Raw genomic sequence first — 114,866 nt, 5'->3', positions numbered from 1 at the left:
AATTTTTAATTAATAAACAAAAAATAACACAAATATTTGTCTAAGAGTGGAAGCTTAGTAGAAACTAGAAGTAAGATTCTTAGTGTAGTAATCCATTGACAAGAAAAAAAAACAGGAATAATATAGGAAGAGAGAGAATAGAAAAATAAATAATTCGTAACATGTTTTCGAAATAGTGTAAAATAAATCTGTATAGCAAGATAAAAAAAAAACAGTATAAATTTAATCAATAAATTAATCCTTAATTAATTTTAATTTTGATTAGCTCCAAACAGCTTTTTAGAATAAGCTGTATTTTCTCCTGGAAATAATTCACATATTTTAAGCTATTGCCAGAAATCAATTAAAATATATCGATATCCTTCAAATGCTCATAGTTTCTGTCCCAATAACCGCCATTGTAGAGCCAGTCTTCCTGCTTCGTGTACGGATTTGTGCCTTGACTGAACCACCTGAAAATTATACATATTATATTGGTAGCTCTCACACATATTTATAATTTTTGAATTATAAAGTTTAACTATAACTTAAAGGAATTTCTTCTAAGAATTTCTTATTCTTAGTGAATTATAAAATTCAAATCATAATTTTCGGAACGTTTAGAAAATATAATGTTAAAAACTAATCTGGTCCGGTCTGTCTTGGATCCACATAGCTGATAGCAATTTAAGAAAAATAAAACAGCCGCCGCTCTTCTCCGCAGCCGCCGCATCTATATCGCCCTGTTCTAGGAGCAGTAGCCACCATGTCCAACTCATTGTCATCCCAAAATACATCATACCTTCCTAGCTACATCACTTACCTCGGTTGCCATCCATCTGGCGACTTCTTAAGCATCTTCCTAGCCGCTCGCTGCTTCTCCTCTAGCCGTGTCTTCTCTACGGCCGCTGCATCTATATCTCCCTGCTCGAGCAGGCGGATGTCGGGCCGCAGCCGGCTGTCCGTGGGACAGAGCTGGCCCTTCATGTCGCGTTCTAGCTCGTTGAGGGACATCGCGAATTCCGTGAATTGGTAGTACTGGAAGATTAGGTTCGGGTTAGGTTGAAGAAGTTGTATATAAGTTGTACTATATAGATACAACGTAAAGGTAGACAACGACTGTTGAAGTCCATTTCTGATAAAAGTGTAGGTGCTGTGCTGACGCAGGATTTTCGGCCGCGTCGCACAGTCACATAGCGTCGCCCCTCAGTTGTCCCATAGCTCGCGCCACCGACCCACGTTTTGTAGTTAGTGAATATAAATAATAAGTTTTTGTGTAATTTAGAAGAAATATAAAATTTAATTGGCCGCTATCTTTAATTTCATCTCCCTACACACAGCTACACTAAATTGGTGACCCCGACGTGATCTCGACCGGCGTGATATATCGACGTGAGTGTGTAGTAGGGAGAATAAATATTCAAAATTAATATATAAATACATATATATATACGGACAACTCAAGAAGAAACTACAGGGCGGTGGCAGCGGTAAAATTTAAATAACTTAATAAAATTTAATAACACATAAAAGTACATATAAAAATTAAATATCACCATGGAACCGGTTAAAGAAGAATTTGCAAGTTTATCGTCAATCTCCATTACGTCCCGCATCCCAGATTTTTGGAAGAAATCGCCGAAAATATGGTTTATTCAAACGGAGGCAGTTTTAACGCCACAGAAAATGTCAGATGAAGCGAAATACCAAATAGTAATTTCTAAATTAACGCCAGAAGTCATCGAGCAAGTCACGGACATTTTAATTAGCCCGCCGGAGACAGGAAAATATGAAAAATTAAAAAGAAGATTATTACAAATTTTTGAAGAATCGGAAGATCGACAAATAAAAAATTAATTGGCGAAATGGAATTGGGTGATCAAAAACCGTCACAATTAATGAGGAAAATGCAAGATTTGGCGCGTGGACGAGTAACAACAGAAACACTTCTAGTTTTATGGCAAAATTTATTACCGCCGGCAATAAGAGCTGTTTTAGCCGTATCCGAGAGTAAAAGTGAAGATATTTTGGCATCAATAGCAGATAAAGTTATGGAGAGCATGACACCCTTAAACTCGGTATCAGCAGTTCAACAGTCCAGTTTAAGCAACAGTCCAGAAAATATTTTGATTGGTGAGATAGAAAAAATAAATAATCGACTGAGAAGATTGGAAACAAGAAATAATACATCAAATTTTAGAACGAGGTCACGATCCAGGTCAAGAGGTAGATTTCAACGTAATCAAAGGCATAATCCCAATTGGCTTTGTAAATACCATTACAAATTTAAAAACAAAGCGACGAAATGTGTGAAGCCGTGCAACTGGAAACCTAGTCAGCGTGAGAAACCAGCGGAAAACTAGCATCGGTGCAGCCAGCGACGGGTGCCTGCGACCGAGTCTACAGAAATAACCGTCTCAGTGTTTTGGACAGAAATTCAGGACTAAACTTTTTAGTTGATAGTGGTGCAAATGTGTCCGTCATCCCGCGTAGTGTGGTGTATGGTAAGGTTTATGCAGAAGGTAATAAATATAAATTATTTGCTGCTAATGGAACGGAAATTAAAACATATGGTATTCATTTTTTGTCTCTAGATTTGGGTCTGAGACGACCGTTCCGTGGGATTTTTATATTAGCGGATGTTAAGCAACCAATTATTGGTGCGGATTTCTTAGCTAATCATAAATTATTAATTGATTTAAACGGACGTAGATTGATTGATCAAGTAACTAATTTGAGTACTAAGGGAAATATCTCAAATTCTACTGTGCCCACTTTAAAAACAATTATGGAATGTCCATATTCCGATTTATTGAATAAATTCCCTGATTTAACTAAACCTATTTCTTACAAAGAGACGCCAAAACACGATGTTTGTCACTATATCGAGACGACAGGACCGCCGGTGCATGCGAGAGCGAGGCAGCTTCCTCCTGACAGGTACGTAAAGGCTAAAAATGAATTTATTGTTATGCAAGAGTTAGGGATTTGTAGACCGAGTAGTAGTCCTTGGGCAAGTCCACTACATATTGTTCCCAAAAAGGATGGTAATATTAGGCCTTGCGGTGATTATAGACGTTTAAATGCAATTACGAAACCAGATCGTTATCCAGTACCACGTTTACATGATTTTACATATATTTTGGGTAATAAGAAAATTTTCTCTAAATTAGATATTAATAGAGCCTATAATTCTGTCCCTGTTGCAGAAAATGACATAAAAAAGACAGCAGTTATTACACCTTTTGGTTTATTTGAATTTATGCGTATGCCATTTGGTTTGCGAAATGCTGCGCAAACTTTCCAACGTTTCATGCAAGAAACAGTTTTAAAAGGTTTAGATTTCTTATTTATTTATATCGATGACGTCATTATCAGTTCAGAATCAGAAAGTCAGCATAGAGAACATTTAGAGCAAGTTTTTGATCGTTTTAATCAATTCGGTATAACTATCAATTTTTCAAAATGTAGTTTTGGTCAGCAAAAATTAGAGTTTTTAGGTTATGAAGTTTCGACCGAGGGTATTAAGCCGCTCGAAGACAAGGTTAAAGCAATTTTAGATTTTCCTAAGCCTAGTACTATAGAAGAACTTAGAAGATTTTTGGGCATGTTAAATTTTTATAGATCTCATATTCCTCACTCGGCTGAACATCAGTCAGAGTTAAATAAATATCTTGGTAGTGCGAAACGGAAAGACAAAAGTAAAATTAATTGGAATAAATTAGCAGAGCAAAATTTTGAACAATGTAAGATCGATTTGAAAAATGCAGTTTTGTTGACATATCCTTCCTTAGATTCTCCATTGTCTCTTATGACTGACGCTTCAGATACGTGTATAGGTGCAGTTTTACAACAAAAAATTAACAATATTTGGCAACCTTTAGGATATTTTTCACGTAAACTTACGGAAGCTCAGCGTAAATACAGTACCTATGATAGAGAATTATTAGCGATATATTTATCAATTATTCATTTTCGCAACATGGTTGAAGGGCGCGAATTAATAGTTTATACAGATCATAAGCCACTTTGTTTTGCATTTAGTAAAATAGGTACAAATAGGGAAACTGCTCGAAGAACTAGGCAAATTATGTTTATTAGTGAGTTTTGTACAGATATTCGTCATGTAACAGGTAGGGAAAATATAGTCGCTGACACGTTATCGAGAATTGAAACAATAACATGTCCCACCGTGTTAGATTTCGCAGAACTCGCCCGAGCGCAGGAAACGGATGAACAACTTGCAGAAATGCGACACCGGTCAAACGTAAACAGTCAATTTACACTTAAGCGTGTTGCAATGTTCGATTGTAATAAACAAATTTATTGTGAAACATCCACAGATAGAATTCGACCATATTTACCTAAACAATTTCGACGTTTAGCTTTTGATGCTGTGCATAATTTAAGTCACCCGGGTATTAGAGCCACAAAAAAATTAGTAACAGATAGATATTTTTGGCCAGAAATGAATAAGGATATAGGAATTTGGTCTAAAACATGTATTAAGTGCCAAAGAGCTAAAGTCTCAAAACATACTGTATCCGATTTAGGAAGTTTTCAAGGCTCGAGCCGTTTTGAGCATATACATATTGATCTTGTAGGGCCATTGCCAATTTCATCAGAAGGGTTTAGATATTGTCTAACAATCATAGATAGGTACACCAAGTGGCCCGAGGCTTTTCCTTTAAAAGAAATTACTGCGGAGACTGTGGCAAAGGTGTTGTATGAGGGTTGGATTTGTAGGTTCGGTTGTCCCCTTAGGCTTACAAGTGACCAAGGTCGACAATTCGAAAGTAATTTATTTAAGCAGCTTATGTTATTAATGGGAATACAAAAGTTGCGGACCACCCCATATCATCCACAGAGCAACGGTGTAGTAGAGCGTTGGCATAGATCTTTAAAAGCAGCGCTTATGGCTCGTTTAAATTGTAATTCATGGGTTGATGAACTAGCAACAGTATTGTTAGGGTTACGCACAACTGTTAAATTAGACACAGGCGTAACTGCAGCTCAAATGATTTATGGCAGTAATATAAGGCTGCCTGGTGATTTTTATGACACAAGTAATATAAAACCGTGTGACGAACATAGTTATGTTGATAAATTGAGGTCGATTATACACAGTATGAAACCGGTACCTAGAATTAATAAATTACCGTGTAAAATGTTCATTCATAAAGATTTAATTGATTGCGAATATGTATTTTTAAGAAATGACACCGTACGGAAACCATTACAACCGCCGTATGATGGGCCATATCGTGTCATTAGTAGAAAGGATAAAACTTTTAAAATTCAATTAATGGACAGACAACTTAACGTTTCAGTAGATAGGTTAAAACCTGCATACGTTTTACCTGATGATAATAATATTGTGACTAAGTTCACAGGTAAGTCTGTTAATATGAGTGATAGTAAAATTAATGATTTGCTACATACAAAAAAGGTAATTAAAAAGGTAACGTTTGAGACAGACAAATCCAGCTGTAAAAATTATGTTACACGATCAGGGCGAATACGAAAAACGCCAAGTAAATTTATGTTTTAATCATGTACAATGTACATAGCCATTGTTATTGCAATCATGCAAAGTTGCAAATTGTATGTTGTTGTTTTAGGTCACGTAATTCTTTGAATTTAAAGAATGGTTATATTTAAATATTTTATTCAACATTTTTATTTTCAAACTATATACAACTAAATATATACATTTTATACAATTATTTTTCTATTTACAATATTTTACAATTTTACTATGGGATTAAATCAAACCAAGGAAAGTGTTGTCATTAACGAAAGTATTTCCAATGTTTCAAAGCTGGAAAATAAAATTAATATATTTGGAATCATAATAATTTTCATTGCAGTTATATTAATTAAATAAACTTGTGTATTAACAGAATATGTGTAAGTTATATTTCTTTGTGTGTTATTAAAATTTTAATGTCATGACGTTTCATATATTGCATTGTTATTGTATTTGTCGTCATAGTGTAAGAGACGGGAACAATTTTAATTATATTTTCGTATTAATTGTGAATGATTTTATTTGCATGTTAATGTACTAGGTACATGATACCTTAATATTATACATTGCGTATTTTTTTTTTATTAATAATGTTACTTTACATTATAATGTTTGTGTGTATGTAATGTTATGTTGTTCGATCGTAGGACTTTATTAGATTGTATTGTTGGCAAATGGCCGCAATGATGCCAAGAGAGGACATCATAACGTTATATCAAACACCATGGCTGCAGACTAGTAATTTTTATATGTTAAGTATCTTTTTTAAAAATAAATGTTCGTGTGTTTATAAAAATGTTTCACCGACTCCTGAACTAATCTTGTATTAAGTTTCACATTGTTATTTTTTGTCTGTCAGCAGAATTGTTAGGGTTCGTTGTGCGAGTTAGTAATCTAAATAAAGATAATTTAATTTGATTTTGTTTAAAAATGTTCCACATTTTTTTTTGAAAAGGGGGGAATATTGTAGGTGCTGTGCTGACGCAGGATTTTCGGCCGCGTCGCACAGTCACATAGCGTCGCCCCTCAGTTGTCCCATAGCTCGCGCCACCGACCCACGTTTTGTAGTTAGTGAATATAAATAATAAGTTTTTGTGTAATTTAGAAGAAATATAAAATTTAATTGGCCGCTATCTTTAATTTCATCTCCCTACACACAGCTACACTAAAAAAGTATCGATAAAACAGATGCAAATGAAATTTTCAGAAGCCCTCAAGGTGAAAGTTAATGATAACTTTAACTAGATATATTATTCAAGGTACCTGTGCGCTTGTGCTGGGTCTTGGACGAGCTTCCCAGAGTGTCACGGAGCCGGGTATGTCAATGTTGAAGGAATCATCTGGTTTGGGTACCTCGTCAGATGTTTCTGCTTCTTCAGCCTAGATAACCGTAATATGAAATGAAATAAAAATAAACAAAAATGATAATGAAGAAGTTAGAACAGCTTAAAGATGTAAACTTGGGCAAAATCTTAAGTAGTCAGGTCAGACTTATAGGCTGAGAGCATTACAAATTTACAATCATTAAAAATTAAAATATAGATTCTTCCTTATACTATGAGTTTTGAATATACCCCAGTCTAATGATTTGCTTCGCGAAATTTGTTTCAGAAAAATAATACTCACATCCTGTATCGACATAGACCGTAGCGCGCCCACCTTAAAGCTGTTCAACTTAGCCAGCACCTTCTTGGGCGTGTGCGCCGGCGGCGTCTGCCCCGTCGCCTCGTCTCCACGCTCCTTCGCCCACTGTTCGTATGCGGAGGCCGTGCAGCATTTTATGTATTGCGTCCATTTGCCGTACAGGAAACGGAGGCGCTTTTTGCTGGAAATTTATGATAGAGAAGATTGAAAATCTACATCTACATTGAAATTCTACGAACCATTCCATAAACCATGGCAATTATGGAAATAATAATTAAGTTAGTACGAAAAGAGGCTCTATTTTTAAATTATCTCTATTTTTATTACCAAAGCGTGCCCGAAACAATTATAAAAGCTTTTGGCAAAGGAAAATTAGGTTATTCTTTAATCTATTGTTAATTAAACAATTATTAAACCTGCCAATGTTTCTATAATAATAACTCAGGTTAGTAGTTTAATCCTTAATTAATTGCCTTGAATTATAGTACTTTTCTAGATACTTTTCATTCAATAAAAAAATATACCTTCAAAATTATCACTTTATTTCACCACAAACTTTACCTCGGATCCGTAATGAACCCGTCAACCCGATGCAGATCCCTATTATTGAAACCAGCGGGTTTGAAGCAGAGGTTCGCTTTAAGTCCCGCGCCACCGTGGCAGGTGACCTCCATAGCGCCATACTGCTCGATCCATAGCTTGCCGACGATCACGTTGTGGACGCAGCAGTTCACGTTGCTCCATGTGTAGGCTTCTCCCCACCTATAGTTAGGAATATAGGAATTGTCTCTACTGCATACACAAATTGAAGTAGAACAGATCTTATATCCATACTAATATTATAAATGCGAAAGTAACTCTGTCTGTCTGTCTGTTACTCAATCACGCCTAAACTACTGAACCAATTTGCATGGAATTTGGACATAGGCTACTTTTTATTGCGAAATATGTACTACGAGCAAAGCCGGGGCGGACCGCTAGTAGGTATATATTTTTAAGTTAAGGTTGATGTTGTCAGATAGACATTTTATTTACCCTATAAAACATGAATTATTGAAAATTGAAGAGCTTTTTCCGAAATTTAGATTAAAATTAGATTTTACCGAATTACGCAATTAAACGTAAGTGACGCAAAACCTCGATCAATAGGTACTTTTAGTAGAAGTAAGGAATAAGTCCAAAATATCCAATAGCAAAACTTCTTCAACTCCACTGCATTTCCAATACCAATTTTCCTTCGATTTGGATCGATCCCAAACTAGGTTACAGTTAAATTACCTGGGCAGTTCAACCGTGACGTGTCCTTTAGGCTGTATCTCGACACTCTTGCCGCAGAACTTTAGTTTTGGGTGTACGGAACCGTGGAACACGAAGTGGGGACTGTCTGCGTGGAACGCGGAGACTGGTGGGTGGTGTGATACCTAAATATAGTAAGTAGTAAGTATACAAAATATAACTTTTCAATATAAATATAGGACAAACTGTTTAACCTCATGAGTTCTGACTCATGAGAAAATGCTCTGGCATTTATTTACAAATTGATGTGTAATAGGTATGAGAAACGGCAACTTTTCAATCTACAAATAGCATCCAATATAAAATAATGTTTTATATTTGAACAACATGAAAAACATGTACTGATTAAGGCTCATTAGAATAGACTCCAAATTATACATAGGGTAAATGAGACACGTGTGCTTATTATTCTTATAAAAATATAAAATAAAAGAAACAATTTCAATCAATAAAGTGACGAATATAATTCCTTCCTTTGTATATAATATATCTGTCGTGGTCATATCGTAGATTTGATCATTTCATGATATGAGTGGCCATTTCACGAAATGGTCGCATATCGTGAAATGGCCAATTTAGTTTGGCCACATCATGATGTGGTTTGGGCAGATCAATGATAAGAAATCGTTTCACGATATGGCCAATTAATCGTTGGTAGAGGCGCTGCAAGCTCTGTGTTTATGTGATAAGATGGCGGCCGCTGGCGAAAATTAAATTATTCGCAGTTAAAAACTTCATAATTCGTTTAATAACAATATTATGAAGAAAGTCATAGCAAAGCATTTACGACGAAGAGGTACGAGTACTATGGAAAATGTGGATATCTTATATGTGTTTTAGAAAAAATGCGACTTAAATAAAATAATTTAATAAACTACTACTATATTATTATAATTGTTTGTTTTTTAAAAAGCGATCCGCTTCTGGCACTCGCCGGCCGCTGCCGCGGCACGCTCCCTTTGCTCGCTCGGCTCGTGCGTTGTTTATCAAAGTGTAACCTAACCTAACCTAATTGTTTTCTATTGCAAAAACGATTCGCTTCTGGCATTCGCCGGCCGCTGCCGCGGCACTAACTTAAATGACATTAAACAAGTTTTAAAGAATATAGTTATTCTGAATTTTTTAAATATTTTATGGACTCTTTATATTTTATACGATCTGGCCAAATGTGGATGACCAAATCGTGAAACGTTGACGATTTAACGATCTGATCAACCTATGTTGGCCATTTCACGATATGCGACCATTTCGTGAAATGGCCACTCATATCATGAAATGATCAAATCTACGATATGACCACGACATATCTACCATGATTTAATTACTCGCCAAGTAAAGGTAAACACATTGAAAACAATCCTGCTAGTTTCATTCATATAATTAGACATTCAAGAATCACTTCATTGATGTTAAAAGCACGATACGTGTCCTTCTATAAACCTAAATATAAACCAATTATGAACCAACCTGTTCACACACGGCTCTGAACTCAGGCCGCTCCAGTTCGTACGTCTCCCCCAGGAGGGGGTTGAACGGCTTCCCCAAACGCTCCCAGTTCGACGCTAACGCACTTACTGCGAACGCTAGTGACATACAGAATTGTTAATTGCTGCTATGACTTGAAAATTAAATGAGGGAATCGGTCTGATGAGTGAGAATGTATGAAGACTGTGAGCTAATTGGAATATTTTAATTTTAATGTTGATTTAATTCTTTCATATTATATTTTACACTTGTTGTCGTTTGGTATAATGGAGATATAACAATAGCTTCAACGGAGAAATAATTAAGAAATATGAGATTTTATTTCTAAGAATAAAAGCCGTCTGTACCGCTGTCACAAGTGATCGAGCCGTTGCAAAACAACACCCAACAAATTAACATTCACATTAACAATATTAGGTACAATGTCTTGGTTAACTTGCATCTGAAATGATTCCAGGTGTAACCTTGTAAGTGCTCTATTCAGTAGATAATTTTTTTACCAGCAATATATTCCATCCTGGCCACCGGGTCCGATTGTTCTGACGCCATCCTCAACAGATGAGCGTACTCCAGATACTCCAGCATTCGCTGCAGAAACGACAGCGGCTCATTGAAAACCACCGGCATCGTGATCTTTGACAGTTCCTTGCCGACGCAGTTCTTCAAAACTGACCACAGGGAGAAGTCACCGCGGCTGAATTGGGCCACAGGAAGAGATGTCCTGGGAAATGATGGCCAGATTATGTATCAGGACATTACCATTTCTAGTAATTGAATTTAGTATATTTGCTTCTGGTATGTAACTAATTTAGGAAGCTTTAATTCAAAGAACTGTTTAACATAAGTTAAGAGAACTTTCTTCTTTCTTAAATTAGATGAAAGTCAATTATGATTGTAATTATCTCTTTATCACCTAATTATTTAAGAAACACAAGGGTAGGTACTCACATCTAAAAAGATCAACATTTGACATTTTTATGAAAATCTCTTGAATGTAGGTAGGTTATATTTGCCTGTGATATTTGCTAAGACCTTTTTTCCTTTAGAAAGTGAAAGGTTGTGTTAGTCCTTTCAATTTACCCAAAAAATTACATTCATTTTTCTTACAAATAAAATTCTATATTCTTCTGTAAATAAAGGCTAAAAAATTCCCTCTCGGACTCGTTACATATAAAAGACACCAAGAACGAACTCAGCATCCCGAATTCAATCACGTTGTGATGCAAAGACTTCAATTTAGTGTGACCTTTTGTAAGCAATTTGACTCGAAGCTGGAACAAAAAACCTTTCCGAAAGTTTTATCATTAGTCGTCTACACAAGTACTTGAATGTTAAATTACTTTCATTTTCAGGAGCTAAAGTTAGAGAACACGACGGAAACCTGGCCCGTCATTATTCCTTACGTAATTGTCGAAAATTCACCGTCTATTGTAAAATATGGACCAATTAAGGTAGAAAAAATAAAAGTGTAGTTTTATTTGAAAATCTGGATCGTAAAGAGCACTGTAATGTAATAAAAAAACGCTTTTTATGTGTTTTGACTGTTCTATTTTACGACCATTACAAACTTTTGGGATTTATACTCCGAATTCAGGACAAGATGAATAAGTAACTATGATCATACTACAGAAAAAACTAGGTACCTATTATAAATTAACAAATTTTACACAATAATATGTATATTAGAGTGGACAGTTAAAAAAATACCTACAAGGCTGCAAGGTAAAGTAGGAGGTAGGTACCTACGGAACGTGGTTTTGGAAGAACTTTCTCGCTCGTAAAAAACGAATACATATTGTTTGTATCCGACTGTCTATAGGATATTAAGTCGGAAATTTTGTAAAATATAAATAAATAAATCCTATTTATTTCCTAGCCCTGCCAACCCTACCTGTGATGCGAAAGTACAGCGTAGAGCCCTAGCCGGGGCGCTTCGTTCAAGGTCACTCCCGGCGATCAATACTGCCACCCGGCGTTCCCGCTCAGGGCTTCCATCATAACAAATACGAGAATTGTATAATTTCCGTAAACAGATGTACAAATAATTACTGATTGCATTTTGATGTGAATTTTATGGCGTTTATGATCAAGATCGTGGTCACATTAATCGAAATGGTGGAGTTACAAAATTATCCCTAAACTAGATGATTTCTTTAACTTTATGATTAAGAATATCCCACCCTGCCTAAATACGTAATAAAAATAATCGCCCTTTCATTATTCATAATGTACGCCTTCAATAACTTGCATATAAAATTTAAAATCGTAATAAATAATTTTGAAGCGACTCCGGATTTAAACTGTTGAGTATTAACATAATAAGTACGTATTTACATTGGTAAGATATAGAGTGAAAACATCTTCATTTTTTATAACAATAAGATTTTGTACTTCACAAAGGAGTTGAAAATTGATGCAATATAAAGCTCTACCACAAACCGCAAAGTAATTTTCTTTGTAACAGAAAGAGCAATGTTTGCTTCGTTCCACACACGTGAACACTTGTGACTCGACTCTTGAGGTCTTGTGAAAGAGAATATTAAATTGTTTAGAAAATGGAGATAGACGTTAAACGTCCTGGAATCAAATTACTTCATTGTGTCTCCTACACGTCTATTTTCTCTCTCCTATACGTACGGCTATTTTCTCTGAACTAAACTGCATTTTATAACACCTACAGTTATTATAATTATTATTAAGCCACAATATTTTCTATCCTTTCCGAAGATATTAACTTGTATTCTCACTTAAATATTGCAGTTATGGTACCAAAAGCCAATATGTATTGGTTTACCCAGTCATCACTAAAGATCGAAAATATACCTATTAATTAGCCATTCCCAATGCCCATGTTCACAGATCGAAAATGGTTTATTGCTCTAGCGGTAGCCTCTACCTACTTAAAACTTAATGGACCGCTAGAAACTTTACGCTATACTAATATCAATTTAGAGCTTAAAACAATAATACATTTTTTAATACCTATTTTCTATTTCATAAACTAAGTACTTTCTTATTCTGTAACTCATTCTGGTCTATCTAAAAGAATAATATCTAAGTACCTACTACGTTCTACTAAATATTACCATGGTATTGCAAAGGATTGCTTTCAATTCCAACTCTCTTAATTATTGTAATTGGTTTCGTTGTTGAATAAGGCATTTTTATTTCTTTTGTTCGACCTTATACTTGAAATAAGACCCTTCATTTGACGTTGAATACCGTACTTATGTTTTTTTTTTCAATTGTTTGCATTTGCTTTTAAGTCGATGCTGATTTCCTTAAATTCTGACTAAAAAAAACACTAACTAAAAATATGAAAGAAAGCCTACAAATTAGATGTTACCCGCAAGTGGTTATAATAGGTAATTGCTGAGCAAACTTAAAGGTTGAGCAAATTATATCACCACTCTATTACAATTCTCTATTGACAAAATAAACATAAACAGTTACTAATTTAGACGTTAACACACAAACACACATATTTTAGGTACAATAAAGTAAAACTTTTCACACAAAACATAATAATAGGTATATTGTATCCTCTATTTCACTCTAAACAAGAGATAATAATATGTATCTTTTATTGCACTCTAAAACAAGAGAATATTAGTACATCTCCGGTTAAAATTTTCAGCATGAAAGTTAAATATCTATTATGTTTTAATCTCGTGTCACAATGTTTGTCCTCAATGGACTCCTAAACCACTTAACCGATTATAACTAAATTCGCACACCATGTGCAGTTCGATCCAACTTGAGAGATAGGATAGTTTTTATGAATAAAAATGTAAACATGTAGGTACCAGGGGCGAAGCCGGGGCGAACCGCTAGTTGGTTTATACAAACAGAAATTCAATTGTGTCCGAAAACAAAGCACGTACGAGTGGCATATGCACATGCATAATTTCGACGCCTGCAGGCTACAGGCTGAATACTGTAAATCAATATCGATTTTAAATATCGATTTATAGCCATAGCAGTTGCTATTGTATTAAATGTCAACATTGGAGTCCTAATGACGTAGGATCCTAATGACATAGAAAAAGGGACCAGGGACTCACAAATAGTAAAACTGAATTCATAACTGAATGACTTTTGAACGCCCTCATCAAACGTCTCTGTTTTAGTTATATAGTAACTTTTCGGTAATATATGCTTTTAGTATAAACTAGTTGTTGTAGTCGCTTTTAGGAAGTTATAATTACAAATCAACATGGGTACAAACTACAAACAGGGAGGATAACTTTGTCAGAAACTCACTTTAATTAACGACAACGAAGGTTTCTGTCTGCGATAGAGTGCGTCGTCTCGTATGAATTTTGGAGTGTTCTGAACTTATCATGATGATACCTAAATAATATTTCTTTGTTCTCATAGGTATAATAAACAATGCAGGTTTCTCAAAAATATATCGCAAGCGAGGTTCGTTATAGGAAGGTTGAATTTTCACCAACGCATGTTTCCTGCATCTCTTCCAATCTATATTTCTCTTACCTTATTCATTGCCTTATATTTTTTATTTGCTTTTACCTTATATTACCATAAACTGTTTTATTTGCCTTCTTTTCTTCTATAAAGAAAAGAATTAGGATAATTCATAGACATAACAATCTCATCTAAAAGCATTTTCACAGTAAATTGTCTCCCTCAACAAGAGAAGAATTTCCTTAAAGCAATATTATGAGACGGGCTTACAAAGTTAACAACAGGGATGTAAACAATCTTGCGAGCAAATTGCGTAGGATAAACTTGTTATGTCACTTGCAAGGACTTGATTAACTGAGGGGATGAACATTGAACATGGTTAATTAAAATGTCGAAGATTCCCGACACTCCATTATTGGAATTTGATGCTTGTGTTGCTTATGGACAGCTGAATTGGTTATTGTCGTGTTTTGGTGGAGGTGGAGATTAATTTTAAGGGACAATATTGATTGTGAATTTATGACCTCTTGATTAAACTAACTACAATAAACTGATAGGCAAATGAGACTACTTATAAATGTTAGAAAAATGTAAATTAGTCCTTGTAATTATATACCTAACTTATTTAATATTAGCATTGTCTCTATACCTTAAGATTCGAAAAAGTGTGATATAAAATAAATGGACCTACTGTAAAAATGTACTACCTATAAAATACTTTGAATTGTAGCTAAAGTTTAACTAATAATTTTTCACCACGATTCAAACTAGGTGCCAAATTTTGGAGAATTTACTTTTATTTATTCAACGTTGGCACAGACACAGAATGAACACGTCATCACCAAAAATGCATTGATATTTAATTCTTTTTTATTTTTAAAACTTTGTGTTAATGTAGAGTTTTCCTCATTGATGTCTTTAGTTTAGTACCAACACACTATGGAATTTTCTTAACATTTATTTACCTAAGTACTATATAATTTTTTATGAATAGGTACACACAGATAAAAGCTCAATTTCCAAAAGCTTTTCCTTGTAATGTAACGTTCATGCGAATCCTCGTCGCTCTGTGCTGCGTAGTGAGTATGGTTTTAGACTGTTACATAGGTAGGTAACATGCGTTATTAAGCTATTGCATAGCTTCTATCGCGGGCCTTGAGCGCGGGGACCGAATCGAGAAATTCCGTAACGAAAAACCTCACGCTCCTCACTCCGACGGGCGGAGGTGTGGCTTGAAGGCATGCTATGCAATAGCTTTACCGCGGCTGTCCCCGAGTGCCACACGTCTTTTTTTTATTTATTGATTTATATGTTGGACCTTCAAGCTGCTTGCGCTACGTTTATGAATTACCTATGTTAATTATGAATTATCTAATTAAGTAGAAAAGCAGAATAGAAGAAGGCAAAGGAAAAGAACAGAAGAAACATCGCATCGCCGGTGTTTGTGCTTCTGTTTGGTTAAATGTTACACATTTTTTTTTATCTAGGAGCTTTTAGGAAGTGTCTCTTTGAGGTTTTAAAAATTAGACGCTAAAAGTCAAGCGGTGTATAAGTAATGCTCTTAGATAAAATTTAAAACGGCAAATATTCAACGTTCTACAAGTGAATGCTCTAAACTCTAGACCTAGAGTCTAGTGTGTCAACACCTTTCTCTAGAGTTAGGTATAATATAAGTAGACTCTTTATCTATCTACTTAGTCAAAGGACTCCACTATTGGAGATAATCCTTGCCCAGAGATTAAAGATTAAAGTTAACTTTTGAGCTGCGCTCGTCTGATATTTAAAATTTTCACCACACTCTGGAATGATGGCGATACATATCAAATAATTTGATTTGCCATTGGCAATTTCGTATACGTATTTATGTACCTAGTAATCGTAAATCCTAGTTAATCTAAATTAAAAACAAAAGAACCTAAATGCTAAAGAGTACTTTGTAGTCACGTAGTATTTTCAAAATGATAGCTAACTCTTTAGAGAAATGTACCTTGATGAATTAATTTTATTTCTGTGTAGTTTTTTGGATACATGGTCTGGAAGAGTTGAGAAAAGTTTATGCAGGTACCTACTTGGTAGGTACGAAGTTCTGCATGCTGCGTAGGTAATATACATATTATTATAGACTTTACTATATCCGTTAGGTACTATATCCGCTTATGAACCTACTATACAAATCCTAACTAGTAGGTATATTAAAATATCTTTAACTAGAGCTTATAATAACTTACCTATATTTGTACTGCCTGTGAGCATTATCTTCCATCTTACAACCACCAACACCAGCAATGTATTCAGTCCACACACAAACACTCCACTCAAGTTTTTTTAATCTGTGCCTTTGTTTTTCTTTTATTTTATATCCATTCTAGAATGTCAACTGTGGTGTAAATAATAAACAAGATAATAAATGAGCGAGTGGAGATTGATTTGCATATTTTGTCAAAAATAATTTAGTAGTAAGCACCCATACCTAGTAGTTAAAGGTACTAAAATTTGTAATGATCGACGAGCGCCAACGAGTTATTTGGCATTAAATTTTATAGAAAAATGCAATCAAAAACAGTAGGTTATTTCTATCTTAGTTTGTTATATGAAAATTTTCCTGTAAAATAGCATAATGTTATTAAAATGCTATAAAAATATTGTTTGTAAAGAATAATAATTGACAAATAAGGCTTGTCGGTGTTAAAGATGTTAACCTAGTAGGTATTGGGGTAGTATAGAGTACATACTTTAGATGACTTTAAGCTCTAAATACCGAAATTTCCAACATTATAAGCCAGTATTGTTCACAAATAAGATTGTTTTAGCCTTTTTAGCGATAGAGCCCTTGTCTAACATACCCCTAATTCTCAACATTTATCAAACGACATAATACCCTGCAAAAAATCTGCAGATAAACCATTACAAAGGAGCACTTTGATAAATGTGTTTGACATTACCAAAGTAGGTCAGGGACACAAGGGTACGGCCCGTTTAGGGTGGGTACATACTGTATAACTACCTGATTTATACGTGTATTTCATCTGAAAGGCGTAGGCGTAGGGTCCTTCAGAGCTAAAAGCATTCGAGGGAAAATGCGACAATTTTTTTCATATTCCATATTATGTAAGGGACCTATCTCGGAGTGATATATTTTGTAACAATATGTTGCTTTTTATCGTAGAGTATATTGGGTAGGTTGATTGTAAAGGTAGGTATGGAAACTATGTATACAAAGCTCTCTACATAATTTCCTATATAACAACAATAATAATTGTATTTTTCTAAATAATCAAAGTTAAAAAGGTTCATCAGATTAGATTAAGACCAATTTTACCTCCTTTGAAACTAAATCCAAAGTCATTAAAAGATTAAAAGCCTTGAGATAATCTAACTCTAAATAAATTAAAAAAGAAACATCGTCAGCGCCTTTTAAGGGATTAAGATTTCTTTTGCGTCTTGAGTCTTGACCCATTTCCAACATTGTAATAAGAAAAATCAAGTCGTATTACGACGTGCCATGTTTATTAACAGAAAATTCTTAAGAGACGAATTAGGTAATTATTTTAGATATACAGTGTCGTTTTTAGATCTAGATGGGATGGTACATGTAGATGAGCAAAAGTTGAAAATTTGTTCTGTAAAATGTATTCATGTTGTATTCATTAAAAGCAACGTCCAAGTTCCAACTTGAGCGTATTTTTCATCCAGCAAGATTAGATTTTTACGGCCGCGGCATTCATTAGTTTTTTTAGTTATTCATAATTCTAAAATAACATTTTGAAGTGCCTTTTTAGGTACTATTCTAGTATATATATATATATATTTTACAAGGTTATCGTAAATAACATGAAAAATACTTTATTGGGATAGTTAATTGTAGAGAAATAGTTAGGTACCTTCTCTATTTTTACAGGGTGTCCCACTATTGGTATACTAAGCGCGAAAGGACTTGTAGTTTTGCATACACTGATCACGTAAAAAATATCTACTTAAACAACAATTAATTGCGTCAAAATTTTTTTCCTAAATTTTTCCCGAAAATCCATGTTTTCTTCTCTAGCTTCGCGCAACCGGCATGTATCGCTATGTGCGAGACAAACTCACTGTATTTATTACACACTTGTAGATTATATTGTTTGTGTGAGACATAACAATTGGTTATTACATAAGCTGTTTTACCGTACTTTACAATTTATATCAATGAAGGACTTGGGATGTGGTAAGAGCTCTATCATCGGATTTCCCGTAGATATTTATTAATTCCGGGCAAGTCCGGGTACCCAAAGGATCAGCTTGACAAGTTCTTGAAAATTGGATAATGATAACATATTTAGCTCTATCCTTGTATTTGTTTTAAGCATTCATATGCTACGAAAGCAGGGCAGTAAAATTTCCAAGGCTTGTGTTAAAAAATCTTCCTTTAAAGATCAGGTTAAAAAGGTCTTAAAATCGAGAATATTGAGCTTAGCTATTCATTATTCGATGTAGATCCAGCAATTCTTCAGTATGTTGTGTTTTAGTTTGTGTTGAATTAAGTTGTGTAGAGCTAAGATAGCTAAAAGGATTGCACCAAGTACGGTAAGCGCATTTCCTCCCCTGTGTAAAACAAAATATGACTCATTTGCTGGAATAGTGCCAGACTTATACCTTTGGAATAACCTCGGAGAACCTTGTGAAGATTTTCCATTTTATTCGATACTGCAGTATCTTAATTTTATTTCATTGCGATTGCATAAATCAGTTATTATTAAAGGTATATCGATATGATTCCATGGCATTTAAGTTGGTTTAAGAAGGTCATTTTGAATAACAATTTTTTTTTTTGAGAATTCTGAATATCGTTCTGTATTCTAAGAATTTTAGTGGAAAACTTTGTTGTAATAGCTATTTTATTGCCTCGTTTTGAACGTTACTGCTACGTATTATGAAAGAAAAGAGAAAATATTATCCCGTAAGTAGAATGTATAGCACGCACCCTTAGTCACGTCTGTGAAAAATGAGCTAAGTTTAAGAATGCGGGAATGGTGGCATTTCACGTGACCCCGATGTCTCACAAATTTTGTGTACAATGGGAATGTTGCAGATATATCATTGTACATGTACATACATACATAATATTTGAGTTATAGGTACATTGCTGTCTCTTTCAATATCTTCGGTAAAAAAATATATAAAATAGAATGTCTATGCTTAAAGGTCTCTATCCCTATCCAGGTGTTAAGTCTATATTTAAATGGTTTTTATACTCATATGACCTGATAATTAAGTAGGCCATATACCTCTTTCTAAAACTACGAAGAAGATCTGTTCATATCTATATATTATATTAAGATTATATTGAACTACTTGATAAATCAAATGAAATGTATGAATCGTATCTCTGTTCATTGAGTTATTAAATCGCTTCATCCCTTACGTCCTAATTTACCGGCTACCCTTAACCTCGAACTTGAAATCGATACCTGCTTTCAGCAATATCGAATCACCACTCGCTGTCCTGAATTACGATTACCAACCGATCTAATTACATAATATTTAAACTCACGATATTTTTGAAATGAGAGTCCAAAACGTAACGCACGTGTGCACTGGCCGAGCGCTGCGGCGCAACTACCTATATATATAAAAGTACTCTGTGGGCGCAACTGGCTATTTCCCCGAGACTGGCGGGCGCCTCACGCCACCCACAGCTTAATGGCGCCCAACGTGGGCCGACATTAGATCGCGTATCGAATTCACTCTGTTTCCTATACATTAGCCGAATGATTCATATAGTTACTTAACCATTCCACCACCTCGTTTCCCCTATTTATCCTGCTTGATTACGTAAATAAAAGCTCTTTGGATCGTTATGGATATAGCGCTATTCCATTGAGTAGGATTGCTTAACTTCGAAGGTGCTATACTGCTTTGGATATCGTTGTAGAAGTATTGATTTCGGCTACAAAGGTGTTTATACCGGCTAATATTGTCTGGGGTCGGGAAGGTCAAATCGGTCACTTCTCTATCTCTTATTTATAAACCTGTTTTTTACACGAGAGAAAATTTAAAATGAAAAAAAAAGTAAATTAAATGATACATTTAATACAAAAAAAATGGTCAAAATATAACTTAAAAAAATAATTGGTAATAAAAATACTATAATAATATCACATCGTATTACAATCATCACATTCACATTTTTACAAAAGCTCGGAAATGTCAAAGAATACAAAGAGCCGATTACAAATGTCAGAAACTATATTAAAATCATACAAACATAATATTAAAATCAATCTTTCATTTTTTATAGAAATTATAAATGAAAAAATGATAAAGGAAAAATTGTAATAGTAAAGATGGACACAGCTCTTCAGTCAATACTTTGATATTTTCAAACGTAATTCAACAGATGCATCAATTACATATTGAAACACATTTAAGGATAGTTCTTATGCGAGAAAACAAACTATGGGTCAAGAAAGATTCCTTCATTCATAGCTTTGTCCCTTTCTATATCCTCTAGAAAGAGAAAGATATATTTTTAACCTGTTTTTAAAAACATATCGAAAAAGAGCAGCTACTATTGTTCACCTTGCTCTTATTAAATATATACGAGACAGAAAAGGACAATGATATGTGAAAGCGTCGTTTTTAATGATCCTTTTAAGTACTCAGAAGCCATACACAAAAACTAAAATAGAACGTCAAAACATGAAAATTAATGGTTCAAAGTCATGTAAGATCTTTCACACATTATCTATACGTTATAAATGGATTAATGATATCGATTTCCTCGATATTAATACGGCTTAATAGTGTTGTCTGAATATCGATATTTACAAAACAAATTCAGTAACATCTATCGAATGTACTGGTATTTTACTACACTAGTGATGTACCCTTATCGATAATCTTATTCAAGAATGTTTATCGTTAGATAGACAACACTTACACCTTAGAATGTGCAAAAGATCTTAACGCAGTTCAAGGAAACAATTATGTACCTGGTTTCTACAGACACGATTAGTTTTTTTCATGTATGTATGATATTTATGAAATTTAATATTTTTTTTATTTTTATTAAAATGCTTTCAAAATCGTATCTGGAATAACCAGAAAAAAAGAATTGACTGAGTTCTTATAAATTAAAATACGACTGCTAGATGACTATCTATCTCTTTTTTAATTAGCATTTATAAATACCGTATCTCTTTCAAACTTTTATGTCCAATTGTTTGATTCCGTCTATTCTTTAAACCTATGACACTATTTATGCCAATGTTTAAACAATGATTATGATGGCTCATAAAAAATAATTCTAATATTGAAATCAAAAACTTTCCGTGTACATGTTAATGAAAATCACTTCTTACATTTAAATTATAATTTTTTTCTTGCTTACATATGTTGTACTTTTAAGATCTCATGAAACTGCACACGGAAAGTAATGAACAATGATGTAACAGGGAACAAAACATCGAACAGTTCACATGAAAGAAAAATCAATAAACAAGCAAAAGATTTTCAAAAGATTTTTCCAATAAAATTTGAGATTCAAATCAGTTTTAATTCCCAATTGAAAAAAAATATAGTCTCATTTTATATTATTCTGCTTTCAATAACTAAGCTCTATCCAATTCAGCCACGCATATAATATGTGAGAGCGAATAAGCAATCCACAAACTGTCAATGCGCAAGTGAGACAGAATGCTATGCAGTCAAAAGTTCTAGAAAAGCGAATGTAAAATATTATTTTTATATTTCCTTTTTATTATTCAGTTTGAATTGTTTTCTCAGCTATGTCACAATTTTATAGCTATTATTTTGTTAATTTCCTAATGTGTATCATCTTGAAATAATAAATACATTAATATGTCATAGAACATACGCGGGCAATGTCACTTTGACAGGTCAAAATAAACATAAATATATAAGAAAAAGAAAAAAATTGTACTTTTGTGGAAAAATTACATATTTGAACTATAAGTTAGATTTTTATACCAATAATTTTTCATTTTTTTAAATGTCAAATGAAAATCTGTAGTGCTAAATAAATATTTCCAAATTATTCTAATCCTCATACTGAAATGAGTATAGTTATTGAGAACAACATTAAATTACTGCCAATTGTATAACTAAATAAGCAACAAATTATTCCAAAATTTGCGCAAATAGTTTGTCAAGTTCCAAAAACATGCCGAAAGTCGTTTAAAATTTAGAAAAAATTTGCACGACCATTTTGAGCTGCAACAGAAAAGAAAATCAAATGAAACCAACGAACGAAAAATCTAAAACAATTAATCATATAAAATTTTTTTATTTATGAATATTTTGTCATCATTTTAATGGATACAACACTGCAAATAAACGTCCATACTTATTAAAATCATAATTTGGAATGATTAATTATTATAGTTTAAAAAAAACCTCACACAGTCACATTATTCAGATCCAATTTTACAAAATGTGCGCTTAATGTAATTAAATCGAAGCACCATATAAGGCAATAATTTTCCAAAAAAAGCAACATAATAATATGTACAACTTATACGCAACACAACATAATAATTATCACAGATATTTTTCCAATTTTTACAATATTACACCGATTCTAATTAAGTAGAAAACAAATACCAAATTCAAAATAAACCATAATTAAAATTTACGACAAATGTTACCATCCCAGGTTTAGTAAATGAATGATTCTAACCCACACATATACACAACCAATAAAAATTATTTTGCTCGTCATTATACCTAATTCCTATTGGTCAAAATATATTGTTTAACTGGCATAATTATTGTGTTTATGTGTGAGTGTATGCAACACCAAGACAACATCGTATTAACATGAAACAACAGAAAAGTACTGGTAAAACTGTACTTTATCGATCATCGAGTTGAGAGGAACAAATTTTTTTAAGCTATTGCATAGCTTCTATCGCGGGCCTTGAGCGCGGGGACCGAATCGAGAAATTCCGTAACGAAAAAACCTCACGCTCCCCACTCCGACGGGCGGAGGTGTGGCTTGAAGGCATAGCATGCAATAGCTTTACCGCGGCAGTCCCCGAATGACATACGTCTTTTTTGTATAACAAAATATGCGTAACAAAAACAAAATGGAGTAACTTTCTATAGTAATTTTCCGATTTCCAAATATTCGGAACTCAAAAACTAAAAATTTCTGCCAACTGAATTTTTAAGATTTAGGTTCCATAGAGTAATAGCTAACCACAAAAAAATTTACGCCTTTCAACTGGACGTCCGATAAAGTACAGTTAAGCCAAAATACTATCATATTCCAAAATATTCGAATGGCAACCATTAAAAAATATAAATAAATACACGATGTTTACTATAATCAATTCGACTATATGGAAACAGTATCAAAGTATTATATAAACAAGAATATAAAATTTGCGCAAATCGCTTGTCAAATGCTATAAAATGTTCATCAAATGTCATTTGTGCTTGAAAATGTAAAATTAAAGCGACCATTTCGAACTGGAACAAAAGAAAATAAAAATAAATTAATAAATACATGAAGTATTAAACAATACAGGGGGTTAAATGAAAAAAAAAACAAGCATAAGATATGCATCAAAACAACTATTTTAGGTGGTTAAACTTGAAATTCACCGTCGCGGTCGTAAAGATAACATCACTACATAGTATATAATATAAAGTGAAAAAACTAAAACCCAACTACGACAATAACCGGCGCTGAAAAAGTATAAAACAAGATTTCAGAATACTGAACTGAACAAAGTTGCTAATGTAGTTTCAAGTAAAAGGACACAGTAGACTCTACCAAGATGCCTTCGTTGTAAATTGACAATAATGTCATACAATACTATTCTGAAGTATGCAATATTCCACTATGTAAAGATAAATTTTCATGTTTGGAAAGGCGTAGTCACACGTTGTTGAAGAGCTACGGTAGATAGGTATATTATGTATTGAAGTATGCAAAGAAGCTATTGACGAAAAGATGTGAATTATATGCAATCAGCCCATGAATACAGGTAAAGTCACGAGCAAATGCTAGTAATATAATATATATATTCAAAATGTACAAGGAAAGCGCTTTCAAATGATACTAAACACGGGATATTTATCTTAACTTTATTTTTTTACTTTGTATGTTTTGTCCGATAGAGGACGCCACATTAGATTTTGTGAAACCCCATATAGCCTATAACCAGCGGACAATTAAGACGCTTCTTATGATATGTCATTTGTCAAATTCTGATAAGTAGTTTAGACGTTACGAGGGAACAGATGAACATACATACATACATACATACATACATACATACATACATACATACATAGCCTGTCAAAATCATAACCCTCCTTTTGCTTTGCCGTAGTCGGGTAAAAACAAAGTCGCTTTTTCTGCCCCTATGTATGCTTAAATCTTTAAATCTATGCGACGGATTTTGATACGGTTTTTTTAATAGGTAGAGGGATTCAAGAGATAGGCTTTAGTATATAATTTATTAGATTTTAGTCAAAGCGGGCGACGCCGCGGGTGGAATGCTATTTTAATAATATTTATTTTTTATAATCCGATTCTTAAACCAATATAATACCCACATTATGATTTGGATTACGTTTTTTGCCCACTGATTTATTTACAATTGGTCTAATAATACAAACTTGAGTAACCCTTAGTTACTAAATGTTAGCATTCAGACGTAATAATTAAGCTATTTTTTGTTAACCATAAGCGATGTCTTTAGGCTGAAAGCTTGTCAAACTCAAATAGAACAGTAACCCAATAGGACATCTTATAAATCCACACATATTCGGAATGAGATACAAACCTGTAGCTGTATTCTTTCAGTGTAAGTCCTAAGTGGCAGTTTTCATATATACCACCTTCATCTTATTCTAGTACAGGTAAAATACACTTTTTAGTCGACTATGTATTCCAGAAGTCATTTCGGATCATTTCTTCTAGACTCATAAGCCAATAAAACTTTTACCAACGATACAAACTTCATAATGGTATCGTCCCCATGCCCCTTTAGAGCTGGCAGGATTGATGGCAGTTTGTAGTTAATACTATTCACTGCTGCTAATAGCAATACAAATCTCGGAGCAGCCATCTTCTTATGTAACTTAACAAACCTGTTCATCTAGCAGTGCTTTCATCGTTGACATGGGATAAGGGGATCTATACTAATATTATAAAGAGGAAAGGTTTGTATGTATATATGTATGGTTTTCACGCATAAATTACTGGACCGATTTTGATGAAATTTGGCACAGACAATCTTTAGACCCTGAGAAAGAACATAGGCTACCTTTTATTGCGAAATATGTACCACGGGCGAAGCAAAGGCGGACCGCTAGTGCTATATAATTCTGACTATTAGCAATACAAACCTTGGAGCAGTATTCTTCCTATACGACCTTGCGTTCCAGTATGTAGCAATACCTACTATGTCTTATTAGGTCTCTTAGCCAGAAAAGTTGCTCATGGACCATTTCCTTTGGACTGACGCGTCAATAACATTTTTTCATAGGATACCTTGGAGTAGTATTCTTCCTTTGCGCCTGTAGAACTAGCAAGATTGCAGCAGTTCATAGCTATGCCAACTTATTATACCTTACTTTACACCACATTCCAGAAATGTTGACGATGGACTATTTCTTTTGGACTTATAGGACATTTTTTCCTATGTTATTGCAATACAAACCTCGGAGTAGTATTCTTCCTATGCGACCTTGCGTTCCTATAAACATGTCCACCTTGCGATACCAAAGTGCCCCTTGAGCTCGCTGGGCTTATCGCAGTGTGCAGTGATTGTGGAGACCCCGATGTGAAGGACCCGGAGAGACGGTGGTCGTAGTCGGCTGGCTCGTTTGTTGGTGTTATGTCACCTGGTTAGAAATTTTTGTTTATTTATTATTTAGAAATATAGCTTTATTGTGGTACTAGCTGAGCTGCTCAATTTCACGAAAGGTACTACCAGCAAAATCAATATTCATGAAGCCTATGTTTTATTATATAGACAGGCATACGAGCAGTACGGTATTAAGATAGGCTGTAATTTAAACAGCTTTTGCTGCTATCCGTGACACATATTTCAACGATTTGATACAATGTCCTAACTTTTAGCTTAATTTACAATATGATACAGAGAAAATTTAAAAATTAGTGCCGAAATTTCCATGAAAAATATCAAGGTATTATATATACTTAGTAGGCTCCACACTATACGGTATTCTAAATTGATTTCATTCATAACTAAAAATTAAATCTATGTCTGCCTGGCTGCTCACCATTATCACTACCAATCGGAGTACGTCGTGTTAGATCCGGACTGCTCCCCCATGGACTTAACGCACCCAAAGGACTCGAAAGACCGGCTGTCACTAATGTATCGTCTTCTTCTGAAGATTCTGCGAGGATTTAAATAAATATTGAAATAAAGTGAGGTACAAAGTTTTCAAAGTGATTATACATATTATACAGGGTGTAATCGTTAAGTGTGCACAGGCGATTATTCCGTAACTATTGCAGATAAAAAAATAAAACTGATTTCGAAAGCCCTTTACCTAATGAGTAAAATGACAATAATAACTTTTTTAAAATAAAACGGGAAATATCCAAAAAAGTTACATTAAACACTCCCATACATTGAATTTTCCATACATTTTGTGTTCAAAGCAAATGTTCGAAGTGACGTCCTCGTTTTGGAATACAATTCTATTTTTCCACATTATATTTTTCCACATCGAGCTCTATTTACAGTTTCTAAATGAATTTTTATTAAATTTGCGAAGTAATTTAAGCACAAATTTAAAAAAAAGAACCAAAATTTTTCATATTACATGTTTAGGATAGACATATCTCATGCTAAATGTATGGGAGAGTGTTTTGTGTAAAAATTTTGGATATTTCCTGTTTTATTTTTAAAAAGTTATTATTGTCATTTTACTCATTAGGTAAAGGGCTTTCGATATCAATTTAAAGTTTTTTTATATCTGCAATAGTTACGGAATAATCGCCTGTGCACACTTAACGATTACACCCTGTATTTTGTATTATCTTGTATTGATATTGAATTATTTCTTTGTTGCAAGAATAAGTGAACTCTTAATAGACCAAAAGAACACATTATGTTCTCTCACGATAAGGCAAAAGAGGGAAGTGAGAAATTATTCAATTTTATTGCTTAACACCAAAAGTACAGAATACAGTCGTGAATCAATGTCAATGTCTAGAATATTTCAATGACTTGCTTTTTGTATGTATTTTGTAGATCTTTTCGGTGTAAACCATAGGTAGTTGATTTGATCGTTTCATATTTACGTACCGTCATACACGTCGAAGAAGTTTTCCTTTGACTCGTTGTGCGAACGAGGCGTCTTTTTCTTTCTTTTGCTCTGAAACAAGTAGCGCCTACTTACATTGCAACCAAATCGCTACACAATACAAAAATACCAGGAATTTGTTAATCTAAATATTTATTTTCTTTGCAAGATTACGTTGTCGTTGCCGTCAAAAGTGTCTTGTGTCAGCAAAACATTTTTCATTTAGTTAGCAAATTTGTCTTGTGTAAAAAAATAGATTTTTTTTTCTTATAGTGCTTAAAAATAACAACTATGAACATTTAAGTGCAAAAATACTAAAAAATTGGTTGTCTGTAAAGTCGGTTTTACTGACGATAGTTGAACGTGACAACGTCCGATTGTGCTTCTTTGTCGCTCGTTCCGCGCTCTCGCTCGCACTTCAAGCCTTACATGGAACGCCTCAGATGAGTCAGAGCGAGGTAACGCCGCATGAGTCATGTTTTTTCGTGCGTGCAGCCGGCTATCGAATTATAAGACGTTGTCACGTCAAAAAAATATAATATTTTTTTATATCTTTGTTCATTTCAAATAAACACTTACTTTAGTCAATTCTTCAGCTACCGACATCTCTAAAGCGTGATGCGTTCGAGCCAGCGCCGCTAATGCTTCCTCTAGCACTCTGTTACGTTCTACCTGTGTTTATAAAAATATAATGACCATCAATCCTGAATATTAGTGTATTTTGTTAAATTATGAGAAGTGTATTTTTTAACCGACTTCAAAAAAAAGGAGGAGGTTATCAACTCGGTCGGTATGTTTTGTCTATTATTATCTGTTAGTATAAGTAGTTTCACTAAGCACGATGTGCTCACTAAGTTAGGAATTACACAGCAAATGTTTGTTTAGTAAATAGTTTGTAAGGCTGTTTGTGTCAATTCTAATTTGTGAACCAAAAAAAAAGTCTGTGTGTGTGTGTGTTTGTTACCCTTTCACGCAAATTCTACTGAACCGATTACAATAAAATTTAGCACATATAGAGGGTAACTTGGATTAACACATAGGATAGGTTTTATCCCGGAAATCCCACGGGAACGGGAACTGCGCGGGTTTCCCTTTGAAAACGCGGGCGAAGCCGCGGGTTCAAACCTAGTACTGTGTGTATAGTGAGAAGGAGAGTGGTAGAGCGATGTATAGCCGTTCCCAATATTCAAACTACGGTTATAGATAGACAGCTATCTCCGATAGCTAGTAAGGTTCTATCTATCGTAAGATAGATACGATATTGGGAACGGCCATTACTGGCTGTTATTGGGACGCCAAAACAAAAGATAGATAGCATTTTCTATCTTTGGTACGTCAAACCGAAGATAGATACGATATTGGGAATGGCCAGTAGACACGAGATTGTCTAATCTAAAAATGAACGCCCCTCCACTGCGTTTACGCTCACATTCAAAGTACGTGTATAGACGCAATACACACAAATTGGTCTGCCTCATTGGTCGTTCAGTCGCCAGCTAGACTCAAACAAACTTTTTAAATTCTACATGCCCGAACGACAGGACCAGTTGGCCAACTAGTGCATAAATGACGCGATGCACGACAGAACGGACGTGTCATTCCGTACATAGCGCGCTCTCCCCGCCATACAATGCTAGGCACCTGAACTGATCGCCCGATTAGTTGACAAATCAGTGCGCGAGAGAGTCAAAGTTTGCAGTAGAATCGCCGCGCGCACACATATAAAATGGTTCAATAATTATTTGTCCTCACACATTGAAACAATTAAGTTTAGTGGAGGGGCGTTCATTTTTAGATTAGACAATCTCTACCTCTCTAGCGAGCGCAGCGGCGTCTCTGTCCCGCGCCTGCGCGACCAGCGCGGCGCAGTGACGTAACGCGCCCAGAGCTGTCTGTCCCGTACCGCATGCGTGCTGGAACCGCTGTTGGAATACATCAATAAATAAATGAAAAATAATTTATCTTATGCCAAAAAAATAATGAGGTTAACGGATAGATCCGGCTCGAAGGACACGTGCATCTCCATAGGGCTCTGCATAACGAAAACTACCCGGCAAAGATATTCTCTCCCAGCTTGATTAAGCTGATCAAAAAAGAAGACAGAAAATCTCAAAAAAAAATGTGTGCGTGTACTAGTGTACACACGTAAGAAGTGAAACTTATTTAGGACCTTATTTTTCAAAAAATAATTTACTATATGCAACTTTACAGAAATACGTCGAATCACGCGTGGTAGGGATAAGAAGAAGATGGCGCGTAACGGAAAAATGTCACGCGTAACGAAAAAATGTTACACTAAAGTTTTTCCAATCCCGATAAAGAAGTTTCACTTCAATAAATGAAAAATAATTTATCTTATACCAACAAAATAATGAGGGTAACAGATAGATCCGGCTCGAAGTACCATTGCAAAAGAGATCAGATACTACGTTCATTAATGTCACTCATTTAAAAAAAAATCATACCGAATTAAGCTGCATAACGAAAACTACCAGACAAAGATATTCTCTCCCCGCTTGATTAGGCGGATCAAAAAAGAAGACAGAAAATCTCAAAAAATTATAATCGTTACAAAAAATGCATATACTTGAATTTATATTTTTTTATTTTATGGCATTCAAATGCTTTATAAATATAAATTTATAAAGAATAGAAAAAATTCGATCACGAGGCGGGACTCGAACCCGCATCCTTTCGCGCCATTCCGGGGCGGATGCCTGACCAACTCAGCCACTCGTGACCCGCCAGAGCAATCGAATTTATTCCATTCTTTATAAATTTATAAATGCATATACTTTACAATGTATTGAAGAAGTTAGTATAATGATATAACAAATATTTTAAACATATTTGTACAAATGAATAACAATTAACGAGTGACTATTATTTGTATTAAAAAAAATATCGGTGACTATCTCCTCACCATATAAGCCGAGTGTAGCAACGAATGTCCTTGGGGCGTTTTGTCCAAAGCCGCCAATATGGCGGAACATTCTCGAAGCTGCGTGTCCAAGAGCGCCAAGTTGTTTGTGGCTGTTGTTAACGCGTCTTGCATTGAGCCTGAAAATTCATTTGAATCACAAATAATATTGAATTTTTTGTTGCAAGGCTTATTGGAACGGATAGGTAAATATTCTCTAAATAATGAATTTAAAAAAATTCATGAAAAGTTCATTTCTATATTCTTTCTTTTTTTAACTTAACATTGAACAAAAATATTAGTTCTGTCTTTTAAACCAACTGTAATTTTACTATCACACTTCAAATAACCAACACAGCGAACAATGAATAACCAAAACTTAACTTACCCAGTGGTTTACATTCGTCCTCCAGATCCTCAGTGGCTTCCTTGGCTGAATCCGGTGTGACTCCCGCCCACAAGTAGTGACCGGAATATGCTATATGCTCTTTGAATGCTGTTATCCATGACTGAAAAAAATAACTAATAAATAATATCCTTAAACATTTCAAACTTTATCTCAAACTTTTTAAAACGGCTGCAATTTAAAAAAATAATAATTTGTCTCTCCTATATTGGTTCACACAATAAAAACTCCATCAAAAAAAAAAAACTTGAATAGTTGAGCGTATTCAAGTGTGACTTTTTAAAAACCTTGTCAAAATTTCCCATAACCACACTAGAAATATTATTTTGCCCAACAAAAAATTGAGTAAAAAGAAAAAATAATTAAATAGTAGGTTAAGGCTGGTTGCAGAGCTTGACCGACCGTTAGTGCGTACCGTCGGACCTGACGATACGCATCAACAATTGTATGACTATGACACTAATGCGCATGACAATACGCGTGCGTATGGTCGGTCTAGCTATGAATGGTTTTATGAATTTCCATACATATGACAAGCGCGACTGACGTACGCACTGATGGTCGGTCAAGCTCTGCAACCAGCGTTACCTATCTATAGTCTAGCGTAACAACTCGAAACGCCAAATTAAAACTTCTCTATACAGGGTGTCCCAGAAGTCGACGTCAAGCCAAAATTTTCTGATAGGTTATGCCACACCAGTTATCAGAAAAAATGTAAGTCATGTATTTTTGAAGTTTTGGATTTTTTTATATAATTCCAGAAAATGTACACCATGTAACAGTTTTTTCATTCCTGTTGTTACAAATATTTACTTTTAATAATATCATGCAAATGAGAAATAAAGAAAGAAACTATACCTGTCTACACGCACTAATACTGTCCCCCGGCTGAACCGCTAGCCGATGCGACTCTCCATCACTGAACGCCACCACGATGAACGCGAACACATAAACGAAAGATTTATCCAATTAGCAATAATACAGATGTTAAATTGTTAAATACAGTATGTTTTTATGAAATATAAATGAAATTTAAAAAAGACGCTTTAATAAGATCAATTACATTGTCACCAAACTTTGATAAGTGTGTAATGTGCAAAGTTTGAATTAAATCTGCCTGTTTAAGCGTCAAAATCGAGTCTAATGTTTGAACACACCCGCTACAGCGAGGTAAAAATTGATCAAGTGCGAGTGTAAATAAAAATCGAAACGAATATAAGCAAAACTGACAATTTCAAGTGTAAATCAAAATCGAGACTAGTATAAGCGACTTATACACAAAAGCCATATAAGCTTATAATAAAAATATGTCCCTTTGACACATAAAACTGAAAGAATAGAATAAATTCGATTACTCTGGCGGGTCACGAGTGGCTGAATTGGTTAGGCATCCGCCCCGGAATGGCGCGAAAGGATACGGGTTCGAGTCCCGCCTCGTGATCGAATTTTTTCTATTCTTTATAAATTTATATTTATAAAGCATTTGAATGCCATAAAACCAAAAATATCAATTCCATATAAGCTTGTTAAATATAATTTCTCACCTAAAAGCCACGACAATGAGCGCAGGTTCGGTATCGGGCGCGGTGATCTTAGCAGCGTCTAAATACTTGCGGTCCCGCCACCGACCACCTTCGCGTGCTGCTTCTGCGCGGGATCCGTAGTATAGGAGCACACCGCGTTGTAATACCGCCTGTGGTAAAGGTAAATAAATTCAAATGTAATTTTTTTAAGCATAGCTTCTATCGCGGGCCTTGAGCGCGGGGACCAAATTGAGAAATTCCGTAACGAAAAAAACCTCACGCTCCCCACTCCGACGGGCGGAGGTGTGGCTTGAAGGCATAGCATGCATAGCATAGCTTCTATCGCGGGCCTTGAGCGCGGGGACCGAATTGAGAAATTCCGTAACGAAAAAACCTCACGCTCCCCACTCCGACGGGCTCGGAGGTGTGGCTTGAGGGCATGCTATGCAATAGCTTTACCGCGGCAGTCCCCGAGTGCCACACGTCTTTTTTTTTTACTTTGAGAATTTTATCGGTATTATTGTAATCGGTAAAAATATCTCAATGTATTTATTGTATAAAAAATGTTATAGGTGAGTAACGAAGCTTAAAAACGATGTTAAAGACATCCTTCCAAACTTCAACCCTTGTTATGCTCTTCTCTTATGATAAGTAAAGGCAATTTCAGATATCAGAAAGCTGTTCAAACATAATGAAAGGAATTCTACTGTCCAGTAGTTAGAATGCGAGTGTTACAATTTTTACTCAGAAAAGTAAATTTTATTGCCTTTATTTCACACGCTACCATCGAATTTGTATATCACGCGATCCACTATTGGCCTACCTTTACTTATAATATTATATACTCCACTTCTATTTGTATAGCATATACTCTATCAAAATACAGTCCAAAACATTTATTTAAACAATTATTGAAATGAAACAATTATTTTACATTAACAGTACAATACTCCCAAACTAATAATGCGCATAGAAAAATTCGTGACTGTTCGGCAACTGCCATATTCCCCGAGCTTCCGAAGACGATATGTATATAGAGTGGTTAAAAGTATATTCTTAATGCATAGTTTATTAGAATTATGAGTTTTATTGTGATTTTATGGTAAAAGAGATAGTAACGAAATTTGTTTCGATAATTCAATAGTAAGTTAATAGCGAGGATAAGCCACACGATTGCGAATATATTATATTTGTATTGATTTAGGTACTTGGAAAATTCTATACTTTAGAACTATTAAAGTGACTTTCTGAAGCTGGTGTAATGATGGATGTATGAAAGATTAAAATAAGACAAAGTTTATATTTAAAAAAAATGATTTTCAAACACTGGTTTACATTTAAATTGTGAAATCTAATCATTAAAATCTCAGTCCAAAGGATTTACAGAATCAGGGATTATCTCTATTTCTGTTATCGTAAATGATCAGAACTTTCATTATGCTCTTATTAATTTTCACTTTCCCCATTGCTATCTGCTACCTGTGTAAATAATCATTTTACCGGAACATTCAACTTTGAAAAAAAAACTAAGAAGGGTATGTAACAGCAGCTCTATATAATTCCATACAGAGATAAAACGTGCGGTCACCACCAATAAATATAGACGACTGACGGATTTTTGAATTTTTTTACTGACACGCTACCGTCACCTATCGCCCGAATTGTTTTCAATTGTGTATGACTCTGAATTGACTCCTATTTCTTCCCAACAAGGTGCAAGATGCAAGTGCATTGGTTAGGGCACTTACGATTCAATGATTCGGGGTGATTCGGGTGTTTCTGGAAATACGATAATTAGCTAAGATCTGCATGCGCATTATTAGTTTTGGAGTACTGTACGTATCTTCTAAATTAATAATTATCAATGTAACATACCCACACGGGTCTCCATCCCAGAAACCTAGACCGTTTGAGCAATGGTCCTTCGAAGCGGGCGGCAGTACGTTGTAACTTTTGCACCGGTCGGACGCTCAGTACTTCACGCATTTCGTTATCTTTCGCTAAATCTATTGCTAGGCGACCTGGAATATGGCAAAAAATAATTAAAACAGATGATAAACCTCATAGGGAATCGACAAAGGAAACAAAACTAAACATGTTTCTCTTCTTTTTTTAATTCCTCAAATTTTAATAGCGACTAAATGAAATTTTGAAATGAATGAAACAATGAAAAATAATTATTATATTAGTTAGATACGATACGATGGTGCCATTGATTAAGAGAAGAAGAAGAAGAATATTAATTTTCATGTACTCACCACTATTATTCCTCAATGTAGTATCAATTCCGTTTTGCAACAAAAGCACAGCCAGTCTCGCATGGCCTCTATATGCAACACAATGTAGACAGGAGTTGCCTTGTGCGTCCACGCAGTTTATATTTGGGGGATTGGAGCCGCTTAACTAAAAAGAAAAGGTTTATTAAAATACTAATAGAAGGAATACATTTTGAAAGAGTAGATAACATTTTGTTCTTGAAGCTCGAGCACGAAAACTATCATCAAAGTATTTGTAGTCATCGCTTTTCAATCAATGTAATGTGAAATTCTTGTATGGAAATTTGAAAAGCGCCCCTGCCGTGCGTAAAGGGAACTATTTTTTATAATAAAAAAAATCTGTTTATGGTGTATATAGGTGGACGTGTGGGTCGTTTTATAGTATGCACTATTTTAGAGTGCCACCTACACATATTGTAATAATAGACATTGTTTGTTTGGAAGATTTTGTGTTAAAACTATAGCAAGTTAGTTGAATGTATGTTTCGTCCCGACTAATGGAAAACTGATGAACCGGCCCTTTTTATTTCATTTGTACTTAATAAATTAAATCAAAAGGAGATTTGCCTAATGATCGCAACTTACAGGTTACAGTTTAAATCGTATTTTTCTATGACGAAAGATTTATACAATAATATATCATATATAAAAATGAATACAATAATATATTAAAATGAAAATAACCTTAACTAGTTATTTATACTTTCGATATATTTATACAAGTTTTAAAAGCATTCATTAGTTATACAAGAAGATATTTTATCACCATGCCTTGCCCACATAAGAGTAACCAAAGTACATGTTTTACATATTATTACATCATATTTTGTCATCGTTATTTTAGTTTGTTTCCAAATCGAATCAGATGTAGAAATATGTTGAATATTTAACATGATACATTTAACGAATTCCCTTAGTTTAATTATTTTCTACTTATAATGAGATAGATAAGAATTACTAAGACATACAAATTTAGAAAGTTTATTTTGATAAAAGTTAAATTAAGATAACATTCTCGTTGATTTCATATTAATATGTAAAACAAAAATATGCTAACTATTGCTAATGTAAAGTAAAAGCTTCCATAGTTGAATAAAATAATCATTTCAGTGTTTCAACAAGTATGACAATAATTTTAGCAGATTCGCGTAAAAAATGGCAAATCAACATGATATTTGAAAAATTTCATTCACGATGTTCTTTTCTACGATACACATCAACTATTATAACAAAAAACTATAATAAGTATAATATAAAACACTGACCTACATCCCACATTTAATCAATAAAACGTACGCGTAAAATGAATCATTTGCATAACAGAATTAATTTGTAAAATCTCAAACGTGTTAAGATGTTTAAATAGTTGCTATCTGTGTAATACATACTTCCTATTACGTAAATAGATACTTTTGTGGTTGAGTAAAGGTCATTAAGTGTAATCATGTTATTGACTTAGTTTTATAGTTTGTTAGCGGTAGATGTGGGTAGTATGTGCTATTGAAATCTGATTATGCTTGTGTTTAATTAGCATTCAATTGTGTTGAAATATATCAGGTTAGTTAAGGTTAAGTATAGAAACTCTTGGGAAATGGTGTGTGATTTTAGACACTTAAATGCAAAAAGTAGAACAAACTCGATCTTTCGGGGGGACGAATGAATCGATATCGCTATGTATCGTGTTAACCGCAAAAGAAAAATAAAGTTTTTTAATAAATATGGTATGACAAGCAATGGAGTATGAAAAGGACACTCCAGGAATATTAATATTTAATATTAATATTTTATAGCCATTAAATTTACTGGCAGGATAGTAAGCTTCTACATCAGCAATATTATATTTTAAAATAGCGTTGTGTGCACTCTCACGCATAAAACAGATTACACCTAGCTCACTCGCTACAGGCGTCAGGTAATTACATATTGACATAAGTACCTACGTGGTAATCAACTTAAAATTCCGGGAGACATGTAAATTCAATCTGGGTCAAGTGTCAATTAAAACTGAAATTAAAGATTTACGTATTTGTCGCTTGTTACCTACACGTAAAGTATTTACAGTGTTCTGCCAATGAATTCTAATGTATCGTGATATCTATTGAACCTGTAACTAGCGTATTGATGAATGTCAATATTTTACCAATAGATTTCTAGATATCCTGATTCCATATTGACATTTATCAATAATAACTGAAATCACAATATAGTCAGGGTGCGTTGTGAATAGGGGTGCTTGTAAACTACTGACAAGAATGCTTATAAAACATATTATTGACCCTTTACCCATTCGATGTTTTTTTACTATCCCTTTCGATGCTAACAAAAAAAAGAACGTGTGTCAGAAGTGAAACTTCTTTCGCAAGATCCAAAGGTACCAAAATTGTCGTTTTACTCCATGTCGGGACGGTATTGCCACGACCGCGACGCGACCTTGAAATTTTACTCTCAGTCTAATCACGCCTAAAGAAGTTTCACTTCAAAAAACCCGGTTTAAGGGTGCTTTTCAAGCAATAATGTAACGAGGATGTGTCGCGAGGACTGCGTTTGTAAATAACCAATAGTATCGCTTCAAACGCTAAACGCTTCAAACTTCAAACGGAATGAACACATCCTTGCACATTATTGGTGGACCCTAAGACCGTCAACTCACCAATTCCTGCAACTCATCGACCCTCCCCTCCTTCGCAGCGTTAAGTAATTTCCTCTCACGTTCATATCGCATCGCGCGATCCGCCGCTTCGAGCAAGCGTTGCACATCTTGAGTTTTGCACACGTCCACGGGTGTTTTGCCTTCCCCGTTCATTATGTTTACGTCAGCTTGGTGGTTCAGGAGAAGGATTACTAGGTCCTAGAATGTGTGAAATGCAGATATGTTTAAAGGATATCTCTCTATTCGTATCGAAGTTATGTTGGCTAAAATCTCCTGTAACTTATAAACGCAAAATGTTCAACATTTTCCATTGATGTTTCATTGGTCATAGCGTGATTTAACAGTCTTCGTGAAATTCGTGTTTTAAATCCGAATGTTCCTGGGATTTTCGTTCACAAACAAACATACTCTTCAACTTTATAATATGTATTACTAGGTTTCCGCCCGCGGCTTCGCCCGCGCAGTCAAAGAAAAACCCGCATAGTTCCCTCTCCCGTGGGATTTCCGGGATTGCGTCATTTTCCCGGGATAAAAAGTAGCCTATGTCCTTTCTCGGGTATCAAAATATCTCCATACCAAATTTCATGACAATTGGTTCAGTAGTTTAGGCGTGATTGAGTAACAGACAGACAGACAGACAGAGTTACTTTCGCATTTATAATATTAGTATGGATTAAAGGAATAAAGATTATAGTAAGAAAGAGAAACAAATCATTGAAGTTTCAGATGATTGCTTCAGAAGAATTTTATCTTGTGCAGAATATTTTTTTGGCACGCTCATAATCAGACGATGCTTGTGAAGTGTCGTTAGAGACGTTTATTATGCAAACTAAACTTTAATGTTACAATGTATGTAAGATACCTCACACAATATTATGAAAAAAAAAATTACGAGTCAAATGAAAATTTACTCTTCAAGATCCATAAGGAAGTATAGGATCCTATGTTACCTAAAAGGTTTTTACAGATAATAACTAGAAATAAAATACGAATTACAAAATTCCGCTTTTTGTATACTAATAACCACATGTTTTCTTTTAACTTATCTTAATGAATACTTTATTATACCAAGCTGTAAGATAAATTCTGAATAAATTGGCTATTATGCTACATTAACATAAAAATGTGTGACGATATAACATTTCTCATGTGGGCTGACTCACATCCATAATTATTCCAATTTATTTATATATTGTTTTTAGACATCTTGAGGATTGAATAATCTATTTCCCTAACGCATGAGACAGGTTTTACTTGGGTCATTGTAGTTTTAATTTTAACACAGGGCCAGTGTGTTTAAAGAAACTACAAAAAATGCCTATTAAAACTTACCCTCTCCCTATTGACAGAATCACATATTTTGTTCTGATGCACACTCATTGTTAATCTCTTTGGAATATGGAAACAGTCTTTCCATAGATAAACAATATTCTGATAACAGATTCTACCATTATGAACATTCACAAAAATACGTACTCAAATATTAAAAACACAAACAACATGTACTCACTTCATTCCCTATAAACGATGCTTTGTGCAGTGCAGTGTCCCCATTTTCGTTAACTTCGTCCACATCAGCCCCTGCAGCTAGCAGGGCTTCCGCTACTTCTTTGTGCGCGAAATATGTCGCCAAGTGGAGCGGAGTCCATCCTAGGTTGGTCTTGCTTTTACCTGTATAAATAAGGAATGAAACATATTGTTTATTTTTTTGTGTATTAAATAAAGTAAGTGCGAACTCTATAGGTACCACATAAATCTACACTAATATTATACAGAGGAAAACTTTGTTTGTTTGATTGTAATGAATAGACTCATAAACTACTGGACCAATTTTAAAAATTCTTTCACCATTCAAAAGCTACATTAGCCACGAGTAATATAGGCTATATATTATCACTCTAAGACCTACAGGAGCGGACCCACGCGGGTGAAAACGCGCGGCACAGCTAGTGTTTTATATATTATGCTTATAATATTTAATATATTTTTTAGATTATGTTTTATAGAATTATAATGCTAAAACCATCTAACAATATTAAGTATTAAAATACATTTAACTTTATTGTGATAATACAATGAAACAAATGTTATAAATAATACTATAAGCACTATAACTATTTAACGATAATATCTGTGCCTCCAGTGAATAAGGGAATAACTCAAAAACAGCACTTTTCTGGAGAGACAAAAAACTATATATCAACACTAAATCTTTATAACTTCAAATTTTTAAGCTTGTATGGGTAAGATATGATGTTAGACTTTAGTTTTACATATGAACAGATATTGTAACAATCCCATAAATATACTTTTTTCGTGTTTTTTTGTACTTGTGGCCTTATGAACGAGTACTTCATGGAATAACTCAATGTATTCACATAATTTTTTTTTTGCTCTTTGCAATATAACGACTTATGCCCTAATGCACTATGTTCATAGTCGCATAACACGACTTATATTATTGCCAGTTTTGGTTTTATAGAAATAATGCGACTTATTATGCTTGAAATTTGTGTACTTTATGACTCAATTGAGGCCTTTTAGTGGAACAACTATGCATGTAGCTTGACAAACGAATAAAATCAACGGATTTTTTATCGTTATTAGATATTATAAAAACAAAACAACATTTAGGTGTTTATGTATTTAACCCTAGAAGTCCAATCTACGTAAATTTGACGTACACCGCGGCGAAATAACTTTGTCTTTTCTATATTTACCATCGAATCGCTTCGAAATCCAGAAACAACTCATTAGCCGTCGAGACCTATAAGCAGTACATAGTTGGCTCTTCCCGGTAAATTCCGCCATTTTGTAGAAAAAGAGGATGTTGTACGTCATTTCCAAGTCACGTTTTACATGATATAGTACCTATTATATACTATATATTGAGTATAAAATAGGATCCACTAGGACGAAAAACCTTCAATTTTAGTAAATGACGATTATTGTTCTCCGCTGGATTTGGACTCCAAGCAAGAGGATTGGGTGGCTGAGATGTTGTCTGAAGAAAAACCGAATATGTCATGGTGGTTATACATTGAGGATACAAGCACTATAAAGAGATAGGAAAGAGAAGCTCGAAAACCATATTCTTGTATGTTCAGTTACCTTACAGGGAAAGTTATAGGTGGTCTGTGGCGATATTTTAGGGCATGATATGAAATTTTAATAATTTCTATATCTTATAATATAAAATAATATAGATAAATAAAGAAAAAACAATGAGCCGCAAAGATTTTATGAAAAAATTAAGCACAGATTTGAAGATGCCTTGGATGCAAATACGACTTGAAGAGACTCTACGTGACAATATCCCAATTTTTTCAAAATATGTGGTACCAGAGTATCCATAATATGTTTACGATAATGCAGGACCAAAACAGTATCGATATTGCGGATTTTTTTCCTATAAAAAAGGCAAATTACAGTGGCTAAAATGAGAGAGAACACAATATTCATAATTGTCAAGACTGGTTATAATTTTTTTTTCTATGCGTCTATAATTATAGTATTATTGGTTAGATTAAATAAAAAAAAAGATTAAAAACTAGTTTTTTTTTTTAAACTTACCCAATTACAACAAGAAAATATAAGTTTAACATTTTTGTTGGCTTTTTTTAGATGTCTCAATTATCGTTCTGTATTTATTTACAAAGAGTATAATATCATTAAATGCACTTAAGAGTTAATTAAAACTGTATTTTTTATATCTATTGCAAAAAATAGTTAATTTCCATAGAAATATATTAGTATCCCAAGTTAACTGATTCATACCTTTTTTAAAAAATATAAAGATTTGTTGTTGCAGATTTATTGAAAAAAGTGATCTAAAAATAATAAGGAATAGTGTTTATCGTTTCCATGTATTCAAATAGACCAATAGCAACACGGCATTAATGCGAAACTGTCTCATGTCGTCACTTGAACCAATCACACTAAAAGAGTTGTTCCTTTATGCTCATGTTAGAAAAAGGACACAAATGCGTTTATACTAAAATAGTGTTAGCACGGATGGAACAAAATGAATTAAGTCTTTATTAAAAAAGTATAACTACACATACGTCCTTGTGTTCGTGGGTTATTTTGACTCGAGACGAATAGTTCCTTTGCGATTGCCTAAAATGATGGATAAGGTAACTTATACCGTTAATCACACCCTACTTATACCGTTTGGGTCATTCGAAAAAATGGGTTAGAATGCAGCTAGAGATATGACCTTTTGATATGTTGTGTATTTTGACGAGCTGAATCCAATGGTGCAATAAAAACCAAAGGGAATAACTCGTCTTACTCCCTTATTCACTGGAGGCACAGATATAATTCATACATAATTGTGTCAGTTTCATGATAAATAATACTGCTGTAATTGTAGTTTGTTTATCCATTCTATTTTACTTATAAGAATAAGAATATTTAAACTGATTTTCTTGATGATTATGTTAGAATTATATATTGGCTAGAGTCTATTCTGTAGAGGTCATAACAAATAACATATTATGTTACATTCGATTTAAAGAAATAAAATAAAATGAAGCGTGAACTTGTATAAAAAAACACATAGAATTTGAATAATTGAAAGCATATTTCACATTAATGCATAATCATAACATTACAAAGTTATTAAATGTAAACAAACAGGTTCTGTTAAAAATAATTGTACCTTTGCAATTAATGTTTAGAGTCAGTTTTCCTTCTTTCTTCGCTTCTAAAAGGGCCTTGACCACAGATATCTCACCATGGCGTGCTGAATATAAGAGCGATTCTTCGGCCTCCATACCCGTATTCTCATTTGTTGTGGTCATTTTTATATTGTAGCGCAGTATCAACTGCTTCTTTATTTCAAAACGTAAATTATCCCGTCACATTTATATATCTAACTGAATTCTCGATCTTGTAAATGGAGTTCTAAATTATATAAAATAGGACTTATCCGTATTTTTAATAAAATATTTACTACCCACATCTAACACCACTGCACCGAAAGATTGTATTCTGCGGAATGGAAATAAAAAATTCAAAAATGACTTAAGACATTTGACAATGTCAATGATAACTTTTCGTTCAAAAATTGTGATACATTATGAACATGTCGTATTATTTTAAATAAGTAAGTATATTTTTGTTCGTGTACTAGACTAGTGCAAACTTAGCACCCCATCTATGGAATTTTGGGTCGAAAATGACCTTGATCGTTAGGTCCCCGTTAGGTCTTTTAAGGTCCCACAATTTTTTCGTTAGGTCCCCTTTAGTTTTTTTTTAATAATTTTTTAAATTTTAGGTATAAAAAAATGCAACTTTAGCACCCCATCCATAGAATTTTGGGTCAAAAATGACCTTAATCGATAGGTCTCCGTTAGGTCCTATAAGGTCCCACAATTTTTTCGTTAGGTCCCCTTTAGTTTTTTTTTTTAATAATTTTTTTTTAATTTTAGGTATAAAAAAGTTACACTTTAGCACCCCATCCATGGCAAAATTGGCAAATTTTATCAAAATCGTATTCTTTACCGTTAGGTCCGTATAGGCTCATCATTGAAATTGTTGAATTATTTATTTTATTAAAATTATAAAATAATAAAAACCTGCGCATGCGCCTTAGAGCATTAAGGCATGCGCACATCATACATAAACATTGCGAAATTTAAATTGGTATCGTTTTATTTATTAAATTTAAATCAATAAATAAATCTATACTAGTCACGTCCTCCGAAAGATGAAACTGGCTTTTTATTTCGAAAATTTATTTGGCAACCCTTGACAGTTAACTGTCATTAAAACCTGAGTTGTTGATGTGTCAAAGCTTGTCAAAGTGATTTTTTTTTCTGCGATTTTAGCTTAGAATTTTAGTGATTTCTAAAAAAAAAATAAAAAAAAATATTTTTGAAAACTGAGTTGAAAACATGACGAAAACTTTAAATTATGATTAATAAATTTAAAATGAAACAATTTGAAAGAGATGTAGTTTTCAAGGAAAAACAAGAGTGTTTACGAGAAATATCTCAATGCATTGTTAAGTGTGACTTGATATTTTGATGCTTTTCATCTTGATTGCATTGCACATTATTATAAGTAGGTATGATTTGTTTAATATTATTATTTTGCATGGATGATACCAGTAATCAAGTTAAAAATTACAAATGACATTCCAGATAGTGTGGCCCTGTGGCCGCTACAAAATATATATACACCATAGATTGACACTAATACACTAATAGTTATTTTAAATCTAGGTTGAAAAGTAGGTTTTTACTAAATAAGCACTCTCAGAACAAAAGATTTATTTAATAAATGAAACGATACGATTTTAAATTTCGCGCTGTTTATGTATGATGTGCGCATGCCTTAATGCTCTAAGGCGCATGCGCAGGTTTTTATTATTTTATAATTTTAATAAAATAAATAATTCAACAATTTCAATGATGAGCCTATACGGACCTAACGGTAAAGAATACGATTTTGATAAAATTTGCCAATTTTGCTATGGATGGGGTGCTAAAGTGTAACTTTTTTATACCTAAAATTAAAAAAAAATTATTAAAAAAAAAAACTAAAGGGGACCTAACGAAAAAATTGTGGGACCTTATAGGACCTAACGGAGACCTATCGATTAAGGTCATTTTTGACCCAAAATTCTATGGATGGGGTGCTAAAGTTGCATTTTTTTATACCTAAAATTTAAAAAATTATTTAAAAAAAAACTAAAGGGGACCTAACGAAAAAATTGTGGGACCTTAAAGGACCTAACGGGGACCTAACGATCAAGGTCATTTTCGACCCAAAATTCCATAGATGGGGTGCTAAGTTTGCACTGGTGTGTACTAGGTACGAGAAACGAGAGTAAATATATTTAAAGCATTAATTTTTGAAATCTTTGATGTATTAGAATTTTTAACTACAGATATTTCATTATTAATTAGAAATTAAGCATACTGCATTTCGTTCAACAATCGTTTGACAATTAATGAAGTTCAAATTAAAATTTGCATTATGCCTATCTAGGTACTTGCTCAGTGATAATTTGTTGTTGTTAATTATTTTAGTTCATAGTTTATTTTATTACTGTAGTTCTGTGTATAATTAATATAAAAACCCATATAATATTCTAATTTCACAACGGACTGCCGTTTAAAAATGGAACATAACTTTGAAAATTATTGTCGAATTTGTTTAGATGTAGAATCCAAACATATTTCAATATACGAGGATCCTATTATACATTTACATATTAAATCATGTTTATCCATGACTGTGAGCCAAACTGATAATCTTCCGAAAGGTATTTGTGAATCTTGTGTATTGCAGCTTAATAATTTTTATAATTTTCAAATGAATGCGCGTTGCTCGCAAGATTGGCTCGAATCCACTTTACAGGATAAGCGAAAAAACACAGAAACTAAAACCTTTATAACGCCGCTTCCCGATTCTGAATACAATTCAGATTCACTCCTTGAATTTCTGAATAGTACATCTAACATTGAGGAGTATTTAAACAATTTAGGTAAGGAAGATATACCTGTAATAGTAAATATGTTAGATAGAACGGAAGGTGATAAATTGGCCAAAGCAAAACTGACAAGCCCAAAAAAGAAGGATAAGCAGAAATCTGTAAATATGAATATTGATGTTTTGGATTCAGACATAGAAATTGTAAAAGAGTTATTGATGAAAGAATTGGAACCGAAGAAGGACAATCTTCATTCATGCTTTGCTTGTAAGGAAAGTCTGGATAGCATAGAAACTCTATCACAACATTTAAGTATCTGTGAAAGTGCGAGCCGAACTTGTGTGCTTTGTAACACACTGTTTGACTCCAAACAGAAGATGCTTCAACACCTCTTAACTCACAATATAACAGCCCCCTTAACCTGTACTTGTGGCAGAAAGTTTGAAGATAAGGAAAAACTATTAGTGCATACAAAATACTGTAATATTGATCATATAGCGTCTATGGGATTCATGTATAGGTGTAAACAATGTAAGGAAATGTTCACAGAGCGGTTCCAGTTATACAAACACGCAAAGAAACATGTGTTGCAGGCTGAGCAAAGGATGTGTGATATATGTGGGCATACATTTGTGGGAAATGAAGCGTTAACTAAACATAGAAAACAGGAACATAATAAGCCTAATAACTGTCATTATAAGTTAGTTTTTTTTTTTCTATTATGTAACAATTATTTTTTCTAGTTTACTATTTAATATTATATTTATGTTGTATGTATTATTGAGATTGTCTTCTTGTAGTTATGTATAACCAAAACTGGCAAAATGGTCTGATTCAATTTACTTTTTTAATAACTATATTTTGTATATATTTATCTCAGACAGACTTCAAGCCATGCCATACTTCTTTTTCGTTTGATATTTTATAAGATTCTTGTCACACAGATATTTTTTTTTAATTTCCAGGTGCAAAGTGTGTAGTTTCACGACAATAAATCGTAAAGAAATGTACAAGCATGTACACAAACACACCAATGGTAAAGACTCAAAACATCTATGTGAAACCTGCGGCCAATGTTTCTCTTCCCGAGTCACTTTATTACGACACTCATTACTACACAGCAATAGCAGATGTTCTGTTTGCTCCAAGGTGTTTAATGATGAGAAGAAACGAGACAAACATATGTTGGATCATGCAGAACTGGTTATGTGCGAGAAGTGCGGACAGTCTGTGAATAGTATTGAGCTGAATGAACATGGCTGCTTATGATTTTAATTTCAGTATAATTACTGTTTAAATACACCAAAGAAACCTAAGAAATGAACAAGATACAATTTAATGTGAATATGGACTAAAAATGGCTGATCAATAAATCTATCAGATTTTATACAAGATTTTATATTTTTATCTGGTATGTTACTTTAAGTATTATATTATCAAACAATAAATCAATTCAATATTGTAGTTCCAAATAGGGTTAAATAATAAACAACATTAGAAATATTTCAATTTATTTAACAACATTACAAAATACAATACATTATAGAAAAGATAAGTCTCACTATAAATTTGAAGTAAATATCAAATGTATCTAAATTCTATGTTATTCTTAACAAAAGCAAAACCATCCTCTATGCGGGTAGTTGAAGAAATCTGTTAATATGATCCTTATTCTGTAGGGCATAAGGTTGTGTATTGCAATAAACGTTTTCATGAAACATGGTATGCTGATGCACTTTCGGTTCTTGCGAATTCCTGAAATGAAGAGTAATAATTATTATTTATCCTTCTGATAAATAAAAACTTATGAAATTTTAAAGAAGGTAACGAAAATTTCGTCATTTAGTAGTTTTTTTTAAACTACGATCCGACGAACTTCAAAATAAATGAACACATTACACAAAGTAGTAGTATTACTGTATGTATTATTATTGTAATGTAACGTATTTTTGGCTGTTATAAAAACACGTTACATTACAATTACAAGTTTATGTAGTAAAACACGCAACTACGAGTTTCACTCCTTACTTTAAGAGCATACCTTCAATAATGATCCTAGCAGCTTCTTTAGCACTAATCTCCGAGTACCACCACGTGAAACGGTGAGACGGCGGTGGGTATAACCCCGTGGACACCGTCGCTAAGTACACAGATGTCGTGTTTATGTTTTTCGTCCAAGTGTCCAGTCGTAGTTCTTCAGATAGCGACTCCATTAGACCTGAAAAATGAATATTAATTTATCGAGATTGAGGGTATGTTTCGAAATCATTGTAAAGTAACAAATATTTATTATAAACTAGCTGTGCCCGCGACTTCGTCCGCGTGGAATAGTGACTGCATAGTAGTTACTACTTATCTTAATTATTGAGTAAACACAGACTACCATAAATAATTAAAAGAACTGTAAGTAAAATTTATTACTAAACTGAGCTAAACAATACAAAAAAAAATGCCTTATTAATTTTCTACGTAAAATTTCTTTTAAATTATGTCATATTATTTTTAGGCACCAGGGGGGAGGCGAGCAAATTTCTTTTCCTTCCTTCCTTGTATGGATGTTTTTAACTATGTATCGTGCAGCAACTGATCAGCTTAATCGATACTCAGTTTTTATCAAATCTAGCACAAAATCCAAATCAGATCTTTCCTGAATCCTGTCTCACGCCTGTAGTAACTAAACCGTTTAGACCGTGCTATAAAAATTAAATTAAAAAAAAACAGCGCTACGAAGAAAAGTGCATAGAAAAAGGAATAAATAATTTCACAAACTTCCCGAAGATTTTTAAAAATAAATACCATTTTAAACATACATAAAAAAAAGTCGTCGGGGCTGCCATGCCAACATAACATCATCATAATATACCTCATTATCAAAATATATGGTACTTAATTTTAAAGATCGTCGGGAAGTTTGTAAAATAATTATTTATTCCTTTCGGTTTCTTATTTTCATGTAATATTTTCAAGTGAGCGAGACCTACCTCTACCTCCATATTACATTCCTACATCATATCAATATCTATAAGTTTGTTGCTCCTTGACATCTTTTAAGTTGGGCCGTAACCGTGCACAAATTGTAATGGACCACAGTGGCAAAAGAAGTGGTATACCTACTTAGGAAAAAATATTGCCAAGGGCCAGGCCTATGTAGCTTTGAGTAGAGTTCAAAATTTCCAGGGTGTGGCTATCCTCTCGCTCCCGTATCCCCTCTTCTTTCACAGACTTTCAACCCTTCCCTTTCCATCCCTAGTAAATGGCAGAACCGATTTTGATGTAAACCATATCTAATTGTACCTATATGTACACGTCATATCCTGTAGTTTGATGCTCCATTTGGTTTATTTATCCCCACTGTCACCCCTAAAAAGCCCTAAATGTAATAAACGGATGAACCGATTTTGATAAAATATGTCTAATTATACTTTACACGTCATGCCCTTTCATTTGATATGTCACTTGAGTATATTTGACAAATTCATTTTTTTATTACCACTTTTATACCTAGGTATATCAAATAAATGGATGAACCGATTTGTTACTAATAGGTCGTTCACTTTCATTTAATATATCACTTAGGTACTTATATTTGACAAATTTCGTTTTTTTCATTCCCACATTTACCCCTATATAACTACCTAGATATAATAAATGGATGAACCGATTTTGATACACTTTATCTAAGAACCAGCGTCGGAAAATGTGCTGCCTAACTAAAAAAACCGCATCTAATTCGGATTACCTGTTAGCGAGCTACGGTGGCACAAACAGACACACACACACACACAGACACACATAGCGGTCAAACACTTATCACCCCCTTGCGTCGGGGGTTAAAAATATAATACGACATAATTTAAAGGACATTTTATGTATAAAATTTACCTAGAAGTAAGCATAATTCTAATTTGACCAACCCCCCCCCCACCCTTGGGCACTTTCGATATGATCACTTGGACATTTACAGGAATAATAATTGTAACAGATAACTTACGTTTTATCGTACAGTGTATAGAATGCCTTAGCAAATGTTCGCCGTGAATACTTAAATGGTCATAACTTTTTTATTTACGAACCGATCGACATGAAATAAACACTAAATGTTAAATTTGATTACCACAATATATTAGTGAAAACCGCATCTTAATCGGATAAGCCGTTTCTGAGATTAGCGTGCACGAACATACAGACAAACAGACAAACCGACAAACAGACAAAAAATTTTTTAACTACAGTTTTGGGTTTGGGATCGATTTAATAATAGCACCTGCTAATTTTTTTTTATATATTTTGATTGTACAGACACGACTTTTCTAGAATTTTATTATATGTATTGATGATGATGATGATGATTGATGATGAAGATTAATTTATTGTTCTATATTGTGTGTATTGTGACTTGTGAGGTTCTATAGTAAAATGAATGAAAAATTTGGAACATCACCTCTTAATCCAAATTTAGCTGCACAATACGGCACCATGTCAGAACAAGGCATAAGTCCAGAACTCGAATTGATAGCTACTATGTGGCCGTGACGCTTCTCTATCATACTTGGCAGAAAGGCTTCGATCAACTGTAGATAAGGATTTGTAGAAATTACTTGTAAGTAACAAGATAGTCGTAAGCAGCAGCAAGTCTGACTTTAAACCTATGAATCCAACTAAAAAGCACTTAGTTAAGTATGTATAAAAATTTTAAACAAGAATTTAAGAATCGGAATATGTTACCTACTATTTTCGTGTTGCGAAAAAACAGTTAGTAGTTGTAAAAAAGATTATTGCAAAAAATATATGCATAGATAAATAACATTGTCATCAAACACACCCAAAAGTGTGCCATCAAATTGACTTCAATCAGTCTCCCAATCCTCTCAGTACTGAGATGTGTGAGCGGCGCACAAGTGAGCGCCCCGGCGTTGCTCACGACCATGGTCACTTCGCTGAGCTGTCGCCGCATGCGAACCGCTAGCGACGCAACCTGATCCCGCATGGTCACGTCGATTGTGAAGCCATACGACTGAAAATGGAATGTGATTAATTATAGAAATGGCTTCGGATGCTATTGAACTAAAATGAAGTAATCGAAATGATATCAAGTAACAAATTATGTCCTCTTAATTGAAATTTGAGTGCAATACTTGTTGCACAATATTTGAATATGCTTTGCGGGTATTTCTCAATCTGTGATCGGAATTATATTCTGGTTGCATTTTAGCATACTTATTTTAGTAAAACACTAAAGAGCATATTTCAATGTAGGTATACAGTAAGTCAGTGATTAGGGTCTATAGAGTATCCGATATTTTCGGAGATTTTTTTCGTGTCAATATTGGGTATTTATTGTTCGATCCTGCTGCCGAAATTTTCCCTTTTAGCGAATAAAAATCTCTGACTTTTATTATCAAGTATGATCTTACATCGCCGTCCTTCTTCCGTATCTCTTCAACAACCGCTCTGTTCCGTCTTGCATCATTATCCCAGTAGATAACGGTGGCTCCGAGCTCAGCAAATTGCAGAGCGAGCTCGCGACCGATGCCTTGGCCTGCTCCAGTTATCTAAAATCGAAGACATCAGCACCATATTATATATTCTAATTGGAAATATCAACTCCTCTCATGTTGCCTTATTTAGGTACAACTAGACGCTCTCCCACTCGATCAATTATTTCGTGCTTATAATATTAGCCATGTCGGATTTCTTTCAAGAATAGAAGTGTTCAGTACGACAAAAAAAACTAATAAAATTTGATACTTGTATAAAGGCAGGTAGAAAGTAATCCTAAATGCATATGCTTTCAAATGCACGGGATATACTAATCATACTTTATCATTATAAATGTAACCATCGTATTTACCAGCACAGTCTCCCCACACAAGCTCTTCATAGTCGGCGGTATGAACACCCTCACAATCGCAACCGCACAAGTCGACACCAGTTTGGTAACCAGAATCACTATATCCAAAGTCAACAAGGGTACAGAAACTAACCCCCCTCTCCCCCACCACGGGAGTATCCATACCTCCTGTAGCACCCTGAACCGTCGCGCCAAGTACCCTACAAAACGTACAAATATGTTCTTTTTACGCATAGATTGAGTAAATAATGTAAATGTTGTGACAAGGTTTGACAAAGTCAGTGGTGTTTTCTTTTCTTATGCCGTTAAAACATGTGGCCTTTTCTTATTAGAAACGTATTTTTATCTCTTTAGATTTTCTTCAATAAAAAATTTGCAAATTTTTATTCATAACAGCAATTGCAATTTCTTAAAATATTTATTCTTGATTTATAATTTAAAAAATAAATTAGTTGTTTCCCTGAAGTTTGTTGGCACAATTTTCTATTGCAATGTCACTCTCCGTCATCGTAATTTTATTTTGCAAACGCTTTGATCTATTTATTTTATGAAATTAATTGATACCTTTAATCATGGCTAAACCATTGCAAAAGGAGAGAGAAAACAGATCAGCGGAAAAGAAGGATTTAACTTTCCATCCCTATAATATAACTCCGGAGAGCGCACATACTTCAATACTGCTGTTAGAGTCTGCTGAGCCTGAGATATTATGCCAGGTTTACATATTTTTAATTTTTATGGTTCTTAGCTTAGTTCTATTACGAGGTACGCTAAACGTGAACGCTGAACGTGAATAGTCTATTCTTTGCATAATTGCATATACCTTGGTCTACTTTGGTATAGGTCCGATGAACACTAATAAGCATCACCCATCCCCATCCCCATCACCAAAGCCTATCTTAAAATTAGTGTATATCGCAATCGCGGGATGTAGATGCTTCGCAATTTATAGCCATCATTAAGGTATAAATGATACGTCTGTGCGCAAAACACGTCTATGGGTAGGTATGCACACCGCGAGTTTTGTAAGAATAACTTCACTGTAATTCATTTATCTTAATGAGGAAAGATAGGAATGGGTCAAAAAATTTATACAATTAGTCACCAGATATTCTAATTTTCTTATATTACATACAGACTCTTCGAGCAATAACCAAGTTCTCAGCACAAGAGATGCATAACCGTTACGTCCTGTTCGACTTGGACGCTATAAAATACATTTTACCTCACGTGGAACATCCAGAGTTGAATATCAAACGGTTTGCTCTGAAGGCTTTAGCGCAACTCTGTCAGTTGCCTAGAGGACCAGAACAGGTACTGGCCAATCCTCAGAACTTGAGGAAAATCGCTTTTATGCTGGTGAAGGTATGATAATGTTTATATATTTATTTATAATTAGCCTATCGTCACGGCTACACCTGGGATAAAAACATAAAATATAGCCTATGTTCATCAGGGATAATGTGGGATTCTAATGGTAAAATAATTTTTAAAATCAGTCCAGTCGTTTCGGAGCCTATTCAATTTAAACTAACAAACAATCAAATCTTTCCTCTTTATAATATTAGCGTAGATTTACTTTACAGGTAAGAATAATTCTTTTTAATAAAAAAAATGTAACAAAATTATTGCACAATTTATTTTTCAAGGTGTCCATTGTGGCTCAAAGCCTTCTCTGTCAGGAAAGCTAATGTTCTATATTCGGAACTATATTCAAAATTACATCTCACCTTTTATTTGCAATCATTCGATTCTATTAAGTTAAAAATGATTTAATAATTTCAGATAGAAGACGTATTCGTGTTAGAATTTGCGTCCCTCGTCCTATCAGAATTGACTCGCGAACCGCTCGGATGTGAGCAGCTGGTGTCAGCGAATATATTGAATAGCCTGTGCGGTAGGATGAAGAACAGTCTTGATCCTGATGTTCAAAAGAATTGTCTTCAAGTATGAATTATTTGAGAATCATTTATTCTACATCAGCTAAATAGGTAAATAAAGTTTCAGTGTCTGTTTCCTGCTTCATAATAAACGCAGTGAAAATAGCGGGCGTGAGGTAGTTAGTAAAAAAATTTTATATTTATTAGTAATCGTCCCATTTGAATACTTCTCCCTTACTAGCAGTTTTTTTACTATAATTTCATCATCCAACAACTCCCGACTTGGTTACCTATAGTCACTAGTCAGACTCGATTAAATGCGGTTTTATCTGCTCCCTTTACCAGAGAGTTCGTAGTTGCACTGTATTTTCTCCGAATTTTCGAGATTAGCGTATTCAAATGGATAAACAACCAAACCATTCAGATTCATAGAATTAGCATTGCTTATATTAAGTAGCCTTACAATGCAGCAGAATAAGACATTGTCCAATCATTCCAGACACTAAGTAACCTACTAGAAGACCCAGTTTGCGCGTCAGAAGTGACAAAGAACCAACAATTCAGTTGGGCCTCTCTTCTCGCTCTAATGCAAAGCCAATACTTAGCTATACAACACGCTGCCCTAAAGACCGTGGACCAATTGATATGTAGGTACAAGGATGTGGTCGTGCAGAAGTCGTTTAGAGCCTCTACGGGTGTACTGGATCTGTGTGATATACTTGAGGTAGGTTTTATTGTTTGTTTCATCATTTATTTTATTAGTTTAAGGTTAATTACTATTACCTACTACGTTGAATATTCTACACTGCAAATAATAACTAGAATATAACTTATAAATTATAATATAAAACGTTTAACTATATGAGCTAAATAGTATATGAGTAAATGAAGGAATGAAACAAATCACTTTTGCAATGTCTGAATGGTCATATCCATCGAACCCACACCTTCCGATTCCATTTAGGTTCAATATCCCCACCGTGTTTAAATCATATATAAATTTTTTACAACACATCAAATTTAGCTGTAAAATGATAAACGACAAAGAAAAATACAGTTTAAAACAGAAATATAAAAGAGAGAGCCATATATATACACATAGCTAATTACACTCCCAACAACTTGAGCTAAATTTCTTCCAGTCCTACGAATTCCGGGACGTACATACTCAAGTGTTAGGCGTATTACGCAACTACGTAGAAACAGAAGAGAACGCAGCACATTTGTACCAATCTGGGTGTATTCTGCGTTTACTGGCGTATCTAGAGATGGCCCTACCGGCTATGAAGCCACACTGCCTTGCTGTGCTTACTAAAATGTCGTTCACTTCTAATGGACGTGATGTTAGTTCTTATTATTCTTATTACCATTATATCATCTTAAAACAGTACGTACGTAACGTAAACAGTTTAGTTAGGCCTGATTAGTGAGTAGTGAACAATCTAGGAAAAGAAGGTAGAAGGAATATCTGGGCATATCATCTACCGATTTAATCATCGATTATCAATTCTTTTTGCACAAATTAAATGAAAATTCTTAAAAATGTCATAGCTTGTGTACTTTTATTGCTATACTTACTTAATTAGTATCAAGATATAAAATTCCCAACCTTTGGCAATCTTTTTAACATTTTAAATTATTTCCTTATTCCAGGCTTTATATGAAACGGGTACAGACCTCGTATTCTGTCATCAACTATTGAGTTCAAATGTTGAATTGCTAGCCGACGCGGCTATGGGTGTTGCCAACATGACGAAGTTATTGCCGGCCGCTGTGAGGATGTCCGATACCAACATTATAGAAGCGTTGTGTGGTAAGTTTGTCTGCTTGTCCGCATCTTAGGTAGAAATCTACATATTCTGGGTTTGGGCAGCAAAAACGAAAAGCAGAAGTAAATGGCAAGTGTAGTACTATGTTATACGAGACTACGCAATCTGTTAGAAAAGACAAACTAATATTGTATTTGTGAAAGAATATGACAGTCTTCGTAGTTCTCTAATTAATTTTAGTATAAATTCCCCTGTTAAGATCCAATGTAGTAACGAAAATTACGGTAAACGGAAAAACGGTCGAATGTAGTAACGAAAATTACAATTGAAATAAAACATTTGCACCAAATCTTATAGGTATTCAAATAAATTGGTTGTTTGTAAAGTCGGTTTACTGACGATAGTTGAACGTGACAACGTCCGATTGTGCTTCTTTGTCGCTGGTTCCGCGCTCTCGCTCGCACTTCAAGCCTTACATGGAACGCCTCAGATGAGTCAGAGCGAGGTAACGCCGCATGAGTCATGTTTTTTCGTGCGTGCAGCCGGCTTTATCGAATTATAAGACGTTGTCACGTCAAAAACGTCCTAATTTACTTACTTAGTTAAGCAAGTCTTCATCACATTATCGTAACTAACCAGATACCTAATTATTTCGTTTCTTAAACATTTTTATCTAAATACCAATAAAATAAATAAATAATTTCAGCCATATTAGCAGATGATGCAGCAGTTTGGTTCTATATAAGGATGAATGCTCTCCGTGCTTTGTCGGAGTTATGTCGGATCATACCTAAAGCTGCCTACAGCGCGATCGAACCTAAGACCTTTGCTTCTTTGAGGAATATTAATAAAAAGTGTAAGTAGTTGAGAAATTAATGGTTTATTTTGTAGGGTAAATAAATAGGGTTTGTGCCTAAATATGTTGCTAAAGTTTAAGTTATCATATAAATTGTGCTCGACTGCAATCATAAACTTAATTCATAAAATAAAAACGACGTATGTCACTCGGGGACTGCCGCGGTAAAGCTATTGCATGCTATGCCTTCAAGCCACACCTCCGCCCGTCGGAGTGGGGAGCGTGAGGTTTTTCGTTACGGAATTTCTCGATTCGTTCCCCGCGCTCAAGGCCCGCGATAGAAGCTATGCAATAGCTTAATAAAAAATCCTGGGATATTTCCATGACCATGACTATTGTAAAAGAAAAAATTATTTTCTGAGAAACTTGACTAGCCTATTCGTAAACTATTGACAAAAATATATATTTTCCTATATAAATAATGTAATATTTTCAGTCAAAGACAATCCGATAGAAGCGCAACGCCTAGCAGTGCAATGCTACATCAATTTGCAGAACTACCATGTTAGCACTAAAGCGATGCTTAACGCTGAATTTATGCAAGAGTTACTTAATATTTTACAGGTGGATATTATCTACTAATATTATAGAGCTGAAGAGTTTGTGTGTTTGAACGCGCTAATCTCAGAAACTACTGGTCCGATTTGAAAAATTATTTCGGTGTTAGATAGCCCATTTATCGAGGAAGGCTATCCATACTAATATTATAAATGCGAAAGTAACTCTGTCTGTCTGTCTGTCTGTTACTCAATCACGCCTAAACTACTGAACCAATTTTCATGAAATTTGGTATGAATATAATTTGATACCCGAGAAAGGACATAGGCTACTTTTTATCCCGGGAAAATGACGCATTCCCGGAAATCCTACGGGAACGGGAACTATGCGGGTTTTTCTTTGGCTGCGCGGGCGAAGCCGCGGGCGGAAACCTAGTAGGCTATATATAAGACGCTAAGATCAACAGGAGCGGAGCAACGTGGGCGAAACCGCGGGGCACATAAATAAAATAGTACATTTTACAGGTTGATAGTGTACTTCGGTACGGATGTATGTATGTTTGTTTTTGGAAAAAACTACAAAACCATACTTATTTAAAACTTACTGGAAAACTAGGCTATTTGTAGGTTATGACAGAATAAAAAACTTTGCAATAGTTATTGAGTTTATCGCGAACAGACAGACACACGCGAATATAAGCACTTAATGAAATTAATTATATTTTTTATTACAATTTCAGCGCATAGACATCAGTTTGAAAATAATGACGTGCACCGTGATTAGTGGGCTGATGAAGGAGGACATGGCTAAAGACTTGTTCACATCGAAAAATGGAGAGGAGGTATCATTCAAAATATTATATTTTTAGCTATTATAAACTTTTTACTAAATGCATATGGATTTAACTATACAAATATAAAAATAGTAAATTTTACTGTAATTTTTGTCTGTCTATCGGTTCCGGCTAATCTGTGAAACGGCTGAACCGATTTTGATGGGACTTTCACTGACAGAGTAAATTTTGCATTTGTAATATTAGAAGGAAAGTTGTAATACCTGTTGTAATACTAAATAATATATTATTATGTTTTAAAGGTGGTGTCAAATAACCTACGTATAGAGCACGTGGGTCTCCGCACCGCGTTGTGTTTATTAATTGCCGCCAGCGTGTCGGAAGATGGCGCTGATGTGTATTTGGACTTGGGGACTATACATTTGTTCGTATATCTATCATAATAATCATCATCTATATCTCTGTATGTCTATACTAATATTATAAGCTGAAGAGTTTGTTTGTTTAAACGCGCTAATCTCAGGAACTACCGGTTCGATTTGAAAAATTCTTCCGGTGTTAGATTGCTGAAATCACGGAGCGCAGCTAATCTATGATAATTATCATTAATCTCTATATTATATAACATATAACATTTTCGTGTCACAATGTTTGTTACCATACACCTCCGAAACGACTGCACAGATTTTCATGAAATATTGTTTGCCTATTGTCTGAGAATCGGCCAACATCTATTTTTCATACTCCTAGAGTCCTAAGTGATAAAAGTACGCTGAACAACGTTTTCCGGGACAGGTTGTTTCCTAATATGTCACTGAACTCCTAAATCGATTTCAGTGCGAATTTTTATGTTTGGCTGATATGATAATAATAATTTAGGCTTACCATTCGAATGCGAGCGAAGCCGCGTAGAAAAGCGCGTTTTCTACAACCCAACTTACCGACCAAACACGAATCCATACTATAATATTATAAATGCGAAAGTAACTCTGTCTGTCTGTCTGTCTGTTACTCAATCACGCCTTAACTACTGAACCGATTTGCATGAAATTTGGTATAAAGATATTTTGATACCCGAGAAAGGACATAGGATAGGTTTTATCCCGGAAATCCCACGGGAACGGGAATTATGCGGGTTTTTCTTTGACTGCGCGGGCGATGCCGCGGGTGGAAAGCTAGTTCTTTATAAAATTATTTTTATTCTTCCTTCTTCCTTACAACTTCCAAAAAATTTTCTTTATAAAATTATTTTTATATTATTATTTTCGTCATCCAAATTCCAAACCTTTGTTTTCATATTATAATAATTGAAAATTTGTCCATGTAGCATGGTAGAAAACAAGCAAGCAAGATACGTAGTGAGCGCGTGGGAGCCGGCGCTAGAAGCGATATTCCGGCAACATCCGTCTGCCAAGTTTGCGTACACTGGGAGATTGGATATTAATGATTTTACACAGGTAAATGCATTTCATTTAGTTATATCGCGTTATAGATTAGAAAATAGAAACACATCACTACAAAGTCGCTTGTTCTGTCCCTATGTCCCTTTGTATGCTTAAATCTTTAAAACTACGCAACGGATTTTGATGCGGCTTTTATTAATAGATTGAGTGATTCAAGAGGAAGGTTTTAGTATATAATTATTTTATTAGGTTTTAGACAAAGCGGGCGAAGCCGCGGGCGGTAAGCTAGTGATATATACTTATATCTATCATCAAATTCACTATTTATTTGTTCTAAGTAATCGATATTAATATTGATTATATATATACACACATATATACAGCTTCGAAAGTGTCCCCAAAAATAGAAATAGATTAATAATAATCGGAAGTTTTATGTCGTCGTTATTGTTTTGGACCTGTATCGAAAATAATATATAGAAACTAATCCTTATACGCAGTTTATTACCTATAAGTACTTATTAAAAATTAATTTGTAGAAACTACTACATAAAATTGTATCTTTATTATCTGCAGGAGGGTTTCTACGTCCAAAAGTGCCTAAACAGTCCGTTCCCAACGATCCAGTCACTCGTGAACAAGACTCCCCCTCACACCGACCCAGTGTATATCTGCATGTTCCACCAGCCCTTTGACGCTGTGTCCAATATGGATATACGGACCCCCTGTATGTAATTGAGTCAAACTTGTTAACTTTTATAAGTATTTATATGTAATCATTTTATAAAATCATCAATTTGAAATATCCCTTGTACTCAAAAGAATTGTCGAATTGGCATTTTTTTAATGTTTCATTTGCTGAAATCGTTTCAAAATCTTTGGCGTTTTGATTGTGTAGCATACTTGTATAGTGCCACAAACTTAACTGACCTGGTGACGGTGTCACTGATGTCGATTTTAGTGCTAAAAAGTAATTCCGCGGATGCAAGGGTAAAAATAAAGTCATTGCCAATGGTGTAAATTAATTAATAAGTAACTTTTTATTTATACAAAATATTCCGTATGAAAAGTCTGTGAAAATGTGACATTTCAAAATGGCGGCACGTAGTTCCAGTTTTTGCCACCGGGTCAGTTAAGTTTGTGGCACTGTAGCTTTTTTTAGGGTTCCGTAGCCAAAATGGCAAAAACGGAACCCTTATAGTTTCGTCATGTCCGTCTGTCCGTCTGTCCGTCTGTCCGTCTGTCACAGCCGATTTACTCGGAAACTATAAGTACTACAGTGATGAAATTTGATGGGAATATGTGTTGTATGAACCGCTACAAAAATATGACACTAAATAGTAAAAAAAAGAATTGGGGGTGGGGCCCCCCATACATGTAACTGAGGGATGAAATTTTTTTTTTCGATGTACATACACGTGTGGGGTATCAATGGAAAGGTCTTTTAAAATGATATAAAGTTTTCTAAAAAACATTTTTCTTAAAGTGAACGGTTTTTGAGATATCAGCTCTCAAAGTCGTAAAAAGTATGTCCCCCCCCCCTCTATTTTTATAACTACGGGGTATAAAATTCTAAAAAAAATAGAGGTGATGCATGCTAATTAACTCTTTCAACGATTTTTGGTTTGATCAAAGTATCTCTTATAGTTTTTGAGATAGGTTGATTTAACTGTAATTTATTATATTTGCTGCTACGGAACCCTTTGTGCGCGAGCCCGACTCGCACTTGGCCGGTTTTTGTTATTAGATACTATTGAAAGAACCTTTTTTTTTTTTCGATACAATATAAGTAAATCTTACTTATTCTATTCATGGATTTAGCTATGGTCTCAGGATGGGGCAGCGGTATAAGTATAGTCGAGCCAATTTAATAGGCAACATTTGACGTCTATCAATTTTATCTTCGAAGAGAGGTAACCTGCTTAAAAACATCGATTAAAGTGAATTAATCGATACGGATTTGAAACATATGTCAATCGAATTTATTAATTTATGATGATTTTTATTCACAAGTAATCAATGCATTCGATTCTAGATGTCAGATTTAGATTTTTAGAGTAACGTCTCTGGTATTTAAAAAGAAAAAAGGTTTATTGACACAAAATTGTAGCGACGTCAGTTCTTCAATTCAGAAATTATTTATTATGTTTAGTATGGTTTATCAGTAAAATGAAATCTTAAAATTACTTGTATCGGTCATTATTATTATAAATATGTAATCATAATTGAAAGAAGTTAAGCAAATGTGCAGTTCTAACAAAACGAAATATCATGTTATTCTATGTCGTCGTTACTAGGTTACGTTGTTGAATTTTGTTGAACTGTCAAATGTTGCCTATTAAAATGGCTCTACTATAGTTAGCCTTATTTATTCTTATATTCATCATATTAAAAACCGTTTTAATATTCATAGCTTTATTAATGGCGAATAAATTATAATTAGACACCCAATGAAATTCAAGGACACAAAAACAGATTAATTCTCACATAACTTTGAACATAATAAAAATTTACAGAAGCATATTTTATTTAATTCAGACGAATCAGAATCGCGTCTGGCGATATCGCAGTCGAGTCGACTGCGTTTGCCCAAACTGCCTGATGATGTCAATTTGCGACAGTATTTGCTGAGATTGAAGATTTGGTTTGGTGATCCGTAAGTTATAAATAATTATTTATCAATTAGCTCTTAAGCATTTAAGAATCTAGTCTACTAGTTAATATTTATGTAAATCACAGCAAATTTAATGTTTTTATGGACATACGGAGCGACATAATCGACTTCCGACTAAGCTCCTTAAATAAAAAAAAGACGTGTGTCACTCGGGGACTGCCGCGGTTGCGCTATTGCATGCTATGCCTTCAAGCCACACCTCCGCCCGTCGGAGTGGGGAGCGTGAGGTTTTTCGTTACGGAATTTCTCGATTCGGTCCCCGCGCTCAAGGCCCGCGATAGAAGCTGTGCAATAGCTTAATAATTATTTATCAATTAAAAATAGAAATAAGTAAAAAGCGTTTTATTTGCCACCATGTAAAAAAATATAAATCTTAATATTAACACACAGAACAGAAAACAAAAGAAAAAGATAGCAATGGTGGCAAAAAGGACTCCCCGTCAGCAAAGCAGCTAGTAATTAGCTTTTTAGCATTTAAGAACCTAGCCAATTTATTTTTTAAACAATTCAGATTATAATAACTACCTCCTCTGGTCTTATTTGTCATTTAGGTTAGGACGAACTCGTTACTAATAAGTAGAACCCTAGTTTAATATTTGTGTTTATGATTTTTTACAGGGCTAAATCTCTACATTACTTCGAGATTGAAGATGCTCATTATGAAGTAAGGTCAGTGTTATTGCTACCCTTTATTTGCTATGTAAAATGTTATTTTTGCTGTAAAATTGAATCAGTAAACGAAATGTGAAATTTATGTTCTTATTTAGATAAAAATATGTTTATACGGGGGTATAAATTGACAAGAATTCCACTATGATTCGATCGGTAGTGTCTACTGTCTTGGTGTTCACATGAATATTATTGTCGGAAAGCAATATTATTGTATACTAGCTGCACTCCGCTCTGTTAGTCTTAGCGTAATGATATATTTATAGCCTTCGTCGATAAATGGGCTATCTAACACCGAAAGAATTTTTCAAATCGGACCAGTAGTTCCTGAGATTAGCGCGTTCAAACAAACAAACTCTTCAGCTTTGTAATATTATAAGTATAGATTTATAATATTTTCTTAGCTCATATTTAACGCTAAAATATCTATCAGGTACCGCGACAAATGCGAAGAAGTATCGTCATCTCTCAAGAACCGAGCCCAACTGCTCGCCGAGTTTGTAGCTGAACAAATGTCCGGTTTGTCGCAAGAAAAGGACTGCACTATGCCCAGTGTTAACTTGCACTTGTCCGATTTGATGGTTTGTGTAATAAATATATTCTTAAAGAATTTCCTCGTGCACCGCTCTATCTATTAGAAAAATCGCATCAAAATCAGCACAATCATCGTGCGTCTTCTTGTAGAATAAATATTTGAGTTTGAAATTCGTTTCAATAAATATGTACTGGACAACAGAAGCGAATGACTGTCGAAGTTTTGTGTTCCTGGTCAAAGTGGTTCTAATTTGTGTTTTCATTGTCGGCGACGCTAGCGAGTGCGGCGGGCTCTAACTGCTTTTTTGTTTTAGCGAGGGTATTTACGTTTTAGGCAATTTTTCTCATCAAATTTGTATTTTTAATAACCGTATTTTCATTTTATAACAGGAAGAGCTAGGCTCTTGCGTAGTGGGTATCGGGTGGGTGAAATGCGGGGGGATGTTAGAGCGGGCCGTGCTGTACAAAGTGGTCGCGGACCGCGTGGGGCTGCCCTGCGCGTTGTACCGAGCGGGCACACGGGCCTGGTGCGAGATAGCCGTGCCGGAGATAGTGCGTACTTATAACATTGAGATAATATTACTACGTATGGAGGAGACACCACGAACAAAATCTGTGCGCCATTTTTTTGCTCTAACTAAGTTTTAAAAATTATTATCTAGTTAGGTACTTACCGATGGAAGTTATTCCTTTGCACTTTTCCGTATTATTTGTATTATTTGTGCAATATCGTAACACACACGAAGGCATATTTGATGCATTTCACTTTAAAACAAATAAAAAATGAGCGTGCATTTACGCCATATGGCGTATGTTGAGCGGAACATAAGTGATGTAGGCGGTGTCGTCTCCATATGTATATCTCAATGACTTATAACTATAAATAATAGTTACTACGTACATTCAACATACCAGAAGACACGCACATTATCACCAGAAGACACACTCACACCAGAAGACACAAACTCACAACAGAAAACACAAACTCACACCTGAAGACACACACACCAGAAGACACAAACTCACACCAGAAGACACAAACTCACATTATAAGACACAAACTCACACTCACACCAGAAGACACAAAATCACACTATAAGACACAAACTCACACCAGAAGGCTCACAATTTGTGCCGAAGCGTGTTTGGTTCTAGTATTTAAAAACTGAAAAGCTTAAACTTAGCCGGTGTGTTTGTATGTGTATGTCTGACTAGTAATCTGCGTAGACTAACATGACATAACACGTAGTGTATGTCGTATTTTTCGTACTGATAATAATTGTTGCCTATTGTGTTTCATAGTAAAACTATAATAAATCCTCCCTTCCCAGACGGAAACAACAGACAAAGAAGAAAGTTACCCAGCCGGGTTACTCCGGGCCAACTACGTAGTGGACCTCACTCTATCCCCGGGAACACTTGTACCGCGAGAGAGTCCGATCGCGCAGAAAATCTGCGGGAATAGCGCACCTTGTACTGCTAGAGAGTTGGTGGATGTGTGTCGGTGTGAACACTAGCTTGTGATAATGAAATAAAGAATGATGTGTAAATGTTTGTTTTATTTGTACTTCCCGACTTATTGATTACCTAATGACTATGATAATTATTATTAATTTAAAGGAGTCAATAAAAACACATAAAACTTTGCCGATCCCACCAATCACTTAAATACATATAGTTCAGGATACATCGCCCATTTTTGCAAGTGACTACTATCAAGCTAATTTTCCGTTTGTAGCTTTATTTTGATGAGACGCCCAATAATTTCGTGTACGAAAGTCTCGATTGTGGTAGCTAACATGCTAACAGCGCTTACCAACACATTTTGGCATTCATTTTTGTTATCAATAGAATCTTGAAAATGATGATTGGAATACAATAAATCGGGGATGTATTTATAAAAAATAGTACAGTTTATTAAATATATTTAAAACAGTCTTAATTTCCATTTTCTAGGCAAAAATTGGACAAATGCATCGTTAAATACGAGTTATGTCCGTTAAGAAACACCAAATATGGGTTTTTTTTTCTCAATAAGTCAGTTCATGGACAATTGTTGTACAATATTGGAGCCCTTTGTTTGAAATGGTCGTGATAGGTATATTATTAATCAGAAAGAAAAGACAATACATAAAAGCGCATGTAATAATTAATACCTTTAAAAAAAGTTTATTTTCGACAATGTCCATATCCATAGAATTAAATCCAGTTATGGACAGTGAAGAATTTTATTTAAACAACATAACCTATCATGATAGTAAATCGTGTACCTAATATTTCGTACACTTAAATACTATAAATAAAAGTAATATCACATTTTGCTGACATTTATACAAAAATTCTTATAAGTAACCAAAATTGTGTCCTCACTTCCTTAAGGATTTCCTTAGTAAAAACGGATTTCTTCGAAACGAGTCGCAGCAACTAAACATAACGTTCTGCCATCTTCAAACATTTTGGCCGTACCTATAACATGAAGTGTCGTATTTTGATAGCCTATGAACCAAACTTTTACTCAAATTTTAAAACGTTAATTTTGGTCTTAATATTTAAATTTTATATTTATTTTGTCCATTACTGGATGCTTGTCCACGACTGGTGCCGTTACCTTATGTGTATTCAATAAAAGTTAAGTAGTAAGTAGTAACTACTATGCAGTCACTATTCCACGCGGACGAAGTCGCGGGCACAGCTAGTAATAAAATAAATACCTATGTACCTAGTAACAAAAACAGCAAGATTGTTTATTTTCTACAAAATGCTTTCTATCTATGGGCTATGGCGGCCTCTTTTTTCTCTCAGTTTGGCGTGTATGATAATCCCTTCAGCTTCGGAGTCAATACAATCTAATTCCACTACAATACAAATCTGACTAACTGTCAGATTTTTCAAAAATTAATAACTCAAAATTGTGACTCAAATAGCTCTTCGAGGGTCGTGTCTTTCCATTCAAAAATTATATCAATAAACAACAAAAATATTTCACTAGCGCGATTCAACTCGACTCAATAGCGTATAGCGACATCTATTTTCACTGAACTATAATAAGTTATTTGTTCATATTTTTTTTTTTTTAATATTTAATGGCCTGGTTACGACTTGTTCATATAATATAGCATTTTTCTAGCTACGTTATTTAATTATTAGGTATTTATTATTGAGATGATTTCTGGAACAAAATGTTTTAACTATGTTCCTAAAGGAGAATGGCGAAACTGGGCCTAACTGTTACAGAAATCATAATATATTTAAAATTCATTATGTTATTTCTAGTAATTCTTGGTAAAATATTTACTTCTGATTCTATGGGAAAACAAATCTTTGAAAAAAAAGATAATGTGTTCACTACCGGCATTGTTATTTAGATTTCTATGACTACCGGTCTTATCAAGCAGAGATTGTCAGTGTTGTCAGGAGTAAAAAAGTCGAATATATCGATTAATACGAATGAATGTCTATATTTTATTTTTAATTTTATTGAATTCAAATGCTTTATAAATCAGAAGCAAAACTTAAATTATTTTTAACACATATCTTAATTTATTTAGATCATTCTATAAAATAAAAACATGTTTTACTTAATCAATAATAATTATAACATTTTTATTTAGGTAGCTGGCCATTAATAAAATGTCAAATTATTAATCATAATTGTGTCAGTGATGAGTGATTTGTTTATGTTTCTTGTTTGACATTTGAGTGAAGTTTTAGGCCCTTCTCCCATTACGATACGCATAGGCGATTCAAGTATCCTGCAAGTCTCGGAGACTAGTCGCCGCGGAGTATCTCACATACATTTTTATGTAGGCTCGCACACTACGCTACTGGTATCCTACACGTCCGCGACTAGTATAGCACAATAGCACTACTCACCGTGTCGGTCGCTTTTGCATCGCGTCTCGACTCTCGCGCGTATCTCTTCGTTAGAAAGATAAAAATATCTAATCATCATGTTGTAGTTCTCGTTCGGCTACAAAAACTCTACAATTTATGTTTCTTTCAATATATGGATGAATCCAGTACTTCTTACTCTTACGTTGGCGTCTTCTATTTCTATAAAAAAGAAAAACTGCAAGAGCTTCTTCGTCACTGGAATTGCTGATTGCTCGACATAACGACGTAACTGTTGTTGCAATAAATAAATGAATTATTATTATTATAACGTCGGTCCACAAAAACGAGGCACAATAATGATGAATTTAGTCATTTTTCAGTCGCATAATATGCGAGCATCGGGTAGCCAGCAAATATCTAAGTAGTATTCTACGCGAGTATCGTATTCTAGAAGTATCGTACCTAATGGCAGAAGGGCCTTAGTAACGTTATATTCAAAATTGATCTTAATCAATATCCCAATATCTCTGCTATCCCATAGAAAAGATCTATAATTATTATATTCATAGAGTCTGTATATTTTTATCTGTTTAATCACCCATAAATCATCAGTGTAACGATCAGGCCCAGAGTCCTATGGGAGTTTGCCATTCTCCATGATAGAATAAGGCCAGGTAAGGCAACCTCAACTTATAACTTAGAGCATATTTGAAGTGAAACTTCTTTATCGGGGTTGGAAAAAAATTTAGTGTAACATTTTTTCGTTACGCGTGACATTTTTCCGTTACGCGCCATCTTTTTCTTATCCCTACCACGCGTGATTCGACGTATTTCTGTAAAGTTGCATATAGTATGTAAATTATTTTTTGAAAAATAAGGTCATAAAGAAGTTTCACTTCTTACGTGTGTACACTAGTACACGCACACATTTTTTTTTTGGGAATAGGGAAGCGCTTGACCACAATCTCGCCTGATGTTAAGCTGAGATGTGGTCTAAGATGGAACGCGCTTCCCTAGAAGGTACCTGTTCACTCTACGCTTGAAGACCACCACTCGTCGTTTGTAGTGTTTTAGTTGGTCAGTAGTGTTATTTGTGAGTGTAGTTTGTTTTATTTAGTCTTGAATAGTTTTTTAATGATTTGCTAAATAGCGTCATCACGCTGGATAGTCAATGTAACAATTATTATTGTAAGCACTTGAAATATTCCTCCTAATGGTAGTGGTAATGGTACTTTAGTCCTAATAAATACAGAGAAAAGAGCAATAACAATGTTTAACAGTTAAAGAAATACTTTTTCCATAGTTGTATTAAGGTTGTATTTCAAACTCAAACTCAAACTCAAACATTCATTTATTCAATTAGACTACAGTACTATTTAGTAGCACTTTCGAATCGTCATTACATAATTATTTTAACATTTACCACCGATTCGGAAAGCAGTGATCTATGGAGAAGAATCGGCAAGAAACTCCATAGTTGCTCTTTTAAAATCATGTCGATATTACATAATATGTAACTTATATCTAAATACATAATATATTATCATAATATACAAAGAACTGTCCTGTGGTTTTTACGCGACAACCCTCCATGGGTATTATACAGGATGTCCCACTGTTGGTATACTAAGCTCAAAGGAGGTTATAGTTTTGCATACGCTGAGTACGTAAAAAATAGATGAGTTCTTAAAACTATGTGTACACCCATAACAAGCAACCCGCCCAGCTTTGCTACCAGCTTGAGATTATGTTTTCATAGACAAAATGCTCACATTAGCGAAGCGGTATATGCCGGCTGCGCGAAACTCGAGAAAAAAACATGGATTTTCAGGAAAAATTTAGCAAAAATTTTTTGATGCAATTTTGTTGTTTAAGCATTTTTTACGTGATCAGTGTATGCAAGACTACAAGTCCCTTCGCGCGCAGTATACCAATACTGGGACACCCTGTATAATGGACAAATTCAAAAACTACGTTGATTTTGAAAAATGTAATATTCCTGATGACTGTAAAATATTTCCTTATTAACTATTTTATTTTAAATTTCGTGTTTGCTTTTTCACGTTGGCAATGGGAGCAGGATGATACACCTTATAAAATGAATAAAACACAATTGTTTGAGAAAAAAATATTTTATTTTCTATATATACAAAAACACGCTGGCAGTGTCTGTAATAATTGTCATAAATAAAAGTCAATAATTGCACTTCGCTGGACGGACAGGACGATCACAAACATACCACTATTATAATTATTATACTAAATCACTTAATTTTAACAATTTTCATCACATACAAGAATTTAATTTAAAAATGATAGTATAATTTCATCGAAGAACGAAGCGATATCATATAATTTAGGTGCGAACTACATCTTTTGAAAACTAAAGAAAATCTAATATTTATCACTTTTTATTACATATTTCTTTTTTGTGTAATAATTGTGTAAAAATCAAGTTGATAAAATAACCTAATACAATAAAAGCTATAACTGTAATAGAAAAACATTGAAGTAAATATATCGAAAAAATTAAATCATGCACGTTTTTAAAGCATAAAAATATAACATAAAAAAAGAAAAAAAATAAAATAGCACATTTCATATGAATCGTACCTTTAAGGTAACAATTAAAAACGCTAAAAATAAAAATATATCTCGTTGGAAGATCTAAAATAAAAATGGTAATGGCATTACATTTGTTCAATGAACATTTGGACCCGGAGTTAATAAATAATTCAAATAAAAAAAAATTGCAAGTAATTACTCCAAATTTTAACGAGACAAATGCGCTAAAACTTTGGGAAGTAGAGACTTAATAATTATTTTTATTTTTTTGATTGTGTTCATAAATAATAATATGAATTTTAACTCCGGATCTTATACTGCTTACAAGAGATCTAATTTTATAAGAATACGGTGGTAATTAATAAACTTAACACTAAATTATTTTATAATTTGCCAATAACGAACAGCTGCCAAATGCAAAAATCTAAAATTCATTTATGAATAAAAAAAATTCCTAATAAAAATGACGGAATAATATAGCAATAACATTTAGAATCAAAATTAGAAAATTAATTACTTAATATGCGCATTTTCACAATAATTTTTAATTATAATGGAATAAATAAAAATGTTAAACTTCCAATAAGATTTGGCCAGGGTAAAATTTAAAATATATTCATGTGTTCACGAACAATTTAAAAATAAAAATAAAATAGCAATCTTTTTCTGAAACACTACATTCACACATTTTTTATAAACAGTGGTCTAAGGCACTCCATCAACGTTTTCAGTCCTGGTTATGAAAACCTTCTACATTTTTAGATGAAAAACTTTGTTTTCAAAGAGGTTTATGTATATAATTTTTTTTAAATACACTGCAAGTAGGTTTTACTATACTTTTTTTTTTTAAAAACACTTTTAAACAGTGGTTTGTGGCACTCCATCAACGAGTTTGGTCCTCGACCGTGCTCTGGGCACGGGGGAGATACCTCTTGGATCTGGCTTTCTGGAAACTTCCTTGAGCGATATCGCAGACTCTGTGGACGCTTCTGATGGCGCGCGGGACGATTGGATTGTGGCTGGTTGGCTTATCTGGAAGAATAATTTTTCATTTAGGAAAAAGATAGTTTGCAGAGCACCGTGTCAAAAGTGGACCTTCTTTGGCAAGATTCAAAGATACCAAAATCGTCTTACTCCATGATATTGCCATGACGCGACCATGAAATTTTACTATCAAAGAAGTATCACTTCAAAAAATTAATTTGTGTGGGTTTCGCATTCGAGTGATATATATGTTACAGTCAAAACCCTGAACCAGTCAATAACGTTATTGACCGGTAAAATCAGTTAATAAGGATATTGACTAAGGGCGTCGGTTAATATCCTTATTAACTGATTTTATCTGATTAAACCAGTTAATAACGTTATTGACTAAGGGCATCGGTCAATATCCTTATTAACTGATTTTATGTCGAGACATCTAGTCAATATAGGTTTTCACCGACGTGCCCAGTCAAAACTCATAAAAAGTTAAGGACGTTAGTGAAATTATACTAGAAAATCATTTAAAAAGGTTCATAAAACTTTTTAAAGTGCAATATTTAAGAGTTTTATGTTTTATTAATTAATTCGGGGTATTGTTTGTAAACTGCAACCGCGCGAGAATAAGTGCCCCAAAATATTTTTGAAGATGGCAATTGTGTTTTAATAACAACTAGGTTTCCGCCCTCAGTTTCGCCCGCGCACTCAAATAAAAACCGCATAGTTCCCGTTCCCGTGGGATTTCCGGGATTGCGTTAGTTTCTGATTTGATGGAGTGACCTGCAGGTGTACTTCGAAGACTGCTACTGGATCTAATAGACGAGTAGAGCTAGGAATGCCGAGTTTGGGCTCGTTTTGTTAGTTATGTCGAGACCTTACCTCCGGACTTGATGGAGTGACCTGCAGGTGTACTTCGAAGACTGCTACTGGAACTAATAGACGAGTAGAGCTAGGTGTGCCGAGTTTGGGCTCGTTTTGTTAGTTATGTCGAGACCTTACCTCCGGACTTGATGGAATGACCTGCAGGTGTACTTCGAAGACTGCTACTGGAACTATTATACGAGTAGAGCTAGGTTGGGCTCGTTTTGTTAGTACCTGCTGGTCACTCCATCAAGTCCGGAGGTAAGGTCTCAACATTACTAACAAAACGAGCCCAATCTCGGCACACCTAGCTCTACTCGTCTATTAGTTCCAGTAGCAGTCTTCGAAGTACACCTGCAGGTCACTCCATCAAGTCCGGAGGTATGGTCTCAACATAACTAACAAAACATGCCCAAACTCGGCACACCTAGCTCTACTCGTCTATTAGTTCCAGTAGCAGTCTTCGAAGTACACCTGCAGGTCACTCCATTAAGTCCGGAGGTAAGGTCTCAACATAACTAACAAAACGAGCCCAAACTCGGCACACCTAGCTTTACTCGTATAATAGTTCCAGTAGCAGTCTTCCAAGGACACCTGCAGGTCACTCCATCAATTCCGGAGGTAAGGTCTCGACATAACTAACAAAACGAGCCCAAACTCGGCATTCCTAGCTCTACTCGTCTATTAGATCCAGTAGCAGTCTTCGAAGTACACCTGCAGGTCACTCCTCAAATTAGAAACTAACGCAATCCCGGAAATCCCACGGGAACGGGAACAATGCGGTTTTTCTTTGACTGCGCGGGCGAAGCTGCGGGCGGAAACCTAGTTGTTATTAAAACACAATTGCCATCTTCAAAATATTTTGGGGCATGTATTCTCGCGCGGTTGCAGTTTACAAACAATACCCCGAATTAATTAATAAAACTTAAAACTCTTAAATATTGCACTTTAAAAAGTTTTATGAACCTTTTTAAATTATTTTCTAGTATAATTTCACTAACGTCCTTAACTTTTTATGAGTTTTGACTGGGCACGTCGGTTAAAACCTATATTGACTAGATGTCTCGACTTAAAATCAGTTAATAAGGATATTGACCGATGCCCTTAGTCAATAACGTTATTAACTGGTTTAATCAGATAAAATCAGTTAATAAGGATATTAACCGACGCCCTTAGTCAATATCCTTATTAACTGATTTTACCGGTCAATAACGTTATTGACTGGTTCAGGGTTTTGACTGTAACATATATATCGACTTTCGGCGATTTATACTATTGAAATATGTTTATCTTAACTAATATTGAAGTTTTTTGTTTTAGCATTGAACTCACAGACTAATCGACCTATTTTTTACATAACGAAGCGTCATCTTTAGATAGTAATAATATAATGAATAAATCGCGTTTAAAATCCGTTAAAAAGTCTTGACTTTCTAAGTCATCATAAGATATTTTTTATTAATATTAAAAATGCATCTATGGAAAGAAAAACAAAATATTTATTAAGAAAATACTGAATTAAATGATCTCTATCTCTTGGTTTTATGTATTATATACGTAAATTAACACTTCATAAAGAGTGTAAATTTCAATCATAACTTTACTACATTTATTATTATTATTTATACATTAAAAATAATAAATAACACACCGTTCTAGTCATAGTCTGTGGAGTCTGCGGTCTTTTCACGGGCACATCTCTATACTCGTATATATTGTCTCTGGATCGCGTCGTGTTGTCTATGCCGCTGTCTAGTTCGGGCACGATAAATATGTCGCCGTTGTAGAATCGGTCCGTTTCTCTGTTAATATATAGATACGATTAAATAATATTATGTTAATATATATGTTGCATGGTGCCTTCGTACGAAAAGTTAGAAAAGTGAAGCTTTTTATTTTTTCCTATTGAGATAAAAAAGAAATATATATGTATATCGAAATTTTAATTTGTAATAAAAAAAAAATAACCATAAACACTAATAAGGCATTATTTTATTTATTGTGAATTATTAATATAATAGAAAGCGCATGTGTAATAAAATAAAACGTAAATAAGACGTGTGTGTTGGATACATGCGGGTGCACATTATAAGCGTTAGTATATTAGTTTACATACATGGCCGGTAAAAGTTTCCATTTTGGAGGTATAGCCCTGTTAATAACATATTCAATTTGATATTTTTGGTTTTATGGCATTCAAAATGCTTTATAAATATAAATTTATAAAGAATAGAAAAAAACGACGTGTGGCACTCGGGGACTGCCGCGGTTGCGCTATTGCATGCTATGCCTTCAAGCCACACCTCCGCCCGTCGGAGTGGGGAGCGTGAGGTTTTTTCGTTACGGAATTTCTCGATTCGGTCCCCGCGCTCATCGCTATATATATAGCCCGCGATAGAAGCTATGCAATAGCTTAAAAATCGATCACGAGGCGGGACACAAACCCGCAAACTTTCACGCCAATCAATGTTCGAGTCCCGCCTCGTGATGGAATTTTTTCTATTCTTTATAAATTTATAAACATACTAGCTTCCGCCCGCGACTCCGTCCGCGCGGATGTCGGTCTTCGCGTGGATGGTTTATTTCTCCATTTTGAGTAACTCTGACAATGACATCTTATAAATATCTATTGGACCCAAATACGGCTAGGCCTATAATAATACGCAACGTGTGTTCGCGGTTCTACAGAACAACGTCTATGGATAAAACTGAAAAATTAAGTTTAATTTTTTTCTACGTATTTTTCCAGGATAAAAAGTATCCTGTTTTACGCCCAGGATAAAGTTTCATCGAAATCGAACCGGTAGTTTTCACGTGATGTCTTCACATACAGACAGACAGACAGACAGACAAAAATTTTTTTAATCACATATTTGGGTTTGGTATCGATCCAGTAACACCCCCTGCTATTTATTTTTTCAGTATTTTCAATGTATAGAATTGACCCTTCTACAGATTTATTATATGTATTGATTCAACAATAATAATCCATACATAATATAAACAGTTAGTTCGTAATGATAATTAAATATTTAAAAATGTTAGTTATAGGAAAGTTGTTAACACGATTTCAGCCTTTTTCTTCGACATACTGAAATTACATAACTGTAATAAGACAAAATGTAAAATACATTTCAGCATTGACTAAGGAGTATTTAGATAGTTAGATATACTTTAAAATAAGTATGTAAATAAGATTCGTATTTCGCCTTTCAAAACTCATTTGAATTGGATCGTTTATTTATTCTTTAGGTAGATCATCGACTATTTTTTTTTTCTATTTTTCTGGCCAAAAGCGATGCTAATATAAAATACATAATAACCTACCTCTTAGCGTTCCTCCAAAGCATACAGCACACGACTAATAATACGATCAGAAGCAGACAAGCGCTGGATACAGTCCAGAAGGCTATTTGCAGCGGCTGTTTCGGCTCCCACCAGTACTGGAAATTATCCATACTAATATTATAAATGCGAAAGTAACTCTGTCTGTCTGTCTGTCTGTTACTCAATCACGCCTAAACTACTGAACCAATTTGCATGAAATTTGGTATGGAGATATTTTGATACCCGAGAAAGGACATAATAGGCTACTTTTTATTGCGAAATATGTACCACGGGCGAAGCCGGGGCGGACCACTAGTAATAATATAAATTAATAACCTATATAATAAAAGAATCGCCAAATGTTTTGCTAGCGTAATTCTTGCGAAAAGTCAGCCTTTCTCGAGTTTATTCAGATAATATTTTTAAAGTTTTTGTTAAAATAGGGTAGAACATCTTCTGGCGCAGCTACTTATGTATTTGTTATAATTTTAATAATGATTTTCATAGACGCGTCGCAAGTATATGTATTGATTTAGTTTGGTGGCAGTACCGTTTTAGATTTCATTATGAACAATAATCCTTACCGACGTAGGTACTATTTGTTGAAATCGGTTTGGTCGTTTCATATTTTATCGTATTCATTATTAATAAAGATTATGACTATTCAAAACTAGTTGAATAAATAGATGTTTAATTAACATTCGTTACTGTTATCGATATGTATCACGATACCGGTGTTAATGTAATCTATCACATCACAATAAATATTCTGTAACAATTCTAGAAGGCTAACTCTATCTGTCGGTAATTCAGTTGTCTGTCATATTCAGAAGTGAACCCAAGGTTTTATAGCTACGTTACCGGTACCAATACCGTTTCAGATAACGATACCACTACCGATACCGATACCGGTACCGACACCGGTATCTCACCTCAGTGATGGGCGGGTATGTAGGCACGAACCGGCCCACAACATGGGGCAGGTACACGGTCCAGAAGGCCAGCTCCGTCTGCCGGTAGTTCAGCTGGATGCTCGAGTTGTATGTGGTGTTCAGGTTCAGGTAGCGCAGTTGGCCAGCTTCAGCCACTTCGAAGTGCATGCCGAGGATACGGGAACGGGTTGGATTGCTGGAATGTAGTTTGTTTATTAGGAACTAGCTTTCGCCCGCGACTCCGTCCGCGCGGATGTCGGTCTTCGCGTGGATGGTTTATTTCTCCATTTTGAGTAACTCTGACATCTTATAAATATCTATTGGACCCAAATACGGCTAGGCCCATAATAATACGCAACGTGTGTTCGCGGTTCTACAGAACAACGTCTATGGATAAAACTGAAAAATTAAGTTTAATTTTTTTCTACGTATTTTTCCAGGATAAAAATTATCCTATTTTACGCCCAGGATAATAAGGTATAATTATACCAAGTTTCATCGAAATCCAACCGTTAGTTTTCACGTGATGCCTTCACATACAGACAGACAGACAGACAAAAATTTTTTTAATCACATATTTGGGTTTGGGATCGATCCAGTAACACCCTGGTATTTATTTTTTCAATATTTTCAATGTACAGAATTGACCCTTCCACAGATTTATTATATGTATAGATAGATGTTAAATTATTCCGAAACGCATCTAAATCCATACTTAATATTATAAATGCGAAAGTAACTCTGTCTATATTGTTACTCAATCACGCCTTAATTACTGAACCAATTTGCATGAAATTTGGTATAGAGATATTTTGATACCCGAGAAAGGACATAGGATAGGTTTTATCCCGGATATCCCACGGGAACGAGAACTATGCAGGTTTTTCTTTGACTGCGCGGGCGATGCCGCGGGTGGAAAGCTAGAATAACATATACATATTATGTATAACCAGCTACATAAGAAATGTACCTAATAAGTTAAATTGCTACACTGATTGCATTCAAACATAAAATAGGAACCTCGTCTTAACGACTCTTATATCAAGTCAAATAACATTTGAAAATACGACAAAATTTAAAAAAAAATAAAATTATTTATTATTTAATTTATAATTTAGAATTTTATCAAATTGCTTAAATGACATACACTATGTCGTATTATTTTGTTTTTCATTTAATTACAGGTTTAAAAAACAATAAAATCTTATCTTCTTAATAATATATATATAAATCTCGTGTCACAATGTTTGTCTTCAATGGACTCCTAAACCACTTAACCGATTATAATAAAATTCGCACACCATGTGCAGTTCGATCCAACTTGAGAGATAGGATAGTTTAAATCTCAAATCGTTTTAGAGAAGGCGGACGAAGCCGCGGGCGGTAAGCTAGTTCATCTATAATTTAATCTTTACTACTCTTAACTCCTCACTACTCACCCATATCTCGCAAAATCCGCGTACGCCTTCATAAAGAAGTGACTCATGTTCCTATCATTCGGCGTCCAAGCCTGCCGTTCGATTCTGTGCCTTGTGGGGAAGAACTCAGGGTCCATGAACGGTGCACCAGCTAGCAGGTGATGTTCCACATTATGGGAGTATTGTCTCCATTGTGGCCATCGGAACGCTTCCACGGTCGTGTTCATCACGTACATGTACACTGGGACCTTTTGTTCCAGGAGGAGTTTCACCATTTTGTCTGTCGGTGCTCGGTATAGGAAGTCTGAGAGGAGCTGGGGAGAAATTTAGATGTAGGTAAGTTGTTTATTTAGAAGCCATACTTGTTTTATACAACTTATTAGAGTTATAATGTACAAGCGGAAACAAATCAAATACCTTAATGTTAGTTGTTACTAGCCTTTGTTTTATACAGACTTAAAATACATATTACTGTCAGTCACATATTATCTTCCATGTATGTTATAAAAAACGATTGAGTCCATTGTAAAATAGTCTTCTTTTGAAAAACAAGACTCATTAGATTTACATTCTAATTAATGAATTTAAAGAGCGCCAATTCATCCCCATTTTGTGTTACATCTTGAACCCGCTCATTAATATAAGTACATAATGCAGTGGCATCTTGATACAAATCTATGAAGTATGAAGATAAAATAGAGTTAATATTGAAAAATCTACCTATACCTAACCGCAAATGTTGTTAGAACGAAAGATAGAATATTTATTGACTAACATAACTCAATGAAAATTTTATAAGTACATATATATTTTTTCCTGAGCACTATAATTTAAGGCATTTTAAAAGATTTTTAGTGAAAGTAGTACTGATCTAATTACAAAAACATAGTAATATAAAAACAAAATAATTTGTCGAAGAACAAGCTAAGTACCCACTTTGCGGGTAGGATCTATGATCTCTTTTTTGTCACTTATTGTGTAATTTTAGGGTTGTCGCAAAATCTAACGCTTCCGCCATGAGGCAGCGTGGCCGAGCGGTCTAAGGCGCTGGTTTTAGGCACCAGTCCGAAAGGGCGTGGGTTCGAATCCCACCGCTGTCAAATTTTTTTTTATTTTTTTTTTATGTTGATTGCATATTTACCACAATATGTATTACAACTATATGAAAAACGAACATTAAGTCTTTTAAATTTTACTCAACATTATTATTTATTTATACATGCCATGTAATTGGAGTGGTTCAGTCTTCGCTTAAATTTATTTTTCATCATACAATGAATTTAATAACAAACGAACAAAATCTACACTAATTTTATAGAGATTTGGTTTTTTAATTAAATAGGCTCCGAAACTACAGGATCGTTTTAGAAAAATACTTACCATTAGAATCCTATATTATCCCTGATGAACATAGGCTATATTTTATGATGTTTTTATCCCGGGTTAACCCGGACGGAGCCGGGACGAGCAGCTAGTACTTTATATGCACGTTATGATGGCGTATATAATATACATAATATATACGAGCTAATATTCTGCTGAGTCATGTCAGTAACTGTGGTACATCATTTAATTATTTTTAGGAATACGTAAAAAAAATGTTTTTTTCGCAATAAGCGTACAACACCTGTAATATTGTTAGCGTAAATAAAATGTGATTTTTTTCACAAAATGCGTATTAACACGAGTCATAAACATATGTATATAACGTAGCGCACCGTACACGCCGTACACACGTCGTACACGCCGCGCGGGTCCAGCGTGTACATGTAGCGAGTCCCATAACGTGTTATACGTGTTACAACGTGTCAGATACTCACGTGCACGTACTGGTCGCGTATCGCGCTCGCGTTGTGCGGGTCGGGGTGGTAGGTGTACATGTATCGCACCGCGTCGTACACGCCGCGCGGGTTCAGCGTGTAGTTGTAGCGGAGAACTAGTTCGCGGACCTTCTGGTCGAACCACTGTTCCGTTATCTCGTAGTCCGGGGATAGGGAGTGGTTGTTGACTGGAATATGAATGAATGAATACGTTTATTGCCATAAAAGTTTGATACATAAATTTAAAACTACTTAACCTAAAGAACACAATAAAAAAAATACAAATGAGAAAAAAAATATAGGTCCAAAGTCAGCTATGCTGATTGACTCGAAAGAGTGCAACGGCGCTGATTTTCAGTCTGGCCTTCAGATTGAGGTTCACCGCTAAAAAATCTTACAGTTTGTTATTGAAATGAGTGTATAAAATAGTTAAAAATTTCTTGTCTTTTATGATACTGTTCTAAAAGTATTGATGGATTGTCCATACTGTAAATTCTGAATAAAATTTTGATAAAATTCATGCGCGATTGTGTTTAAGAGAAAGTGGGTAATCTATTAATTTCTTATTATTGAATACTTTTAAAGTTTCAACACACATTATTACACACTCTATTTATGATTTCGATCCGGCTCGAAGGACCAGAATGTACGGGCTATCCGTACATGTGTATTATAAATTAATATTATATGAAATAAATGAATTATTTAACTATGAAAAACTTCTAATAAATGGAAACTGTAATATAATGAGAGAGTCATGAGGTGCTCTTAGTGACCGCCGGCGATGAACTGATTTAATATAATTTTAAAGAATAAAATGTTGGAAATAATTTGGATCATATTGATTGCAAGCTCAGCGTCTTGATGCACTTTGTAAGTGCTTGCTCGTACAGTGGCCTTTTTTAAGCTATTGCATAGCTTCTATCGCGGGCCTTGACCGCGGGGATCGAATCGAGAAATTCCGTAACGAAAAAACCTCACGCTCCCCACTCCGACGGACGGAGGTGTGGCTTGAAGGCATAGCATGCAATAGCTTTACCGCGGCAGTCCCCGAGTGTCACACATCTTTTTTATATCTCTTCCTCTACTCACACAGATAGTATGCCGCCTCTTGCGTGGTGACGCCGGTCATGTACCGCAGCGCCGGGTTGAACAGCCGCTTGGAGATCAGCTCCTCGGGGGTGTTCCGCAGCAGGTGCCAGTCCCTCTCCCGCCAGCCCTCGTACCAGCCGTCACCGGGGAAGGTAAAGTTGTTCTCGAGGACGGGACCCCAGGGTATGAAGCCCACTTGCGGCTAGAATTCGGATTTTTTTTGATGTCACACAAAATGGGTCAATTTTTTATTTATTTAACATTTTTATGTACCATTACAAATTACAATACATAATATTAAATATAATATTATTGTTACATAGTTAGTGAATTATAAATATTATTTTTAGTGGGAATACAAAAAAAAATCGATATAATAGGGCTATGAATATATCCATCGAATTAATTAGATAAGTATTGTTAAAAAATTTAATCAATACATAAAAAAAGTTTAATATTATTTTTAGGATAACATACACTTTATTCGTGTAAATGTTTATGGGGGTAAATGTATTTATGTGCGTGTACGAATATGCACGTTGTTCTATGTATTCTTTTTTTTGCTATAAAAATGCAAGTAATTAACACAAATGAATATAGTTAATATTAATTTAATGAATTTTAAACAACCCTAGAAGATAGCTACCTGAAACTCCGCATTCCCCAGCTCATGAAAGCTCCTGCCCTGCCGGAGACAGTTGACCAGCTTCCACGAGGAGTCTATCGGACATCCCAGCAGCCTGCCGAAGACGAGCGACGTGTTCTGCACTCGGAACTTGTCTTCTATTAACGCCCAATCTGCTAATGCTGATCCACTCTGTAAAGGTAAAAGTTTTGGAGATTTAGTAATTTTTATTTTTAAAGACGTTTAATGACGAGCAGGCGTTTTTTTTTAAATTATACAAAAATATCTAAAACAGACATACAGAACACTAGTCTCGCCCCACACTTTCACCTACTTGGCTCTGCTCCTATTGGTCTTAGCGTGATGATATATAGCTTATAAGCCTTCCTCGATAAATGGCCTATCTAACACCGAAATAATTTTTCAAATCGGACCAGTAGTTCCTGAGATTAGCGCGATTAGGCTATATATCATCACGATAAAACCAACAAGAGCGCGGAGCATAGCTAGTAGTGCCATAAACCCGCTGTCACCATTGAACCTTACATAAGAAAAACTCCACTAACAGATCATCAAAGTCTCCTTGCCCACACACCTGTGCTATGATCTTGGTAACAATATCTCTAGTCTGCGGTGCAACAGCCAGCAGTCCAGCTGACGCAGCCCCAGCCCCTGGTCCAAACAGGGTGATAGACTCGCTGTCTCCATTGAAGGGGGCTATGTTGTCTCTGACCCAGCGGAGGGCCATCGCTTGGTCCAGGATACCGTAGTTGCCGGGCGAGTTCTCGTCCGCTGTTGATAGGAATCCTGGAAATGGGAATTAATGTAATGTATAGTTATTTTTGTGAAAATTGAAGGTAATTAGAATAAATAAAAACAAGCAGGTAACAGGTAATAGCAGGTTTCTAAAAATCGAGTTGTATCGTAGCATAAATGAAATTAATAAATTATTAACTAATACTACAATAAGGACTAAATAAAGATTTGTAGTATTAGTTTAATAATTTTATATTGATTAAAAAAAAAAGATTTGTTTGTTTGTCCATAACCCAAACACTTGACTAATTTTAAAAATTATTATTAACACATTAGAAGGATAAATCACTACTGAATACTGATTAACATTGACAATATTTCAATTTAGTTTTATCACTTTTAACTAAACAAAATAACTTTTAAGTAAAACACAGAACAACTCACCCAAAGCCCCAAGACGATAATTAAAAGAAACAACAACAACATTATAAAACGCAGCTAGCATATGAGCTGGGAACAGGTTGGACGCTCCCGAGGTAAACTGGCCTCCATGGATGTACACCATTACTGGGTACTTTTGAGCTGTCGCACCCGCTTCCGTCTGCGAAAACATTATAATTAATAAAAATGAATTAAAATTTTGAATATTTTGAAGTGAAACTTCTTTATCGGGTTGGAAAAAAATTTAGTGTAACATTGTATAACAAAAGTATAACAAAAATGTAGTAAATTATTTTTGAAAAATAAGGTCATTAAGAAGTTTCACTTCTTACGTGTGTACACTAGTACACGCACACATTTTTTTTTGAACCTAAACTTCTTTACGCGCGTTGAGAGTAAAATTTAAACGTCACGTCATGGATTAAAAAACAGAGTATAAACCTAGAACTTATTAAGGGTTTATGGTAATGGTTCACAAATCATTTTGAATACAATAAAAAACTAAGGTGTAATTAGTTTCTTAAGGAATTTTGAATTTTAATTAATACCATGTTTATGGTGCGCTTAATTTTTATGTTTGACTGTATTATATGAACATATCAATTCCATATTCGTAAGCAATACATTGTTATAGCTATTCATATAAGTATTTGTGTCTGAATGAAGCATGTTATTGATATAATAATTCAAGATTCGATAAATATATATTTGAAACAACCTACAGGTGCATGCATTTGTGTCTAATTGAAGTCAACATAATATTATCGACTAGCTGTTCCGCGCGGTTTCACCCGCATTGCTTCGCTCCTGTTGGTCTTAGCGTGATGATATATCGCACGCTGAGAACAAAAGTGACGCAATTCAAAATTTTGTGAAAATGAGTTATACTCATGAAATGACTCACAATAAGGTATTCTATCATTTAATAAATCAAAAACTGCATTTTTCCGCCTAGAAAGAGAAAAACATGTATGTTGCGTCTCTTCATATTTTGCGTATTCTATACCTCCCCCCGCTAAAACAGTGACCGTTTTAGTTTTATTTCGGCAGTGATTGCAATAAGACGTTTGTGTTTTAGTTATAAAGTGACTCAATCCTGATTGCGGCGTTTTTTCACTAAAAGGTAGGTTAATATTTTGTCAATGTCCTAATCTTAAAAGGACTATTGTTCGTATTAGGTCACTTTCGTACTAAAATGTAGTTTATATGCTGTGACTTAAGTCAAATTAAGTCATTTTTGTATTTTAAACTAATGTAAACGTAACGACATATTTCAGGTTATGTCTGTACTTAATTAAATACTTTCTTTATGTAAGTGTATTATGTTTAAATAAGCCGCTTTAATAATATTTTGATGAGTTAACTTTATGGCAAATTAAAGTTTATGTCGTTGTTTTAATAATAATTGTTTAAATATTTATGTTTAAGTCATTATAAGAAGCGAATAAAATGAAGCGAAGGGCTGATTTTATTTTACAATTGGTTCAAGAAAAAGAAAAAGAAAACGAAAGATTCATAGACAACTCACCACCAAAAACTTATCATGAATTACAACGAGTTTCCCCGCTGAGTGAAATTCATTCTACGGTCTGTATCTATAAATAATACTTTTTTTTTGATATTTTGAATATAAGTATTCCAAATAAATAATACGTTGATATTTTTTTTTTCAGAATTTTGAATCCGATAGAAGTAGTTTATCTGTTATAGAAAATACACCTGAGAGAGAATTTAAAAAGACACGAACTTTCATTAAAGAACCAAAAACAGTATGTATACAATATATTTTTTCTATCTTGGTTTGAAAACGACCACTGTTGGAAATTATATATAAATTATATTTGGCCTAGTCTTTTACCTAGTGTGTTATACTAGTGTATTCAAAATAAATATACCTATTTTGTTTCTTTTAGGTATTTGATATGCAAGCTCACGTTTCTCATATCAGTAACGAACCATCGGCTTCATTTCAAAGTAAACAAGCATCCACTTTCAACTCAACGGACCCTATGCCAAGATCTCCTTCATCCAGTTCTACTTCATCGACTTCTAGTTCAAGCTCCAGTTCATCAAGTTCCTCCAGTTCACAACAAAATAAATCTAATTCTTCTTTACGTAATCAAAGTCATCCAAATTATCAGATATCGCCCATCAATAGTGGCGAAAGTGATATTGATTTAAGTGACCACGATCCTACCTACATTAACCATAACAAACAAAACACATACATATCTTCATCAAGCAGTTCCTCGCTTTTCCTTCAAAACAATAGTGACAATATAGCCAATGAGAGAAAATCGAGAAAAATATTGAAAAACACTTCAAATTGGAAACAAAATAAAACGAAATCTCTTCGAAACAGCGGTCAGTCGTACGTTTCCTTATCTAAAACAAAAAAAAACGTTGCTGCTCGTAGGATTAAAGATGCGTGTAAATGCCGTTTGAGATGTTTTGATAAAATACAAGATGCCGATAGAAAATTACTTTTTGATAATTACTGGAAGTTAAGCAATATTGATTTGAAGCGTGCATATATTCGATCATGTATGCTTGAAATAAAACGTAAATATAAATATTCTAATGCTACAAGACCTAGACAAGCCAACAATGCATTTTATTTTACTTTAAATTCTATTCAAATACGTGTCTGTAAAAAATTCTTCATTAATACCTTGGACATAACAGATCGCCAAATAAGAACGGTTGGACAGAAAACTAATAGTCAGGGATTTATAGAACCAGATAACAGAGGAAAACATACAAATAGAAAAGTAATTGATCCTGATCTTCTAGAAGACATAAAAAATCACATAATATCAATACCTAAAATAGAATCTCATTATTTAAGAGCACAATCTAGTAAAGACTACATTTCCGAAGGGAAAACTATTAGAGATCTCTGGAGGGACTTTAATTTACTTCAAAAAGAAAGAAGGAAGCCTGAATGTGAATATTGGTTGTATCTCAATACATTTAACAAAGATTTTAATATTGGTTTTTATCAACCAAAAAAGGACAGATGCGACAATTGTTTAGCCTACGAACTTGCCCCTTCCGATATAAAAATTGGATTAAAACCTAATTATGAGCAGCATCTCATCGAAAAAAATAAGTGTCGGCAAGAAAAACTGGCTGATAGGGAAAATATTGATGAAACACATGTGTGTGCCATATACGATTTACAATCTGTAATGCTGTGCCCAAGCCCTTCATATTTTTATTACTGTTCCAAAATTAACTGTCTAAACTTCACCATAACAGAATTAAACAAGAAAAGCTCAATAAAGAAGAATGAACAGCCTGCATACGGAAATGTTTACTGTTATTTTTGGGATGAAACCCAAGGCCAGCGAGGAGTTCAAGAAATAGGATCTTGTGTTTATGATTATATTTATAAAACGAGTCTTAAAAACCCAAACAAAAAAATTCATTTAACTTTTTACACTGACAACTGCGCCGGCCAGCATAAAAATAAGAACATGGCGTCTCTTTACTCGTATGCAGTTAATAATTTATACAATATTGAGAGCATAACTCACAAATTTCTAATAAAAGGGCATACACAGAACGAGGCAGACAATGTCCACAGTTTGATAGAAAAAGAAATAAAGAAGAATGAAAAAGCTGGCCCCATTTACATTCCATGTCAATACGCTACTCTCATAAGAAGTGCAAGAAAAACGGGAAAATCTTTTATGGTCCAAGAATTAGATTATACTTTTTTTTATAATATTAAAGAACTACACGATCAATGGGGTTACAATTTTAACGAAAATACTAATAAAAATAGGTTTTTTTGGAATGATATTAAAGTTTTAAGTTTTAAAAAAGGAAATGATTTTAAATTTGAGTATAAAATTTCTTACTTGGATACAGAATTCAGTACAGTTGATATGCGTAATAAGAGAAAAAAAATGAAAAGTAAAGATGAAATTATATTACGTAATTTATACAAAGAACCCCTTAATTTAAAACAAAACAAAAAAAATGATTTGAAAGACTTGGTCAGAAAAAATCTGATACCTGCTTATTACAGAACTTATTTCAATAACCTATAAGTTATTACTTATAGGTTATTGAAATAAGTTAAATAAATAAAACGTAAAATAATAGTAGATTTAGAAGTTTTAGTTAGAAGTTTTTTGTTATTTTTTTCAGTGATACTTTTTAGATATAATTTTCACGTTTAAACTATTTTTTTGCTAATTAAGTTCCTATCTCAGACTGATAAAACTGTATTTTTGTATAACTTTTTATTTTTAAAGATACTAGATATTTGATGTTATTTGTTACCTAATTTAACATTAATATTAGATAGGCAAGTAGAATAATATTATAAGTCTTGAAACAAACAATAAATATAATTTCTTAGTTAACATTTGGTTTCATTGGACTACTTTTCATTAATATTTTAATACTAAGTTGACATAATTCAGGTTAAGTCCAAATTCATGCATAATAAAAAAATACTAAAGTGACTCATTCCCAAACTAGTCAAAGATGATTTATAAGTTTTCAGTAATAAAGTGACGCAATATGTAATGGTAATTTTCAAAAAAATGTAAAAAATATTATAATATTATTTAATTGCTTTTTATGGGTTGTTATTGGTGGACAATATCCTCTTAAATGATATCAGATTATAATATCATAAATAACTTTGCATGCTAACAAATAATGACATGATTTATAAATAGTACTGTAAATTACGAACACTATTTTGATGATTCCCAAAAAACAAGAATTTCGTTTTAGGTCACTTTCGTTCTCAGCGTGCGATATAGCCTATAGCCTTCCTCGTTAAATGGGCTATTTAACAACGAAATAATTTTTCAAATCGGACCAGTAGATCTTGAGATTAGCGCGTTAAAATAAACAAACAAACTCTTCAGCTTTATAATATTAGTATAGATTAAGATACAGACAATTTTTTAATTTCATTTGACAAGTTACTAATTTCTTCTACCATCTACTGCATTGCTTTAATAAACCTCAAGTTCCCGAATAAATAAGCAATTAAAACCCTTTGACTTCCAAATTGCCGCACATAATTGCAAGATCACGTTAGTTTAAGGCCTACAATAACGAACAATGAAGTAATTATGAATCATTTAACTCATTCAGTGAATTAATCGTGCAATGAGTGAGGTTAATGATCCGTGATTGTAATTAACTTTGCGATTTCGTTTGTCTCAATTGTTCGGGATTTGTTGAAATGTGTCCCAATTGATTATAGTGATTTAAATATTGCTGCATAATGATAGACAATATTTATTGTTTGTGGTGATCGACATCAATTCCAATTTAAATACATCTATATCCTACTAATCCTACTAATATTATATGCGAAAGTTTGTGAGGATGTGTGTGTGTGTGTGTGTGTGTGTGTGTGTGTTTGTTACTCTCTCACGCACATACTACTGAATCGATTATAATGAAATTTAGCACACATATAGAGGGTAACTTGGATTAGCACATAGGATAGGTTTTATTCCGGAAATCCCGGGAACGGGAACTATGCGGGATTTCCTTTGAAAACGGGCCGCGGGCGGAAATCTAGTTCTATGTAACAGAAATGAATCGCCAAATCGTGCAAATCTCGAAAACAGCAGAACCGATTTCGTTAAATCTTTTCCTTTTTTTATATTCCTTAAATTACGAGAATTGTTCTTATGTAGAGAAAACCCAAACGTGTACCACGAGAGAAGCTGGAGCGAACCGCTAGTTAATAAAATATATTTGTAAATTTGTAGAAAACATAACAATTATTTATAGATAAAATATCATAAGGCATCATGTATTCCCCATCGTCATCATCATCCAATAAATGTTCCCATGTTTGTGCATATATAGCACTACCTCTTAATAGCGCTTGTGAACCTTTCTATAGGAATTATGTGTTATTTCTATAGGAAAATATAAGAATTCTAGCCAAAATTCATTCAAATTTAAATATACACTTGAATAATATGAAGTAATTTTTTTGAAAAAAAAACAAAAACCGACTTCAAGACTATACCTATATTATGTACAAATTTAAACTACAAAGTAGAATCACATTCAAATTCGATGGTATTACACAATTTTGTTACAGAGATCCCATACTCCTACCATTCATCATCAGCTCAGCAACATCAGATGGTGACCATTAGATGCAAAAATCTACATTGTATTAAGATAATTTCTGATAAACAGTGTATATGCCTACAAAATTTGAGAGATTCCCTCGATTTCCCCAGGATCCCATCATCAGATCCTGACCTGGTGACAATGGGACCACCTCTGACGTATGACCTACCAAATAAAAAAAGAATTACCTATTCAAATCGGTTTATAATTGCCGGAGTAATCGCGTAACAAATATACAAAAAAAATATACAGTCGAATTGATAACCTCCTCCTTTTTTTTGAAGTCGGTTAAAAATGCTCAACGCTTTGGATCCCAATCACAATTTAACCACAAAAAATGACAAAAAACTCACATTAGGCGAGAACACATTCAAGTACAGACAGTCTTCGTCCATATCCCGCACTCCCTTGGTAGCGCCTGTGAACCTGACTGGCTGCGGGCAAGCCGGGCCCCAGTCCACCGCTTGGATTAATTGCCGGCCGGGGTGTTGACGGGGAGGCTGTAATGTTTCATACGCATTAAGTATCAAATGGAGATTGAAAAAAGATGTCTTAATTTTATAATTAAAATTCACGTTTGAGTTGCCATAGTCCTTAGAAACGGCTTATACATTTACAAATATAAGTGCTTTTAAAGTTTTAAATACATGTCAGTATAAGAAGTATCAATTCCTCATGTATGGTTGGCACCTTTTAATTTTTGTAAGTTTATGTTTTCACTTTTAACTCAATAATCAAAACTCAGATTGACATTTCTTATTTTTGAAAAAAATCACATCAATAAATAAAGTAAAGTTTAGAAAACTACTTACTAATAGCGGCAAAATAATGATTTCCTATTTAATTACCTTAAACCTGCCTTCCAAAACAGGTGGTCGAGCATAGGGTATTCCCAGAAACACAGACACTTCCCCCTGTATTCGCTCCACTGGTGTCAACCACGGCCGATACCCTGAATCTGGATCTGGATTGTCGTAAAGGTATACCTGAAAGATTGTTACATATTAAAGTATATGAGAGACTATAATTTATCTACTCAGTCTAACGACTGATTTTTTTTTCCTTTTTATCTAAAAAAAATAACACCTTTAATTATTATTAAACACCAATATTTGACAAAAAACAGTTATTGTGTGAAGCAAATAGTGCTGGCCCCAAAGTAAAAAATAAGGTTTCTGAGCAATACCTGTATTACAGGTGCGACAGAAAGCATGTGAAACTTCTCCACAATTCACCTCGCACTACATGCCACCTATAGTGGTATTAGTTTTAAATATTGTGCACTTGCATTTTCTAATTAGGTATACATAATATAAAAGTATTTAAAGCAATTCATAACGCAACAATAAACTTACCTTAAACCCCTGCACCTGTCCATAATTAGTGTTAACGAAGATGTCTCTCTTCAGCTGCCTTGAGTCTCGCCTCTCTTTCCCTTGCAGATCCTCTCTCCAGCCACCAAGAACTCCAGGGAATAATGCATCTGGGTTATTGGGGTCTCGATTCTAGAAGCGATTTTGTTATTGATAATATTATTGTGATTTTTTTTGTATTTTTTATTTATGTAAATTAAGCAAAAATTTATTGATAAATAAATTGCTTGAAATTTATGTAGGTGTTATTATGGAGATAAATCGCTTGGTGAGATTCATGGTAAATCACAAAAAAAAAAACAAATATTGAACTGTGCATTTCAAGCACATTTCAAGTACATAAATTTCTTGATTGGCCCACATAGCTGTTACACATTGATTTACAGTACACAAGTAACAATTAATTTACTCTGTGAAGACTGATAAATTAAATTTATCAGTTTGAACATTTATAAATTTATATATAATCATAATACAATTATGGAACTATAAATGTAGTTTTTACATAATCGAATAATACCTATAACTTTACCAAATATAGTGAATACATACTGAATTGAATTTAAACTGCTCGTCCAAGGGATTAGTCACAATAGGATTGTAGGGAAAGCCTCCAGGCCGGTTTATATTAGGGTTATACGGGTTATATCTCGAAGGATCCGCTCCATATCTTCGATTATTGTACACATACGTTCTGTAGTCTGAGTCACCAGGGTTTGGTATTCTGTGGTCCCTAGATGCCTCCTGCGGCCTTACATTGTAATAATCATTTTTAAACTGTCCATTGTACAAGTCTTTATTAGACTGACACTTCACAGTTGCACACAATAATAATGTTATCAATATTTTTCTATGCATTTTCACACAACACACACTTTACGGTCCAATAAGAAACTTCGATGAATCATGTTCAAAATAATTTATTACGCGAAATACAACATTTTCATGAATTAAAATATAATCATATGCATGTAATAGTTAATTTTGCCGCAGGTTTTATTGGATAATACTTCGTCTTAAACCCAAATTCGTAAAAAAACAAGTGATTCACCAACACCACGGATGAAGTTTTGTATGTTGTTTTTATCAATTTAGATCCAATTTTATCTAGTACAATGTCGCGAAACAACGGGACCGCTTTATCAGATTTTTAATCTATGAATTATCAGTAAAATAATGTGTGACAACGCCCACTATCACAGCTTTGTTTATCATTTCGTGAAGCTCTTTCGAAACTTTGCTAAACGTCAACGGAACGAAGAACGCTTACGTTCAGAAATTAAATTTGTTTTTAAACTTCTCCAAGAATTTCAGAATGGTGGCAAAATTCTAATTCTAGTCATTCATTTGAATAAAAAAAAGAAACAGTATGGAGATATTATGTAGATAGGAAATTGAACTATTTAATAAAAATTATTTCTTTAAGTTTTGACTTTTGCTGTAAAGCTGTGAAATATTTCTAAACGCAACACAATGATACAGTGTTGCTAGTCCAGCGCTTTTTATTTGAGTTCAATGTGGCCAGTTGAAAATAAATTACGCGGGTTAATTATTTATTTAATTTGCACACACAGTTTACACACTTTGCACACCTGCCTATTTTTTTATATAACATTTCCTATTAGAAAATATCCGTTTTCAGTTTGAAAGAAAGAAAGAAAGAAAGAAAATACGTTTAATCACAAATACTTTTACAAATTTTTGACTTATAACTAAACACTTTACATGGAAAAAAATTAAATCTTAAAATACATTAAATACATTCAAATATCTTAATATCGTATTCGTGATTAGGTGGACTACTCAGCATTTGCCTCTCCGTATTAGAGGAGAGGCGCCGGTTTTCAGTAGTCCCCTCGACTTGCTACGCTTGGAGCACCAGAACGGTCTTCTGGGTGGTTAAATTAGGAGCTAATACATAATTTAAAAAGTAAAAAAAAGAAACAATAGGTGATTAAATGTTATATAGGTAGTTAAAGTTGACAATCCATAATAAGTAGATAATTATAAACTTACTTGTACATACATAATATTTAAATATAAAAGGGTTACTGAGATTAAAATAAGTAATAATATATACATATATTATATTGGAAAATGAAAAATATACGTAATAATATAGATATATAATAACATACGTAATAATATAAGGCTATACATTTAGCGCTATTAGGGCTGGTTAAGAAATTGTGCAAGAACAACTTTTTTGTACTTACATTTAAAATTCTGCAGTGTTTTACAATTTCTTATTGGTGGAGGCAAATTATTCCAGCACCTAGTAGCGCTGTATGTGAAGCTTCCCCTGAAAGCCGCTGTGTAATTTCTGGGAACTGAGAGCTTATACATAGACGCCCGTGTTTCATATAAGCGATTGCCGTCATCCATCCACTTGAGTTTGTTGTAGAGGTAGGCGGGAGCTTTTGTCAGGATCACGTTAAAAAGTAGGGAAGCTAGGTGCAGTCGCCGCCTACTCTCCATATTTAAGATTTTATTGGACTTTAGGATTGGTGTTATATGGGTCCGAGCTGGTATGTCCCAACAAAAACGAGCGCAGGCATTTTGTATACGCTGTATTGAGTTTTTAGTGCGTACCAGCAATCTAGGACCATACATCACATCGGCATAATTGAATTTTGAGAGCACGAGTGATTCGCAAAGCTTTATACGTAGATCTGTGTTCAAATGTGCTCTTATGTTATACAAAACTTTTAGGCGGTAGAAGCAGTTTGCTATTAGTGAATTGATATATTTTTCGAATCTAAGTTGTTCGTCGAATATAACTCCTAAGTTACGAGCCTCACGTACACGATCGATGATAGTACCTTGGATGTTAAGTACTGGATTATGCTGCTCGACGCTTTTTACCTGTTTTGGTGTACCTAGAATCATGAATTTCGTTTTGTCAGCGTTTAGCAGCAAGGTATTATTTGCTGACCATGTAGAAATTCGATCTAGATCGCCATTTAGTTTAACTAAGCAGTCATGCGTGTCATCGGGCTTGAAGGAGAGATACAGTTGTATATCATCAGCGTACGAATGAAATTTACAAAAGTGAATATTATTAATAATGTCCGCGGTGTATAAAATGAATAATAGAGGGCCTAAAATTGAGCCTTGAGGAATACCTCGTTCGACAGACCTACACTGTGAAAACGACCCCTTGCCGTTTTCTTCCGTGATCATTACTGTTTGAGTTCGATTGTTTAGATAACTGTCGAACCATGAGACTGCGCTTTGTGAAAATCCGTAATAAGATAATTTGGCCAGCAATAGAGGTATGTTCAAGGTATCGAAGGCGCGTGAATAATCGAGATAAACAAGAATTGTGCCCATACCTCTATCCTGTGCTCTTATTATGTTATCCACTACATCCGTTAATGCTGTAGCAGTTCCGCGTTGTCGTCTAAAGCCCGATTGTGAGTCCGGTAACATTCGATTTGCCTCTAGGTATTCCACTACTTGTTTGTATACAATTTTTTCCAGTATCTTTGACATACACGGTAGAATGCTGATTGGCCTTAAATCTTTATACGAATCAGGATTATCTTTTTTTGGAATCGGCTGCACTAGTGCATTCCGCCATAACGTAGGAAAAGCGTTCGAGGATATTGAGGTGTTAATGATGTGTGTTATGATTTTTAAAGTAGATGGTGTAGTTAATTTTAGCATATCAAGCGAGATATCATCGCTGCCTACAGCTTGTGATGTTAGTTCTCGAATGGCTTTCCATACGGCTTGATCAGTAACTGGCTTTAAGGTAAGGACGGCATTTTTATTATATCGATGTGATTCATAGTACGATATGTATGATGGTGGTGAGTGTCTGGGACCGGGAGTGTTAAGGAAATGTATATTAATGCAATTAGGATCACGCAAGTGAGGTGGTAAGAGCGGTTCTCTTTGCGGCTTTATCCGTATATGTTTTTTTAAGTGTTTCCAAAGGGCCTTAGGGTTTCTTGTGTTGGCATTAATAAAACTATCGAAATAAGCTTTTTTTTCTCTAGTTTCATAATATTCCTTCAATGATATTGTGAAAATTAAGTTTTGGGCTCTGATTGATACAAGCTGATACAAATAGTACTACTAAGTACAAAATATAAATCTGAATGTATTGAGATATACATATGGAGACGACACCGCCTACATCACCTATGTTCCGCTCACCATAAGCCATATGGCTTAACTGCACGTTCATTTTTTATTTGTTTTTAAAGTGAAACGCATCAAATATGCCTTCGTGTGTGTTACGATATTGCACAAATAATACAAATAATACGGAAAAGTGCAAAGGAATAACTTTCATCGGTAAGTACCTAACTAGATAATAATTTTTAAAACTTAGATAGAGCAAAAAAATGACGCACAGATTTTGTTCGTGGTGTCTTCTCCATACGTAGTAATATTATCTCAATGTCTGAATGTGTTTAAATTTACCGAATTTTAAAAAGAGCCGTCCCAGAATAATTCCATTTAGATTATGACCTATGTTCTTTATCCGCTCAATCTCCTGATTATTCCCATGTGATACCGAATTAATATTGTAATAATATAATAGCCGCTGTAATACATTTAACCAAAAAAAAGACGTGTGGCACTCGGGGACTGCCGCGGTAAAGCTATTGCATAGCATGCCTTCAAGCCACACCTCTGAGCCCGTCGGAGTGGGGAGCGTGAGGTTTTTTCGTTACGGAATTTCTCGATTCGGTCCCCGCGCTCAAGGCCCGCGATAGAAGCTATGCAATAGCTTAATAATTAATTTATATTATTATGTTAGCAGCTGGTACGAAGTTTTATGGAGCTATGTAAGTAACATAATTTTAAAATATATGACACGTTACTTATTATAGAGATGAGTACAAAATTAAAAAACTACATACATACATTCGGATATAAATATTCCAATTGCATTGTAAGATCGCACGCAACAATGTTTATTATACGTAAGTAACTACTAACACAAGATAAACTAAAAAAAAAACTAAAAACATGGCTGAAATAGAAGCCATTTCGCTAAATAAAACTTTATGACGCGCAGTAAAGGTACAAAGTCTAATTAATCTAAAAAGAGTTTTATGGCAGGAGAAGTCCATTACGTAGAGATCTTTGAGGTTGCATCAAATGTTACCCCTCAAGAGGCCTCCTTTAATTGGATGGCATCACTTTGTTACTGGCTCCTTTGTCGAATAATTAAGTAAAATTTTAGCGTCTAAACGCCTCGTCAAAATCAGTGTTGTTTGCAAGAATAGGCTTGCAAAGCTAGGCTGTATTTCCGAGGAGAAAAGGCGATAAAGGATTTTTTGCGGTGACATCGAAATCTTTGTACCATGCAAGTAATTTTATTTATATCGTTTTTGTATCACTGATTTTATGCAGCAAATTAATACCCTAAACTAATTCACCAAGCCTAAGTTTTCGCTCGTAAATAAAATGAAGTTTCCTCGAGATCCACTATCCATTGGAGAAACCGATAAACAGACACGGCAGAAGGCGGATGGCTAATGCCTGAAGTCCTAAAATTGCATAAGACATAGACCGTAAGGAACCATACAGTACTATACCTACATCTCAAGATACTACAGAATTAAAAAATATAATACTACTAACTTAACGGTCTCCGCCTTTTTTCTAAAATACCTATGCTCATTAATTTTATTAATGTTATCCTTATTCTCATAATAAGGCCTTTTATCTTGACTTTTGATATGTTAATACACTGCAAAAGGCATAGGTAGGTATATTGCCAACTCAAACTCTATTGAAGTCTAAATTCATGGACTGGGAGGTATGCAGGTCAAATCGATAGAAATGTTTGCTATCAGTTTGACAGACTGGGTTTGATCTGTGCGCGAATCTAGAATTCCACACGGATCCGCGAAAATCTGATGCGGTAATAATTTAGGGAGCATATTTTAGTAGGTTAACTGAACAGTTAATTATTATACATATTATATACTTAGGTAAGTAGGTATGTAATTATTTTTCAATAATTTATATATTCAATAATAATTTTCGCATTTTACTGCATAGATGGTTATACAGATTCTTTGCATAAAAAGTTCTAACCAGCAATAAAAGGTTTTTTTTATTACTTACATTGAGCATTATTCTATAAATCAAGCGTTAAGCAACAAAATCGCTTCACCGAAGTACTTAACCCGAAGCAAATTTCCAATTCCCTCGTACATTACGTACACAAAGAGTTTCCCAACCAGTACATTTCTTTCATTCGATCCGCAGCAGAATTAGTTCATTTTGTACAATACAAATGTCTCCACAAAGTGAAATACCCAATGTAGTTTAACGCGATGCGCTTAGCGTTAAATCTTTCTAAGTGCATCGAAAGTTCCTCTTTAAAGATAGCTTTGATCCCGATTCTCGAGGGAAATTTTAACGTGTCTTCTCACCACTGAATTTAATCAAGGAAACGAAGCTATAGATCGTCGGTAAACGGGTAACATGGGGATTGAGTTTTTATATACCTACCTACGTTACTTTGTCATAATATAATTTGTTTTGCATGGGATAAGTTTGCTGTGGGGAAATTGAAGAGCCACTCAATTTCCTTTGAAGAATATAAGTGTATGTAACGTAATAAAAGTCTGTGTAACTGACTGACATGTCACATACGGATACCACAGGTTAATGTTTTTTTGTAAATAATTTTCTTCATGAATATTATTGAGTTTATTGAACACTAGCTTCCCGCCTGCGGCTTCGCCCGCGTTTTAAAAGAAAAACCCGCATAGTTCCCGTTCCCGTAGGATTTCCGGGATAAAACCTAGCCTATGTTACTCGTGGATAATGTAGCTTTCGAATGGTGAAAGAATTTTTAAAATCGGTTCAGTAGTTTATGAGCCTATTCATTACAATCAAACAAACAAACAAACAAACAATGTTTTCCTCTTTATAATATTAGTGTAGATTACTTTTAATTCACAATAAAATTATCCTAGGAAATGTAGGCACCTACAAAAAGAGCTTCATCGTTCTCATATTTGATATTCAAAAGAAAAAAAGACGGGTTGCACTCCGGGAGTGCCGGCAGAAGTGAAAACTTGATTATTAACGTTGAGATCTCTCCATCCGTCTTACGCTTTTTCGATCCGGTCACGTGTCCTGACGCGAGTTTAAGATTTTATACCCATTACAGAAAAAGTGCTCAACGCCGCTAAAGAAGTTTTCACTTAAAAAAAAAAGAGTGTGTGTATTTAAGTATGTACACGCGTTAGAAGTTATACTTCTTTGGCGTATGGAAAAAATACTAGAATAGGTATACAATTTGAAAATAGTTATCAATTTTCATACCACCTAGAACTAACTTCATGTTGTTAAATTTAGGTGTCGGTGTGCGCGCGCATTGTAAAAATTCACTCTCTTCATTTTTCTCCATCGCGCCAAAAGAAGTATATAACTTCAAAAAAAAGACGTGTGGCACTCGGGGACTGCCGCGGTAAAGCTTTTACATAACATGCCTTCAAGCCACACCTCCGAGCCCGTCGGAGTGTGGAGCGTGAGGTTTTTTCGTTAAGGAATTTCTCGATTCGGTCCCCGCGCTCAAGGCCCGCGATAGAAGCTATGCTTAAAAACGAAAACAATGTAGTCCGTTATTCTTACTTCACGTTGTTCATACATAATGCCGGTATAGCTAGCTCCCAGTCGTAATCTCTGATTTGTATAGCACAGAAAGACAAGTGCAGTACCTACATCTTAATAATTGTGTTTCAATACAAGGGAATTGGGTGAGCATTCAAATTCTAACCTTTGAGGTTATGCGATTTTAATTGGATCTTAATTGAGGGTTGCCAATTTTAAAATAAAACAGCTTGAAATTTACAGAAATAGAATTGAATGATTAATTACGAATAAACAGTGATAATATTACCTACCTTACCTCGTAGTTATATATTTTTATAATAATTTACAAAATCTCGAAAATATAATTCAACAATTTTGGCTGGCCCGCGGTTTAAAGTTTTGCAAAACAATACAAATGATTATAATAATTATTATGACTGAAAACTCAACATATCAAAATATTATTTCAATAAAATATCACTTCACAATTCAAATGTGAAAATTATTATAATAGAATAATGTACCTAGTGGACGAAATATTCCCGGAAAGGAAGGTTAAAAGAATATAAGCGTGAAATTGTTGGAAATAGGCATATTTATTTTATATAATAGACCTTCGTAACGCAGGAATCCGAGAACGCGTCGACTTGAGTTCAAAGGCTCGGGTTAGATTCAATGAAATATCCTTGGCTCTATATTTTACTTTTGTGAAATCCTCAAATATTGCCATTCGTATTATTTGTGAACTTTATTTGTTTATGAAGTTATCTTTAAACCTATCTTTCATATCTTGTTTGCTATCAATTTCGTGATAAGAATCAAATTAATGAAGACGGACAGAATTTTAGAATGAGTGAGGTAAAACAGTATTGGACTGTGTTAATTTAGAGTTTAGACCTTACCAATTTTTCCAGGTAGTATAAAACAAAGCCACTTTCTCTGTCCCGATGTCCCTATGTATGCTTAAATCTTTAAAACTACGCAAACGATTTTGATGCAGTGTTTTTTAATAGATAGATTCAAGAGGAAGGTTTTAGTATACAATTTATTATGTTTGAGACAAAGCGGGTGAAGCCGCGGGCGGAAAGCTAGTTATATTATATAACACTAGCTTCCGCCCGCGACACCGTTCGCGCGGATGTCCGTCTTCGCGTGGATGGTTTATTTCTCCATTTTGAGTAACTCTGACAATGACATCTTATAAATATCTATTGGACCCAAATACGGCTAGGTATAATAATACGCAACGTGTTTTCGCGGTTCTACAGAACAACGTCTATGGATACACCTGAAAAATTAAGATTATTTTTTTTTCTACGTATTTTTCCAGTATAAAAAGTATCTTATTTTACGCCCAGGATAATAAGGTATAATTATACCAAGTTTCATCGAAATCGAACCGTTAGTTTTCACGTGATGTCTTCACATACAGACAGACAGACAGACAGACAGACAGACAGACAGACAGACAGACAGACAAAAATTTTTTTAATCACATATTTGGGTTTGGTATCGATCCAGTAACACCCCCTGCTATTTATTTTTTCAATATTTTCAATGTACAGAATTGACCCTTCTACAGATTTATTATATGTATAGATGATAACATACTTGCCTTGTTTCATGAATCAGAAAAATTTTTCATGCCTCTAGAAAGGTCTTGTTTACTTTAATAATTTACTTGTTTAAAATTCTAATATAATTATGTGTTCTGCTTTAAAGGGCAAAGCAATGTAACCCCAGGTTTATCGTAATGGATATGATTTTTTACGTGGCTACGGTGACGTGGGCAAAATTTGTTGGCGGGCGAGAGGTCCTTTTGTAAGCAATTCACTTTTAGTGGCTTCACTTTGACGAAGCTGTAGATGTTTACACTTTATATATTTATTGAATAGATATATTTTATGTCTCGCGGATCTTTTCGAAGGTTCGAAGTAACCTAGCTTGCCTATTTTATTATCTATCGTATTTGTAGCGCTTGTGGACCCTTTAAAATACCTCTAAAAGAGGGTATTTTTATGATAGAACTGCACCTAATTTTTTTTTCAGCTGTTCAATCAAAAATAATACTTTCGGGGTTACGGCTTATTTATAATTCTCTATATGTTAGTCACATTGTAGGAAAACGCTTCAGTCGTTAAAATACAATCTACACAATATTTTGTTTTATACCAACAACGAATGTACAAAATTGATAAACCGACACGAACACCGCATGAACACGGTTCGATTATCTATACTTATAATAAATCTGTAGAGAGGCCAATTCTGTACATGAAATATATTTAAAAAAAAACTATGAAGGGGTGATAAGGGATCGCTACTGATGCCAAAAATGCAATCAGTAAAATTTTTGTCTGTCTGTCTGTCTGTCTGTCTGTCTGTCTGTCTGTATATTCGTTATAGAAACAAAAACTACACGACGGATTTTAACCAAATTTGGCACAATTATTCTTCATACTCCTGGGCAGGTTATAGTAAAAGAATCATGTAAATCGGTGTAGAAACACCAAAGTTATACATGAAATACGCTATAAGTCATCGCGCGTGAATACAGAAACATGCAGCCATAAGGATTATTTTTGTGTATCAGTTGCCGCGTTCGACGCGCTTCGCGGCGGGAGCTATAAAAAGGCGGCGGGTCTGCACCCGTTTCGCGTTGTCATGGCATCACGTGTGAACGGCTGAACCGATTTCGATAATTCTTTTCTATTATATTCCTTGAAGTACGAGGATGGTTTTTATGTAGAGAAAACGTAAATATGTACCACGGGCGAAGCCGGGGCGGACCGCTAGGAAACTGACCGATATAAGTTGCGTTGCTACCCCAATCTACAAAACTTTTTTGGTCTTACATTAAAGACAAAAAACGCGCTTCGTCCGTTCCCACGCTTACTCTGGGTAATCGTTCAGCACATACAGATATTGAAAATAAGTAATATGTTCGCAGAGTTCTTTTCATCTGTCTGGGAAAAAGACTCATCAGAACGTGCACTTAGCCATGGCAATTAAAATAAAAATAATTTCGTCATCAGATAATGCAAACACGTGTTTACGTGAGTCATAAATTTATTATGGTATAGTCCTAAAATGTTTTCTAAGAAACAATAGTGTACTTACATTGTCGGCAAGTTTATTTTATTTTATTTTATTAAGGCTCATTAGCAGCTGTACATCGATTGTTTTACATAAAAAGTACACAAAAAAGTTCAAGTTCTTAAAGTCGGCAACTTATTTTTGTTCGAACAATAGAGATAATAAATTCCAAATGATCAAGTTGTAGATAAAGGTTGTAAAATAAAACGTTGCTATGGTCGAGATACAAAGGTGAAAGTTAATTTTTCGAGTTATTTTATTTTATTTTATTTTCTTTATTAGGGATAATAAACAGCAGAACAGTGGTTAATTGTACAATAAAACTTAATCTAAATACAGGTATAACTGTCCAACCAACAACATTATCCACAGTTTGGATACATACATTTTTATACGTGCAACAAATGCGAATAAGAAAAAATAAATATAAACGTGCACTTAGCCATGGCAATTAAAATAAAATAAATTAAGAATTGGAGATAAAAGTAGAGGGACGCAAAATAAGATAGGTTATTGCATGTTTAAGAGCAGATCAACTAAACTTCTTCGAACGGTTAAAGAGTGAAAATATGTACCAAAATGGCTTGGAGGGACTCGGTGATTATTTCAACTAATAGAGGGTCAAGATTTCAAGTAATGGAGGTTTTGGTGTTTGAGGGGAAGGGAACAAAACATTTTTTCTAGATTTGGAGGTATTTGACTTATCGAGGTTCGACTTAACGAGGTGCTACTGAACATGAAATACGCTATAAGTCATCGCGCGTGAATACAGAATCATGCCATAAGGATTATTTTTGTGTATCAGTTGCCGCGTTCGACGCGCTTCGCGGTGGGAGCTATAAAAAGGCGGCGGGTCCGCGTGCGAGGTTCATACAATATTTGGCTGTTGATGCGAATAGACGTTCAGAGTGTTCGACCTTATTGACAGATTTCTTTTGTTGTTGTTGTTGGTTTTAGTAGTGTTAAAGCATATTATTAGTTTACATTTTATTTCTTTATAAGTGAAGTATCAATTGGTACGTATTTTAGTTATTTTGGTAGTGTTTAATTATATCAATAGTTTATTTTCGTAATTATTTGTTTTTCTATAGGTTTTGGTGGTGTTTAAGCATATTATTAGTTTACATTTTATTTCTTTATAAGTGAAGTAGCAGTAGGTACGTATCTTTGTTATTTTGGTAGGTATTAATAGTTTATTTTCGTAATTATCATATATTTATTATAGTAGTGTTTAACTATAATTATTATAGTTCATTTATAGATTTCTTTTGTTGTTATTCTATAGGTTTCGGTAGTGTTTAAGCATATTATTAGTTTACATTTTATTTCTTTATAAGTAGTAGTAGGTACGCATTTTAGTTATTTTAGTAGTGTTTATATTATATAATATTAATAGATTTCATAAGTGCAAGGTAGCTTCAGTTACTGTTGATTAAAAATACACAATGCCACCTAAAAAAAGACCATCTTTATCTCGAAATTCTAGAGATGCTAAGAGGATGAGAAATGCGCGTTCTCAAGAATCGGCAGAGGAAAGAGCATATCGGTTAAACTCTATGAGAGTTAGTGCCTCAACTTCTCGAGCCAATGAAAGCTCTTCAGAGAGAGAGATGCGATTAGCAGCTGACAGAGCGAGACGAGCTACATCACGGGCGTCTCAAAGCTTTTCTCAACGAGAGCTAAGGCTTACCATTGACCAAGAACAACATGTGTTATCCCGAGCAGCTGAAACTGCTTCACAACGAGAATTGCGTCTCACAGCTGACCGCGAACGACATACATTATCTCGCGAGTCCGAAACATTTACTGAAAGGGAATTACGTCTCACAGCTGACCGCGAACGGCATACATTATCTCGCGAGTCAGAAACCTTCACTGAGAGGGAATTACGTCTTACAGCTGACCGCGAACGTCATATATTGTCTCGCGAGTCAGAAACCTTCACTGAGAGGGAATTACGTCTTACAGCTGACCGTGAACGTCATATATTGTCTCGCGAGTCAGAAACCTTCACTGAGAGGGAATTACGTCTCACAGCTGACCGCGAACGTCATATATTGTCTCGCGAGTCAGAAACCTTCACTGAGAGGGAATTGCGTCTCACAGCTGACCGCGAACGTCATATTTTATCTCGAGAATCTGAAACTTTTACTCAATATGAAGACCGTTTGACAAATGATAGGGTGCACCATAATATTGTTCGATCACTCGAAGATGAACATGAGCATGAACAACGACTAGAGTCGGTACGCGAACATTACAATTCTTTGACACAAGAACGATTAATAAGTTTGTCTAATGAAAGATTAAGAATCGAAAATATTCGGTCTCTTGAAACGGACGAACAGCGAGAGGCCCGTCTTACTGCAGACAGATTTCGTCATAGTCTTAATAACTTAGATGTACACATAGAAGATCAATCTAGAAATACGGTGGCGTGGTCAGACAAATATAAAAGTGGGTTTGCTTATAATTTCACAATTGATTACAGATCATCTTCTGTAATAGGCGATATGAACGTGGTATGTTCTTTTTGTAATGCTTTAAAGTGGAGTAAGGAGTCGGCTGGATTCTGTTGTTCTGGAGGTAAAATAAATTTGCCTTCATTCGAAGACCCACCGGAACCTTTGAAATCATTACTTTTAGGGGAACATGTGCAATCTAAACAGTTTTTCGACAACATTCGCACTTATAATAGTGCGTTTCAGATGACATCCTTTGGTGCTCAACAAATCTCCGAAGGTCCTTTCATGCCTACTTTTAAAATACAAGGTCAGGTTTACCATTTGATAGGATCTCTTTTGCCTGAAGACCAACCTAAGTTTCTTCAAATATATTTTGTATCCGACTACAACGAACAGTCGAATATAAGAAATCAATATTTCCCAAATTTAAATGCTGAACTCATTTCACAACTTCAGAACATGTTGCATCAGATTAATTCGTATGTATGCAGTTTTAAATCGGCATTAGAAGCTCTTCCTCGAGATGATGATAACAATTATAAAATTGTTATAAATGCCGATAGGCGTCCAACGCAGGAACACCCTGGGCGTTATAATGCTCCATCCACGAATGAAGTTGCTGTGGTATTGGTCGACCAGGAATGTGATAGGCGTGATATCGTTATCCGTTCCAGAGACAATCGTTTACAACGTATTTACGAAACCCACAGGGCTTACGACGGTTTGCAATATCCTTTGATATATTGTCGAGGGGAAGATGGTTATAATTTTGCTTTATACCAAACTGATCCGTATACAGGCGCACCTATTTATAATAAAAAGATTTCATGCCTTCAATTTTACTGTTACCAATTGCAAGTAAGACGGAATAGGTTTGTATACTTGCAACGTTTTCGTGGCTTATTCAATCAGTTTATTGTAGACATGTACGCAAAAATTGAAACCGAAAGATTAGTTTATATACGATCTAATCAAAGGCAGCTGCGCGCTGAAGAATACGTGCACCTTCGCGACGCCATGCAGCAAGATAATGATACGGTGAATATGGGCCGTTTAGTTATTTTGCCCTCTTCTTTTACTGGTGGTCCACGCTACATGCACGAACGTACTCAAGATGCTTTTTGTTACGTAAGAAAATATGGACGTCCCGACTTATTTATTACTGTAACTACCAATCCTAAGTGGGATGAAATCACTCGGGAGCTTCTTGAGGGTCAAGCACCGCATGACCGCCATGATATCATCGCAAGAGTTTTTCATTTAAAATTAAAATCAATGATAGATCTATTTACCAAAGATAACATTTTTGGAGAAGTATTGTGTTATATGTATAGTGTTGAATGGCAAAAACGCGGCTTACCCCACGCACATATCCTGCTTTGGTTAAAAGATAAGGTTCGACCTAATGATGTAGACAGTTTAATCAGTGCCGAAATTCCAAGTCCGATTGCAGATTCCGAGTTATACGACATTGTTAAAACTCATATGATACATGGTCCATGTGGTGCATTTAACGTGAATTCTTCTTGCATGCAAGACGGTCGTTGCACTAAAAGATATCCAAAAGCCTTAGTGGAAGAAACTGTAACAGGACATGATGGATACCCGAAATATCGTCGCCGTTCAAGAGATACTGGTGGTTTCACTGTTGAAAAGCGAGTGTCTGGACAACAGGTTATTTTAGACAATAGGTGGGTCGTTCCGTATTCTCCTGTGTTGTCCAGAGCATTTCAAGCTCACATAAATGTTGAAATGTGTAATAGTGTAGAGTCAATAAAATATATTTGTAAGTACATTAATAAGGGCAGTGACCAAGCTACATTTGCTTTGAGAAATGAAAATGATGAAGTTACAAGATTTCAGTCAGGCAGATATATAAGTTCTTCAGAAGCTGTGTGGCGGATCTTAAGTTTCAACATTCATGAAAGATATCCACCTGTGACCCATCTGGATGTTCATCTTGAAGGCGGTCAACGTATATATTTCAACACCGAAAATGTCACAGAACGGTTAGAGAACCCTAGACAAACAACTTTATTAGCATTCTTTCGACTTTGCCAAACTGATGATTTTGCAAAATCTCTTTTATATGAAGAAGTTCCATCGTATTATACCTACGATAAGCAACGAGGTGTCTTTAATCGTAGACGCCGTGGCAGGCCTGTAGATGGCGAGTCAGGTATTTTCAAAGAACATGTTCTTGGTAGAGTATACACCGTTCATCCTAACAACGGTGAGTGTTTCTATTTGCGATTATTATTACATACTGTGCGAGGACCAACCTCATTTATAGATTTGAGAAAAGTAGACAATGTTGTTTATCCCAGTTATCATGCAGCTTGCCAAGCGCGTCATTTGCTTGAAAATGATCAGCATTGGGATGACGCTTTAGCAGAATCCTGTGTTAGTGATAATCCAAGACGGTTACGTCATTTATTTGTAACATTACTTACATTTTGTAATTTGTCAGATGCTGTACAATTATGGGAAAAATATAAAGACAAATTTTCAGAAGACTTTCTTAGAAATATATCTAACAATGATGAAGGCACAACTAATGATAATTTCCGTGATCTTGCCATAAATCAGTGCTTATTAGCTCTTCAGGATGAGTTAACAGCAGTTGGCGGTAAATCACTATGTGAATATGGTTTGCCAACACCAACCTCAGTCGGAGAGGTAACTAATAGGGAATATTCCGCAGAGATTGGTTACAACTTAATGGAACTGCTGACAACATTAGAAAACGGTGTCCCAATGATGACTGCAGAACAACGTTCAGTTTATGACCGTGTGTGCGGAAGTGTTCAAAATAATTTGGGAACAATATGGTTTTTAGATGCACCTGGAGGAACTGGGAAAACCTTTTTGACTAAATTAATATTGGCTTATGTTCGAAATCAGCGTAAAATAGCTCTTGCCGTAGCTTCATCTGGGATAGCTGCAACATTGCTACCAGGAGGTAAAACGGCTCACACTATGTTCAAAATACCAATTGATTTAGATCGCACGGAAAGTCCAACCTGTAGTATTTCAAGAAATAGCGACAAAGCAAAGGTATTACGCGAGTGTAATTTAATCATATGGGATGAATGTACGATGGCCCATCGAAAAGCAGTAGAAGCGGTAGATAGAACTTTAAGGGATATAAGACAAAATGATCGACCAATGGGCGGTATCACGGTTTTATTTTGTGGTGATTTCCGACAAACCTTACCGGTAATACCACGGGGAACCCGAGCTGATGAGGTTAGGGCTTGCCTGAAAAGCTCTTATTTGTGGCGTGATATACAATCGGTGCATTTGACTATAAACATGCGAGTGAGAACTGGAGATAACCCGGATGATAGTCAATTTTCTGATTCATTATTAAAGATTGGTGAAGGTACCTATCCACAACTACACCAAGGAAAACTTATTCTGACGCCTGAATTATGTTGTATAGTGCAATCTCAACCACATCTTATATCGTCGGTTTACGGTGACGTAACAAATATATTAAATAGGGACAATTCCTGGCTATGCGAAAGATCTATTTTAACTCCTCGCAATGACCAGGCATCTGAGATTAATAACAAAATACTGTCGAATATACAGGGGGAAAGCAAAGTTTATAGATCAATAAATAGAATGGTCGATGAACAAGAAGCAACTAATTACCCGATAGAATTTTTAAATTCTTTAAATATGCCCGGACTTCCTTCTCACGAAATTTGTTTAAAAATTGGCATTCCGATTATTCTACTCCGAAATTTAAGACCACCACAACTTTGCAATGGAACTCGACTAAAAGTAACCCAGTTGCAACAAAATATAATCGAGGCTCAAATTTTAACAGGTTGCGGTGCAGGAGAAACCGTCTTTATCCCCAGAATACCCTTAATACCAAATAATTTTCCATTCCAATTTAAAAGGACGCAATTCCCAGTATCGGTGTGTTATGCAATGACAATAAATAAGGCTCAAGGGCAGACTTTTCATGTTGCCGGAGTAGATCTCGGTGTCAGTTGTTTCTCGCATGGTCAGTTATACGTTGCTCTTTCCCGTGTTAGCAGTTCTAGAAATCTTTATGTTCACGTGCCGGACGGGTCAACTTTCAATATAGTTTACCCGGAAGCTTTGCGCTAAAGTATTTTGATTCTATAGGTCCTTAAGCCTCATGTGAACCTGATGTAAATAATATTACCAATACATTTTAAATTAATAATACACAAGGAGTTACACGCTGACGTAGTCGCGGGCACAGCTATCTATACTTTTCTGCCGGAAGTCACTATTCCACGCGGACGAAGTCGCGGGCAAAAGCTAGTATAGATAATAAATCTGCAAAAACCAATCACGGAGCCTACATTTGATAGCTTTCTCTCAGCATTGATCAATGATTCTATTCCGCTGGGACAGCATTATTCAAACAATAGTTAACCTGCGTGAATCAATTAGTTTCTGTCAATATTGTAGTTTGCTTAACTGGGTTAGAGGTTTTAAAGATTGTACATCTGGATGTGTTCGATTTTAGGGTATGGTGTCGATTTATTGGCATGATTTTCGATTTTAATGCGGTTGAAATAAAGTTAAGAATGGATTGTGAGCAGGATCATAATCCACTCTTAACTTAAAGTGGTAATTATCATATCATTCTTGAATCGTTTTGTTGAACTAGTTTTAAATGTAATCAATAAAATGTAAAAAATGATATGAATCAACTATCTATTTCATTTTTCACTATGTAAAGTAGCAGTAAATTAAGTAGGTACTTATATGAGGAATAATAAACAAAAATATTAATGTTAATGGCATTTATTTTAACCGTAGTATATTATTATTAGTCTGTGATTTTAACGTATATACCGTAATGTGTAAGTTTAAAAATTATTAAATTGCTAAGTCGCGTATTATAATTCTTTAATACATTTTGAAACCAAATTTCAGAGATCACTCCAATATTCGAACCCAATAACCCTACGACTGAAAGCTGCATATTTTCGAGGCATTTTTTCATGCCATTTCATAGATCTGGCCAAGTCTTTGACAAAGGCCTGTCCATTGTCGCCATTCCTTTACAAACCACAATATTTTAAATGACACTCGCAAACATTCGTGAAATCCAGAGCGTTGGAGCTTTCCTTTGTGGCAGGATTATACGAGTCGCGGTTTATAGTGGAGCCTTAATAATTCGTCCTAGAGTTGAATTTATTCATGATTTATATGCGTGCCATCGATTGGAAAATACGGAGATTTGTTACACAAAGGGTCAAGGGAGAAGGTGTGGGAGAGGGAAATACAAAGAGATTACAGGTGCGTTATCGAGGAGTAGGTATAAACTATTCGTCGTGGCTTCATATTAACATCTTCAGATCAAAGCATTCTAATATCATGTAGATCAACAAGCCATTTTCGTTTTAAGTAATCTAAATCACTTATTATTGAGCCGAATTAACAGTTGTAAAACCCTATTATAAAACGTCTTATAATCTTATATACCTATGTTAACCCACTGAATTTTGACAAAACATTAACGTAACTTTTTGTTCCCCCGTATGTTTTTTCAGTAAGCTATCCATTGTCCATCAAGCATTCTCGTATTTTAACACTGAAAGCGAGCAAGCAATTAAAACGAAATGAATCGAGTTAAGTTCGTATGTTTTCACGGATAATCTGAGGCTGACCCTTTGAAGGATTACTGAGGGTGGTTGGTTGGTAGGTACCTGCGTGGCCTAGGTTTATATTTCAATTGTATAGCATTCACTGTGAACCGGCATTTATGTAATATTCATTTGTATTCGTTTTAGTTGAGAAGCCGTGGATTTGCGGTTTGGTCAGGCTAGTAAGTATGTTAGTTTTGTGAAGTTTTACATTAAATATTAGGTCATGTATGTTGAAAGAAGTGTCAGTTTATAAGATATCAAATTAACTATAAAATCAACATTACCTACACTGCATAATTTTCTGGTTACCTAATCTCTTATTTAAGGGACAGTTTAATAAAACCGTAATTTGTAAGTACCTACATATTTATTATAAATGTTTTAATTCACAGTTCAAAATTTTATACAGTCTCAAAAGCTGTAAATAACCGTAAAAGCAAATAGCAATGATATGATATTCTACGAATAAGAAAATCAAGGAGAAGTTTCTCAACTTTTATTGCAGCTCAAATCTAAAAATCCTTTGAGGCAGTTGTAACAAAAAAGGCTTATTAAACAAGTTATAAACTGATATAAAAGCTCAATTTTCGAGTTTCAAGATTTTCAGCGGGAAAGTAAAACTTGCCTCGGTTTTAATGAGACTATTGATACTCTTCGCTCAAACTGTGTGCTATTTCATTTTAAAGTTAGTTTCAATTCACGTAATAAGGGGATATTGAGCAATAGCTTTCAATACGGTATTACTCTAGGGTATTTCTCTATTAATAGGTAATAAACTAGAATCTTTAAACGGTAAACTTTTTTAATTTTACGCAACATAGTAATGCAATTAATTTTTTATAGCAATATAGAGTGTTCAAATAAATAAAATTCATATTAATTAAATGTGAGGCAAAGATATTTGACTAAAATAATTTATTTTATATAGAATGAATACGATTTCTGGCTCTTACAAAAATGTGATAACATATAATATTAATTCCACTAATTTCCCGTCCGGCTTCAACAATTATTGTTGTAGATTGTCTTTCCTAGAACGAAATCAGAGATTTAATTGACTTTCTTCTTGGTACTGAAATTCATTCCGAGAAGTTGTACCTTCATTTAGGTGAAGTGTTTTTGGTGATCAAACTACAAAAAAAAAATTACTAGGCACATGTAAAAAAACCCTGTAAAAACTAATAAGCAAAAATGAAACTACCGAGCTTAATACGTCAAAAGAACTTTTTACCAAAAGCAAATTATGAGTAAATCGCACATGTTCTTAATTATCAATAAATTATGTATTACGTAGTTATCAAGCCATATAAATCATATTTACTACTTACACAACGAAATATACAGTATGATCAAATAACATCCCGTTCCCGAAATACATTGGAATAAAAATCGCGGAAATAGAACGAAACCCGATTCTATGACCTGCCATATGCATGCAATCAAACGGATAGATGCAATAATTCATCGTACCAATGAAATATCTCCTAGAAATGGTAAAAGTGATACATGATGTAGTTTTTCTTTATGTATTTTATCGGTATGGAAATTGAACACTTTGTACAGGTTAAATTATTGAAAGTTTCATGTTGTAAATAATATTTTTAGTTGTAAATTTAATTTGTATATCTCAAATTAATTTACAAAATCGTACATAATAAGGTCAATATTGCATAATGTAGGATTTTAATCTGTTTTTTTTTAACACTAAAAATTAACGCAATATGTAACATATTGTTATGTTCTTTATTATAATGTCTATAAGCAACATAAACCTATTATTTTAAATCACGAAAGACTGATATTTCGCGCGCTGTATAATTACCAATTACTTGCACAAAAGGAAAGACGAAATGATTTAAATTAAATCCTTAATCCGTTGTCCGTCCAAATAAACTGGTAAAACCAATTTGCAAGTCCAATAAGTTGAAATCTGTTTATCGTATGTCACTTGGCAACACCGACCGATTCTATTAGTGTGAAGGATCGCAAAGCGTAACCGAATTATCCGGGAACGTTGGAGATTCGGAACACCCTGTATGTGCATAATATTCGGATATTTTTGGGAACTTTAAACGTATATGTTGTATAATATTCGGATATTTTTTCAGGATTTTATCATTTTGTGTATGTAGATTGTAGGTATGTAAAGGGGTGGATTAATGTATCCCCTCGGTTCTACGCTCACGCGTCAACCACTGTACCAAGGAGGCGGTAGAGGTAGTTAGGTTATTATTATTTTCTCTCCTACACACTAAAAATACAATTATCAAGTCTTAGTCAGTAATTTTCTTCATGTTGCTAATTAATTGAGATCGTAAGTGATGTAGAGTTAAATCGACATCGATTGGGACTTAAGCTCAGTGTCCAATTGATTCAAGTTTCTCTAAGTTCACTCTTTTGAACTCCCGGTATAAATGAGGGGTGAAATATTTTTTATTTTGTTAATTACTTATAGATATAATATTACTTAGCACATATAGACTACTAGCTTTCCACTATTTCGTATTTATTTAGTAAATAAATCAAAATAGTTTTATAGCTTCAAACCTCTACAGTCTAAAGTCTACACAGTACACAGAGATGTAAAAAGCTATCATCCGAGAATCTGAGGTTAAACATAATTAAACTATTCCATCCAAAGCAGAATACAATGTACCAGGAAATAATCTAATCCTTAGGGTTAAACATAATTGTTCCATATCCCACAACGCAGAACATTGTACCAGTAAATCTAAAGGGCCGGCGCAGATATGGCGGAGGGCAGCGCAGAGCATTTTTTATTGTCAATCTATTATCGACACAAAAAAAAAGATTCCCAAGGAGCATCGAAGCGATCACATGTGATAGCATAGGTACCACGCTACGCTTTTGAGTATTTTAATGAGGACAACATCGATAATAATTTTACAGTGAAAAATGCTATGCGCTGCGCACCGCCATATCTGCACCAGCCCTAAGGCATAAATCCCAGACCATACGACACTCGAAGCATACGTATAGTCTATGCTCGAAGCAGCAACAATTCAATTACAGCACGTTCTCAATTTCGCTGTACAAATACGGTAAGGTTCAGGTGATAGACCAGGCAAGAATGGACTGGGATTGGACAAAGCGGAAAAATTGTCCGATGTTTGCTAGCCGTGTTGATTTTGTACCGTGATTGGTTTATTGTTTGGCTATGTGACGGTCATTTCGTTTAGAACTTGTGCTTTAAAATTTTGTGGAGTATTGGAGATGGCATTGCTAGCTACGTTAGAATGTAAGTACGTCAAGACAATAATGGTGAGTGTTATCGAAGGATCTTCCAAAATTTTTTTGGTCTAATGTTAAAAAAAGTAAATGAATAACAATGTGTAGAGATACGGGATTTCGGATAATCAGCTGAGTAGCCTTTGTACTCTATTATTCGAAAACGTTTTGATTGGCGAACAAGATTTACAAGGAAACCAAAGCTCGTATTCAAAGTATTAGGTACATTGCTTTCAGATTGTCAGAATCCACTAGATATAAAAAGAGATATTCTCCAGATACATCCAGAATCTCAGACTATCAGTAGCCAAATGCGATTAAATAAAACAATATATCATTTGAAATATAATTCACGTCAGCTTAAATGGAAATAAAATATACCGCCATCGTAAAATATGCCGGAGAGATTCCGAGGATTATAAGAAATCCACGTACTTTATAAGAAAGACGCGATTGGCCTATTTGTACCACTTTTATAGTGTAAGAGACGTTTTCTGTTTTGTCGAAACTAACATTCTGAAGAAAGATTTTACTTAGTTTGTGTATTATGACAAAAACTCGAAAAATAAAATACTTTTTTTTGTAAATTATTTTGAGGTGGGTCCACCGGCCACCTGCAGTTTATCGTACAGTAAAAAATTTATAAGAAATTAAAACAATATACCCTTATTCATCTTCTAATTGATCACAAATTCTATTTTAGATATTTTATCTTTATCCGTATTCAAGCCTTAATGTATTTGCTTACCTATACCACAGACTAATAATAATATACTACGTATACAACCTATACTTATCAGAATTAATTCTAGCAATATTGATGACATCTACGTTTATTTATTATGAACTACAGAAACAAGATTACAGTTAGCATTAAAATAATACAACCTATTTTTTATTGAATAAAGCATTTTCAGAAAATCGAGTTTAAAATGAGTTATCATTTCCCTACGACGAATTACATCGTAAAATGTTCATTATATCTCACACTATATACCATAATTCATCGCAGAGGCATCAGGCGGGTGATTTAAGCACCATTTATTATTATTATTAAAGGCTCACTAACTCCACCTGTTTTATGTGCCACTATTACGGAGAATCAAGTAAGATTTTTTGGACTATAGTTTGAGTTATGTAACACTTGAGAGGTTTAGGGCATTCGTGGTTGGGATGTGTCCTTTGACTGTTACAATCGAATTATTTTTAATGTAATCCGTGCGAAATAATAATGCATAATTTATGGAATTGAATTTAAAAACAAATTAATGTGCCTTATAAATATTTTATTTAAAGAACCAGTTAAAGAAAAGAGTTTTTAACTTAGGGCTCTGTATAGGACGATATAATATATGATTGTTAACAAAATTTGGTTCGTCAGTGAGAACCTGCTACGATTTGGCACATTTGTTATTATTGAGTTTTTAGAGTATAAGGTATTATTATAATTTTTCATTGACATGTACACAATCGAAATATATATTATTATAATATATAGGTAATACTTTTCTCCTAAAATAAACGACATTTCAATGCATTCTATTATCTATTATTTTTCTCAATTCTTTTACGATAATAAATAAGGAGCGCAGTGGTGGCTCAGTGGTGAGACCTCGGACTTCGAATCGATAAGTCCGTGGTTCGAGACCAGGCGAGCGCGCAGGAAATAAATTGATTTTTCAATTTATCTGCGCATGTTGTAACATCACCACTGCTCGAACGGTGAAGGAAAACATCGTGAGGAAACCGACATGTCGAAGATTTAAAAAGTTCGACGACATGTGTCATCCGCCAACACGCACTTGGCCAGCGTGGTGGATTTTGGCCTGTACCCCCATAGGAGGCCCGTGTCCCAGCAGTGGCAACATATATGGGCTGATGATGATGATGATGATGATGAATAAATAAGGAGTACCTAAGTGATAACTTACTCCAAAATTATGCAAATTATTCATACAACAAAAAAGGTCGCATTGACCCCTAAATAAATTATTCACCTGCCCCATTCTCTGTGAGTGAAATAATCAAATCAAATTTTCTTCTTAATGAACAAAATAAAAACTTCATCAAGACCTTATGAATTCATAAAACGTTCTTCGTGCGCCCGTTTCATTTGCTTCCAGCTTATTTTCTTGGTAATGTACGTATTGTTTGACATTTTGACGAGAACCGTAGCGCTACGGGCTACGAAAGTGTTGCGCGCGATAGAAGCTATGCAATAGCTTAAAAAATCGCATCAAAATCCGTTGCGTAGTTTTAAAGATTTAAGCATACAAAGGGACATAGTACAGAGAAAGCGACTTTGTTTTATACTTAGGTTTTATACCATGTAGTGATTTAAGTGATGAATATAATAATTAATCATTGAATTAAATTAAATTAATGTATTTAAGGGACATAAAATAATTCAAAATTATTATTTTGAATAACATTACCTAGTCTGTGCAGTGTGCACGTACGAAACTTGACATATTTTATTATAAGCCAATTAAAAATCGCTTCGTCATAATACATAATTGAATGCCGTATGTTTACGAAATATTTTATACGTGGCGTATTTCTTCACATCTGTCAAATTTTGAAGCGAATTCACCGGTATGGCGCTAACTTGGCATTGTGTTTATGGAACAAGTTTTACCTGATTAACTTATAATAATTAGTTGGTGGATTATGTATGTAATGTGCTTACAAAGAATTATACATTTACTATGTGTAGGAGATAACGATATTTAATAGACATTTTGGCACAGACAAACTAATTGTTATCAAATCAATATAAGTTATTATGTTATTGAAGTTTGTTGAAGATATCAGCATTATCATCATCATCATATAGTTCCTACTGCTAGAACACGGGCCTTCTATGAAGGTACAGGCACATCCACCACGCTGATTAGCACGGTTTGGCAGATGTCGTCAACCTTTAATTTCATAACCATATCGGTTTCCTCACAATGTTTTACTTCACCGTGTAGAAAGTATAATCAAAATCAACAGCATTTATCTATCATTTTTTGATAAGAGTGCCATTGCACATTTAATACTGTGTATAAAATGGCTAATGTAGTATAATATATTTTAGATGGTTTAGAGTCATACTTTTTATCAGCACTCGTTATGCTATTTAGCGCTCATAAAATTAATCAGATTATGATATTAAAATTTCGAAAGGAGAATGCCCATTTTTGGTACTGGTTTTTCTCATGCATCAAGACAACAATACTATTAAAAAAAATCTCGGCAATTTAGAGGCCTTCTTACCATCGGAAAATATATTTTGAACAGGGAATTTTTTGTAAAATCTAATAAGACATGTAATTGTTTAGATCCGTTATTATAGATTTAGTGTCCATTACCGTTTACATTTTTGGTACAGGTTTTTCTCATGCATTAAGATAAAAATACTATTAAAAAAAATCTCGGCAATGTAGAGGCCTTCTTACTATCGGAAAATATATTTTGATCAGGGAATGTTTTGTAAAATCTAATAAGACTGTATGTAATTGTTTAGATCCGTTACCATAGATTTAGTATCCATTATCGGTTACCACGGTAACCAAGCGGTAACTATTATGACATTACTATGGTAAATAGGTAAATGTATGTCGATTATTGTTTTCATTGAATTACAAAAAAAATCAATTAACATAAAATCACTTTTTAAGGTATTGTTTATACACTGTAGGTTGTTTTAACATAGATAGTGAAGAAAAATAATATAAATATATATGTATAAAAAAATATTATTATGACATAGCTTGGTAGGTAACCAGTTATTTCTTATGTGTTTCTTTCTTCGAATATGAAGTGAAAAAATGATTCAAACAACAACAACATGTAAACAAAATAAAAACTCTATTGGCATTTTTTAAATATTATATATTTAGGTTTTCTTGAAATCCGTTCTGGAAGATTTCTGGTGCCTACCTACACTAGCCGATGAACAGGTAGACTTTGTCTGAAAGCATAAGCTCTACGCATAGATTAATTAATATGTTGAACGAAAAATAATCTTCGGACGATAAATTAATACTACCAAAATACTACCTAAATCACAGATAAACCTAACTAAATCGGGGCTATTTAAGTTTTGAGGTTATTTCACATTTTTCTCAATATCTTGAAAACCCCTGTTTTTATCACAAAAAAATCAATCGGTAAAAATTTTTTGAATATCGAAGAACCCTCCAAAACCAATCTGGCATTGGCGCAACACTATACTGTGGTCCATACTTTCATGGGCATTCTCCTTTTAGTTCATCTTTACACATATTTTGGTAAATATATTTATATATTCACTGCTTGTTTTTTTTTTGATAACACACACACACACACAAAACAAAACTTGGAACATAGGACAGGGGACACGATACACGGGTCACTAGTCAACGAAAGGAAAACCACATACATTCACTATATTATCGTTTGTATATCAGATGCAGAAGATTAATGCAGAATGTAGCTGCAGTTGTTGCATTTGAAAAGGCCACGGAAATGATAACAGGTGGCTTTTCACCAGGAAACTATACCTATATTAATTTATATTCCATAGTAGAAAAACAAATAAATATATTAGGTACATGATACTCATGGCGTGGCGAAGTGCCGTCTATTCAATATAGTGTCAAAAACAAAAAGTAATGACTATTGAAACGATCTTATTGAATGTAAAAGAATAAATAAACAGATCCATTACTTTTTCATAAAATGCATTAACCAATAATATTCGCCAGGAAACTCATTTCACTTCACACGCGATACAACATTCATTTTTGATTCTATCGCGAAACGGAAATAAAGAAATAATGTTGGGTTCACTGAAAATGTTATTAGCTAAAATCAGTACTATTATTTTTCGGTATTTCTAAAAGTTCATAT

At 34.3% G+C, this 114,866-nt stretch overlaps 5 protein-coding genes and 1 non-coding gene across 14 annotated transcripts; 3 read left to right on the top strand and 3 right to left on the bottom strand.

The window, feature by feature from the left end:
- Positions 1-215: 215 nt before the first annotated feature.
- LOC123694945 (oxysterol-binding protein-related protein 1) lies at positions 216-42,420 on the bottom strand. 4 transcript variants are annotated; one of them, XM_045640597.1, is made up of 22 exons: positions 42,097-42,420; positions 38,944-39,104; positions 37,434-37,631; positions 34,766-34,910; positions 34,383-34,528; positions 32,529-32,677; positions 31,843-31,903; positions 30,967-31,087; positions 30,582-30,718; positions 29,470-29,580; positions 28,238-28,330; positions 27,661-27,730; positions 26,624-26,743; positions 26,038-26,221; positions 10,435-10,655; positions 9,917-10,032; positions 8,432-8,574; positions 7,715-7,915; positions 7,136-7,334; positions 6,773-6,889; positions 803-1,017; positions 223-452 (listed from the first exon to the last, which is right to left on the bottom strand). In XM_045640597.1, exons 1-22 carry the CDS (start codon positions 42,236-42,238, stop codon positions 344-346), a joined length of 3,159 nt encoding a protein of 1,052 aa, XP_045496553.1. In that variant the 5' UTR covers positions 42,239-42,420; the 3' UTR covers positions 223-343. The 4 variants fall into 4 exon arrangements, with proteins under 4 accessions (XP_045496572.1, XP_045496565.1, XP_045496561.1 ...); XM_045640616.1 differs by lacking the exons at positions 26,038-26,221; positions 26,624-26,743; positions 27,661-27,730; ... (9 more) ...; positions 38,944-39,104; positions 42,097-42,420 and adding exons at positions 16,591-16,739; positions 19,893-19,948 and having other exon boundaries at positions 216-452; XM_045640609.1 differs by lacking the exons at positions 26,038-26,221; positions 26,624-26,743; positions 27,661-27,730; ... (9 more) ...; positions 38,944-39,104; positions 42,097-42,420 and adding exons at positions 16,591-16,832; positions 19,810-19,940 and having other exon boundaries at positions 216-452.
- A 2,011-nt stretch (positions 42,421-44,431) lies between these two features.
- On the top strand, positions 44,432-46,264 carry LOC123695311 (zinc finger protein 423-like). Its single transcript, XM_045641122.1, has 2 exons — positions 44,432-45,577; positions 45,843-46,264. The coding sequence occupies exons 1-2, from the start codon at positions 44,565-44,567 to the stop codon at positions 46,144-46,146; spliced, it is 1,317 nt and encodes a 438-aa protein (XP_045497078.1). The 5' UTR covers positions 44,432-44,564; the 3' UTR covers positions 46,147-46,264.
- LOC123695020 lies at positions 46,178-63,354 on the top strand. 4 transcript variants are annotated; one of them, XM_045640721.1, is made up of 17 exons: positions 46,178-46,288; positions 51,866-52,093; positions 52,514-52,675; positions 53,108-53,332; positions 53,751-53,951; positions 54,262-54,421; positions 55,084-55,233; positions 55,670-55,797; positions 56,471-56,572; positions 56,827-56,948; positions 57,852-57,981; positions 58,504-58,654; positions 60,466-60,583; positions 61,220-61,270; positions 61,704-61,851; positions 62,195-62,356; positions 63,136-63,354. In XM_045640721.1, the coding sequence occupies exons 2-17, from the start codon at positions 51,902-51,904 to the stop codon at positions 63,319-63,321; spliced, it is 2,388 nt and encodes a 795-aa protein (XP_045496677.1). In that variant the 5' UTR covers positions 46,178-46,288; positions 51,866-51,901; the 3' UTR covers positions 63,322-63,354. The 4 variants fall into 4 exon arrangements, with proteins under 4 accessions (XP_045496677.1, XP_045496661.1, XP_045496684.1 ...); XM_045640705.1 differs by lacking the exon at positions 46,178-46,288 and adding an exon at positions 51,026-51,444; XM_045640728.1 differs by lacking the exons at positions 46,178-46,288; positions 53,751-53,951 and adding an exon at positions 51,026-51,444.
- On the bottom strand, positions 46,440-51,036 carry LOC123695433 (17-beta-hydroxysteroid dehydrogenase 13-like). 2 transcript variants are annotated; one of them, XM_045641278.1, is made up of 6 exons: positions 50,729-51,036; positions 50,292-50,429; positions 49,700-49,891; positions 49,319-49,448; positions 46,919-47,095; positions 46,440-46,632 (listed from the first exon to the last, which is right to left on the bottom strand). In XM_045641278.1, the coding sequence occupies exons 1-6, from the start codon at positions 50,960-50,962 to the stop codon at positions 46,487-46,489; spliced, it is 1,017 nt and encodes a 338-aa protein (XP_045497234.1). In that variant the 5' UTR covers positions 50,963-51,036; the 3' UTR covers positions 46,440-46,486. The 2 variants fall into 2 exon arrangements, with proteins under 2 accessions (XP_045497234.1, XP_045497241.1); XM_045641285.1 differs by lacking the exon at positions 49,700-49,891.
- Positions 63,355-67,754: 4,400 nt separating the features above from the next.
- On the bottom strand, positions 67,755-89,001 carry LOC123694996 (acetylcholinesterase). 2 transcript variants are annotated; one of them, XM_045640673.1, is made up of 14 exons: positions 88,511-89,001; positions 87,941-88,090; positions 87,434-87,571; positions 86,939-87,085; positions 80,460-80,616; positions 79,855-80,066; positions 79,281-79,451; positions 78,635-78,836; positions 77,543-77,730; positions 75,744-76,036; positions 74,305-74,500; positions 73,373-73,488; positions 71,697-71,847; positions 67,755-69,235 (listed from the first exon to the last, which is right to left on the bottom strand). In XM_045640673.1, exons 1-14 carry the CDS (start codon positions 88,814-88,816, stop codon positions 69,062-69,064), a joined length of 2,601 nt encoding a protein of 866 aa, XP_045496629.1. In that variant the 5' UTR covers positions 88,817-89,001; the 3' UTR covers positions 67,755-69,061. The 2 variants fall into 2 exon arrangements, with proteins under 2 accessions (XP_045496629.1, XP_045496637.1); XM_045640681.1 differs by lacking the exon at positions 71,697-71,847 and having other exon boundaries at positions 69,128-69,235.
- Positions 76,743-76,822, top strand: Trnal-uag. Its single transcript has one exon. It is a non-coding gene; the product is annotated as a tRNA-Leu (tRNA).
- Positions 89,002-114,866: the final 25,865 nt, after the last annotated feature.

Source organism: Colias croceus, chromosome 1 (genome assembly GCF_905220415.1).
Source record: "Colias croceus chromosome 1, ilColCroc2.1".
In the NCBI taxonomy this organism is placed as follows: domain Eukaryota; kingdom Metazoa; phylum Arthropoda; class Insecta; order Lepidoptera; family Pieridae; genus Colias; species Colias croceus.
Note: the sequence above shows the minus strand (reverse complement) of the source record. Positions and strands in the feature narration are given on the sequence as shown.

Bases quoted from the DNA above. Each gene is read 5' to 3' on its own strand.
- LOC123695311 (XM_045641122.1), top strand. From the start codon at position 44,565: ATGGAACATAACTTTGAAAATTATTGTCGAATTTGTTTAGATGTAGAA. The intron at 45,578-45,842 runs GTTAGTTTTTTT...TTTAATTTCCAG, and splicing joins CCTAATAACTGTCATTATAA to GTGCAAAGTGTGTAGTTTCA.
- LOC123694945 (XM_045640597.1), bottom strand. From the start codon at position 42,238: ATGACCACAACAAATGAGAATACGGGTATGGAGGCCGAAGAATCGCTC. The intron at 30,719-30,966 runs GTAAGTTAAGTT...ATGAATTTTCAG, and splicing joins GGACGAATGTAAACCACTGG to GCTCAATGCAAGACGCGTTA. The intron at 453-802 runs GTAAGTGATGTA...TATAATTTTCAG, and splicing joins CCAGATGGATGGCAACCGAG to GTGGTTCAGTCAAGGCACAA.
- LOC123695020 (XM_045640705.1), top strand. From the start codon at position 51,301: ATGGCTAAACCATTGCAAAAGGAGAGAGAAAACAGATCAGCGGAAAAG. The intron at 52,676-53,107 runs GTATGAATTATT...CAATCATTCCAG, and splicing joins TTCAAAAGAATTGTCTTCAA to ACACTAAGTAACCTACTAGA. The intron at 54,422-55,083 runs GTAAGTTTGTCT...AAATAATTTCAG, and splicing joins CATTATAGAAGCGTTGTGTG to CCATATTAGCAGATGATGCA.
- LOC123695433 (XM_045641278.1), bottom strand. From the start codon at position 50,962: ATGCGTAAAAAGAACATATTTGTACGTTTTGTAGGGTACTTGGCGCGA. The intron at 49,892-50,291 runs GTAAGATCATAC...TTCCATTTTCAG, and splicing joins TACGGAAGAAGGACGGCGAT to TCGTATGGCTTCACAATCGA. The intron at 47,096-49,318 runs GTGATGTTCCAA...TTCATTTTTCAG, and splicing joins AGCTAAATTTGGATTAAGAG to GTCTAATGGAGTCGCTATCT.
- LOC123694996 (XM_045640673.1), bottom strand. From the start codon at position 88,816: ATGCATAGAAAAATATTGATAACATTATTATTGTGTGCAACTGTGAAG. The intron at 79,452-79,854 runs GTGTGTGGGCAA...TTACCTTTACAG, and splicing joins TTACCAAGATCATAGCACAG to AGTGGATCAGCATTAGCAGA. The intron at 69,236-71,696 runs GTGTGTTATTTA...TTATTCTTCCAG, and splicing joins CACAGACTATGACTAGAACG to ATAAGCCAACCAGCCACAAT.